Below are 117,683 nucleotides of genomic sequence, written 5' to 3'. Positions count from 1 at the left end.
GAGTGCTAAGGATGTACTCTCTGTCCCTGAAAGTTAAATGTTTCAAGAGGGCAAGCACGTAATGTTACTGTGCATGAAAAATGTTACCCAGTAGGATAAAGAATAGTTTGAGAAGTTAAAGAACATTTGGAGGGCAGGGATTAAGTTTAACAAATCTAGTTCAGTATATATATATTTAGTATATATACTAAACAGGTATTTTGAAACCTTTACTATATTTTCTTAGTAATAAGGCATGCCATTTATTTTATCTAAAGTGTAAACAGGAATTCTTGAGACCTGTATAAAAGCATACTATTTTTTCCCCTAGTGCACTAAAAGAAAATGTGTTCAAGACATGTTTAATGTGTGAAGACAGTATAAACTTCAGATGCCTGGTTGCTCTAAAGATCACTTTTCTTTATGCACTGAGAGCTGGAGAGTCCATACTCTCAAGTGGAAAATTTCTGTTTCCTAGGGACTGTTTATAAGTGTGTTTCTCATACTATTGTCTAGAATAAATATTCAGTGTTGTACCACCTGTCTAGGATTCTCTGTATTTCAAAAAGAGTTATGTCCTAGACCATTAAATTATCACATATAAAAGTACAATTTGATCAAAATAATTTGAAAGGCTCCGCGATACAAGTAAGAACACTTTGTTACTGGTATTTTAATCTCTAGACTCTAGATTTATTACAGCAGATTTTATTTTTTTGAGGCAGGTGCATGGAACTCCCTGTGTAGCCCAGGGTGGCCTAAGTGAAATTGTTCTTGCTGCCTGCCTGAGTGCTGGGATTATAAGGTGGTGACACCATGCCTAGTTTATACATTTCGTAGCTTCTTGCTTTTCATGGGTAGGGAACCTGTCATCACACCCACTGCTAGTGTTTAGTAAATAATGTAAAAAACCTTAGAAAATTTAAAGCCCTATCACTTACATGTATTGCCTCATTTGTAAAATGAAAAGCTACGAGTTGATCAGAAGTCTCTGCTATAAAAGAAACTACTTAACAGCCTTTAAGCTGTTATTAGAACTGGAATGGGGCAGTTTATGTCTGTATTGTTTTTACCATATAATATAATACCAATGCACATTAGGAACCTCAGAATCCTTCCCCACAAAGTAAGTGATCTACAAATCTGGTCAGTATCATGCAATTCCAGATAAATACAAATGGCAAAATACTAATTCTGGGGCCTTGGTTTCTTCGGTTTATGAATTTAGAATTACATGAAGAGATAATATCTATACATAAAATGATAGGTTTTTTTTTTTTTTTTTTTTTGAGGCAAGACCTTATTATAACCCAGGCTGTCCTTAAATTCATGGTGATCTTCTTACCTTAGCCTCCTGAATACTGGGATTACAGGGAATGAGCCCATGCCTAGCAAAAGCTAGGTTTTTATTTTGTGTTTATTCTTTGAAACAACCTTTCTGTTAATGGTGGTGGAGGGGTATAATAGGAAGGACAGAGGGTCTGTCTAAGAATGCCTAAGTGTCTCACCTTAGTTAGGTCATACCAGTTTCTTCATGTATTAATGACAGAAGTAACCATCCCTCAGGTTGAGGATAAATTAAAACACATGCATGCCAAGTACTTAATACCCAGCCTTTAAAGGGTTCACACTTAGCCAGATGTCACATGCAGTCATTACAGGAAAGGCTCTGGTCACAGCTTACCAGGCACACTACTCTGGATGCTTTCTGTGTTAGTTTTTGGCAGTCATGGTATTCTTATTGGACCTACAAACAAGGGAACAGGCACAGTGAAATCAAATGTCTTGCTCAACTTCCAAGTAAAGGATCAGAACCAGGGCTTCACCTGTGCTAGATAAGCACTCTACCATTGAGCGCGTCTGGGGTGGGGTGGGGGTGTCTCATGTTATCTCTGCCGGTGTTAAACTTCCGGATGACCTTGAACTCCGGATCCTCCTCCTGCCTTCACCTGGGATTACAAGCATGCACCACTACTCCGTTTTTATGTGCTGCTAGTGTCTGAACCCAGGATCTTGTGTATCGATAGACAAGCCATCTGCCATTGAGCTACATTATATGACTATCCAGTCCTTGAATCCAATTTTTAATTAAAATTTTTTTTATGTGTATGGCTGTTTGGTGCCTGGTGCTTGCAGAGGCCAGAAGATGGTGTTGGATCCCCTAGAACTGCAGTTAGAGATGGCGGTGAACTGTCATGTGGGTGCTGGGAATCCTGGGAATCGAACCCAGGTATTCTGGAAAAAGTGCTCTTAACCACTGAGTCACTGCTCCAGTCCTTTGAGTCTTAACCACAGCTACAGCTGCTAAGAAGCACTGCCAGAGTGGTGGAGGCCACACTAGCAAAATGGGAAGCTTGCCAGTTAAACAGTACTTGTGGATAATCAGAATCTTTACTTAATTACTTCAAACAACGTATTTTAAATTGCTAATAATAAATGTTTATTCATGATTGAAACCGAGGATTTAGAAATACATTTTAATATCTTGCTGATAAAATAGTAACATTCCACCTTTGTGATCTGATAATACAGAAGATAACTGCTTTAATATTCTTATCTATTATAACCAGGTAACCAGAACACACACACAAACCACCTACTTTAGTGTTACACCACACCAACTTTTCATGAAGGCCGTCTTGAAGCTCTACTGGGTAGCTGAGTAAATAGCGTCCAATGCTACGACTAGGGAAGAGATGGGATAGTAAGCACACGTTTCAAAGCTCACTTTTAAGCACACGACATGAATATCAAAAACCAGGGATGCAAAGAAAAACAAAAAGGTAATTCAGCATTTTACTAAGGAGCATTTGGCATTACTCAACGCATGAGGAGGCTGTGCTTGGGGCCATCTACTCTCTCTAGCTTCTCAAAGTGTTTCCTGGCATTACGAATGTTGATCAGAGTAGCTGCAGAAGGGATGGATGGATCTGACATGACCACCATCACATACGTGTTTGATGTGAAGATGTCGATGAAGGCAGCGAAGTTAGAATTCCTCACTTCCATGCTCTGGAAAGAAGCGGCCAATTTACTGCAGCTTAGCTTGAACTGCTTGATGATGTTGCTGATCTTCTCAAAGCGGTGCACATCACGCTGCTCTTTGCATTGGTAGTGGGAAATCACCAAGAACGTAGCTCTCTCGAACAGCAGAACTTCATCGGCCTCAATAATCTGGGCAAAATTCCTTAGGTTCATCTCCAGCTGCTGAACGTTGGGGATCAGCTGATATACGATGCTGGACCAGGCTTTGTAGAGCGTCTCATCCCAGATGGACGTTCGAAAACAAGCGCACTCCAGCGGGCGAGACAAACGCCTCAGGTCTTCCTCTCGCTCTTTAAAAATCAGGTCACGTTGATCTTCCTGAACCAGATCCATTTTGTGCACTAGGCAGAAGATTTTGGCATCAGGTGAATTCTGGAGGATGGCTTCCAGACACGACTGGTAATAATGCATGTCTTTTTCCAGTTCGCGGCTCTCTACGTCAAACACGTATATCAGAACCTCCACATTACGGAAGATGTTGTCCCGCTGGCTGGTGAAGTAATTCTCCATAAAGGTGTCCTGGCCGCCACAGTCCCACAGGTTCAGCACCAGGTTCCCCAGGAATCGAACGTGGGAGTGCTCCACGTCGATGGTGGCACCCAGGCGCCTGGTGTCGCGCGCAATATAATTTGCAAAGATGATCGACCTCATGCTGGTCTTCCCCGACCCGCTCTTCCCCATCAGCAGCACCTTCTTCTTCATGGCTGTATTTGGCATCACCTGCCGGCGTCGCCACGGACTGGGCCTGAGGCGCGGCCTAACGGCGGACCGACCGGGGACGGCTCCGGGGGCGGCTCCGGGGGCTGGGCGACGGGCACCGCCGGGCAGCGGGAGGCCGAGCGCGCGAGCTCCGGGCAGGAGAGACCGCTGCGGGGCGAGTCCTCAGACAACGGCGCCGGAGGCGATGGCTGCAGCCGCTCCGAGCTAGCGAGAGCCGACTAGTGATGCGATCAGCTCCGGCCGGGCCGCCACCCACTTCCCGCCGATATCTCGCGAGAACTCCGAGTTCCTGCCGCCACCCACTTCCGGTGGTGACCTCGCGAGAACGTCGGGCTGAGCCTTGGCAGTCGGTGGAATTCTGAGAAACGGCTTCTTAGATGCAACCTGGTCGTGGCCGGTCACAGCGGGCTGAAAGGAAAGGGGACGCCCACTGCGGTGTTTTGTTCTGTTTAGGTTGGGCTAGGGGTTTGCAGAAGGTTCGAGCTTGCCCGGCAGGGGCAATGCTGCCCTCGCGTGGCCAGAAGTCCCACACGACCACTGCCGTAGTCGCCTCCCCAGAGATGTGCGTAAGAAGCAGGCAGGGGGAGGCAAGGTCTAATTTGTCAGCCCACATAGGCATGGCAAGTGAAAACCAGCGTCAGAAAGGCTTCGAGAAGCTAAGTAACTGCCCAGGGCTGGGCAGTACCCTTACCATGCAGGAGACATCCCGACTTCAGTTAGTCCCCCTTTTACTTCCAGACGAGTTCCTTTTTCATAACCTCAGACTAGAGAATTCGTAATTAGAATTCAGAACCCGAGGAGAGGGTAATATGTATCACCATGCGTTAGCTACATCCTCACACTAACCGTGTGGACAACCATTTTCAAGTGAGGAGATTAAACCTTAGGAGGTTAAAGGGTCTCCATGACTTGCAGGGTTTGCTCGCTTAGCCTCAGGTTATATTGCCTCCCTCCAAGCGCAGGGCTCTGTTTCTGATCTTCAAGGAGAGATAATCAGTGGCACTCAGCACATTGAGGATGAATCAGTAGGTCACCAGGGCACTTCAGATTCCTAAGTTAGGACACTACTGTAAAGCCATTTTTAGGCTGTGTACCACACTGTACCAGTAAAGACATTTCCTCACCCATTCACTCAAAAATTGAACGTTGGGCCTGGAGACATGGCTCAGCACTTAAGTGTACTCGCTGCTTTTGTAGAGGGTCAGGGTTCAGGTGTGATACCCCTCTTTGGCCTCTATGGTCTCCACAGATATGGTGCACATACACTCACAAAGGCACGTGTGTATGCACACACTTCTCTTCCAGAGAACCTGGGTTTGATTCCCAGCACCTGCCATGGCTCCCTGAAACTGTAACTCTAGTCCCAGGGGATCTGACGCCCTCTTCCAACCTCTAGGGGCACTGCATGCACGTGATGCACAGATACACATGCAGGCAAAACACCCATTTATATAAGTGGTATTTAACATACGCAAGAAAGTTCAAAAGTGATCATTGCTTCTTATAATACATTTGTGTGTGTGTGTGTTTGTTTTAAAACATGTCTTATTTAGGGCTGGCCATTCAATAGTCACTCTTAGTACTTTGACCAATTATGAGTCTCTGCATTAACTGCTGTCCACTGCAGAGAGAATCTTCTCTACTTGTGGCTGAGGGCAGCACTAATCTATGTGCATAAACACAAATTTTTAGAAGAGAGTTTGACACGTTCATTTAGCAAGATTTCAGTAGTAGATTCCTCAAGTTTACAGTTTACCAGGCATGAATTCTCTCCTTTGGAACAGGCTTCAACTCCAATCGAAAAGCAGTTGGTTACCACCCACATAACTTTTGTGCTGTTATTTTATATATATATATATGTGTGTGTGTGTGTGTGTGTGTGTGTGTGTGTGTGTGTATCTATATTGGCTGGCAAGTTGGTATTGTAGCACACAGGGAACACCACTGATGACTTTTCTTCCCCTGCAACCTGCTTAGTACCTTCTGGCACTATGAAAACTAGCCAGCAGGGAGGAAGTTTTTAGGTCAGTTCCAGCCAAGAGCGATAGCAATAACCTGTGTTGTTTTGGGAGCCTCGGGCCTTTCTTGGCTCTGATACTATGCCTGGAACTGACTCTTTCTTTAACAACCCACATTTTTTGGAGGAAGTATTGTCCACTCATGCTGTGTACCAGTGATTAAAGTTTTGTGTGTGTGTGTGTGTGTGTGTGTGTGTGTGTGTGTGTGTATGTACAAGGGCTTCCCTTACATCCTTAGTTTTGGTCAACAAACTCTTCACCCCTTCCTCACCCTGTACCTCTATTTTCCTATTGCATGTATTCCATCACACCTTCATCCATTAAGAACCCTCACCCCTACGTGGGCCCTTTTTAGCTTCCTGAGTTTGATAGGTATTCCAAAGTAGACACATACATCTAAAAAGTCAATATACTTTGTTCTGTATATTTAATGCTTTATTTTTTTTCAGATTTATTTTGTTTTTATTTTTGTGTCTGCCTGTGTGTCTGTGTGAGTGTATGCCACATGTGTGCAGGTGTGTGAGAGAGCATTGAATCCGAGGTTTCAGGCAATGGAGAGCCACGTTAGTTGGGTGCTGGGAACTTGACTCCTTTAGAAGAATACAAAATGTTGATAAACTGCTGAACTCTCTCCCAGGTTCCTAGCATTTTAATTATAATGTGGTGAGAGGAGTCATTTTTCTGATCTGTCTGTGTGGTGTCCTAAATGCCTTGCGTATCTGGACTGGCAACTCTTTCCCTAAATCTGTGGTGATATATTGTGTTCCCCAAAATATTGTGCACCCTAATAAACTTATCTGGGGTCAGAGAACAGAACAGCTACTAGATATAGAGGCCAGAAAATGGTGGCACGCACACCTTTAATCCTAGCATTCTGAAGGCACAGATCCATCTCTGTGAGTTTAAAGCCACACTGGAAACAGCCAGGCATGGTGACTCACGCCTTTAATCCCAGGAAGTGATGGCAGAAAGCAGAAAGGTATATAAGGTGTGAGGACCAGGAACTAGGCAGGTTAAGCTTTTAGGCTTTTGAGCAGCACAGTTCAGCTGAGAGGCATCCAGTCTGAGGAAACAGGATCAGCTGAGGAACTGGCAAGGCGAGGTAGCTGTGGCTTGTTCTGCTTCTCTGATCTTGCAGCATTGACCTCAGTACCTGGATCCAGGTTTGTTTTTATTAATAAGACCTTTTAAGATTCATGCTACATAAATCTGGGAATTTTTTTGTTTGATTTTTTTGAAAACACTTTCCATGTCTTTAGAATGAGATTCATCTCTTTTTTCTATGCCTGTAATCCAATAAATCTGGCCTTTTCATAGTATCATGTATATCTTGGATTCCCACTGGAGCCTTCTTATTATTCTATTGTTGTCCTCATTGGATTGTTCTAGTCTCTCCATCTTGTCTTCAAGCTTAGATTTTCTGTCCTCTGCCATCCATTCTTGCTGGTAATTTTCACAGTTTATTTGAATTATTATGTTTTTTACTTCCATATTTCAAATTTGTTTTTCTTCAGTATTTCTATCTCTGTTGAATTCTTTTTCCGTCACCCATTGTCTTTCTTATGCCATCCAGCGGTTTGCTTATGTCTTTGAACATGCTTATAATCATTATTTTGATTTATCTCTTTCCGGGGTCTCTGCAATCACCATGACCAGCAAAGTAATGATTTGTGGACTGCAAGAGGTAGTTTGCTTCAACATGGCTAAATAGCTGGTGTTGGTTCAAACTTTGGGAATTTGACACTGAGTAGTTTATTTGGGGCATATTTAAGCACAGCAAAATTTGGTGAAAACTTTCCTGGTGACAGTTAACTTAATCCTGTGTGCACAATAAAGCTTATGACATGACAACTTCAGAACTCTTTGTACATGTGACATCTTCCAATAAAGATGGCTTCTATAGATTGATTACATGTGACACTTTCCATAAAGATAGTTCTATAGATTGACAAGCTCATGATAAGGGTCTGGAGGAGGATCTGCTGTGCTCTGAGCCACACACAGATAGCACAAAGGTCAGCAGGCTGTTAACCATATCTCTCCCAGCCTTCTGAGCTGATAACAGGTTGGTTATACATCCCTCCCTTTGAAGGGACAACCCTGTGTGTTTAACATTCCTGGTTCCCCTAGTGTTTATCTGTGAGCACAAGGACCTTCATGCCTTCTACATCCTCCCCCCTTTTTATTTTTTAAAAAGAAAATTGTGGCTGTAATAGAGGTCAAGGTTGAATTCATTACCCGCACAGCTAGTCTAACTGCATAGGTAAGCATAAGAATGATAAGAATAGCTAACAGAGGACCAAGGAAAGGGGAAAACCACCTTAACCGTGATGGCCATTCAAAGATCACTTGAGAGATTTTATCTCCTTATGTGGATCATTAATTTGACCATCCCTAGTATGAGAGAAATCTGACACATTAAAGCAGTTCATGCCAGGGAATTGATGACACCCAAGATTGTGCTTGAGCAACAGATGATCTAAAGTAGTTCTATTTTGTGAAACTGTGGTCCTCAGTTCACCCACCTCTTGATTAATTTCTGCTCATTGTTTTGTTGTAATACTAGTAGTTTTACTATTTATACAGACCATTGTTGAGGCCTCTCTTTGTATTCCAGTAATCATTTCTGGGGCTGACAATAAAAAAGCCTAAAAACAATCCTTAACATGGGAAAACAGCATCATATTGTCTCCTATTACAGCCTTTTATTCCCCTCCTGACAAAAGGCATTTGGATTCTGCACTGACAAGTGTCATGGAATATTAGTTTAAGATGTGTTATATTTGTTTATCCTGTGGAACATTGGTTTAATGATGCAGAGATGTGTTGCATTTGTTTAACTCTGTGAAGCTGTGTTACTGTGCCTGTCTAAAACACCTGATGGTCTAATAAAGAACTGAACGGCCAATAGTGAGGCAGGAGAAAGGGTAGGCGGGGCTGGCAGGCAGAGAGAATAAATAGAAGGAGAAGAGAAAAAGAAGAGGAAAGAGCAAGAAGAGGAGAGGAGGACGCTTGGGGCCAGCCAGCTGGCCGGCCACCCAGTCACCCAGCCAGCCACCCAGCCAGCCATGGAGTAAGAGTGAAAGTAAGATACACAGAAATAAGAAAAAGGAAAAAGTCCAGAGGCAAATGCTAGATGGGATAATTAAAGTTAAGAAAAGCTGGCAAGAAACAAGCCAAGGTAGGCTGGGCATTTATAATTAAGAGTAAACTTCCGTATGTGATTTATTTGGGAGCTGGGTGGTGGGCCCCACAAAAGAACAAAAACAACCAAAAAACAGACAAGCTGAGAATTAACATGTAATATAGTGAGTAAACATAACAGCAGCCTTTTGGGGTCAGTAGTATTGTGTCCTTGTTATCTCCTCAGGTCAGTACCTTATTCTTCTGCTTGGAAAATCTCCTCTTGATGGGTTTGAAATCTATTTTTAGGTGTTTTATTTGACTGGTGGTCTCTGGAATGCTGTCCCGGTCAGATGCATTGGAGCAGGAGACATCTGGGAATTTATTCATTTTCTGGAAAGATACAAGCATAACCTCGCCCTGATGTTAGAACAACATTGGGCCCTCTCCATTGATTAGTTTCCAGCTCTTTCCACTTAAACATATACTTTAGGCTGTGTTTCATTTAGGGCAAAATGCTTTTGGGCAGTAGAAGAAGCTTTATCCTTTAAAGTGAAGAAATTTGAAACTAGCATAGCTAGATGTAACATAGTTTGTGGGGACTTAGGTGGGTATATATACCTTCTTATTTTTAATATTTGCCATTTAAGTATTTGAAGGTGTCGTTCTACAATAGCCTGACCCCGTGGATTGTAAGGGATTTCAGTAAAGTGATTAATATTATACAAAATTGCAAAATTCCTTAAGTCATTTGCTAGTATAAGCAGGGGTAATACCAGTTTTTAGTAGTGATGGGAGTCCCAGAAAGGAAATGAATAAAGAGCCACTCGACAAAGTCAAGTTCCAGATATGACACAATGGTATTTTCCTGGAGCCCCCAGGGCACCATGCCCTCCCTGGGGCTGTGCTCTGCTGTGGGAAGCACAGAGGTCCTTGTGTTCTCTTTCTTACTAGATGCCATTGCCGTAGGGTTAATAAATTTTGAGGAAGTTATGTTGTCTTGATTTTTCATAGTTTGTATGTTACTGCCTTAAGATGTATGCATCTGATCTTATTTCTTTGATTGGTTTATTTTTATTTTTTTAAAGATTTGTTTCTAAGTGTGTGTGTGTGTGTGTGTGTGTGTGTGTGTGTGTGTGTGTGAGCGTGTGAGCGTGTGAGCTTTCACCTCAAAGGAATAAGAGATAGTTTATGCTGGACCGTATGTGGATGGCTACGGCCTTGGAATATAGATTTAGGTATCCCCAAATACAATGTTCAAGGTGGAAACAGTTTCCTGGAATTTTTATAATAACAGAATAAAGAAAGTTATAAATCAAGGAATTAAAAAAAGACATTGATGAAAATGTCAGAGAGGTGGTTACAGCAAAATGGGAGTGCTTTGCTATTGGGCTTGGATACTGTCTGAAAACGCCATTAGGCTTTTAATCATGGAAAACTAGGATTTTGTTAACACTCAAAAAGGTTTTTATCTGCTTGTCAGGATGTTAGTTACAACACAAATGGGGCAAAGAATGAGAAGGCTAACGATTGCCCAGGATAAATTGTGATTAGGCCCTGGAACCCCCCCGGCATTGATGGTTAATTAGCTAGTCAGCTTATTACACAGCTTCTTTCCATGTGTTCATTTACAATCCCTAGTGAAGCCTTCAATTCTTCAGCATTCTGGACGTTCTGTGGAAAAAGTAGTCTTCTGGGCTTTCCCACTACTGGTTCAGGATTCTGCTTTTGTGATCAGCTCAGTCAGTTGCTGTTCTTTGTTTTCTGTTCCCATGTATCTTATTTCTTATCCCATCTTAGAGTTTACCCTCTCATCACACTGTGGTTATTTTAGTGGAATTTAGGATAAAGAAAAGAATGACATGTGTTGAGTCGGCCACTTTATTTGGATAAGAGAGAAATCTTGAGCCTAAATACTCAAAATAGTGCGCACTCTCGCTCTCTCTCTCTCTCTCTCTCTCTCTCTCTCTCTCTCTGAGACAGCAGCATGGAGGTCAAGGACAACTTGTGGAAGCCAATTCTTTGCCATGTGTGTCCTGGGTACTGGACTTAGGTTGTCAGGCCTGGTGGCAAGTACATCTACCACACTGAACCATCCAACAGGATCTTCTTATTTATTCATTTGAGACATGCTTGTAGTCCATCTCACTACATAGCTCAGGTTGGTCTGGAACTCACTGTGTAGACCAGGCTTGTCTCAATCTCAGAGAAATCTACCTGCCTCTGCCTCCTGAGTGCTGAGATTAACTTATTAAAATTTTTCTATGAACATAATTCTTATCCTTCTTGGGTAAATAAGAATAGAATTTCTGGGTTATATGAAAAATAGTGTAACTTTTAAGGAAATGGCCAAAGTATTTTCTTTTTTAAATTTTATAAGTGTTTTTTACATCCCAACTGAAGTTTCCCTTCCCTCCTTTCCTCCCATTTCCTCTCCCAACCTCCCCTCCTCTCCACCAATCCACTCCTCCTGTTTCTGTTTGGAAAGGGACAGGCCTCCCATGATTATCAACAAAACATGGCATATCAAGTTTGGGTAAGACTAAGCACCTCCCTTGTATTTAGGCTGTGCAAGGTAATCCAATGTGAGGAAAAGGTTCCCAAGAGGCAGCCAAAGCATTAGGGACAGCCCCTGCTACCGTTGTTCAGAGTCCCATAAATAGATAAAGCTACACAACTGTCACATATATGTAGAGGGCTTAGATTCATCTCCAACCCAAGGAATTTGGCTACACCCATGAAAACACAGGCAATAAATAATCCCATATCAGCAAAATCCAAAGAAGGGAAACACACACACACACACACACACACACACACACACACACACACATCCCTACACCTCCACCACCACCACCACCTCCACCACCACCACCACCACCACCACCAAATAACAGGAATTAATTACTAGTCATTAATATCTCTCAATATCAATGGACTCAATTCTCCAAGACACAGGCTAACAATGGATACAAAAACAGGATCCATCCTTCCGTTGCATGCAAGAAACACCTCAATGTCAAGGATAGACATTACCTCAGAGTAAATGGTTGGAAAAAGATTTTCCAATCAAATGAGCCTAAGAAGCAAGCTGGTGTAGCTATCTTAATATCTAACAAAGTAGACTTCAAACCAAAATTAAAAGAGAAGGAGAAGGATATTTCATATTCATCAAAGGACAAATCCATCAAGATGATGTCTCAATTCTGAAAGTCTATGCTCCAAATACAAGGGCACCCACTTTTGTAAAAGAAATATTACTAAAGCTTAAATCACACATTAAACACCATACACTAGTAGTGGGAGACTTCAACAATACACTCTCACCAATGGACAGTTCTGCCAGACAGAAACTTAACAGAGAAATAATAGATGTTATGACTCAAATAGATCTAACAGATATCTAAAGAACATTTCACCCAAACACCAAAGAATATACCTTCTTCTCAGTACCTCATGGAACCTTCTCCAAAATTGACCATATACTTGGTTACAAAGCAAATCTTAACACATACAAAAAAATTGGAATAACCTCTGATGTCTTATCATATCGCCATGGATTATAGTTGGAGTCCAACGAAGTCTTTTCTAAAATGGCTGAACCATGTGATGCTCCAGCTAGCAAGCTGGGATTCAGTACTACTTGTCCTTGGCGGCAGTTGTGGAGTGCAATCATTCCTGTTGATGTGTAGTGGAATCTCACTGAGTTCACAATCTCTGTGCCCCTAATGGTTATTGTTTTGCATTTTGTTGGGGAGGTCTTGACCACTCTCAGGTCTGATGACTTGCTAGGAGGATGCACAGCTCTCAGCAAATACCCATACAGCTATAATGATTACATAGTGAGGACTCAGAGAATCCAGCACAAGGAGAGCTCCTCAGGATGAAGGCTCGGGGAACCAGGTGCTACCTTCCTGGAGTCTTTTGCAGAGGCTTTGCTTAATTCCCCCCAACAAATGAAAGGCTGTTTAGTAGGGAATCTCAGCAGAGAGTCTGTTCTTAGGGTCCTTTCCTTTCCCCTTCTAGCCCTATATTTCTTCTTCTTCCCTTCTCTTCACCTTCTTACACAATGCCCTTCTCATTTGAATTTGGAAGATTGAGTACATTCTGCTACAATGCAAAAGCCTGTCTCTGCTTGTGAACAGTGGAAGCCACTGTGGTGTCAGAGAAGAACTTGGTCATGAACTACCTTGCTGATGGGAGAGTGGCCATGATTCTCATCTCTAAAGGACTATTTCACTGAGAGGCTGATGTAGAAGTTTATATAGAGGATGGAGGATCACACTGGTGGGTACTTTGTAGCTCAATGACTCATCTCTGATCCTGAATGCTTATTAGTTATTGTGTGTGTGGTGTGGTGGTATGTGGACAACTTTGTGGAGTCAGTTCTTTCCTTTAGCTTTACATGGATTCAAGGGTTCGAACCCTGGCATGCCAAGGCTTTCATACCAAGCACACTGACCCGCTGAGCCATCACACTGGCCCCTCACCTCTGAGCATAGTTGTGAGATGCTCTACTGTTTTGCAAATCTTCATTTCCTCCAGCAATTTTTTTAGCACTGTTGGTTTGCTCTTGTTGTAGCTCCTGACAAACTCAAAGGACAGAGGAGAGGAAGGGCAGCCTGAGGTCCCTTTGCTCATCATAACTTTATACTCACTGTAGTGAAAAAAGCACTTCTTTACTGATCATTGTGGATGACAAGGTCCACATGAAGGTAGTGAGTGAGGCAATGGGTACTTGCCTCAAAACTTGGCTTCACTTCTCCTAGCAGGTTCATGAATAAGTATACAAGGTTTAGGTAGCAGTGAAAAGAGTGCCAGTCTCCGGCACCAGTTACTTTGTAAGAACTATATTGTGGACACTTCCCTTGACAAAGAAGAGTGTGTGCATACGGTGGACCCTGTCCCTGGCAACGAACAGTATGAGCACATGGTGGACCCTGTCCTGGCAATGAACAGTGTGAGCACATGGTGGACCCTGTCCTTGGCAATGAACAGTGTGTGCACATGCTTATAGTGGACCCTGTCCTTGCAATGAGCAGTGTGTGCACATGCTTATAGTGGACCCTGTCCTTTCAATGAGCAGTGTGTGCACATGCTTATAGTGGACCCTGTCCTTGCAATGAGCAGTGTGTGCACATGGTGGACCCTGTCCTTGCAATGAGCAGTGTGTGCACATGGTGGACCCTGTCCTTGGCAATGAACAGTGTGTGCACATGGTGGACCCTGTCCTTGGCAATGAACAGTGTGTGCACATGCTCATGGTGGACCCTGTCCTTGCAGTGAACAGAGTGTGCAGGTTTTGGTTTGGTTTCCAAAAGTTCCCATTTCTCTCTTTGAGGCCTCTTTCCTTCCCGGTTCCATCTCACATTTCTACATTCCTCTTTACCAGAAAGGCAAGAAGCAGCTTTGCTGTTCTTAAGAATGATTGTTAAGCATTGTGCCTGTTTGAGTTTATGTCTTTGACTTTCTTTAACCCAGGTTGGGAAACTGTAAATAGTTAGATAGTAAATATTTTAGCTTCTGTGGGTAAAGAGGCAAAATCAGGAATGTTTCTGTAGCATGTGACAAAATTCAAATCTTTATAGACAGTGAAATTAGAATTTTATGTTTCACAGATCATGTAATGCTATTTTAATTTTTTTAACCATTTAAACATGTCAAACATTCTTAGCTCAGTGGCCCTACCAACTAGCTACCAACTGAATTTGGACAGCCGGCAATGATTTGCTGACTTCTGTTTTAGTCTGGCATGGAAGAAAAACTTAAAACAGCACACAACAATTCAACACTGCTGCAGTCCACGATTTCTCAGTCACTTGCAGACCAAACTGACGATCTGAATTCCAGCCCTCCGACCCATAGGGAACCAACTTCTGCAGGCTGTCCTCTGACCTCCACAGGAGTCATGCCACACATGGCTCTCTCCCCCCAGAACCTGCAATAAATAAATGTAAAAAAGAAAGAGAAACAATAATGTTTAAATCCAAACACTCTACTGTAGAAGTATACTGTAGAATATACTACTGTACTTTCTGTTTGCTTATGAGAAAGCATATGCTATGCAGCTCAGGCTGGTTCTGAACTTGTGATTTTCTTGCCTCATTATCCCGGGTGTGGGGAGTCTAGGTACATGCTACCATCTCCAGCTCTAAAGCAGGGGCCCTTGCCCTTTCTTTATTATCAGAATAAGCTGCTATCTTGGAAAAACATGATTCCCAGACTAGTTTTGTTTTTGCTTCTTTGAAATAGAGTGAAGTCTCACTTTGCAACCCAGGCTGGTCTTGAACTTTTGACAACTTTCTTACCTCAGCCTGTATGTGGGGATCACAACCTAAGCCATCATGTTGTGCTCAGATTAGGGGATATTTGATATAGGAGATTCCAGGGCAGATATATGCAGTGGTTTTCAGGACCAGGTTAGCTATTAGGGAGAGAGGTCAGAGGGCAAAATGGAATCTTAAAAGCTGTGGTCCTTGAAGTGTGGGCTGTGGTCCAGCATCATCATCATCAAGAACTTGCAAGAAATGCATCTTATCTGGAGCCCAGATCTCAGAAACAACAGAAACTCAGGGTGGGGCCTAGCAATCTGGGTTTCATCAAGCCAGGTGGTTCTGATGCTGCTAACATTTGAGAAGCCGGGGCTTCCAGGCATCATTCCCAGCAGCTGGAGAAGTATTGAACCACCTGAGCAATAAAGGGCTGGGCCCTCTGAAATGGCTTTGTTCTCAAGAAGGGAGGGAGGCCTGTGGTTGAGAGCAATTCCAAGGCCCAGGCAGCCAAGGCACAGATTTTCCATGAAGATCTGGAAACGGGATTCAGGGTCAACATTCTGGAGGTCAGGGCATGCATTTCCTTAAGGAGTAAGTACAATGTGTCCTAGAGATGGCAAGCACTACTCTGAAAAAATACATTTCAGTGTCTTTGCATTATGTGACCATGGTATTGTTTAACTCCAGAACCCAGAGGCTCTCCCAAAGCCCTCCAACATATCCTCCATCTTCCTTCCAAGGTCCAGTGGGAGAGTCCCTGTCTTGGCTCTGCCAGTGAGGCAGTGGGAGAGGTCTGACCTCACAAGAGGCCCTTGTGATGTCATTGCCACCCAAAGATGCCCTCCTCTGTGAAGGTCACAGAGGACTCAGTCCTGGACCCTGCGGCTTGCAGGGGCCAGGCTGCTGGTGGCATGTGCGTGCTTCCAGCATGCAGTCATGAGCCAGGATGGCAAGCTGTCTGTGCTCGGTGATGCTTGTTGGCTCAAGGACAGCTTCAGGAAGGGGATAGACTACAGAATTTTGCAAAAGGGCCATCTAAGTTTTCTTCTGAGCAAACCCAGCATCTACCAGGGGACTCGGGTGCTTGCTGTCCCCCTGCGGTGGTGGACGCTCTGAAGTGAAGGATGGTGAAGCGGAAGTGCATCTGCGATCTGTGCTCCTGCGGGTAAGGTACCCCCCCCCCCCCGACAATCTGAGGAGGGGGGCTCGATTTTCACACTTCCTAGGGAGCCCAGAGTCTTCATCCCGCTGCTTCCCCAGGCGCATCACACTGGATTCTGGTTTTTAGGATGCGTCGGGGTCAACCAGCATTTGATGCACACGTGTTGAATCAGCATGCCCGTGTTCAGGCGTTTTTCTGTGGTCCGTCCTGCAGGGTAGAGATTCAGGGACCTTGAGAGTGGGCCTGGTCAAGCTTTGTCTACATGCTGACAGGCTAGAAACCCTGGCCAGGTTGAGAGGCTAGTATCGTTTCTTCTTAGGTATTGATGGCCAGTACCGTGGTGATTCTTAGGATGGGGTGAATTCCTCACTTAAAAAAATTGGTAGTTTGTTGGGGAGGCACAAGGCACTGGCACCAGTTGATGCAGTGCCGGAGTGAACAAAGGTCACAGGGGCAAGTGTTTTGCAGTCTCCTGCCCAAGCTTGGCGGGATGCCTTCCTGCCACTTGCCTTTAGGACTATGCTGTGGTGAAGCACAGTGAAAGCAGGGACTTGGGGAGAAACTTTGGGCTGCTGTCTCTGAGATGATGGTCCTTCTGTCTGTTTTCCCAGGACAGCTAGAGAGCTGTGGGACCAGGCCAACCAGGGGAATAGCAGAGGGGTAGTCCATAAGGTGGGCTCTGGAATTGCTTCCCAGCCTCCTGGCTAAGACAAAGTGAAGAGGGTAGGCTCTGGGTTTGTTCCTAACTGTAGCATCTTGCATAGGCAACCAAACTGCTCCCCATTTCCTTAAGAGTATTTCCCTCACAGGACTATTATAAATACAGGGATACTGTGTGCCAGTACTGCACATGGATTCTACTTACCCTCTGAGTGTCCCGAGATCTGAGAAAGGGTTTACCAACTGTAGCATATTCCATGAAATAACATAATTACTATATTTGGGAGACTAGGGTAAGGGGACACTCTGAAGACAGAAACCTTGGACATCTCAGGAGTCAGTGAATAGATGGCAGCCCTGGCTGCTCATGAGAGTCGACTGGGGGCTTTCACACAGATGTCATTGCTCCTGCTTAATGAACAATCTCTAAGGAAGGTCTTGTCAGCAGTCTGCAGATACCTCCCGCCTTTTCCCAGGATTCTGAACTCTGCCACACACAGCATGGCCTTTGCTGTCACTGTTTGCAGGTGGGACCATGGCAGCATCTAGGGCTAATTTGTCACACTAGGGAAAACTCAGTTTTTGTTTTATGACTCCTCTGGGGGGGGGGGGCTTTCTCACCACTCCCTGGCTCCCACTCTGCTCTTAGCTTTGGGTTTGGAGACTTTGAGTTCCATCTTTGCACAGCATGCAGTCTAGACAGGAAGGCAGAGGCGCTCACTGGAGAGGCTCAGGATGTACAGTCAGATGCCACCCTACATAGCTGGTGGATGTGCACGAAATTTCATTTGATTGAAACCTTTTTTTGACTTCGTTTTGTTTTTGAGACAAGGTTTCTCTGTGTAGCCCTGGCTGTCCTGGAACTCTTTTTGTAGACCAGGCTTGCCTCTAATTCAAAGGTCTACCTGTGTCTGCCTCCTCAGTGCTGGGATAAAGGTGTGTTCTAGCATAGCCAGCTGGTACACACACACACACACACACACACACACACACACACACACACACACACAGACTAAAAACCCAAACATGAGTTAAGTGCTTTTCACACTGTACTGCAGATGTGGAATATATCCATCACTGAGGAAAGTTCTGCTGGACAAGGTTGCACCTTCCCTGACCCCACTCCAGTTAGCTCCACTTGGAGGCTGGCTGGGTAGAATGGATTTTATAGGGCTTCTCAAGCTCTAGAAGTTGAGAAGTCAAGAGTTTTGGGCATTTCTTTCTTTCTTCTTCTTTTTTTTTTTTTTTTTTTGTTTTTTTGTTTTGTTTTTTCTCTGTGTAGCTTTGTGCCTTTCCTGGATCTCACTCTGTAGACCAGGCTGGCCTTGAACTCACAAAGATCCGCCTGCCTCTGCCTCCCAAGTGCTGGGGAAGGCACCACCACCGCCTGGCAAGAGTTTTGGGCATTTCTAACCTCAAGAGAAGTTAAGGCAGGATCTGGAGGAAAGGTCTGTGCAATGAACTCCCTTGGGGAAGAGAGCTTCCAGCAGCAGAGGGGAGACTGGAGGGTCTGAGGGAGTCACCTGACCACCTCCTTTTAATCCAGAGATGGCTTTTGAGAACCAGGGCTTCTAGGGAGGGAAGGAAGCCCACATTTATTAGAGTGAAGATTTCTTTTTTTTTTTTTTTTTTTTTTTTTCCGGTTTTTCTCTGTGTAGTTTTGCGCCTTTCCTGGAACTCACTTGGTAGCCCAGGCTGGCCTCGAACTCACAGAGATCCGCCTGGCTCTGCCTCCCGAGTGCTGGGATTAAAGGCGTGCGCCACCACCGCCCGGCTTTTGAAGATTTCTTTAAGGCCTTTTTTTGCTCGTCCTTTTCTTCCCCCTCTCCCTCCCACTTTTTAAAGACAGAGTATCGTGTGGCCCAGACTGGCCTGAAACATACTGTGTACGACTTTGAACTCCTTTTGTCTCTACCTCCCAAGTCCTGGGATTACAGGCCTGTATCACTATTCCCAGCCTCTTTCTGGCTTTTGAGTTTTGTTGTGTAGCCCAGGCTAGCCTTGAAATGGTGACCCTCCTGCCTCAGCTTTCCCACTTCTGGGATTGTAAGCATGTGCCACCATGGGTAGCTCCTTAATCATGCTTTCAACTATAGTACATGGTACTCGTTAGTGGGGGGAAGGCTTCAGCATGGGCAGAAAAAAGGCTTCCATCCAAAAGAGCCACTATCTCCCGGGGACGAACCACCAAAGGACAAGTTCTTAGGATAAGTTCTTAAGTTCGGCCACAAGATGGCAGTCTTTTCTCAGCCAATCCTTGTCGCTGGTTCAGCCAGTCTTAACCTAAGTGGAAAACAAAACCTTTTGGAGTTCTGAAGTTCCTTGAATTTTGTTTTTAATTTTTAAATAGGGTTATCTAAAGTTTTCTAAAGTGAGCAACTAGTCAGCGTTTAGGGCCCAGCAGAGCTGAGGAAGGTGTTATTCCTCAAGGAGCTGAATACAGATTAGAATGAAGGTGTTTCAAATATGTACAACCAGAGTCCTACCACTCATAAGACTTGTTAGTGAGCTTTGCTGGCTTAAGGAAACCAGACATACTTCACTGTACAAAACACACTCCATAACTTCCCTTAACAATCAAACACTGGCAACTGGGATTCTACAATTGAATATTATAATCCTTTAAATATGATCAGTACCAAATAAGCAAAAGTAAGCATTCATAGGTTGCAGAAAGACAGTAAAGCCAACTTAAAAAAACCCAGCTGTTGTTTATCTCCACATAGCTGCAATTGCTGTGTGTGTGTGTGTGTGTGTGGGTGTGTGTATGTATGTATGTGTGTGGGTGTGTGTATGTGTGTGTGCGCACACATGTGGGTATATTTTAGTAAAGTAACCTAATAAGAGGGGATAGTGTTTCCAATTGCAGCTGAAAATCACTAGTTTTACCTGTTCTTCAAGAAATTGCCACTTTGGATGTTCTATAGTCTTAATAGACTGTAGAAAATTCAGAGTGAGGGGAGGCTGGGGGAGGCTGGGGGTGGGTGGGAGGAGGGAAGGGGAGATCTTTGATGTGTAAAATGAATGGAAAAATTTTCTTAATAAAAAAAAAGTTCAGAGTGATTTCTATGATTTTCAGAAATTCAGACAATTTCTTTCATCATCATGGTAGTTGTCAGCATGGGAACCCGTGGCTTAGGAAGGTGGTTTCATTGGTCCACTTTAGCCTGTTCCCCTGGGGAAGCTCTTTAGTTGATTTAGCTGACCTTTCCCAATTTGAAACTGGGAATTGACGCCAAATCAGCACTGGGGGGTCAGGACAGGACAGTGACTGTATGGACCACAGGTGTTAACTTGCCCTCAGAGCCGTGGCTCCTGGATGACCTCGGCTCTCTTAGCCTACAGGTACGGAAACAGAAGCACTGAGCTCAGGTTGAGGGATGTATCTTGCTAAGTTCGGACATGAAGTAGGTTGAAATTGCATCCACATTTAACTGTGCATTAGACATGGCTAGATGTCGTAATTCAGTCTGGCGTAATTTCAAATAACACAGGCCCACTTTTTCTTTTTTCTGTTCTCCTTCCCAACAGGGTTTCCCCATGTAGCCCAGGATGGCCTTGAACTTGTGATGGGATTACAGGCATGCACCACTATGCCAGGCTTAACGATACACCTTAGGGTGGTCAGGAGAGCTCAGCAGGGAAAGGTGCTTGACTGTGAAGCCTGATGACCTGAGTTTGATCCCTGGAGCCCACATGCTGAAAGGAGAAAACTGACTCTCACAAGCTGTCCTCTGATCTCCACACATGTGCCATGATGCCACGGCACACATGTGCATCAACACATACACACCCCAGACAAATAAATAAATAAATGCAAAAAAATTAAGTGGCTGGAAAAGATGGCTCAGTGGTTAAGAGGATTTACTACAAAGGACCCAAGTTCGGTTCCCAGCACCCACATGGCAGCTCACAACCATCTGTAACTCCTGTCCCAGGGGATCTGACACCCTCCTTTGGCCTCTTAAAGCCACTTGGTGCATAGACACTCAAACATAAAATAGAAACAAAAATTTATAAAAAGATACCCTTCTTTTTACTTTTTAAAAAGTGTGTATGTGTGCGTGCGTGCATGCCTGCATACATGTGTATATGAGTTCAGGTACCCTTGGAGGCCAGAGACATCAGATTTCCTGGAGCTGGTGTTAACAGGTGTTTGTGAGCCACCCAGTTTGAGTGCTGGAACTGTTCTTGGCCCTCTACGGGGGCAGTTTATGCTCTTAGCCACCGAGGCATCTCTTTAGTCCCTGACATACATCATCTTCATTTTTGTTAGTGCTGTGGGCCAAACTCAGGGCCTCACATATCCTAGGCTAGGGCCCTACTGCTGAACTGTGTCCACACTGAGCCATTTCTGTTTATTGATTACAATAAGAAGGCTCCTATCCAAGTCAGGAGTATTATCTGATGTAAAAAATAAAACAATCCTAAAAGCTTTTTAGTAAAGCAATATAAACAGCAAATCTTCCTCTAGAGATTAGAACATAGTACTTCTACTTTTTCTAAAATATTGATAAGAAATGTAGATGTTAACGAAGAGATCGACATAGCTTACTTTTATATCTGATTGTTTTTATGGCTTACTGTGCACCATTTAAAAGATTTTGTGCAACTTACAGGAAATTCCAGGACGAGGTAATGTATCATGGAATATTTATGTAGTATTGGTCATATGTGCAGCATCTCATAAAGAAGGTAGCCCCAGAGAGGACTGGCCAATTGCTTTGGAGGATGTGGATTTGGCTGTTTTTGGGAGCGTGTGGAGGAAGGTGATCTCTAGGGCAGCCGTGTATCTGCAACTTAAATCAGTTATGTGAACCAGGGAGGAACTTGTTATTTTAATTTTGGAAAATATTTTCTTCACATTGATGGAAATTTCCCTAACCTTAGATTTTATTTTCTTAGAGTTTCTGTTACAAATTAAGAGGAAGGGCAAAAAAATGGGGACTTGGTTGAATATTACATGTTTCAAGAAGAATTCTTGTTTTTAATTTAAATAAAATTGACTTCATAAATTCTGAGTGAGGGGGAAAGGGAAGGGAGGAGCAGGAAGAATGCTTACAAATACTTGCTGATGACTTTTTGTAGAAGACAAGGGAGGAATCTTTCACTCTAACACTGATGTGTTTTGATCGTGCATTTTCTCTACTTTTCATGTTGTTACTTTATAGGCTCTTTAAAAAGGTAGCTTTCTAGATATCAGAATTTTAATTGTTCACATACACTTTTCATATTGGATATAGGCTGTGTGTTACCAGTCAACAGACACTGAGGGCATAGGCCACAGCTTTGTACTAGTTCTAAGAGCGTTGGTTAAAACACTCTATTCTACCATGTAGGCTGAGAATGGATGTGTTTGAGTACCCTTTCCCCTTCTTTCTTCCCTGTCCTTGGGAGATCCCCTCTCTGCAGCTGGCTCCTTGGTCTACTAGCTACCTTACCCACTCTCCTTAGTGGGTGGGTAGCTTTTGACTTCATTCCCATCACTGATGTTCAGAGATGGACCCCTTCAGGTGATTTGTAGTTTGTTTGGGAAGATGATGTATCTGAAAGCGGAAAAGCGGTGAACCTTCAGACACAGGAGGGCAACATATTAAAGTTGGGGGGGCTTCAGAGATGAGGCCACAGGAAGAAGGGGCTTGTTGAATAATCAGGAAATGGAAGCCGCCAGGAACTCCAGCTTTTGAATCCTGGCCCTGCCTGACTGTGAGCTCCTGCTAGCCTTGTGCTGTCCTTGTACAGTAGCAGTGATAGCCTTAATCTCAGAGAAGGCAGGGGTGGGGGAGGGAAAGGTGATGCTTAGCAGGTGGGGCAAGCCACCTGCTAAAGGTGTTGGTCCCAGGAGAGGGAGACTATGCCAGAGGTACCATGCACAAGGCCTCTACCTGCCTCTGTGGTATAGTATCAACATTCTGACCATCTTTCCTTCCTCTTTCCTTCCCATGCCTGGGAGGGAGATTTGTGGATCTTCCCATCTGAGCTCTGAGATTACAGGCATTGGGACACCATACTCAGCTTCCATTTTCTTAATAATGGAGTGATGGTTTGCTATGAGGTCAGCAGAGCATACAGATCAAAAGCACAGGTGCTGGACCAGGCCATGAGTTCAAATCCTACCTTTCCACAGCCTGGCTGTACCACGTCGACCACTTTACAGTGACATGTGTACTTCCGTGTGCCCCGCTGTTCTTGTCTGTAAAATGGGCACAGGAGTAGACTTTGCATCATAGGGCTGTCGTGAGGGTGGAGTCACTGTAAAGTAAGCAGAGAGTCCTTAGGAAGTCGAAACTAACAAGTGTTATTAAAAGAATGTAGCAGAGGTGCCAGTCTGTATTCTGGGCGATGAAGCCCCGAGAGAGGAAAACACCATCTTTTTCTCAGAAGACTGCATGTGCTGCAGAGGGGAGTAAATTTGATGAACTGGCAGATAGTGAGAAATGCTCCACAGAGAAGTTCAGTCAGAGGGATTGTAGTTCAGTGATTGAGGGCTGGGTTATAGTTGGCAGATTGGAAGGGTTTACGAAGGTTTAGCACAATTAAAAATTATTTTATGTCTGGGTGAGGGGACAGCTTTGTGGTGTTCCTCCCTCCTCCTACCTTTATGTAGGTTTAGGGGATTGAGCTTGGGAAGTCAGGCTTGGTTGGCAAGAGCTTTTACCTGCTGAGCCATCCTGCTGGCCTGACTTGTGAGGTTTAATTCGCTTTTTACACACTGGCAGGCCCTCTGCACTCTCAGGGACTGCCTGTACCTGAGCCCCAAAGTCCCTACACTTTACAAGTTCAGATTGACGTGAACAAACACTCAGTGAAATGTCTATTTGGGTTAGAGCTTTTCAAGTCTTAAAATCAATGACTGTGGGGATTAAAGCCATCCTCACGGCAGAGCACAATTTACCATTCTCTTTTATCACCTTTTCCTTTTTTAAAAAAACTGGCTCTTTCAAAATTACATTAAGGTTTCTGTGATTACTGCTCCGAAGGGGAAGGATAGTATTTCTAAGTGGCTGTCAAGTTAACCACTTAGCCAAATATATCCATATATTCTGAATATCCAGGTATCTGAAAGCCTCTCCTTCTAATGTTAACAAATTGAATTTGTCATGTCAGAAATGAGTTAGGTTTCATCTGTGCTGGTCAATGGCTTAATTTCAGAAATGCTACCCTTTACAGGATGATTATTTTTAAAAGTCACCATGTCCCCTGCAACTACCCATTTTCTCTTTCTAGTATGGTGCATTTCCACTCCGTTCTCCAAATAAAATCTACCGAACACCTGTGAGCAAGAGTTCACCATGAAAAGCAAAGAATTAGCTGAACCGTTCAGTCTTGAATCCCGATTTAACTCGGAGAGCAGCTGTGGAGCGTAGGGAAAGTACCAGGGGATGGTGAGCGGAGAACACTGTCATTCTAGCCCTGGGCTTGATGAATTGTAAACCTTATCAGTCTATTCAGGGCCTTCAACATCCTTGAGCTCTATTCTTTTTTTTTTTAATACCCTGAAATCAGATGAACTACCTATCAACAAATTTCATTACATTTTATTGATGTAGTGTGTGTGGATGCACGTACCGCGGTGCATGTGTGGAGGTCAGAGGATAACTTGTGAGAGTTGGTTCTCTTTCCTTTCACCATGTGGGATCTGGGGACTAAACTCAGTTCATCAGCGTTGGCAGCAAGTGCCTTTACCCACTGAGCCGTCTTGCTGGCCCCATCTTTAGGCTTTTAAAAATGGCTATCTTCATTAATAAGACCCTAAGTTCCATACATGGTACTGAAAAAAAAAATGACAATCTTGCTGAGCATGTGGGTGCTTGACTGCAATCCTGTCACTTAAGGGGCAGAAGCAGGAGGGTGATGAGTTTAAGGTCGGCCTAAGCATCATAGAGAGATCCTGACTCAAAAACCTCAAGTGATCTTCAGATGACGAATTTTGCCTTCACTCTCTATGATAGTGACTGTCTAGGCTCATAATTTCTGTCTCAAGTCTCTGAAGGTGTCTGAGACTCTAATTGGTGGCCTTATTGGGAAGAGAAGAAAAAGTGAACTGTGTCATAGAGGTGGACAGATGTTTTTCAGAAAGTTTCTGAATGATCAGCTAGCACATGTATCTTTCATGGGCCCTGAGGACTTTTGGGCATGTCTGGCCTGTTTTCACAGAACACTAATTTTCTCCACACATCAACATCTGTGGGTGCTCCGGCTTCATATTGCCCCTAATTTTAGACCAGTGGAGACATTGATTATATTTTACTATTCTGTTTCACCATTCCAAAGGGAAGAGGCTTGGTTTAGTTAGTTCATCATTCTGTTGGCATCCAGGGTCCTTCCCATGGCTCAGTTAGCTGAGCTCCTGGAGGCCTAGGGTTATATAATACCAGCCGGGTCAGGGCTGCTCTCTATAAGGGCATGAGATGGAAAACAACCAGAAGAGGAATCAATTGGCCCTCCAAGGACTCTTGTCAAGATACTCTTGTAGGTAGTGAAAGATTGGTTGGATGATAGTGTAATTAGATGGATTCCCAAATCATTGAACAAGTGGGCCCAAAGAGCATTGATGGCTATTGACCTACTTAGAAGAATGCTTCCAGTATGAGGCAATAGGACTCACCTTGTTCATTTTATATAAAATTTGGATGAAGACACAGGAGGGCACCCTTGTCAAATGTACTGTAAACCCCAAATGGGAAGAATGTAGCAAGTATGGAAGATAAGATCAAGATTCAAATTATCTCGACAAGCTAGAGTGCTGGGTCAAAATCACCTGGATGTCTGGGTTATGGAGAATACTTTTTAGAAGTGATAAAACTCAAACCTCAGAAGGTCAAGACCTGTTTTAAAGTTGTAGTCTATAGGGGAGGTCATGTGCTTGTCCTAGGTGGCTCAGAGGGAAGAGAAACAAGTGAGTGGTCACTTCATGAAAACTGGTTTGGGATCAGTGTCAGTAAAGGCTCCATAGAGTTAGGACTACAGGAGCTTGTCAGGGGCTTTCTCAGATGGCTGAGCTGAGCACAGGCTGGTTAGGATTTTACAAAGGGCTCCTGTGTCAGGCAGGAGTTTGACAAAATGGTCTCCAGGTCCCTTTTAACACTGGAAACTCAGATTTCTGAAAAGGCAGATGAGCATTCATTTTAATATGATGATTGGACTTGAAAAGCAAAGAAAAATGGGTGGGTACATGTAATATGAAGAATAAGCTGATATCCATGTGTGCTTGCAAAAAACAAGGAACTTTACAGGGATTACAAGGTGTGCATCTTTAACGTATAAACACATGTTCAGACCATAGCCATTTATTTGGAGCCCCTACTATGGAATCGGCCTTTTCCACTGGTGAGCCTGCTTTTCTGAGAGTCCTCTGGTAACCTCCTTCAGGTAGCGTGTAGAAAAGCTGCGTCCATCGCTTCCATGACTCTCTCACCTCATGTTCATGTGAAGGACACTTTTGCAGGCTAGCCAGAGACACTAGCATGTTTTGACGGGAAACATGCTGTAAGTTATAACCAGCGTATAGTTTTTTGAAGCGTGTTACATTGCAAAGCTGGAATGTCCTGAATTTCTTTGCCTGTGATGTCCTACTTCGTATCCACCTTAAAAACTTTGCTGAACTGGTCTCTGTCTGGTCTTGGAAGCCTTTCTTGGTGTTAGCTACAGCCAGTCCCGAAGCAGGCACCTTAAGGAATCAAGCGTTTCTGTTTTTCTCTCTTGCTTTATCTAGAAATGGATTTTACAAGCCATCGAGGTGGCTCCTCAGCAGTAAAGACACCTGCCATGCAGGTCTGGCAACCTGAGCTATATGCTGGAACCCACGTAAAGGTGGAAGGAGAGAACTGTATTCACAAAAACTTCTCTGACCTCTGTATGCATGCCGCACACACTAATAATAAATAACAAAAACATAGGAAATGAATTTTTACCAAGTTGCTTTCTTTTCTCAAGGAAATAGGAAACACCATAAATACCTTGAAATAGTATGGTACAAGAAAAAAAACATCTATCTTAATATTGCATGGTGTAGTGTACATCCTATAAGAAATTGTGTGTGGATTCAGTTTCTGGTATTCCTTTGTTTTTATCTTGTATGTGAGTGTTTGCATGAATGCATGTATGTGCATTATGTGTATACTTGGTACTGATGCTTGCCAGAAGTTGTTGGAGCTCTTACAACTGGAGTTACAGGTCATTGCAAGCCGCCATGTGAGTGTTGGGAACTGGGCCTGGGTCCTCTGCAGGTGGAGCAAGTACTTCTAACCACGGAGCCATCTTTCCTTTCCCTTTCTTTTCCTCCTTACTTCCTTTCTTCTTCCTTTTCTTTTCCTCTCTCTCTCTTTTTGTAGTTGAGATTGAACCCAGGGCCTTGAGTATTACTAGGCATGTACTCCACCACTCAGCTATATTCCCGCCACCCCACAAGTTTCTGTCTTGGTGTCTTTAGCTTTTTCAGCTTTGGATCAAGGTGTAGATATTCAAACTGTGGTGCTGGTACTAATGAACTAATGGTCCTGCAATGGTTATTTGATTTGTAGCTGAGGCAAGTGAAATGGGCAGTGACTCATTTCAGCAGGTTTAAACTAACAGAAGGCAGTAGGGCATTTTGCAGACTTTCTGGGAGGTCTAGAGAAGAGCAGCAGAAGCTTGGATGTGGGAGGCACAGCTCAGAGTCCAGCCAGTGAGCAGGGGGTGGTTGCTGCTGCTCCCGTTTTACACTGAGGATGCTGTAGCCATAGCCATCCCTGTGCGTGCTGGGCATGACCATGACCCCAACACAACCAGTGTCCTTATGAATTCTCCACTGTAATCCCATTTAAAATTTGTTATTTGTTGTTACATTATTTATTTATGTAGCATGTGTGTACACACGTGCTACAGTACACATGCAGAGGTCAGGGAACAGCTTGCTGGAGTCAGTTCTCTCCTTTCCCCATGTGGGTTCTGAGGCTGGGCTCAGGTCGTCAGGCTTGGCAACAAGCATTTCATCCACTGAGCCATGTGGGCAGTGCCTGTTTTTTTCTTTATCCCTTGTATATTACAATTCACAGAGGGGAACTAGAAATTAGTCCAGTCTTGGTCACGTGCTTGCACCTCATAGCAGCAGTGACTCACTGGTCTCTGAAGAGAGGGGTGGACCCTCTCTTCCACAAAAGAAGGGCTTCAGATAAGAGGCAGCTAAAACACGGCTTGATGAAAAGAATTTATGTTTGATTTTTACACCACGTACGCAAATGAAAGGCTCAGTTTAGGCTTGAACAAAGGTGCTCATCTGTGGCACACATGGGCACTTCTCTTCTGGGTGCCTGTCCTGTGCAGTTAGTTTTGAAGGAGGCTTAGCTATGTATTCCTGTCATTAGATGCTGGTGATGTCCATCCGATTGTGACAACCAAAAACGTCTGTAGGGCTAGGGAGGTGGCTCTGTGGGTGAAGGCACTTGCTGCCAAACTTAAACACCCGAGTTTGACTCCTAGGACCAACATGATAGGCGGAAAGAGCCGACCACTTGCAAGTTGTCCTCCACACATGCATCGATCGCCTAATGTCTCTTTAGGGAGGGGCAGAATCACGAGAGGTTGAAAATTACTGGACTGGAGGCTTTCTCAAGCCATAATGATTTGGTAGCCATGCAATGATGGCTTTAATCTGAGAGTGGATCTTATTTGACTCTTCCTTGTGTCATGATGATAGACTTCCCCTGCACACGAATGTTTCCCAACCTTACATGTCCTAAGAATCCCTTGGAAATCTGTATCTGAAGGACACAGATTGCTGGGCCCTGTCTCCATACACCTTGGTTTCATGGGTCTGAGGCCTAGGCTCTGAGTGCCTGAATGATTTACCCTGAAGCTGTGGGGCAGCAGACCACACTTTAAGAAACATGATGCTAATTCAATGAGAGGATTAACAAAATAACCTCAAAAATAAAAGACGTGCTTGTTGAGAGAGCTGGTGAAGTTTTAAGATTTCCCGTCCTTCCAGATCTTGATAAAAAGAAGCAAGGTGAGGATGCTTTCTGTGTTCTGGTGGAGTGCTTGGAGCCAGCATTTCCTGCTCCATCAGCAGGAAGTGTGTTCTGTTTTGAACTCCGGCTAGCCTGGGGAAGCATTCACTCCTTGGGGAGGGAATTTTAACTCCCTACCTCCCAATTGCATTGCTCAAACTCCTCCAGGTTGTTCTAGTGCTTTCTGGGCCTCACAGGCCTGTTCTGTGATCTCAATGACAGACTTCTTCACCCTCAAGGAAGCAAAGAGCACCTCCTGAGCATTCCAAGCTTCGATCGTCCTGTGGGTGGGAGGCCTGATGTCCTTACTGTGTATGGCACCTCACCTTCTGTAATTCCTGTGACAAAGCTGTGGTCCTTATGAGCTTCTGTGACTCCATCACCAACATGGCAGTACAGTTTAAAGCATTCCTGAGTGTTCAACTGAGTGTGTGTGCTTGTGCATTTGTGTGGGTAAACAGGCATGTGTGTGCACAGGCAGGCCAAGGGTTGATTTCAGTTGTCTTAACCACTTCTTTTTTTTTTTCTTCTTTTTTTGGGACAAGGTTTCTCTGTGTAACTTTGTGCCTTTCCTGGAACTCCAGGCTGGCCTCGAACTCACAGAGATCCACCTGCCTCTGCCTCCCAAGTGCTGGGATTAAAGGCATGCGCCCCCACCGCCCCCACTTCTTATTTTTTGAGACAGAGTCTCTCATTGAACCTGGAGTTCACTGCTCTGACTAGACTGACAGGCCAGCAAGCTCCAGGCATCCCCCTGTCTCTGCCTCCCCAGTACCAGGATAACATGTGCAGGCCACTGCACTCAGTCCTTTTACGTGGTTTCTGAAGAACTGACCGAGCTAGCTAAATCCCCAGCCTTTCAGTTCCATCTTACCTCCTTCCTAGCTGGGACTGGTTATAGTGTTATTTATGACAGCGTTTTTTTTTTTTTCTAACATTACGATCATATGACTCGGTCAATTTAAATAGAAGGCCTCCTGCCCTCGCATCATGAGATAGTCTATGTAGCCTTGGCTGGCCTGGAATTGGATATGTAGATCAGCTTGGCTTCCGACTCATAGAGATCCGACTGATTCTGCCTCCCAGTGCTGGGATTAAAGGCGTGTGCCACCATGCCTTCTAGATCTTTGCCTTTGATAGTTCTTCATTGATTTGGGGTAGATTTAACATTTATGCAATCCCCAGGAACCCTGTTTTCCAGACTTACTGAACTGTGCTGGCTGAACTAACATCCTGACTGCTGACAACACTCCCTATATTAACTACTCAGAGTCACCAAACCATACTGTACACTAATATGCCAACTACGTCCCAAATATTTTTTTAAAGTAGACTTTTTTTTAACATCATGCAAAACCTGAGGGAAAAAAAATCTTGAGTTTATAGCTCCTTTTGAAACACCAAAATGACGTGGCAGTATTGTGACTGTTTTTGTAAGTGGAAGTGGCCTGGTCGTGCCCTGAGAAGATAGGCATGCCCTCTCCAAACAGGTCTTGGTGAAAGGTAAGGGGGAAATACCATGAAACTTTATCCTCTTCTTTCCCACCAGAGGGCGATCGAATCTCTAAAACGGTAAAAGCATCTGGCGCCGCAAAGCTGTGAGTCTTGTGTTGGTGAACTGTGTCCAGGCACCCGCCGATGTTTGCACACAACCAGAATGCAGCATGTGCTTCGCTCCTTAGGTCCACATTTCCACCCTAACCTAACCCCGTCCTCGGGCCTGGTTCCCTCTGCCTCCACCCCCGCAGCGCCCAAACCTCCACAAGCTACTTTCTGGAAATCAAGATGGGGACTTTTTGATTATGTAGCTTCAGAGCCACACGTTTAGCTGTAGAAATTTGACAGGAGCTTTGTGAGGCAGAATTCTTTGTGGTGGAACACCTCACAGAAATAGCCTCACAACCATAATTTCTCTGTGATTGTGTGTGTGTGTGTATGTGTGTATGACTCTAAAGTCTTATTCTTCCCAGGCTGGTTTTGATCTCTATGTAGCTGAAGGTGACTTTGAACCTGATCCTCTTCCCTCCATCCTCCCAGGTACTAGAAACACAGGCATATGCTACCACTCCAGGTTACCTCCGTGGTAGAGATGGAGCTCATAGCCATGGGCCTGCTATAACAAGCACTCTATAAACTCCGCTGTGTCCTAGCTCTTTGTGGTCATTCTTACTGGTGTAGAATCCTGAGGCAGAGCACACAACCCCAGGCATGCCCTAATAACTAACTAGGCCCCGAGGAGACGCTATGTAAACCCAGATGTCTGTTTGCTAATTCAGAATGAGACACATCTGCTGCCGAGACCCAGAAAACTTGTTTTTGCTAACCAGCATATTTTTCTTCCAGAAAAATACAAAACAAGTGAAAATATAAATCAGAGACCCACACGAGGGCAGTGGTACAGTTTGACATGGAAGGTTCCCTTGTGACATATCCAAGCCTGGCACCCAGGGACTGCATGGCTGGTGCCAGCTCCCGTATTCTAGCGGTGCTGTGGGTAACTTGAGCTAGTTCCTCGCCCTTCTGTTGTCTGGTCCTTCCTCTCCACACCCACCCTGTGTAGTAGGTCCAGATTTAGCTCTCATTAGCTAAGCCTCCCCCTCCCCCACGTGAGACTGCAGTTACTTGTAGCACTTCCTGATTTAGATGCTGTTCCCATTTTATCTATTGAGAATTATTTTAATAATTTGGCCTCAGGACTGTGACTGGCTCAGGATCCAAGACACCCCCCCCCCTCCCCCGCAACTCTGAAGACACCTGAAGAAATTTCAAAGGTTTATGAAAACTAGTTTAAAAAATGTTTTAAGTTAACACATTAACTATACAAAATAATGTGTTTCATTATGAGACACTCATTCATATATGATAAAGTACGTCTTGACGGTATCCACCCTGGATGATCGTCCCTCTCTCATCTCAGTCCCCCTCCCACTTCCCGTCTCTTTGTGGTCCCAGTGAGTTAATTAGGGTTGTTAGCAAGAGTGTGGGTAGCAAATGTGGCTACACTACTGAAGAAAATGGCTATCCCTCCCCGAGCAACTCCAACTGTCGATCCTCAGGAGGGGAGACAGAGCTAGTTCCATCTCCAGATGGTGACTACAGAGACGTGAAGAAGGAGTCAGGGTTACTTCTCGTGATTTCTTTCCTTTGTATTTGGCCAAAATAAACAAACATTTTTCTTTGCCTTATCTTTTTTCTCTCATTAAAAAAATGTCAATTCGTCATGAGTTCTAGGCCAGCAAAACCCCGTCTCACTGAGTGGTTCTCTGCAAGAGCAGGAAGCAGATTTAACTGCTGAGCCATTTCTCCAGTGTGCCCTGCTACCCTGAAACACATCCTTAATTTTGAAGTGATCTGAAACAGTTTAATGACAATGTGGAAATAAAGGGAAAACAAGAGAATGAAGAAAAATCTGGACGGTAGAAATTAGATCTTAAGCTGGGAGGTGGTGGGGCATGCCTTTAATCCCATGCAGAGGCAGGTGGATCTCTAAGTTCAAGGCCATCGAGTTCTACAGAATGAGTCCCAGGATAGCGAGAGATACACAGAGAAACCCTGTCTTGAAAAACAACAGCTAAAAATTGTCTTTAAACTTAGGTATCCTAGGTAAAGCTAATATTGAATTGGGTATACTCTATGTATATGTATGTATGTTTATATGTATGTATATATATATACACACATATGTCCCCCCACATATATACACTTATACACACACGTGCCCCCCATATATACACTTATACATGTTGTATATATACACATGTAATATATACACAAATAATGTATGTAAGGTAATATATATATGTATGTATGTGTGTGTGTGTAAACTACTGTGTGTGTGTGTATCCTGTTTTCCACCCTAGTTTCCACCAACTTGCCCATCACCACAAAGGATACTGACTCAGTCTTGGGTTTTAGAATGTTGGGCTTCGTTCTGGGCACACTGAGAACTTGAATGTCTATCGACATCTTTGTTAACTTTTATTTATGAACTCACTTGGAAGAATGGCCATGTGTTCCAGGTGTGTCTCCTTCAGCTGGTCGTGTTAAGATCATCTGTGCCCTGCATTCCCAATGCAAGGGTTGAAGTGTTTGGTTGCCACTGAGTCCATCCCTGCTTCCCTGGTGGAAAACGAGAGTGTGCTCAGATGCCTCATTAAGTAGCTTGATAGGATTTGGAGAAATAAGGCCGTTAGAAAATGAGTTATTTGGTACTAAAGTGCAGTGAAGCATGCATTTAAATGCCTATTTAGTGCTTCAAACCTGGCTTTGGTTCATGGTGCTATTTGGAGAAGTCCTATTTTAGGAGGGATTAAAAATCTATGCAACTGGCCGGCTATTCGAAACAGCTAGAGCAGTGTGGGCCTTCACAATGCAATAAAGCTTAGACAGACTTGAGTTGTTCCTTTTAATCTTCCTGAGAGTTCCTTAGTATTTGAAAGGGATTATGTAAGGTAATGTATGTAAAGTACTCAGCCCAGAGCCTGGCGTGCAGTGGCGTGTGGTCCATCATTTGGTAATAGCCGCAGTAATTGGGTCTAATGAAAGGTTTCCTTTCTGTAGTCTTATGAGAAGGAAGCCTTTCTGTACTCACTGATCCTGCTAATTGCTCTGAAGGTTTCCTAAAACAGCTGTGTATGTATACTGAAGACCGAATTATGGACCTTTGATCCTGTTTATTTTTTTTCAATCTTCTGTCAGTTTCATATATACATATGATATAGTGTGGTCATAGTCACCCATACCCTTCTCACCCCTACTCCTGCTGATCCTCTTTTTCCTGCCCAGTCCCCCTCCTTACCCTCTTCTTATCTGTGTGTGCAGCTCCTGCATTGTCCTCACCATCAGCACGCTTGCTCTTTGTTGCATTTTCCAAGATGGTTTATCTGAGTAGCTCAGGCTGACCTCCAACATTTGTGATCTTCTGCTTTGGCCTCCCTGGTACTGTAGGCATGAGCTACCAAACTTGGCTTGTGATTGCTTTTTACCAATACCCCCTACCTTTCTCGGTACAGGTCTGGTACAGCGCAGGCTGCTCTTGAACTCACTGCATTAGCAGAGACAGACCTTGAATTCCCGGTCCTTTTGGTCCCACCTCCACTGGGTGTGTGACAGTATGCTCATCTGGCAACCCTATCTTTTTAAAGTGCTTTTGTCTGGAAAGCCACCTAGCTAGGGCGTCTGTCTGCGGAGAGAGTAAAAAAGTACAAATGAGTTTATACAGGACTGCGGAGTGAGGGCTTTGGGATGACTTCATGGTTTTCATAATCCTTTTGCTTTCAAAATCCTTTTGCTGCTGTGTTTAAAAAAAAAAAAAGACTGGGGTTTCTAGAGGCATGATCCTGGCTAAAAGGGGAGTTTGTTGAGGACCGAGTTACACAGACACAGTCAGTGGCCCCTGAATCATCTTCACCTGACTCTAGAAGTGAACTCTATAGAGAGGCATATTCAGAAGCATAAAGAGTGTGGCTTCCAGCCTCAGTGGCAGCAGGGCCCTGTGCAGGGGTACCCATCCACAGCATGAGGCATTGGCTGTCCACAGAGAAATGAATTTGCCACATCATAGATTTTTTTTCTTTTTGGTGAAAAACTAAAAATTCAAAAAACTCTTAACAGGCTTCAGCTCCTCGGAAGGTGGACACATTGTTTGAAGCGATGGAGGTTCCAGGAGCGGAGGCGACTCCCGCTTTGGTCATGAAAGAGTTCGAGCATGGCGGGATTCTCACAGCTGTTTTAGTAGGCAGAGGGCGTCCACTTGGGGAATCACACCACGAGGAATCTCAGTTTTCCCTGATGTTTGTTCCATTCCACTCTGTGTATTCCTTGCAGACTCAATGCCAAATCGTGTCTATTATTACTTCACGGTTTCCACCTGGGGTCTCTGGAGTTCGCACGGAGCCAAAAGCTCTGGTAGTGTCCCGTTTGCCACGTCTTCTAACTCGGGGCTTCTCTTCGGGCTGTTTATGTCATCACTATGGTGTCTCTGGGTCTTGCTAGTCAAGTTTTCAGTTTCAGCTAGAGCTGTAACCTCAGCAGTGCGGAGACTCCCTTTGCTTAAAGTCCAAGGTCACTGTGGGAATATTTTTTTTCTTTTGCTTGTAATGGTTTGGGACATTCAAGTCAGTTTTTAACCACCCCCCCTTTTGTCTTTTGCAATTTTGCTGCTATTTTTCTTGTGTTTCCTGAATGTGGAAGTTTTAACAAAAATAAGTCATCATGTTTATTTCTGTAGATACACAAAGTAGCTTTAGTGTGATCTTGTTTACGTGTTTCTTCTATTCTCTACCATGGATGGATAATTGTAGGTAATAAAGATGGATTCTGTTGTCAGTGATGACCCCAACTCAAATGAAGCTTTTTACTTTGGAACTAACGGGGGCTTTCACTGAGGAATGCGGTTGCTGCCTGGGTGAGTTTGCGTATTCTGACGAAGTTGATCAATTTAGCCCCTTATAGTTTGGGAATACACCTGGGTACTGTGCAGCAAGCTGCTAAACCACATGCCTGCTGAGAAAGGCTTCCATAGAACTGGCCTGTTTGTCAGACACAGCAGCCCAGAATCTGTCCTTGAAAACGTCCTTTCCCACGGCTGGGCCTTCCTTCTCTCCTTGTGATTGGCTGTTCTTCATCCACTGTCCCAGGGAGGTGGGGTCGAAGGAGGTCACTGTGATAGTCTCACAGGAGGCAGGAAGTCATGAGACCTGGGACCATTTCTCTCAGCTCCATTACGGTCCTGCACCTTCTAACGGTTGCCTGGTTCTCTCTTTGCCCAGCCCTCAGGAGTTCATTTTGTTCTTTTAAAGATCTGGGCTACATGGCCCTTCCCAGGTAAAGTGGCCTTTGCATTCGCCAATTGAAAGCAGAACTTCTAAAGGACCTAGAAGGCATTTTGAAGCTTATGATGAACTGGAAGTTTGGGGCAAGTGGTCCTTTTCTCTCACATCACACCACGATCTGAGCAGCTTCGCTTTGCCACGTGCTTTGACGGTGATGTATTTCCTTGCCACGGCCTAAAAGCACATCCAATCATGGATTGGAATCTCCAAAACTGTGAGGCAAAAGAAAGCTTTTCTCTTTGTAAGTTGGTTGTATCAGACGTTTATCACAGTGAGGGAAAACTGACGAACACCGTGACCGTCTGTGCAGTGTGCCCTCACTGCAGAGGAGCAGGTAGGGGCCACGCGGGGAGCAACATGCGCTGTGCTTCAGAGAAGAACTACTCATCACACTGAAATTTGAATTATGTATATTTTCAAGAGTGATGAAATATTCTATTTTTTCAGCAATTTCAAAATGTAAAGATTATTCTTAGCTTTTTAAGCTGTACAAACAAGGTAGTAATCTGCATTTAGTCTAAGGGCCATAATTTGACAGCTCCCTTTTTTAGTGGATATCTATAGAACTTATTCCTAAGGAGGTAGGATTTTCTAAGATGCAAATTCATTGCACAGGATGAGATTCTGGAATGGACCCCGAGGAGAGGAGTCTAAGTTTTAAGAACTGAATCAGACTTAGTTTTGAAGCCACCAGGTCTAAAATATGTAAAAATATCTCACCAACCTAAGAAAATGTCTGTGTTGTTTAGAGATGATGGTGTAGTGTGATAACATAGAGAGGAAACATGAAACATCTCATTTAAATTGGTTTAAACCAATTTTAAGTGTACAATTTAGTGACATCAAGAAATTTACAACGTGGTGAAACTATTAGCATTCTCCACTTCCAGAATTTCCCATCAGCCCAGACTGAAACTCCGTGCTTCTTACAGAATCACTCCCCAGACTCCCTGTAACTCCAGAGAGTTTTGAAAACCAAGAAGCTTGAATCCTCTGACTTTTTTCATTTTCAAGGTTGTTTTGGCTATTTGGGGTCTCTTGGGATTCTATGCAAATTTTAGGTTGGGTTTCTATTTCTGAAAGGGGGAAAAAGCCAGATAGGGTTTGCATTGAAATCTGTAAATTCCGTTAGTTAGTATCGTCAGTTTGAAGTGTTGGTTATGAGCCTTAACTCTAAACAGCTGAGCTCTCTTTTCAGCCCTCATATTGTAATTTTAATATTATCAAGTCTTCTAGTCCATGAGCATGGGATGCCTTTCTTTTTATCTGCATTTTCTTTAATTTCTTTCAGTGATGTTTTATAGATTTTAGTGTATGTATTTCACTTCCCTTGTTAAATTTATTCCATAGTATTTTGTTTTTCTGGTAGTAAAATAATTGTCTTATTTTTCAGATATTCATTGTTAGTGTACATAAGTTCTGCTGATTTGTGTTATCGGGGACTATGGGGGTCCAGCCCCTCGAGAGTCCTCTCCCAGGGTCTGGGAAGAATCTACAACCAGCTGATAATTAATCTTTGATGAAAAGAAATGAATCTATGTACACAAAGTTCCTTAGTCCATATACTTTATTATTCTGTGTCAGTTACAAGCATATACTCTGCTCTCATATTTAGCTCCTTTCTTGCCCAATATCTCTTTACATTTATCTGTTGTCCCCTCTAGGTTCTATCTTAACTCCTTTATCTAGTTCTGTCTCTGCTAGGTTCTCATCTATCCAGTTCTTTCCCATATCAGCTCCTCTTCCATCTCCTTCTCTCTCATCTCCTTTTCTCTCATCTTGTTCTTCCCCATCTGGCTGTTCCTCATCTTCCATCTCATTCCTCTAGTACTCTCTTCTAGCCCTTCAATCTAGTTCTTCCCCATCTCAGTTTGTTCCTCTCAAGTTCTTACCCATCTAGTTCTTCCATTCTCTTTTCTCTTCTTCATCTTGTGCCCTGGAAGTCCCAGTATAAAAAGGGAGGGTCTGAGCTAAATTGTGTAAAGCTATTACTTAACGTCCACCTCACCTAGGTTGTGTCTCCTTGTGGAATTTACCTTAAGTCAGGAGACTTGCATGTGGGCTATTATCACTGTTAGTCTTGAAAGTTGGGTGTCAACCTAGGTGGTGTCTCCCTTAGCCACTTTCAAGGACTAACAGGAGATAACTGATTGCAGAGAAAGCCTTTCCTGAGGCTGTTCTCCAAATACCTGGAATGTGTATGTCCAGAGAGTGATCAGTCCACACTGTTAGCCCTTCTAGGGAAAAGTCAACTGGGAAAACTATGAAGGCACACAATTTTCATAACAGAATACAGCTGATATATAACAAGCCAAATAACACCAAAAACTCCTTGGAATTTGGCTTCCTCTGGAGGAATTATCTGATCCCTCCAGGTAGTGACTTTGCCATAACCAGCTGAGTTCTTATGATATATTCCTGCGGCCTGCAGCATTGTGTGTTTTGTATCTTGGAACTTTTGTAAAATTGTTAGCACCAAGAGATTAAAAAAATTGTTTTAGCATCTCATATATAGATAGATGGTAGCTGTGGTCAGAGATAGTTCTATGTCCTTTCTGATTGCATGATTTTACTTTTTTTTAAATTTCCTAAAGTGTCTGGCCAGAACTTCCAGTATTATGTTGGTTTCTAGTGTTGAAGTGGTTTTTCACTGATGATAAAAAACAGGTTTTTTTTCCCCTGATTGTAGGAAGGTCTTCAGTCTTTTGTCACCACGTCTGACGTTTGCATGGTGTCTTCATGTATGCTCTTTATCCAGTCATAAAAATTTGCTGCTAACTTAGTTTTTTAATCAATAAAGATTATCAAATGCTTTCTCTTGAGATCCATATGAAAGTGCATTATTTTGATTCCTGGGATTTACTTTAAAAGTCTTCAACAAAGTAAAACTTTGTGTGGCACAATCTGAATAACTATGAGAAATGGATGAAGCATAGTTAGAGATTTATATAATTATTTCTATTTATATTATATTATTTGAAAATTTACATAATAAATTAAAAAATTTTTTAATTAAAATTTTCTTTTTTGTATGACCCTTTAAAATACCTTTTTGATTTCAAAGTCATTGTTTTAATTCATTTATTTTCCATGTTTTAGGAAACTTTGTGATCTTTGGTAACATAGTTAAACTGTAGTGTTATTTGCCCAACATAGAAAAGAATGTCATTGTGTTCTTTGTATCTAAAATTTCACTCTTACCATAAGTATTGTTCTTGTTACCAGAAGCAAAGTAAGATCTTCTGCACTCATCAGGTATTTAATGTGAATATGCAGTATTTCCCCCTTTTTTGGGCATGTGTGTGGGTATACATGGTATGTGTGTTAAGGGGGAGGAGGGTGCACATACATGGTGTGTGTGTGTGTGTGTGTGTGTCTGTGTGTAGAAGCCCCAAGCTGGTGTCAATTGTCTTCTACTGAGCCAGCCTCTCAGTGATACTGGAGCTTACCAGTTTCTGCTAGGCTGGCTAGCTAGCTTGCTTTGAGCATCCTCTGTATGTGCCTCCCAAGTGCCGCAATTGCAGATGGCCACCATATCTGTGTGGCTTTTACACGGGGTCTGGGAATATGAACTCCAGTGTTCATGCTTACACGTGAAGTACTTTATCCACAGAGCCATCTCAGACCCTGTACAGACCTGTCTATATGTGAAACATTTGGGGATGCTTTGAAAACACTCTAGGGCCTGTGTGCAGATTCACGAGGCCTGGGAGAGGACTTGGCTCCTGGAAGTGACTGGGCTACAATCAGGTTAAGGCTTAAGAAAGGAAACAGGAGCAGCTTCCTTTGTCCTCTCTCATCAGCCTGTATCAGTGGGAGTCCTAGTTAGGGTTTCCATTGCTGTGAAGAGACACCATGACAATGGCAACTCTTACAAAGGAAAACATTGAATTGGGGCTGGCTTATAGTTCAGAGATTTGGTCCATCATGGTGGGAAACATGCAGACAGACATGGTGCTGGAGAAGTTCAGAGTTCTACATCTGTATCAGCAGGCAGCAGGAAGAAAATGACAGTGGGCCTGGCTTGAGCATTTGAAACCTTATAGCCCAGCCCAGGGCCACACCCCCTCCAACAAGGCCACACCCCCTCCAACAAGGCCACACCCCTCCAACAAGGCCACACCCCTCCAACAAGGCCACACCCCTCCAACAAGGCCACACCCCTCCAACAAGGCCACACCCCCTCCAACAAGGCCACACCCCCTCCAACAAGGCCACACCCCCTCCAACAAGGCCACACCCCCTCCAACAAGGCCACACCCCCTAGTGTCCCTCTAAGCATTCATATATGAGCTTTTGGGAGCCAATCTTATTCAAACCACCACAGTGGGTGAAAGCAGGACTTGGAATCCAAAGTTCTAATCAGAGGGTCAGCCTAGATATCTGGTGGGATAGGTAACTGGTCCACTTTACCCTCAGAAAAATAAGGCCAATAATTAGCTTTCCATGTTAAGAATTCCACACGAGACTTCGGCTGATGCTGTCTTCAGCTGGGGGTGTGGGTGTGACGTTGGTCACTGGAAGATTACTGTGGAATAACTCTAAGTACTAAAGAAGATAGTTGTGTGTTTATGTTAAGGTTCATTAGGTATTTCAGACAAATCACTCAGAAGTAACTTCCAAAGGTTATTTGGGAGGCAGGTGTTTATTTCATTAGTCAATTTTATATTTAGTTAAATCAGCATTAGTAGGCATTCTATAGTTACGGCTGACATTTTAAGAAGGGAACTTGATCTTTCTTGGATGTCCTGGTGGAACCACAGCTTTGACATTCCTAATAATATTAAGCATTGTACGAGGAGCTTTTCTGTCGAGGCCTTCAGGAATGTTCAGACATGCCTTGTTAACTGGCAAACTGGGAGGCAGAGGAGGTGCTGGCAATGTCAGAGCCTGAGGCCCCAGGCACAGAGATCAGCCCCAGATCACATCCTGGGGTTATATGCTAACAGGTTCCAGTCTTTTCAAAACCCAGGACTCAGAGGGGAAGGGACCTGGGAGACTGCAGGAACAGCCTTTCCTTTTATGGATGGCAGAGCTGAAGCCCCTAAAGGAGGCATGCTGACCCTGAACAGAAAAGTCTCCTGCTGGGCCTGGTGGTTTCCATTTCCCCGGGCCTCAGTTAGCACTGTAGAACCATCAAAATACATAACACACTTCCCTGCCGGAAGCCACATCCTTCAATAGTGGTACCCAAAGGTGGCCCCCTTGGTCTTTTGATTGTTTTGGAGAGATGCAGCGTGACTCCCTTTATTGCTACAGCATTGGGTGGTCTGCCAGGGAGCATGTAACATAAATAACAACTAATAAATAATTTTACAGCAAAGGTCCTAAATCTTTCCAGATAACGTACTGGTATGTGGCTGTCAAATACCAGGCAGATCCTAAGAAAACAGTCCCTTCAACCCATCCATCTTCTACATACGTGGCACATTGCTGTCATAATTTTTTTCCTGAGGTTTTAATGGCTCAAGGGAAAAACTGTGCATGTAAAAACACACATACACAAACACAGCCTCCTATGCATACTTTCCCTAGCTGGCTGCGTGATAACTTCTGTTTTTAAATATGATCCATTATAGCCCATTTGGAATGTTTCTTTGGCCACAGTAATGTGTTTTATTTTGTTGCCAAGAATTTCAGCATACTTGATATTTTTGAAATACAATTCCTCTGATTTCTGCCATCTGGACCATCCATACTTTTGCATTTAAATTAGTAACAGTAATGCGAAGAAGATGAATAGATTTCGCTCATTGCACAGGCTTGCTTTTCCTCTTCAGCTCTTGAGCCAGTGACCTGTGTTCTGTGTCACCCTTGACCTTTGGTTTTCCTGGTGAGCTAGGGATTCTGAACTTGTCTTGCCTGGAATTTCCCAAGCTTTACTTTCATCTTCTATAAGCTGGGGATAAAAATGCCTGCTACATGGGAGTGACTTCACAGACTGATGAGTATGGAAATTTCACTTTTTCATGAAGTGCTTAGTAGGTATCTTTTTTGCCCTCTTAATGCTTTACGCTGTCTTCAGTTGAAATTCTACCTATAGCAAAACTCGTTTTTTCTTAGCATCTCCCTGAGTTGAAATGGAAGCCATGCTGTTCATTTTCTTTGTTTCTGTGTATATGGTATGCGTGTATGTGCAAGTGCATGTGTCCATGTACAGGTGGATACCAGAGGAGGATGTTGGCTGTCTTCTCCTATCACTCTCCACTTTACTCCTTTGAGACAGGGTCTCTTACTGAACTTTGAGCTATGCTAGAGGCCAGCAAGCTCTACCGATCCTCTTGCCTCCAGCCTCCACAGTGCCAGAGTTACAGATGCATGTGTGGCCACAGCTGGAATTTTACATGGGTGTTGAAGATTCCAACTTCGGTTCTCAAGTTTGCACAGAAAGTGCTCCTGCTCACCGGCCATCTTACCAGTCCTTGCTCTGCATTTTCATGGTGTGCCATGCCTTAGATCTGTCCTATTTGGGGATATCTTTCACTCTGGCGATTACAGGGCACATATCTGTGCACCCGTCATGCTCCAAGGTGGTTGAGCCACTCGATTGAACACTAAAGTAGATGCCAAGGCTGCTTGAGCCTTGTAGTTCCTAATAGGACATTAGCACAGGGCTGCCCACATAGTAGCTGTGATCATAGACAAGCCCACAAGTGTGTGGGGTAATTGAAAATGAAATCATAAGTCACCAAAAAAGTTCCAGTTTGAGATGGCTGCCATCTCATCCTTGCTGCTCCTGGTCTGTCTATTCCCTCATGCCTCACTTGGAGAGCCCCTTGGCTTTTCACCTGGGTAGGTGTGTCCACCTGGTGGGGAGGGAAATGGGGCTTAGAAAGTAGTGGTTAATTAGAGCAACCTGACTGCATACTTCTTGTGTTTTAGAAGTTGGCTTATGTCCCAACTCTCCTTCCTAAAAAAATGTTGAAGGCCTAATCCTCAGAACCTTAAAATATGACCTTATTTGGGGAAGGGTTTTCATGGAGGCCATCAAGGTCATATGAGGTCATCAGAATGATTCTAGTGTACTAGGACTGATATCCTTATCAAAAAGGTGAGGCGTGGATTAAGAGACAGAGTGGCAGGGGATGATGGGCAGACACAGAGGATCCCATGTACATCCCCTGTACATTCATGTGAGGCTCCTGGAAGCTAGGAGAGAAACATGACATGGATTCTCTCCAACAGCCCCCAGAAGGAGCTAACACCTTAGACCCCCTAGAACTATGTCTTAGTTTCCTTGTCTGTTGCTGTGATAAGACACTTTGACAAAAGCAACTTAAGAGGTAAAGGGTTCATTCTGGCCCACAGTTTGAGGGGTAGATAGTCTAATATGGCAGGAACTTGAATCAATGGTTAATGTCACATTCACAGTTGGGAGGCAGAGAGTAGTGAACGCACATGTCTGCTCAGCTTCTTTTCTTACACAGACCAAGATCTCAGCTAGGGAATGGTGCCACCCACAGTGGGTAGGTCTTCCTACTTCAATAGATATAACCCAGATAATCCCCATGGGTGTATCCAGAAGCTCATCTCCTTGGTAACACTTTGATAACACTAACAATTGTAAACAAATTATGAGATAATGCATTTTTAGTTCAGTTCTCCCAGTATGTGACACATGTTAATGGAAGCCTTACAGGAAGGTAGTACACCATGGGAAGGAAGCAAATGAATTCATCTTCTTCTCTGGCTTTTTTTTTTTAATAAAATGAAATGGTATGATGAGTCCTAGCTATTAGATTATTTTGATAATTTAATGGTACTGGTGCTTTGAGGAGATCTTTGCAAATGGTGTTCCATCATTTTGTAGACTTTTTTTCTTTTCTTGACCCCGGACCACTTTTCAACTTAACTGTCTCTTGTTGAATAGCTCCAAAAGTTGCAATTAGGAGTAGGGTGTGGCAAAGAGGCCAGGTGACCACCTAGAATATCCACCCATCTAAGTGGCTGTTTAAGGTTGAAGTCCGGTAACATGGGTAAAGAGTTCTGTTTTATGTGGCACATAAACACATTATCTCCCATCTCCTGTACATTTCAGCAGCCTCTTTAGTCATGAAGTGGAGGTAACTTTCAGGCATGTAAAGAGACTATTGTATTCTTCAGCTCTGCAGAAAGCTGCACACCACCATGGGCTCAGAGCCTCCAGTGACATTTTTCAAATTAACACTTTACACCAGCATGGGCTGAAGTGAATTTGCTGTTCTGCTTAGGGGTTATTTATTTATCTTTTACAAATCCCCAAAGTACTGCAACGTTTGAAGAGTAGTGTGCATGTATGCATAATAGCTAAAAAGTACATTTCCCCAAAGCTCATGTTCTGTAATTAGAATTGGCCAGCTCTATACAAAATGTATATTTTGAAGTTCTCTGTGATAAATCTGTCTTAATAACCATGACTATTGGATGACTTAGGGTTCAGATAACATCAATAACCTAAAAATCACAGGACTCTTTATAAACATCAATGCAGACTGTATTAATGTCTCCCTATGTTATAGGACTTGAGCTGGAGCTTAATTGAATTAGTAACTTGGTATCGGATGAGCAGTACATTTTCTAGTTTCACTTAAAAAGCAATGGGGTGAGGAAGGAAAGAGGCATAGAATGTTATGTTTCAGCATAATTTATTTGTTTTATTAATTTTTCACCATTCTCAGCTTACTCCATTATAGAAAGGTAGGATATTTGCCATTTTCCATGAAAGTAATGATAGATGGTATGAGGACTCCTTCATGCCTCATTATAACAGATGTAACTCTTTCTAAAACTATAGCTTGTGCCCTGAAAGTCAAATGACCTTGTTTCCTTAAAAACGAAACAAAAAAACATAGTATTCACAGGGCAAAGTTCAAAACACAGAGGAAATTGCCAAAGGTTCTTCTTCCTTCCCTTGATCGATAATTATTGCCATAAACTATGTCCGACACTGTGGTTTGAGTTGCTATATCATCTGGTAGTTGGTATCAGGTGAATCCTCATAAAGATCTTGTGTTCTTGTGTGTGGGTGTCTAGTTTATGTGTGTGCGTGCATGTCTGTGTGGGTATGTGCTTATGAATGTAGAGGCTAGAGGTGATGGATCCCCCTGGAGCTGGAGTCACAGGCAGTTGTGAACTGCTGGGTATGGGTGCTGAACCAAACTTGGATCCTCTGGGAGATCAGTGTTGTGGTGATATATTGTGTCCCCCAATATGTTGTGTACCCTAATAAAGCTTATCTGCTTTTCAGATCTCTCAGTTTTTACCCCAATATCTGGCTCCAGGTTTTTTATTAATAAGACCAGTTAGCAATTTGTCTTACACAGTGGTTACACTCTTATCCCCTGTCTTTTCAGCCCCCAGGAGTCTAGTTTTTTTCCTTAAAAATAATTTTTGAATTAAAAAAAGATTTACTTTTAAATGTGTGGTGTATGTCTGTGCACCACATGCATGCACTTCCTGTGGAGGACAGAAGAGGGCATTGGGTCCCCCGGAACTGGAGTTACAGATGGTTGTGAGCCGCCACGTGGATGCTGGGAATCAAACCTGGGTCTTCTGGAAGAGCAGCTGCCAGTGTTCTTAACCACTGAGCTATCTTTCCAGCCCAAGTCTAGTTTCTAATTAGAAGTTTTATTTTTGAACATTCAGCATCATATCAATCATAAATGTGGCCATAAATATCAAAGTAAAGAGACAGCAATATATACAGAAGTATAATTTAAAAATATTATACTGATAGTTACACACAATGGGCATGCACATAGTAGGTACATTCAGCACATAAAATGCACAGCTTTCTTATGAGTCAACATATGTGACAGAAGTAAATGGAGAGTGTTGAGATGCTTTGTGCATCTAGCCTCCCACGGTAGACATGCATCCTTAGCTACTGGATTAGGAATATTTGTGCTCACTTTCAAATTTGGAAGTACTTAGGTATGGCTGACTTGTGACCCAGGAGACATAGAGGAAGTTCAAATGGGTATTTCTTTTGTTACTGTATCTCTATGCTTGCTCCAAAGTGCTTTCCCATGTGTCCTGTAACACGCTCATCTGTACATAACCTTTTAAGGTTATTTAAGGTCATTTAAAGTTATGTCCACTTTGGAGGGAAAGACGCCGATGCTCACTGGCAATAAATACCCTTCATTGGCTCACTCTTTATCACTGATGAATATGTGTGCAACCTTCCTAGCTGTTTTGCTGGAGGCATCTGTGAAACCCAAAAAGAAACCCGTTCTTTCTGGTGCCTTGTGGCTTGCTGTGTTAAGTGCATCCCCCAGAGCCTGGCATTTCCCTCTCCAGTAAGAAGAAACTCTTAAAGTCACTCGTAGGCTCTTAAAGCAGTATTCGAGGTTAGGATGACTGTTGTAGAAAACTATCACAAAGCCAGAAAGCATGGCTCTTACAGAAGCCTGCACCTGGGCAGGTGCAGTGAGGACGGAGTTCCTGCATCTTTTCTCTCTCACCAGATCATACTGTTGAATAGAGGAGTACACAGTAGGCTGGGCAGGTGGGCAGTCCTAGTAATACATGGAACAGGAAATGGGGTCACATTTCCTCATCTTGGTCGAGTAATGCTTGTTTACGCTACAGTAACAACCTGGGACATTGAGTTGGTTCTAGCAAAGGTTTGTTTGTTAAGCACATGAACTCAGAGGCTCTTTTCCTGCTGTGACATGGGGCCAGGGATGCTGCCACCCTACAGGTCTGCTTCCTGACATGTTTTCCAGGCACAAGAAGGCAGGGGGGGGGCGGCAAAATGTGGTTCTTGCTGGGTTGAGGCATGGAGTCTGAAGTCTGCTGTGTCCTCTCATGCTGAGGCTTACCCTCTGTAGCCACGAAGGCATAGCACAGCCTGCAGTAACATCCTGGTTAATACCCAGAGGCAGCCATGCTGGCAATTGCTTGGTGGCTTTTTGTCTGTTTAGTAAAGGTTTATGGATACTTACATACAATGTCAGTGGGTTGAGAAGTTGGTTCAAAACAATAATTCATACTAAAAAACCAGCAAGCATAATTTCTGCATCAGCTGCGGTATTGTATGTGAAACCTTTGTGCAACCAGAAACAGGCACCCTCCTTTCGTCGTTTACTTCTGTCTGTCAGAAAATTGTCGTGCTGATTTTAGTAGAACACTCTCCTTGACTGCTCTCCCCTGGAAGTGTCAAAAGAAATGACCAATTGATGGCGCCTTTGAAGTGAACAGGGTCGTTACAGACATGTCACACTTGTGCAGTGTACAACCTGCACAAGCGTATGGGGCAACTTCTCCTTCCTTGCCTCCTGCTATCAAGTCCTTCTGAACTCGGATCCTGACCTCAGGTAGAAACCTTTCCACTCTCCCACTCTCTGTAAACACTGTGGGGTCCATTTTAATTTTGGATTTGATTTCAGTTGTCAGGTTTCAGGGGGAAGAAAGTATTATTTTTGCCTGCATTGCTGGGGATTGAACCCAGGGCCTTGCTCATGTTGGGCAAGTGGCCCAGCACCGAGCTTCATCAAATGTGAACTTTTTCAGAGTGTCTGTGCCATTTTTAGCTTCAGAGATGAGCTTCATATATCCTCAGTCTTGTTTGTTTCAAAACGTCGTCTACCTTCATTTGGTGTGGTTTCCTCTGTTGACCACTGAGAACACTTGGAAAACAGGGTCCTGGGGCTACAATAGTTCTTCTTCTTCAAAAGCCTTTACTTAAGAAAGACCTGGATATAGTATCCTCAAGACTGATAGATTCTTGCCTAGGGGCTAAAAATTATTGCCATTATTAGGAAAAAATGTTTGCCTTCCTTGAATAGATGAACCCAACAGTAATGCTATTATTTTTATAGTAACAAATGAAAGGACACATTGTCAGGGGCATTTTGCCTGAACTGGAAACCAATAGGTTTTCCTAAAAAGTCTGTTTCATGATCATGTTATCACAGAAGGACCCAAACGTAGAAAGCCCATTACGGTGCCTTCAAGTTAAGGATCTATGCTAAAAAACGAAGGAGCAATCATGTGTGAAGAAAGGATAGTTATGTTTAAAAAAATTCCAAGACTGGCCTAATTGCACTTTGAGTACTCTCGAGGGAGTAATTCTTACTCCTCAGTAGGAAACCATGGGCCATTCTGACCATTTGGTTTTGTGAAAATAAACTTGCTTTAATTTATTGACATGTTAGACGTACCTGCCCAATTTTCTCATACTTTTTCCCTGACATGTGTCTTGCGCGAGGGAGTCGCTGCCATGTAGTCTATGTGTTTTTTAAGAGAAGTTGTGTTTGGCTAAGAAATGTATCAAAATGGTTGCACCTTGTTCTCATTAGGCTCTGGAATGTGGCTGCCGGAACAGCAAGGGCTGGGGCCTGAGTGGTGGCTAAGTGCTCTCACCTCCCTGTCCCGCGACAGGCCCGCTCTGCTCCGTTCTGAACTACTGTCTGGGCCTCCGTGGGCAGTGTGCCAGGAGAGCACAGCTGGGGGAGGCCTGCCACCCAAGCCCGTGGCTGCTCATGAGACCTACCTCACGGACAATCCGGCGACCATCGCCCCAACTGTGCAGTTAACTCCCGCCATCCTGTTTCGCACGCCAGCACCGGGAGGCTTGTGTGGGCTTGTGAAAAGCTGAGGCTACTGAAGAGAACCCCTAAGTCCCCAGCCTGACAGCTGGACTTCCTAATGGAACCTCTACAGAACCTCAGGGTTCTGTTTTCTCACCCTGAGGATCCTCCCCCGGCTCAGCATCCCACCTCTTACTTGAACTTGGCCAACAACTTTCTAACCAGACCTCCTGTCCTGTTTTATTGACCCACACTGTTGAGCCTGGGGGAATCTTTTAACAATGGCTAGCCTTTTCAGAGTTAAAGATAAAAACTCCTTTGCATGTTCCATTAAGGCCCTGTCCTTCAAGATTTGGCTTCTTTTTTCTTTCTTCTTCTCCTTCTCCTCCTTCTCCTTCCTCTTCTTCCTCCTCTTCCTCTTCCTCCTCTTCCTCCCCTCCTTCCTCCTCTTCTCCATCTTCCTTCCCCTCCTCCCCCTCCTGCTCCTCCCCCTCCTCCTCCTTCTCCTCCTCCTCTTTCTTTTCCTTTTGTAAAAAATTTATTTTTATTTTATGTTCATTGGCATTTTGCTTGCATGTATGTGTGAGGGTAAGTAACAGACAGTTACGAGCTGCCATCTGGGTGCTGGGAATTGAATCTGGGTCCTCTGGAAGAGGTCAGTGCTCTTGATCACTAAGCCATCTTTTCAGCCCCTCGTTTCTTCCTTCTTGTTCATCCTTATCTCTTTCATTCCATGCTCTTGGAATATAAGGTAATTTTGAAGGTATCTATGTATCATGCTTGTTTTTCTTTATTTCTTGAATATCTTACCTGGCATAATGGTCCATTGGGCTAAACTCTGCTTAGGTCAAATGCTGCATTATTTTGGAACCTTGCCCACTTCCTCTCCTGGTTCTCATGGATACTCTTATGGAGAACCTCTCCATAGGTACTCACTATTCTATGTGCCCAAGAGGTTTATGTAAACACAGTCATCAAAGCAAGTAGGTACTTTTTATGTAAGTACTTGCTTCTCCCGATTGGACTGTGAGCAACTCAGACTATAGCTTTTAATTTGTAGCTCTGTTAGTGATTGTAGGTGTTCAATGGATGAATTAAGGAAAGATTACCAAAGTGCTTCGGGGTGAGCCATTGAAAGTAGTCCTTTGTGACCAGTGACCATTTGGTTTTGTGAAAATAAACTTGCTTTAGACACGTCTGAGCAGCAGGTTAATACAGGAGACTGGGATGGCCTTGATGATGCTCACATAGCTCCGTGAGTGTTCAGCTGATGGCCTGTTCATCTCTACATAGATCTGTGGCTTTGGAAAATTCAAAGCCCACCTCCAGTGATACACTTCCTCTGGCAAGCCTCCTCAAATGATCCCGCCATCTGGGGACCAAGTATACAAATGTCTGAGAATAAGGGGGATACATTTCATTCAAGCTATTACAGTTTCCCCAGGACATTGCATACCTTCCTGGGGTGACAGAGCTCTGTGTGTGTGTGTGTGTGTGTGTGTGTGCGTGTGTGTGTGTTCTCCAAGACAGAAAACTCACTAAGTAGCACTGACTGGCTTGGAACTCACAAAGATCTGCTTGCCTTTGCCTCTCTAGTGTTGTGATTAAAGTTGTGTGTCACAACACCTGGCCTGGAGACTTTTGTTGCTTGATAAAAATTGCTATGGAACTCTAAGAAGGATGACACCTAAATCCATCAGGCTGTTTTATTGTGATCCCCCCCACCCCTTGCTTTTAAACAATTGGCCAACGGGTCTGAATTATCTCCAGCTTGGGGGAACAACTGTATCCTGTTTGGTTTGTGCCTGGTTTTGGCTGAGCTGGATGGAGAAGTTCTGTGAATTAATACACTTCAGGCTGTGAATTAATACACTTCAGGCTGCCCTGTGCTCCAGGACTCCCAGTGTCTGGGATGGAGTCTGCCTGTGAGGGCACAGGGCTGTTGTAGGTTGTGAGAGTTCTGTAGATCCAGGAGTCTGTGCTGGTATTAGTATTAGATTTTCTTCCTCTCCAGTGACAGGGCTCAGCCCACTTAGCTTGCAAGAGCTACATGAAAGGTTTTCGAGTTGGGCAGAGCTGGACGGGCATCTCATGCTGGCACTGGCTCACTTGTTTTGTATATCACTTGTGATGTAGGTCTCATCATCCTTTTAGGGTTGCAGGATAATTAGATGGGAGTGCATTATAGCACTCCTGGCACATGCCAGGCTCTCAAGGTCATTATTTTCATCTATGCACAACATTCTGACCACACAGTGGAGGAATACATGGACATACAGATGGGGGACACTGTTACATGGATACACATGGATACCCAGAGAGGGAGATCAGGTCTTGCCTTTTCATACAGATTGGTGACACACAGCTTCCTAGTACCACTTCATTTGGAGGTACCATACTCCATAGGAGGAATGTTACCTGTCACCTTCCCCAGACCTACTCAGGGACCCTTCTGGAAAGACATTGGGGGCGGGGGTGGAGGGATGGGGGTGGTGTCCTGTGTTACCGGCCACTTCCCATGACCTTAGAGTTCCTTGCCCTCTATTTGCCTACATTTCCAGACTCACTTGAAAATGGATGTGGGCCATCACCCTGGAGATGGGAAAGTGTTGCTATAATAGAGTATTTTCTGGCTAAGAAGGTCATAGGTATGACTTTCTCCCTTCCCCCTTCTCTCTTTCCATCAGCAAATGATTTAAATACTACACCACAAAGCACCAGGAAGCAAGGAGTGGACAGACGCCTTCTGTTAAAGTGATTTCATGTAGATGTCATCACAGCCTTTTCCAGAGGGTCTCTGGAAAGACTCTGAAGTTGCTTTTTACCAGAGTACACCTGCTCCGCTATCAGGTGTTGCATCAGATCTGAATTTCACAAGTCTGTATTCTGTAGCTCTCAGGTAATGCTCTACCAAGAGACCTGTGTCTTAGAGATGAAATTCTCTCAGCTATGTTAAAAATGCCAGTGGGAAGACTTAGCAGGTCACACACCACAACGTTAACTGAACTTCAGATAGTGGGACTCAAATGAACGTTGTCCCTTTGTTTCTTGACACCCTCTTGTACTTTCTATGCTTTTAATGATGGATTTGACTTTCGGAAAAAACGTGTATCTTCCCTCACAAAGCAAATGTAGTGCTGCTACTTAATATTATACAAAAATTAGGATTTTCAAAGAATGTGTGACTGGCCAGAAAACTAAAGAGGGTGAAAGCATGGAAAATCCCAAAAGGCAGGCATGGCAGTGCCAAACATGACCCAGCCAGGATGAGGGCTTTTCAGTCCCAGCACAGTGTACTTCTCCCAGTCCCTGCCTCTGTGCAGAGCTGTGGGATAGCACTGGGGTGCAGGCCTCCCGTGGGAGCTGGGTGTTTTCATGAGTCACATATCAGCTTCTGTGGAGGATTACTGAGCTGCTAAAACCTAGCTACTGCATTTCCTGAAGCTTCCTTTCAGATTACAGAGTCCAAAGATGCTCAGCTGTGGCCCTTGACTACCTCCCACCCTCCTGGTTTCTTCTCTTTCTTTCTTGAAACTGGGTTTGTCCATGTAGACCTGGCTGTCCTGGAATTTGCTGTGTAGACCAGGCTGGCCTCAAACCCAAGAGATCCATTTGCCTTTGCCTCTTGGTTTCTTTCTTTAAAAACCCACCTGTTTACTGTGTGTGTATATAGTTCATATCTGCATGGAGGCCAGAGGTGGACTTTATGGGTCATCAATTTTCACTAGACAGAGTTTTTCAGTGAAATGTTTGGCTAGTGAGTTCTCTTTTGGCTAGACTGGCCAGGAAACTCTGGGTGTCCACTGGCTCCTCTTTATTCGGTGCTCGGCTTATAGGTATATGCTGCCATACCTGGATTTTTTCTTCTTTCTTTTTTACACAGACCTTGGGAATCCAAACTTAGGTCCTCATGCCCACATAGGAAGCACTTTACTCATTGAGCTACTTCTCTAACCCCAAGTTAAGATTTTGAATTATTTGAATTTGTTAATTCTAAAGCATCAACAGTTGAACAAATCAGAATGTTCAAAACAAATAAAAACGTTCTTTTCCTTTGTTGTCAGGAGAATTTTCTTTCTACCTCATGTGGAAACAGTTTCTCTTGTATGTCAGTGGGATTCTCCAGCTCCACCCTCCACCATTATCTCCTAATGGACAGCTATAATCTGAGTCCACACTTCTGGACTCTTGGCCCTCCAGTTCAGGCGACTCTTCGTGGAAAATAGAGCTCATCAGGTCATTCCTAACCCACAACCTTCATCTGCTTCCCATTGCCCATAATTAAGCAGAGAATCAGTAGGTATTAGATCAACCCTGAACCTTGGGCCAACCTCAGACCAAGGGATCTGGCAGAAAATGGCTGTGGATCATCACATGGCTCCTGGGGGTTGGGGCTGTGCCTTTTCCTCTTCAAATCTTTGCTAAGGTTGCTCCCCACCACCTTCATCCACTCTTGCTCATGCCAACATCCACTCACCCAGGCTATTTCCTATGAGATCTGAACTTACCATGTGAGTTCCCCTCAAGCAAAACACACCGTGCCTTATTGTCTTCCTCTCACTTTTCTAGTACATTAAACAATTTACCCAGTAACCTGCTCCAAACGGGAGACCCATGAGGGCAAGAGTATCCCCTTCTTGTTCTCTCCTTGATGTCTAGTCTAGTATCTTAAACCTTTTTTTTTTTTTTCCTGAATGCATTTGAGTAGTTGGCATTCAAAAGTACTTTTTGGGCCTGGTGAAATGGCTTGGGCATGAAGGTGCTTGCCACCAAGATTTTATGCATCAATTCTTGACTCTTGCTCAGATTATTTTACCTCTTTCACAGGACTTTGGCTCTCCCTCAGCAAATGATACCCGCTTAAGCCATTGTGTGGGTTGTGGATGGTGGCTGTGAGCATTTAGTGCAGTACCAGGCACATAGTGGGCAGGCTGAAAATGCAATAATGTGCACCAGTTTTCTTAGCCATGATTCAGGGTTCAGTGAGGAAAGTGGGGCATCTGAACATGAAGCTGCAGATGAAAACAACGAGTTCAACTGCTCACCCTGCACAATGATCCTTAGTAACTCACAAGATCCTATGGGGTCTCACAGAAGTCATCAGATGACGTCACTGATCCTGAAAGCAGAGCCCGAGCTCAGGCAGGATGGGATAGGTGTGTCGTGACAGTCCACACTGCACCTCCCCCTCAGCAGGCCACTCTTCAGGGAGCACGTGCAGATGCTTGAACTTCTGGGCCGAGAAGGTGGGTGGGGTCCTGTTTGCTCTTTTGTGGTGTGAGTGCTGTGGATGGCTAGCTGGGAATCATGCAGGTGGAGACCTCACATGTACATACAGAGCTTCAAAAGAGTCCTGGCCCTTACTACGTCTCTGGTGGTGGCGGCGGCATAGAAGCAGATCCAGCGGCAGCAGGGGACACAAAAGCTGAGATGACAGGATAGGCACGTGCCGCAGAAGGCTGCCTCCATGCCAAGCCTTGCGTTAAGTCCTCACTTTGCTTTGGTCTATGGCCTGGTGGGGACCTGGCTGACGAAACTTGAGGACTCATTGCAGTTGAAGGGCAGCAGGCTGTGTGAGCACATGGCTAATGCATGCCAGCAAAAGGCGTTTCTTATCAGCTTTCACTCATTTGATTGCTACCGGGTTCACCCTTTTGGAATGCGCCTGCTGAGGAGTGAAGGTCTATCATGCAGTGTAAGATTTCAACCACAAGGTTCAGAAAAGCCTTTCTGGGCTAGGGGAGAGTTACAATTAACCTCGTAAAGAGTACAGATGAAAGTCTTTCCTATCGTTACAATCAAAGACACTTTAGGCCACTCTTTCCCCAGTGGAATAGTTGCTTTTTATGGCACGTTTTAAAGTTTTATTTCAAAACCAGCCAGCGTCTTAAAGCAGAATGCCTTGCTCCCCAGGCCTTCACTTACAATGTGTTTTCGGTTTTCTCAGCCATGTAACCAAGTTTCTGGTGATGATGTGAGTTGCTACCCTCATGGACCTATCACGCAGATTTTAGCTGGCTTTCCTGTGCCCATCACAAGGACTCTCCCAGATCTCCCTGCTACTCTGACTTCAGAGTCAGCCTTACTAGTTTAGCAAGTATTGCTGTTGCCAGCCCTCTCCTTTTCGATTCAGGGAAACTGAGTCCTGCAAAGTGATAACCTCCATTTCACTCGGCATTGCTTCTACTATACTCAGTACTTAGCTGCGCCTCAAACTCAAGAAAGCAGTTTATTCTTTGATCAACCACCAAGAGAATAAAGTTTGCTGTGTTAAAGAGAAAAATCACACCGGCCATTTATTGCAAGCCCTCTAAACCCTCATCGATTCCATTTCACATGCCTGTTCCAGGTGAGTGGTGGCAGCTGTCTGGAGTGTAGTAAAGTCTGTGATTACTGATGTCTGGTGTGTGGGAGAGGGATTCGTAGCAGGTGTTCCCCATCATCTTAGGCGAGAGAATGCCATCTAAATTTCCAAGCTTGGCATAGTAGAGTCTTCCTGGTCTGGATCGTGTTTACCTGTCAAGAACCATTTACCACCCCTCCACTGTTCACTCTGACCCATGCTGTCACACCAACATGACTTTGCACCTGCCTAGCTTCTTCCAAATGTCCTTTGTCTCTTGTTTTCTCCGTTGCTGTCCTGTCCTCTAATGCTTGATATGAGAACTGCCACTGAAGCCTTCCCATAGTTTTGCCCTCAGCCACACCCCTTGAAGTCAGCTCCTTTCTAGTAGTTCACTGAATTATGCCCCCATTTCTCTGTGTACACACACACACACACACACACACACACACACACACACACACACACAAACACACTCATCCACACACTCATCCATCAGGGAAGCCCCAGTGGAATAGAGAGTGAGGGGCTTTGAAGCTGGCTCTGGTGTTAGCCCTGCCCTCTTTCCTTGAGGAGACGTAGTCTCAGTCAACCAGGAATCCTGATTATCATGCTGTTAGGCTGTTTGGAGGTTTATGGGAAAATCTTAGCACACGGTAGTAAGTCCACTAGTTCTGTGAGGAGGTAAGAATCAACATTTAAAAATGGGGTGCAGAGGGAGACTCAGATTATCTCATGAATGCCACAGGTCAATAAATGATTGAATTAAAGTTTAAACTCATCAGTGTAACTCGAAGGCCAATGGCTTCCTTTTTATTATACATCAAAGCTTTCAAGCTACAAAGTCGTTAATACAAAACATTCGGTATATCTCTACAACTTTCAAGTTTTCTAATTGTCTTTTGTTCCCTGGTCACCTCCCCTCTGTCTCCCCACACATACACACCACACATTTTTCTGGCATGGTGACCTATTTCTTGACAAGTTTAAGACACAGTGACTTATTTCTTAACCTGTTTAAAACAAGGCCCTCTCTCCTGCATGGCCATCACTTAATCTGCCCTGTAAGAGTCAGTATAGATATGCACTGCTCCCAGACTCCCCAGATGTCATTCCAATTGCATGGTTCTAAGTCACTTTTCTCCTCTTCTGGGTCAACCCTTCACTAGGCACGTGGGTTGCTTTAGTCCTCACATCTTGCCAGCATAGTTAAACTGGAATATCCCTCTAATCTGTCCTCTGTGTCTCATGCGTTGTCAGACCTTTATGTAGCGTAATCTACAAGATCCATCCCAGCTTTCCTTGTCATCAGACTCAGTCTTGACCATTCCTTTTGGGAGGGAACCGTGGAAATGATGCTGAGTTCTTAAGCATCAAATCAAGAGGCACCTGGTAGTGACTCATCTCATCACTGGAGACACTACCCTTGATCCTCTGATGTGGGAGTCTGCCGGATTTCTCCCCAGTAACAGCCTCACTTTCCCCTTGTATTTGATTACTATGGAGACTTCCTTGATAATCTATTAGTGTTCTTTACCATCAGCTTTAGCATTTACCTATGGTTACATGAATCTAACACTATCCACAATGGCTGCCAAACAGTGAGAAAGTATTCTTATCATTTCTTTTACAGTAAGAAAGCACTTTCCTTTTCCTTCATTTATGAACGTGTATATTTATTTCAGCATAGACTCATAGTCTGTTTTGTTCTAACCTGTCATCATTATTCATTTTAACATCAAACTTGTTCTCAGAGCTCTTCCCATGTTCTTCTGACACATGTTCATCATTCATTGGGTGTTTATTGACTTTCTGACATAAGTTGTCCCAAGGTTCATCTTTCATATTCCCCACCCTAATCCTAAGATTAATGATCCTTCTAGCATCTTTGATTCCTTTAAGAGGAGGGTGATATTTAGAAACCAATATATGTTTGCTTGTTATGTTCATTACCTCTCTATATTTTCTTCATGAAAAAGCAAACTGAAAAGGAGATGGGTTTTTTTTTTGTGTGTGTGTGTTGTTACTGTTCTTAGCTTGAGACCATGGTTGGCTGGCTCCATTGCTTTGGGCCAGAGGCAAGGCAGAACCTCGTGTTGGTGGAAACATGGCAGAGATGGCTGATTACCTCATGGCATCTGGGATGCAGAAAAAGAGTGAGGAAGGGTCTGGAGAGAAGTCTGACATTCAAATCCATGTCCTCTGACTAGCCCTGCTTCCAATTTCTACCACCTGCCAACAATACTGTGAAATTATGGTGAAATCAATTGAGCTCTCAGCAATTAGATCTACCAGCTAGGGCCATGAATGCAACACACACAATTTTTGAGTATACTTTTCATCCAAACCTTACTATACACATAAACATACCTGCACATAATATATACAGCATATATAAATTGTATGGAAAAGAATTATTTTTATAACTACTTCTTTATCTGAGTATGTGTTTTGAAATCTACTTAGTTCCTCCTAATAATTCTTACCCAGCATTTCAGCTCTCTTCATCTCATGTATACAAATACCTTCTTAGAGTGAGAAACAAGACTCCTTTTATTTCCCATCTATTTACTTAATTGATGTAGCTAGTCTCTCTGACATGCCTGGCTTTTTTGTCTTCCAATGGTGTGCCTTCAACCCCTTACTGCTTCCTTTATTGACCATGGAGGTGCACTGCTGCCAATATCTTTTGGAAATTGGGCACCAGGGTCAAGAAAGGGAGATGGGCAGTGATATTTACTTTTATTTTTTTGAGACAAGATCTCATATAGTCCAGACTAGTCTTGAATTTCCTATGTAGCTGAGGATGACCTTAAGCATCTGGCCCTCTTCACTGTATCTTCTGCGTTCTGGGACTACAGTTGTCCATCACCATACCAGTTTTAAATGATGCTGAGAATTGAACCCAGAGCATTATGCATGCTAGGTAAGCTCTCTACCAACTGAGCTATGCCTTGACTCCTGATAGAAATGTTCATTACTTTTTTTTTCTTCTGGTTCTAGCTCCCAACTCAGTGCACAGCCCATATTAGGAAATTCTTGGATGTTATATGAAGGAATACATGGGAAATTGAACAAATTTACACAATTAGTTTGCATTATTTAATTTGTGGAATGTTATATAGGAACTATTAAAATGCAAGGACATACTATAGATTAGACAAAAATATTGTCTGTTTTGGAAGGAGTTTCAATCTTTTTTTTTTTTTTAAAAGCAAATAGCTTTGAAAGTTTACAGTGGAAAGAGTCCATGAGTGGGTATATTTGTCTGGTCATATGAGCAGAAGGAACTCTGCTCCAGAGTCAGCTGACAGATGAGGTAGGCTGGCTTCTTACATGTATAGCACAAGGCACCCGAGGGAGCCTTTCACAAGAGATGGAATGATGATTAAAAGAGCAAAGCTTTTGATCGCTTCATTTTGTGTGATATTGGTGTGTGTGTGTGTGTGTGTGTGTGTGTGTATGTGTGTGTGTGTGTGTGTGTGTGTAAGTGTGTGTGTAAGTGTGTGTGCAAGTGTGTGTGAACTAATACAAAGGCAGTGCACCAGAGAAGCTAGTTTCTGTCCATCTATGTCTTAGTTTCAGTTGACTCTCTGTCCAACTTACAGTAATGTGCAGTTTTATGGAGACTGTACAGGATGGACAGCGTGGAGCTAGTGCTATAGAATGGATGTGTCCTTTCTAACAGTATGCAGTTTCATGCATATTTAAATGTAGTCATCATCTTATGAATTTTTCCCAATTCTTGCCATGGCAGCTACATGTATGATGTTGATAAAATAAATGCCTTATTAGGTTAGTATCATTTTGGGAATATATATTTTTTTTTGGGTAATCATTTAAACTACTTCCCAACCCCATTTCCCTTGCTCGTTTTTTAAAAAACTTTTTATATTTAAATTTAATGGGAGTGGGCATTTTGCTTGTATGTATGTATGTGCCCTGTGTGTGTGCCTGGTGCTCACAGAGGCTGGAAGATAATGTAGGATCTCTTGGAACTAGAGTTACAGATGGTTGTAAGCCACCATATGGGGTCCTGGGAATTGAACCTGGATCTTGTGGAAAAGCAGTCAGTGTTCTTACCCACTGAGCCAACTCTCCAGCCCCTTGCCTGTTTCTGTTGGTAACTTTTGTCACTGTGGTGAAATAGCTGAGCAAACAATTTAAAGAAGGAAGGATTTACGTTGGCTCATGATTCCAGAGGTTTCAGTAAGTGGTCTTTGTCTCTGTTGAGTCAACCTGTGCCCTTCCTGGGGCAGAACCTCTTATTGTTAAAAGTAAGTGGCCTAAGCTAGCTCAGAATTGGGGGGTGGGGGGTGGGAGGGAGGACAAGACATATCCTCTAAGAATTTGCTCCCAGTGGCCTATCTCTGTAGCCAGAGGTTTCTCTGTTCCCACCCAACCCCACCAGTCATATTTCTCCAGTCTGCCAGGCCCTGTTGTCCCGAAGCTGCTTGTAAAATAATCATTCAGAGGCTTATATTAATTACCAATTGTATGGCCTATGGCAGGCTTCTTGCTAGCTAGCTCTTATAACTTAACCCATTTCTATTTATCTGTAAGTTGCCACGTTGCTGTGGCATTACCAGTCTGCTGGCATCTTGCTGCTCCTTTGGCAGTGGCTGGCATCTCTCCAGACTCTGCCCTTCTTCTGTCTTTCCACTTGGATTTCCCACCTGGCTGTAAGCTTTTTTGCCATAGGCCCAAACAGCTTTATTTACTAACCAATGGGAACAGCATATATTCACAGCATACAGAAAGACATCCCACAGCATGTCTCTTTTTTCCGGTTAGGTCTTACCTTTTTTTTTTTTTTTTTTGGTTTGGTTTTTGTTTTGATTTTTGAAGACAAGGTCTTACTATGTAGCCTTGGCTGTCCTGGAACTTGCTACATAACCCAGACTGACCTCCAACTCACAGAGATCCATCTGTCTCTACCTCCTGAGTGCCGGGATCAAATGTGTGCACTGCCACACCTGGCTAGATCCCGTCTCTCAAATTTTCCAGGACCTCCAAAGTAGTGCTAACAGCTGGGACACATGAGCCTCTTGAGAGGTACTTTATATCCAAGCCCTAACACTTGATTTCATAGTTCTCCTTGCAATGGAGTGGGAGTGTCTTTGTGCTCTGATCCCAGCAAGCCGGGGAATGTGGAGATGTTCTTAATTTTTCCTAGGGGGTGGGATTGTTGAGAGCCCAAGGCTGCTGGCAGTGTTCTTAAATGGGCATTGTCTTGTGTACCTTCCAGGTTGGAAATACTTGTGGTATATGTAGATTCTGAAAGAGTCAAGGCTTAGTGTAGCCAGGACACAGAGGGGACTGGGGGAAGAGTGGGTAAATGGAAAAGTAAAGGGCAGAGTATGGGCAAAATGATGGGGTTCTGTAGAGTCTGGGGGACCCTGACCACGGTGCTGCTTAGAGGTTTAGTGGGAATACCCCAGGTTCATACCCTCACAGCTGTAGCAGACCTGGTTCTATGAAAGTTCTTTATAGCCTAAGATTGTATGGATCCCAGCTTCAGGTTTTGAGCCTTCTAGTCCAGGAATTATTGTAGTGATTAGACTAATACAGACAAAAGATTAAGGACTGTGCCAGGTACACAGACAGGTACACAAAAATAAGTGTCAGTTATTTATTGTGCTGTTCTCCAAGGTGAACAAACTTATTGGTGTATACATATATTTATGAACAAAGGGCAAAGACCCTGTGGAGAAGTTTCCAGCAGATCTAATAGAAGTGGGTTATGGTTGCCTTTTCAATGATTTGAGGTGAGGAAAAGAGGAGGAGTAACTGGAAACATCATGGATCGATGAGAATTTTTTTTTTAATTAACTCTTTTGGCTCTTTGCTCTTTGGGGGCCCACTACCTAGCTCCCAAATAAACACACATACAGAGTCTTATTATTACTTATGAATGCCTGGCCTTAGCTTGGCTTGTTGCTAGCCAGCTTTCCTTAAATTATCCTGTCTACCTTTCGCCTTTGGGCTTTTATCTTTTTCTATTCTATATACCTTTGTTTACTTCTTACTCCATGGCTTGCTATGTAGCTGAGTGGCTAGTTCCTGATGTTCTCTTCCTTTTCTTTCTTCTTGATCCTTTACTTCCCAGATTTCTCCTCCCATTTATTCTCTCTGCCTGCCAGCCTTGCCTATCCTTTCTGCCAAGCTATTGGCCATTCAGCTCTTTGAACAGGCAAGGTGAAACAGCAACACATCTTTACATCATTAAAACAAATGTTCCATAGCATAAACAAATGCAGCACATCTTAAAATAATAATCCACAATAGAGAATTTTACTTTTGTAAATCTTTTCATAAAGAAGGTATATATTCTACCAGAGATCAGAAGTGGCACAAACACCTGTGGCCCTTGTCTCTCCTAACACTTCCCTATTCCCTAGGACTTTGCCAGCATCTGAGAGATCCAGGAAGACATATTCTTAAATCCTCCATGTTCTTTCAAAAACCTGAGGGGCTTGTCAAGTTCTCATTTTAGTTAAAACATATGTACATACACAGACAGACACACAGACACACACTTAACTCATCTCCTTAGGCCAGAATCCTGTAGGGATGTGAAGTAAAGCAGAACCTGGGTCTTCTGCTATTGAAGATTGGTTAGTTAGCACAAAGCAGGGCATGTGCAGATAAGACAGTGGGCTGCCTTTGTATTTTATAATGCTGTCTTTTGTTGAATGAGTGGGCTTATATCACTGGTAAACATTAATCTCCAGAGGTAATATATTGAAAAGGTACAATTGGGAGTGATTTAAAAAGATTCCCTTTAGGCAAAACATTTGGGGAGAAATAGAGAAAAAAAATCTTTAATGAAATCAGAGACCACTTTGACATATTGAATTATGAACACACAGCACAGGGAAGTAATTTCGTTCCATCTGCTCGGCTGTGGTAATAATTAAACTTGAAGTCCAGTCTCCTACTTTTTGGAGGTGGTGGTAGGAGTAGGGGTGTCTTATAACAGTGACTTCAATCCCTAAGAATCAAATTCTTGTTTAAAAGTATTTATTTTACTCCAAGGAATAAATTTAGTGAAGTAAGACTATTTTCCTAAAAATCATTCCATTCATTGTTAAATTATTTTTCTTTCGGTTTAATGACATTATGGGAGATTTGGCTCAGTTTTTGAAACTCTTCACAGAGGCAGAGGGGAAAATGATGTAGATTAGCACTGCTAAGTACTTTTTAATGGTGGATACAACAGCTGTTGAAATCTGACCATCAATAGATACTGTGAAGGTTTTGAGAATTGAAACAAACAGCCCTGGAGCCTGGGGACTGTTCAGTTCATGGTAGTAGCCATTGGCTTATGAGCAGTAGAAAAATCCCACTGTTAGAATTAGCCATTGGCTGCTAGATCTGGACCCTTCCTGCATGCCCAAGTCCGAGTCTGCCACTGGCTGCTGGGAAGGTGTTTTTTTTTTTTTGTTTTTTTTTTTTTTTTTTTTTTTTTTTGTGTGTGTGTGTGTGTGTGTGTGTGTGTGTGTGTGTGTGTGTGTGTGTGTATGTATGTGGCTGGTCAGAGAAAAGGCATTTGCTGGGTAGAAGAGCGATGATCAGATTGGCTTGGTGTGTCTGTCTGTCTGTTTGTCTGTGTGTGGTGAGAAAGCCATTTCTCTCTATTACCCACAGTATGAGACAGAGCCCATGCCCATGCTCAGAGATGGAAAGGCATTGGGAACACGAACATCTGACAGGGTGGCCATGAGACACCACCTTGGGTGCTGGGAACCTAAACCAGTTCTTACGCAAGAGCAGCACAGCAAATGCTCTTAACTGCTAAGCCATCTCTCCAGCACCAAGATCAATAACTCTGAAGGCACTCACAGATTCTCAGGCCATTCAGTGACTACATTAGGGTATCACAAACATGATGGCACCCTACAGAGGGATGCACAGACCCTGAGTGATACACTTTTCAGAAGAGGGTGGCAGCCGCCTCTGAAGTCACGCTTTTGGGACTTTTGGGCTCTACTCAGGTTGCTGCTGGTTTGCTTTTGAAACTTCCAGCAGAACTGGAAGGTTGTGTGTCCACTGAGCACAGATGCATTCAGATGGGGAAGAGCGCCAATGGTCAGGACAGCCTACAGCCAGTGCTTATTTCTAAATTCACCCAGAACATCCAGTTATTTGTCCAAACCCAGGAACCAGGGGACGAGGAGGAATCTCATGAACTCCTGCTTGGGGTTGTCTGATCTCTGCGCTGACAGCACTGGGTGAGCCTCTCCAGTGCCCGTGTGTAGCCCCAGGGGCATAGAAGGGCAGTGCTTTGTTCTTTAGGCAAGATGAGGAAAAAAAACCCATGGGGTGGGAGAAATTATGAAACAAATGCATGCCTAGCGGTTGCCAGAGATGAACATGGTGTTTAGCACAACTGTTATCTTTTTACCTGAATTAATTATATGGGACACTTAACATGTTGACACAGCAAGCCAAACATCTGGGGTTTTATGGATGGTGGCATTTATTCAACTGTTTGCTTTCCCTGCTTTCCAAGTAAGTCCCCAACCATCAGCTCCCATTCATTTGTAACTTAGCCAGGGACCGTACATCCCTAACTCTGCTCCGTGCTCATGTAAGAAGGCATCATATTCTGAGAAATCCCCTTGAACATTCCGCAGAATGATCCTGGGTGGGATGAAAGGGGTATCTCTTTGGGAGTCAGCTAGACAGTTATTAATTCTGGTTTTGTTGCTGATGGTTCTCTGATACTGACATGCACCCTCTTGGCCTGGCCTCCTTTACTGGGATATTGGTTGTGGCAGTATACATGCATGTGTCTGTCAGGCTGAATGCTCAGCCCAGATCTCAGAACTACATAAAGAACGAGTCAAGATGGCATAGCAAAGCTGTAGGAACTGTGCACGTTTTACAAATTGTTCATCCATTTAAAATGTTAAGTGTATGAGTGTCCTAGGTATTGGCTTAGCTGGTTATTAGTAAACAAGATACTTTTCCACTCAAGGAACCTAGTCTGGGTGACACTCACTTTTTTTTTTTTTTGAGGTTTGTTTTGTTTTTGTTTATGTGTGAGAGTTTGTGTGAGTGTGAGCCACACATGTGCAAGTGTCTGTGGAGGCCAGAACAGGGTACTGGATCCTTTGGAGCTGGAGTTACAGGTGGCTATGAACCTTCCACCATGGGTGCTAGAAACCAAACTCAGGTCTCTTGGAAGAGCAGCCAGTGCTCCTAATCACGAAGCAATCCCTCCAGCCCCATAAGCAACACTTTAGTATTATGGGACTAAGGCTGTGATGGGAGTAATCGCAAGCTTCGAGGCAACCATGGTTAGCAGCGAGATGGTAGGGGTGGGGGTGGGGGGTGGGTTAGGAGAGTCCTTTTAAAATAGGGGTTAAAGAGGCCTCGGTGGGCTTTTGTGATGCCTATAAGAAAGCCCTGAAAAGATATGTTTAGCGTAGCTGTAGGCTTTCTCCACAAGGTACTGGGGTTCTTGGGAAGAGTGTAAAATTCAAGCGTGTAGGCTTGCTGCTTTTGGCTGAAGGATATACCGAGAGACCATGTGGGAACAAGCCCAGACAGCTGCCGGCACCTTCAGAGTGTGAGAAGGGAGGCTTCCTCCGCCTGTTGGCTCTGCACTTATCATCAGTTTAAATCAAGGGCCTGTTTTGTCCCAGGTGGTTGGACTGAAGCCCTATCGGCCTCGAGGGAAGCGCTTGCTTAAGCAGACAACACTCTTGTTTGTGTAGGCGCAGCCTCTCAGGGATTTAATTTTTTCCTTAATTTGGAAGAATTTAAATCTGCAAAACAGAACAGAGCGACAGCTCCTCACAAGTCCACCTCTTAGGCATAGATGGTGATGAAAGGCTGGCCACATTTGGTCCATACATCAATTCCGGCCGCCATCATGTCATTTCACTGGGACATTTTCCGTCATGTGTCCCTAAAAGAACAGACATTTCCGTGCGCAATCACAATGACACAACCACATCTAAAAAATCCAAAGATTAAAGAAACAAATTTCCTTTTGCCGCTTTCCTCCAAAGCCCAGTGCTCTATGAAAATTCGCTAGCATACGACGAAGTCCAAAGCAATTGAAAATGAGTGGTTCCCAACATTGACACAGCTCTCGGGCTCACCCCATCCTTCATTCTACCAATCGATCTTTGCGTGTATTTGAAAGCAAATCATGGAGATCAGTAAATCTTGCCTCTGAACAGCTCAGCATTAATTTCTAAACCTAGAGCACCACAGCTGCTTGCCTTTCCTCTTTGAAGTAAACTTCGCACTGGAATACAGAGACCCTCAGGCCTAGTTTTGACAATCTCAGGTGCTGGCCCCGGCTCCTATCTAGATAAGGCCGCTGCCAGCTCTCTAGAGAGTACCTGTGCACCCCTTTGTCAGCCCCGCCCTTCTCTCCCCAGGGTAATTACTGGTTTGATGGATGTGATTTGTTTTTCCCACTGAAGATTAGGTCCCTCTCTCCTCTGGCTGGCCGCCTCTCTTTTCAAACTCTCTCACTCACCCCCCTCCTTTCTCTGGAGCTCTTTGATGGCCCAGGCCCTTGCCCTGTTGATTATTTTTGCTTATCCAAGAATCCCTCTCATCTGCCGTTCTGCTCCCCTCCCTGCAGGATGGCCTGATGGATTTCCTTTACAAATGGCTGTCCTGTGATGGGTGGGTTGCTTAGTTGACATTGCTTGTGGCCCTCCTCAGTGAGCTTTCCACTCTACTTTTCTTGTCACTTTTGCTACTTGATACTTTAATTTTATAATGTGTCCATTCTTTGAGAATTTTACACCCATACCATGTATTTTGATCATATTCACCCTTAAACCCCTCTCGGCTCCCTTCCCCTACCCCTCCCAACTTCATGTCCTCTTTTTCTCCTCCTTCCTTTTTTTTTTTTTTTTTAAATAAGCTACAGAGTCCAACACGCTTCTTTTTTCTTGTTCTTAAACATGTTATTCTCTGTAAAGTTTTGTTTTAATTCCTTTTCCTTCTTGGCAACTTCATTCATATTTTATGGCTCCGCTGTCAGTCCAGATGTCCTCCAAACATGCTATTCCTTCAAGTCATCATGTTCCGCAGCCTGTGAACGTTCCTGCCAGGATTTCTTTGCCTTTCCCCCCACTCCCCCTTTCATTTGGTACCCTCAACAGACGTGCCTAAACAGTCAGGTGTTCTTGTCCTTAAACTTGGCCTGACCTCAGAACCTTCTCACTAGGCACAAACCCGGGCCGTGGCCTCTGCTAGTTGGCATGTTATCTGCAACTCTGTGCCAGTTACTTTCCATGGCTGTGGCAAAAAGCCTTGATCAAGTCACCTTGTAGAAAATACAGTTTATGTCGGGTTATGGTTCTAGAGTCCATCTTGGCAGGGAGACACAGCAGCACGCAAGCAGCAGGTGCAGCAGCCGGAGCTGCAAGCTGAGAGCTGAGAGCTCACAGCTCACATCCTCAATGGCAAGTGCAAAGCAGACAGAGATCTGGTATAGCTTTGAAACCTCGAAGCCCACTCCCAGTGATGTATATCCTTGAGCAAGGCCACATCTAGAGGTTATAGGAGATATTCCACTCACACCACCACAATCATCATCTCCTCCTTCTCCTTATCTAATAGCCCACTGAGTCCAGCTAATACTGTCTGCATATGCACAGATATAGGGCCATCCACTGGAACATGGGCAACCAACAGCAACCATACCCCTGAAGAAGACTGACTCTCTTCTCTAGTAGCCATCAGCTGCCAGTAACTCCTTAGCTAGGAGTGGGGTCTTGGTAAACCCCTCCTCTATCCATGGTGGAGTGTTGATGGGCTTAGTCTTGTGCAGGACTTGTCCATGAACCATAACATCTGTGATTTCATGCATTACATAGCCATATTATATTCAGGAGACAATGTTACATAGCTCTGACTCTTACATTCTTTCTTTCCCTTCTTCTGTGATTCTCCCTGAACATGATAATGGTAGTTGTGGGGTGATATAGATATCTCTTTTAGGGCTAAGCACTCAATGATCACATATACTTAGGACTTTGACCAGTTATCAGTCTCTGCGTGAACTGTTGTCCATTTCGAAAAGGAGCTTCTGTGACAAAGGCTGAGAGCAGCAAGAATCTATCTGTATAAACATAAATATTTAGAAGGCGGTTTGGTGACCTGTCCATTCAGCAAAGCAACAGTAGTAGGCTTCTCTCTAGGGCCTATGACTTCCATAGCTATGGGCTTTGACCAGGTTTACTACCAAGCACAAATTCTTTCCTGTAAAGCAGGCCTCAAATCCAATCAGAAGGTAGTTGGTAAACTCCATAATAATCATGCCACTATTTCACCAGTGGGCACATCTTCATTGGCAGATTGGTATTGAAGCATGCAGGGTCTACTGCTAGGTAAGACTATTGAAGTCTTTTCTGCCCTAGCAGGCTGCATAATACCTTCCAGCACTATCAAAACTAGCTAGCAGGGAGAAGTTTCCAGGTCAGTTGTAGGTTGCTTTCTCTAGGTCCTGCAACCAAAGCCTATGTTCAGTAATAGATCTTGTCTAGTTATGGAGGGTAACCAAGAGCAATGGCAATAGTCTGTATTGTTTTAGGAGCCTTTGAGCCCCCATCCCCTTTGACCAGTAACTCATAGGAAGGTATCTTATGCCTGGCATTGGGATTTTTGTTTAATAACCTGTGTTTGCTGGGACCAGCATTATCCACCCACACAGGGTATCTCTGTTTAATGCCTTCTTCTTAAAAAGTTATATATTTTAATTGGCTAATAAACCACTGGCTTTCAGTAAGATCTGTAGTTTTTCTGTAAATCCTTAGTTCTGGTTAACTCACACTCTACCATCTCCTCTAGCCCCACCCCCATCCTTGCTTAACTCCTAATCTCTAGAGTTTTCTCTCTCTACTTTCATATCACACGTGTTCATCTATGTTCATATATGTTCCTTCACCCACTTCAGGCCTGTTCCTCTCCACCTCTCATGGGCTATTCTAGCTTTCTGAGCTCTACAGGTACTTCTGATGAAACATATATCTCATTTGAAGCTAGGATCCACATACAAATTATAATATGTGACAGTTTTCTCTCTGAGCCTATGTCACTGTGGTGGTTTGAATGTAACTGGTCCCCATACTCTCACAGGGAGTGGTACTACTAGGAGGTGTGGCTTTGTTGGAGGAAGTGTGTCACTGTGGGGGTGGGCTTTGAGGTTTCCTATGCTCAGGATACTGCCCCGTGTCTCAGTACATTTCCTGTTGCCTGTAAGATGTAGGACTCTCAGCTACTCCTCCAGCATCACATCTGCCTGCACACCACCATGCTTCCCACCATGATGATAATGAACTGAACCTCTGGAACTGTAAGTGAGCCACCCCAATTAAATGTTTTCTTTATAAGAGTTGCTGCGGTCATGGTATCTCTTCACAGCAATAAAAACCCTAAGACAGTCACCTTACTTTGTATTCTGCTTTTCACTTCCACCCAGATTTTCCTGCAGATTTCATGATTTGCTTCTTTTTTGTAGTTGAATGAAATTGTCTGTGCACTACATTTTCATTATCCACTCATGAATTGCTGGCCATGTGGACTGATTGTTTCCTAGCTATGATGAATACAGCAACAATAATCGTGGATGTGTTAGTATCTCTGTAGTGGGATTTGGGGTCCTTTGGGTATGTCAGCAGTGGAATAGTGGAGTTACATAGTAGTTCTATTTTTAGCTTCAGAGACATCCGCACTGATTTGATAGTGGTGGTTTCGGTTGATACGTCCACCAACAGTGGGTCACACTCCTCTTTCCTCACACCCTCCTCACCGTTTACTGTCATTTGTTTCCTTGACAACAGCCACTCTGAGATGAGTTGAGATCTTGAAAGAGTTTCAATTTGCCCTTTTCTGATGGCCAGTGCTGTTGAACACTTAAAAAAAATGCTTACTAAGGGCTGGTGGGATTGATCAGGCAGGTAGGTACTAAGCCTAACAACCCAAGTTCAGTCCCCAGGACTCACATGGTGGAAGGAGGGAACCAGCTCCTGAAAGCTGTCCTCTGATTGCTACAGGCACACTGTGGCACGTGTGTCCCCCCAGTTCTCCATAGACAAATTCATACAAAATAAAAAAAAAAGCAAAAACTTATAAGACATTAATAAAAAACAGTAGGTATTTTATTAGAAAAATAATGGATGTTATTGTCTTCACATTTTCATACCTGTGTATCCATGGTACATATCTCATATTCAGTCTCCTATTAACATCTCTTCTTCCCCCTCTACTATGGGTCCCATTCTTCCTTCAAAGACTCACCCTTCTACTGCATGTCTTGTTTACATGTAGGTTGTTAAATTTTGCATTAGATAATCTTTAAGGTTGTGTGTTCTCTAACACATGCAAGAGTTCTGATGTGCTTTTCATCACCTAGGACCTGGACCCCTGAAAGATTAACTGCCACTCAAGCATTCCAGTTTGTAACCCTGCTCCTTCACTGTCGTGTGGATGGAGTATTCACCAGAGTTATTTGTATTTCTTAGGCTTTCTAAAAATGATTTATAGGTAAGGTGAGGGTAGTGAGTAGGGAGAGTCCTGTCTAAGGATTGGCAAGAAGTACATGCATGTTCAAAAGTTGTCATCTTCTCTGTTGAGTGCTCAGCCATAAATGAGTCATCTATTTCATCTCCTCCAAAGAGGAGGAAGAAAGAGTGTAAGAGGTGGAGGGTGGGGCAGAGTATAATGGAATGTTGTCTTCTGGGCACAGTGCAATGGTTACACGCTTGAACTCATAGCAATTGTGATTACCTGTACAAGGCTGGGCCTGTCAGTGCACAGAGCGAGGAGAAGTTCCTGAGGCCCCACCCTTCCTGGAGGATCTATAGACAGTTAATTGATGCTGGGAAAGGGAGGACCATTTTCTTCAGTGGTGTAACTATTGGTAAGATGCCTCTGTAAATAACCTTTCACTCCTGTTCCTGAAGCAACCCTAATGAAATTCACTGTGTTACACACACACACACACACACACACACACACACACACACAAACACACACACACACACCCACACCCACATACCCCCCCCACACCCACACACACCTCCCCCCCCCCCACGGCCAGAAGTAGGAAGAGACTTATTGGGAAGAAGAAGAGGATTAGTGGGAGTGAGAAGGGGACAAAGTAGGTTAGTGAGGGGTGAGGATGGTCAAGTATATTACATATATTTCAAATTTGTAGTAGAATATTTCAAGGTGTGTTACTTTTGTTTATGTTGCATTTGTTTAACTCTGTGAAGCTGTGTTACTGTGCCTGTGTAAAACACCTGATGGTCTAATAAAGAGCTGGCCAATAGCGAGGCAGGAGAAAGGATAGGCAGGGCTGGCAGGCAGAGAGAATATATAGAGGGAGAAATCTGGGAGAAAGAGAATGAGGAGCCAGGGAAGGGGAGGACATCAGGGGCTAGCCACCCAGCTACAGAACCAGCAAGCCACAGAGTAAGAATTACAGAAGTAAGAGAATGGGAAAAGCCCAGAGGCAAAAGGTAGACATGATAAGTTAAAATAAGGAAAGCTGGCTAGAAACTAAGCCAAGCTAAGGTCGGGCATTCCTAAGTAAGAAAAAGCCTCTGAGTGTGATTTGTTTGGGGCTGGGTGGCAGGCCCCCCCAAAAGAGTAAAAGACCAATAACAACAACACAAATTTTGTAATAAGCCCATTATAATGCATAATTAATATACACTAATAAAAAGGTAAAAAGTATCTTGTCTTGCAGTCTGTAAAACCATCTTGCTTGACCCTTGTTTTTGGATATGTTATAAGGATTAGAAAACAAGTTAGTTATCTTAAAATTTAAATACTACTGCTGATAGAGTGACTCGATTTTTGGGAAGTATTGGCTCTGTCAATGGGCCTGAATTTCTGGGGCCATGAAGAGAGCAAACTTTTTGCTCCAGGGACGTGGATCCTCATCTCAAAATCATCCTGCCTTTAGTATCTATTTCTGCTCTCCAACCACCCTAGAATCGATCTAAACTACCGCTGTACAGTGGCGACTTTTATGGCTTGAGGTTTGGGAATCCTTGTCCCCACCACACTGAGAATACATTTCCTGCAACAAGTGTGTGTCCCAGCAGCTGTGATAGCTCAAAAGCTTCCATCTACTGGGAAAAAGGAAAAACAGACTGCAAATCCTTTAAGAGCTTGAACTTTGAGTTCTAAATTGGATAGAAGTGGAAGCCAGTTATGTGGGAGGTGATGCAGGGCTGTGAGTGATGCTGTTACTGGCCAGCTGTGTGACCTCAAGCAGGGATGCAATGTCTTTGAGTCTCAGCATCTACAGCTGCATGGTGAAGCAGAGAGGCTGGCTGATCTCCAGGGTCTTCCATGATCCAGCAGTCTGTATTCTTTTGTTACTATTATTACTTTAATGGCAGTCTCCTGTTTACACAGTGAAGGAAGTCCCAGAGTTTTCAAGAGCATTTGGAATCTTATCTACTTGTTGGTATGTCCTGGGATGTTTTCTGTGTCGGTGGAAGACTGAGTATAGCTGAAGAGAGCTTGGATGGATGGGTCAAAGATCTGCCTGTGAACTGACTGCCCTTTGGGTTATCTAAGACCCCAGAAACAGAGTTAGTAGCTACAAACATATACCTCATTAAGTCATATGGCTGTAATTAAGAGCACAGTTTGGTTACATCACCTTCTGGCCATATGAGCTTGAGCAAGATGACATCTTCTAAGCCTCAGTTTTCAAGTTTGTTAAATGGGTATAAAAATGCTTCATGAATAGCATTGCTATGAAGATTACTGGGAAGAAGAGAAACTTCCCTGTGGTGTATAACAATTACATCATACATGAAGCCTATTCGAGACAGAGTGCTTGTCAGCCATGTTGTAACCATGAAAATTAGTAAAAAGAATAATTACAAAAAGCATTATAGGCAATAAGGGGTACCGAAAGAATATTTGTACAGTGGAGTTACTATGACACTTTATTTTTGCTTAAACTTTTAATTTTTAGAGTACTACATTTACATCCTCACTTTTCTTTGCCCTTCTAACTCTTCCTGTATTCCCCCTTCTCAAGTTTATGACCTTTTGCTTTATTGTTATGTACTTAAGTGTGTACACACACACACACACACACACACACACACACACACACACACACATACCTGAGCCTATTAAGCATTGCTTTTATGTATATGTGTTTAGGGCTGACTATTTACAATTGAATAACCCCTGAGGAGTTGTCCACAGAGAAGACTGATTTTCCCCTTTTTTAGCAGCCACCGATGCCTGTAGCTCTTCATCTAGGGGTGGGACCTTGTGAAATTTTTCCTGTCTGAATTGGTATCTTGACTGGTGGTGTCATTATATAAGTCTTGTTTAGTCAACCATACTATTTAGATTTCATGGGTTCAGCTTGTTATGTCTAGAAGTCACTAGCTAGCAGCGGGCATCCTGGTCCTCTAACTCTTAAAATCTTTCTGCTCCCTCTTCCTGAGCCAGGTGTAGAGGTTGGGGTTAGTCCTCTCGAGTTATGGGTAGTTGGCTTAAGACCAATTAAACAGCTGTTGGTTACCCCCAAGATAATTGTGCCACTCTTACAGCATCATGGGTATTTGACTGGGCCAGTCATATTGTGGTTCATATGCTATGTTTAATTGTATGCTTCACAATAACTAGGAGAGAGGATTTTAAATGTTCTTAGTACAGAGAAATGTTTGAGGTGATGGACATGTCAGTTAGTTTTGATTTGGTCACTTTATATTGTATACATGTACTGAAATACACATATACTATAACCCACAAAATATGTACACTTGTTATAACAATGAAAATTAGAAAAATCTAGATGATGAGAAATTAAGATGGCAAAATAGAAAAAGGGGTAGGAACATAATACTCTTCAGTGTCTGAGCAGGGGGAGAATCACAGTCAGTGACAGTGTCCAATGGGCTCAGCAGTAGCCCTAGGAAAGCTGTGGGGGGGGTGGATTATCAGAATGGCTCTGTGGGTAAAAGGCATTCGTGAAAACCTGGCGACCCGAGTTGATTCCTGGAACCCACATGAACATGGAAGGAGAGAATAGACTCTGTAAGTTGTTCTTTGTCCTCCACACACATGCTGTGGCTTTCTCCTCCTCCTGACACATAGTTTAAAAAATTTAGATGTGTCATCTAGGATAGGCCTTTGAAAGTGAAGCATTTTGTAAAAGTGGAGTTAGAAGAGAAGAGCCCGTGCAGGGAGAGATGCAGGCTCATCAAGAAGAGGGATGCAGGCTCATCAAGAAGAGGGATGCAGGCTCATCAAGAAGAGGGATGCAGGCTCATCAAGTGGAAGCTCGGAGCTGGAGGTTGAGATGAACTGTGGGAGACATTCATTTTCATGTCTTTTAGTATTTCTGATTATGCTACATGAAGGACTCAAGACACCAATCGCAAAATAGAAAACAGAGTTTTGTTTCTTGAGACAAGGTCTTGTGTTGCCCAGGCTGGCCATGAACTCACTTTGTAGCTGAAGGTGGCATTGGCCTCCTCATCTTCCTGCTTTTACCTCTGGGATGCTGGGATCACAAGCATGCACCATCAGGCTTGGTTTAAAAATATTTGTAAGCATTTGTGTCCAGCTGCATTTATAGAAAACACTGAACACCTATGTGGGGCAGTTCCTTTGAACCTTCAAATTATAGACCTGTGCTTTCCAGTATAAAAGCTGCTATCACATATGGCTGCTGAGCTGCTTGTGGCTAGTCTGAACTGAGATATACTATAAATGTACAATGAATGCTGGATTTTGAAGAGTATAAAATAAAATAGCACAATAATTTTTATACTGATGGTTTGCTGAAATGAAAGATTTTGGAAAAAAACTGAGACTTAAGTAAAGCTTTATGTTTCTTTTTACCACTTTAATGTGACCAACAGACTTAAGGTGACAGATGTGGTTTGTATTTATTGCTATCGAATGGTGTTATTCTAGAGGGAACTACTCTAAGCCCTGTCATCCATTCTAGGGTAACCCAAGTCACAGATGGCTTGAGCCAGATTCGTGTTGGAGGAGTGCCTGGTGATGGGATCTGTGCTGGGTCCACAGCTGGGTTGTGTCTATTTTTCTGAACTGCAATATTGTTATCTGCATATGAGTCATTGGGCTGGATAGTCTTCACATCCCCTCTCAGTTTTAAAGCTCTGCCTCCAGTTTGGAGCCAGTGTTCAGAGTTAGCTATTATTAATTTTTTTGTGAATTTCACCAAGTCCCTATTACACCCTTTTGCAGGTGTCACAGTAAGTTGAGATTGTTTCTTTTCTTCTCTCAAGTGGAAAGACTTTAGAGAGTCCTGCTGAATTAAAACACTCTTGGCCCTCCCCATTTCATTCCCTACTGTTGGCTCCATCTGGGCTTTCGTGAGCGGGCACCAGAGCAAGGTGGCCAAGGCAGTTGTTCAATGACACTAGTATCCCAGCTAGAAAGGCTTTCAGTAATTTGGTTCATGGTCACCAAACCCACTTTCAAATGTCCCAAGAATGGTGATCCACAAACTTTGTTTAGATGCTAATGGGTCCCATAAAAATAAGACTCCAAATCTTGTATATTTAAGCTGTACTGAGAGAACACACCAGTCATTTTCCTTTTCCTAGCGATTTATAAACACCTTTCTTTTTAAAAAGATTTATTCATTTTTATAAGTGTGTGTATGTCTTCTGTGTCTGTCTGTCTGTATCTCTGTGTGTGAATTCAGGCACCTTTGGAGGCCAGAAAAGGGCATCGCATCTCATATATCACACATATATGCGTGTGAGTTGCCCAGTGTAGGTGCTGGAACCTGAACTTAGGTCTTCCTCAAGAGCAGCAAGTGCTCCTGACAACCAAGTCATCTCTTCAGCCCTGTAAATACCTTTCTATTTAGCAGCTCTTCTTCCTATACCTATACAGTGCCCTTCTTCTGTCTCCCATTCAACTATTATTTGAATTTATTAGATGCTAGGCTAGCTTCCAGGACAGACACTTCAGATTTAGTCTTTATTCCAAGGGGCAGGTAGATGACCAAAGACATGGATCTCAGAATCTTGAGAGACGTGTCAGGGTGCTGCTATGGTACAGGCAGAGGAAGGAGATGACCCTCTTGAGCAAACTTAGACAATGAAACATTTATTTTTTACTTAAAAAGATGTTAAGGTGTCATATATGAGTACTATATTTACATTATTTCCCCCTCCCCTCCCCTCCAACTCCTCCCATTTCTCCATGACTCCCTCTCAGATTCATACACACACACACACACACAGAGAGAGAGAGAGCGAGCGAGAGAGAGCGAGAGCGAGCGAGAGAGAGCGAGAGAGAGAGCGAGCGAGCGAGAGAGCGAGAGAGAGAGCGAGAGAGAGAGCGAGAGAGAGAGAGCGAGAGAGAGAGAGCGAGAGAGAGAGAGAGCGAGAGAGAGAGAGAGAGCGAGAGAGAGAGAGAGCGAGAGAGAGAGCGAGAGAGAGAGAGCGAGAGAGCCTGCTGAGTCCATTTATTATTGTTTGTGTATACACACACACACACATATATATATACACATATACACACACACATATCTATATCTATATCTATATCTATCTATCTATCTATCTATCTATCTATCTATCTATCTATCTATCTATCTATCTATCTTTAGGGTTGACCAGTTAAGATTGGATTACTTCTCAGAGGGCTTGACCATGGAGAGGACTAATTCTCTCCCAGCTGCCATTAATTACTTATAGTTCTTCATCTAGGTGCTGGGCCTTGTGAGATTTTTCCTGTCCACGTTGGTATGTTAACTAGTGGTGTCATATGCAGGTCATGTTTAAGGAACTGTATTATTAAGATTTAATGGGTGCAGCTTTCCTATCGTATATAGGAGAGGAGATCTACCTTTTGGGCGATGTCCTGATTCTCTGGCTTTTGCAATTTTTCTCCTCTTCTCTTATGTTCCCTGAGTCTTAGGTGTAGAATTATGTTGTAAGGTGCTGGGTGCTCCATGGCCAGTTGTTTTCTGCACTTTGACTAGTTGTAGATTTCTAAAATTTTCTTTAAAGATTTTATGTGTATGAGAGTTTTGCCTGCATGTATGCATGTGTGTATGTGCTCCATGTGTGCCTGGTGCTGGCAGAGGTCCAAAGAGGGCATTAGGTTCCCCTGGTAGTGTAGTTACGGAGAGTTCTGAGCCACCATGTGAGTACTAGGAACCAAACCAGCCCTCTGCAGGAGCAAGTGCTCTTAACTGTTAAGCCACCTCTTCATCCCCAGTTAATGCATTTCTGTGATGGTCTCTGTCTGCTGCAGAAAGAAGCTTCTTTGATGAGGGTGAGACTATACTTACATGCGGGTCTAAGGATGAGTACTTAGAATGCAGTTGGGAATTACTCTGATTTAGGGAAGTGGCAGTAGTGGATTCTCCTCTAGGGTCCATGGCCTCATCACCCACAGAAAGTGGGCTCTGTTTGTAAATCTTGTAAAATTCCAGATAGGCATTCCCTCCTTTTGAGTGGGTCTTAAGTTCAATTAGACAGCTGTTGGTTGACTCTAGGATATAAGTGCCCCCATTGCAACTTTTAGAATATCTTGCCAAGTGAAACATTTTTGAGCAAAAGTTTTTGATATTTCAAAGTAAGGCAAATACTCAGTTAACTCATAAGTCTGGTAAATAAAGCCTGTCTAATAAATATGTCAATTGAAATTTCCCTTAGTGGAACTTCAATCTGTATGGAGACTTATTGCCACATTAAAACCCACTCTCAGGATACATGCCACATTGCAGAATTTTGCCATTAAATTTATTTTTCTTTTGAAATGAGTGGTTATAATATACTGCATTTAAAAGAAGTAGCCACAGCACACAAAACAGAACATTTTACTGGTTTAAAAGGCAGGGGATCTGAATAGGGTGAAGGATTGCTCTGCCTGTTCATGATATTGAAAATGCCTGACTCCAAGCTAAGCTTAATAGGATCTTGACTTTTCTCTCAGAGTGTGGGTGAGCAAAAATACATGTGCAGGGGTATTTTTGTTAATTTGAACTTCCTTACTTTTGGTTTGAGGTTTGTAGGAATCCTAAAATGGTTGGTTTGTAGTGAAAACTCAGATAATTGGACTGATTATGAATATAGAAATGAAGATACTATACAATGGGAAATGTTTTATTTTGCAAACACCAGCTTATCTGCAGAGTGAACTCATCTATGCAACAGCTATTAGGTATTTTATAAATATACATAAAATGTAATCAGCATTGTATATTAAATGCTAACAACGTGTGCTTTCAAAAGAAAAAAGTTCTATTCATCATTTCTATTGATCATTTAGCAGCAGAAAGTACAGCGTCTGTGGAAGGTCTTCTTGTAAATAGGAACATGGTGACCTCCTCATCCATGTATTCTCTCTGCACTTTTTGTCATTTCACAGTTCAGTGCAGCCTGGCTATATTAGGTGGGAGATTCTAGAAGTCACTCATAAGTTTAAAATTACATGCCATTCTGAGTAGTGTGATTAATTCTATTGCCAGCTCACTAATCATCGCTTTGTTCAATGTGTCCACCCTGTGTGTGCTGCTTGCCCTCTGATATTTAGTTAACTGCTCATCTATCAGATCAACTTGTGGTATTGAAGGGATTATGCACAATAACCCTTCTATTACCTAATAATAGTCTTAAAGTACAAAGGCATCTGGATACACCAAGGAGAACGAGTAATGTGCTTCCTTAAGTGCAAAGGTGAGTTCTCAACTTAATGAAGAAAAACGTCATATGCTGAGATCACCGAGATCTACACTCAGTTATTGCTCACCTCTTTCTAACCTCTTTCTGTGCCTGATTTATACATTAAACATAGACCTAGGTAAGTATGGATCACATAAATGCAGTACAAATAGGGTTCAGCATTGTCGATGGCTTCAGGCGTCTGGCAGTGGTTTTGGAATGGATCCATGAGCAGGAAGACTATATATCAAACATGTACCATGAGTCAAAAGCATTTTATAATAAAAATGAACAGCGATCAAGACAATATCTTCAGGCCCTTTCTATTTACAAGTATGCAAATGAAACAAAGATGAACAGGAATGTTATGTAAAGGCACTTGCTATTCATGTGGATGTATTGTGGATGATCACAGAGGGACGGACAGAATAGTGGCAGCGCCGGTGATCTGTAAACTGCTGTTAGCAGCAGGAGCAACTTGGCTACTGTTGCCTGGAACACAGCCTTCTTACCTTTCACCCTTTTAAAAAAGCAACAGACTACTTTTCAGGACAATTTTAGAGTTACAGAAAATTAGGTGGTACATAATTCCATATATCTTTTCCTTTTATTAACATTTTGTATCAGCATTGTGATTTGTTATGTAAATAAAGCAATTTTAGTAGATATGAACAAAAGTTAAATATATATGCATACGCACACTATATATTTAACAAATATGTTTAATATATATAAATAATGTGCATATGCATATATATTATTTATTGGTGCTTAGAATGAATCTAGGACCTCATGCATGCTAATCAGTTTTGCTACCACTGATCTGTGTACTCCAACTGTCATTTTTTTACTTTTTAAAAATTAAAAAATATTTTTAAAATTTAATTTTTTTTACAGCTGTTTATTTTGTATTATGGTTATTTTTTGCCAAGAGTGGTGGGATCACACAACTGTAATACTGACACCTGGAAGGCTAAGGCCGAAGGGTGTGTAACTTTATAAGAAAGCTGACAATTTGAGAGTTTGAGATCAGCCAGGGCCATATGGCAAGACCCTGCCTCAAACAAAACTAACTGACCAGCCAACCAAAACAAGTACTTTCTGTATTATCACTATTGTTTTTTTGTTCTGGTATTTGAGATAGAGCCTTATAGTCTAGGTCATAGGTCAGTTTATGTAGCCCAGGCTACCCCATACTTGTGATTCTCTTGCCTCTACTTCTTGAGTGCTGGTATTACACACTGTGCCTTATTTCTGTTGATTTTAACAAATGTCTAGCTCTCATGTGTTCTCATTTGTTTTCCGTAGCTATGATAGGACACTCTGACCAAAAGCAAATTAGGGAGGAAAGGGTTTATTTGGCTTATACTCCAGGTCGCAGTCTGTTATCCAGGGAAGTTGGGGCAGGAACTCAGACAGAGCCCCCATGAAGGAATGCTGCTTACTGGCTTGCTCACTGGCTCAGCTATTTTTTTTTTTTTTAAATACAGCCCAGACTCATCTGCTTAGGGATGGTGCTACTCACAGTGGGCTGAACCCTCCCATGTCAATCATCAGTCAAGACAATCTCTCACAGACATGTCCACAGGGCAATTGATTGAGGCCATTCCTCAAAGAGGCTTGCCTTTCCCAGGCGACTCTGAGTTGTATCACATGACCAAGTACAGACCCGTGTAGGCTCTGTGCATGCTGCCTCAGTCTCTAGGAGTTCATATGAGCTTTGATTATGTTGATTTAGAGGGCTTTGTTCCTCTGGTGTCCTCCATCTCCTCTGGCTTTTTACTCTTTCTGCTCTTCTTCCTCAGGGTTCCCTGAGCCCTGAGGAGAGGGATTTGATAGAGATATCATGTGTAGGGCTGAATGTTCCAAGGTCTCTCACTCTGTGTAATGTCTGGCTGTGGGTCACTGTACTTGTTCCCATCTGCTGCAGGAGGAGGCTTCTCTGATGATGGCTGAGCAAGGCATGGATCTGCTTTCCTGTCTGGAGTCTAGATACACTACACTATCTGTTCAATTACTACCTTTAGTTAGTCGCTTCAGTTTTGTGTGATTATCAATAAGGCTGTTAAAATATACATGTCAACTTTTCAATTTTGGATTTAACTGGGTAAACACGTAGGGTGTGATTCTTTTTTAGTAAGACTGTGTTGTGTGTACCTTGGAAAGAAGACTGGCTAGCTGAGGGCTAGGGGTTTAATTCAGTCATGAGGCAGCATGGGGCTCCAGTAGAGCCCTGCAAAACAAATAGGTAACAAGAAAGCCCACTCTTCTAGCTGTATACTTAAAAATCTCTCTCTCTCTCTCTCTCTCTCTCTCTCTCTCTCTCTCTCTCTCTCTCTCTCTCATCTATCTATCTATCTATCTATCTATCTATCTATCTATCTATCTATCTATCTATCACTTACCTACTTACCTACTTACTTACTTACTTTTAGTGAGACCAGGTCCCTCCATGTAGCTCAGCTTGGCTCCAAATTTGAGTTTCTCCCCCTTGTGCCTCTTGAGTGCAGAGAACATGGCTTACCACTTTACACCATTATCAGCAAAGACTTAAGAGTCCCTGCTCTCCTGCATCCTTATGAGTGGAAATGGCTTTATATTGAGCAGCCATGAAGTCCTGGTCTCTCATCTTTGATCCCCTCCCCCATGTGCTGTCCCAGAGTATTATGTTTTGATTTCTGTAATTAAAATTTAAGCTGTGTGGTGTTGTAAGCCTGTAATCTTTGCCTTTGGGAGGCTAAAGCAAGAAGATTTTGAGTTTGAGATCATGGGGCTATATAATAAAAGAAAAGTTAAAAATATTAATGTTATTTCTTGGTGTTGTTAAGGTGAAAATCATTGATTGGGAAGTTTATCTTAAGACACTGATATCTTCCAGGTGGTGGTGGTACATGCCTTTAATCCCAGTACTTGGGAGCAGAGGCAGGTGGATCTCTGTGAGTTCGAGGCCAACCTGGGCTACAGAGTGAGTTCCAGGAAAGGCGCAAAGCTACACAGAAAAACCCTGTCTCGGGTGGTGGGGGGGCGGAAAGATACTGGTATCTGTCGTCTTGCACCTGTCAGAATGGCTAAGACCAAAATCCACAAATGACAGCTCAGCTCATGCTGGAAAGGCTGTGAAGCAAGGGGAACACTCCTCCATTGTTGGTGGGAGTGCAAACTTGTACAGCCACTTTGGAAGTCAGTGTGGTGGTTTCTCAGACAACTGGGAATCAATTTACCACAAGACTCAGCTACACCACTCTTGGGCATATATCTAAACGTTGCTCAATCATACCACAAGGACACTTGCTCAACTATGCTCACAGTGGCACTATTTGTAATAATCAGCCTGAAAACAATTTAGATGCCCCTCAATGAAAGAATGGATAAAAAAAATGTGGTACATTTATACAATGGAGTATTACTCAGCTGTAAAAAACGATGACTTTATGAAATTTGCAGGAAAATGGATGGGACTAGAAAAAAAAATTATCCTGAATGAGGTAACCCATACCCAGAAAGACAAAGATGGTATGTCTCATAAGTGGATATTAGATGTAAAGTAAAGGAGAACCAGGCTACAATCCATAGCCCCAGAGAGGCCAGGAAACAAGGAGTGACCAAAGAGGGATGCATGTATTTCCCTGGGAAAGGGAAAATAGAAGAGATCTCCTGGGAAAACTGGGCGTGGTGGGGGCGGGGATGGGAACATGAGGGATTGGGCTGGGTGGCTTGGGGGTGGAACAGAGGGAAAAAAATAAAAAAAAAAATTAAAAACAACAACAAAATCTCCCAAACCAAACCAAAACCAAAAAAAAAAAAGATATTGGTATCTGTTTGTTTGTGTGGATACACAAATAAGTTATTCACTACTTTGCTGTGGGATGTCTTTCTCTAAGCTGTGAATATGTGTTGCTCCCACTGGCTAATAAATAAAGCTGTTTTGGCCTATGACAAGAAAGCTGACAGCCAGGTGGGAAATCCAAGAAAGATAAGAAAGGCAGAGTGAGAGGGAGACACAATCCAGCCACACAAGAAGGAAGAGGTGAAAGTGCTGGTCAGCCATGAAGCCGTGTGGAAAGACAGACGAATAGGAATGGGTTGAATTAAGTTGAAAGAGCTAGCTAGGCCTGCCATAGGCCAAAAGAGCTTTATTTATTAGCCAATGAGAGCAACACATATTCACAGCATACAGAAAGACATCCCGAATGCAAATGGACTAGACATTGTTGATGTATTTATTGCTTGTATATATTGTATATAGTTATTGTACTTATTGTATATTGTTTTTCTTATATTTTAGTTATACCTTTTTTAAAATTTTAGACCAAAAAAGGGAAAATGTAGTGATATTTTATTTGTGCTCTAACAAATAAAGCTTATCTGGGGCTCAAAGGAAAAAGCCAGCCACTATATTAAACATAGAGGTCAGGCAGTGGTAGCACACGCCTTTAATCCCAGCATTCAGGAGGCCACACTGGGAACAGAGCCAGGCGTGGTGGCACACACCTTTAATCCCAGCACTAGTTAACCATAGAGGTCTGGAGGTCTGTGCAGACAGACAGGAAGTGATAGAGCTGGGTAGAAAGAGGAAGTGATGTAGCTGGGCAGTAAGAGGAAGTAAGATGGCAGGGCACAGAAAGATATATAGGCATACAGGAAGTAGCACTCTGTTGGGCTGAGGATTTCCTAGCGGTAAGAACTTGTGGCTGGCTTGTTCTATTCCTCTGATCTCTCAGCTTTCACCCCAACATCTGGTTCTGGGTCTTTTATTAATAAGACCGTTTAACAATTCGTGTTACACTACTTTAGAAGCTATAGCAGCTGCCCTTTGTCCATCTGTAAGTAAAGAGTCTCATTTTTTAATATGTATGTAAAATGGGAAAGGCTCACTATAAATTATAACTTACATATTTATTTATAAATCATTTAATTTTTACACTTAGCCACTTGGTCAATAAATATTTACCAAATGCTAACTATGTGCTAGTCAGACTATTAGAGGATGTATCGGGGATGAGTTAGATGAAGGTCCAGAGGTTGGTGGATGAGGCAAGCAATGAGGTGGTTGATAAGAGGAAGTATACGTTGGCATTTGGAAGAGCGAGGGTGGTAATCTATGTCTTTATGAGTAAGATAGCCAGGGTATGTTTTTCTGAGAATGGAGTAATTGAGATGAGATTGGAAAGAAGAGAGGAGCAGAATTGCTGTATGAAATAGTTTGCTGCAGGTAAATTGTGCTGGATAGACTCAGAACTGAGGTGGGGACTAGGCAGATGGCTCAGTGATCAAGTGCTGGCTGTGTAAACCCCAGAACCTGAGTTTGAATCTCCAACACCCATGTAAAGCCGGGTATGGCTGCTTGTGCTTGTCATTCCAGTGTCGGCAGAGCTGGCCAGCCAGCTGAATCCAAATAGTGAGCTTCTGGCTAGAGAGAGACTTTGTTTCAAAAAACAAGGTGGAGAGTGATGGAAAGACATCATGCTCTGGCCTTTGTACATGCCTGGATGGGTGTGTGTTCATTTGTGTGCAGTGATGATACTCTGAACTGACCCAGGAACTCAGTTATAAACCATGCCAGTTTGGCTTAGAGCAGAGCCTTGGAGCACATCTATCGGAAAGAATAGAATCTTGGCGGGAGATGGAGAAGGGCAGGAGAGGAAGCCATGACTTTTGCAATGAAGGTCAGCAAAGAGCAGTATGGCTGAGAGGAAGAGAGGGCTTTGGAGAGAAAATCATGGAGGGTCAGGGAAGGCATGCTTAGGCTCCTGGACAGTTTCTGAAAGAGAAGTAGAAGAAGGAGAAGTCACACTTAGAAAAGCAGGCAGGCTTAGCAGTACAGCCATGAAGGGATGCTCTGTAAGCAGCTGTTGTGAGTGAGGGGCTTCTGGGAAGGGAAAGTACAGTACCTCATCATTAAAGCGATAATTATTCCTTTCATTTCTTTGCTATGACTTCTGGTGAATCAGCTTTGGAGTGGTGATTTAGTGAATACCTGTCCAGGAGATTGTCAGGTCCAACTAGATTGATTCTTAAGGGAGGGGACAGTCATATTTAGTGTTCTAATTCTTGGAGCAGATCAGAATGTTGAGTCTCCACCCAGGGCTAGGGATAGCACCTTTTGACCAGGGAGGCTAAAATGGGCATGTGTGATGTTTTCCTTTCTAGTGTTACAGATAGGAAGTGGGGTCTATGGTGGACCTAAATGTTCTCCAAGGGTACTAATCCTTGTATAGTTGCCTAACATTTTCCACCCCCCCCCAAGAGCTGAGACCCTAAAATCATGAGCTGAAATTAACCCAGAGGTCCAGTTGCAAAGCCATTCAGCAGAGGGGATTGGTGTCTGGACTGGAGTTTATGTTGCACCCTAATGTGAAACTCCCAGGCAGGGGTGCTCACTTAGAAGAGGGATAACAAGCCAGAGCCCCCATCTGGCATTCCTGGTCTATAACCAGGACAGGACCAAAGACATTTCCATCTTCTGACCAAAGATAAGAGTAGAACTCCTGCACTGGGGACCTGGAAGCTACCTGACCAATTTCTATCTGGTTTTTCAAAAGGGCAGTTGGGGTGTCCCTCAGAAAGGTTTGACACCATAGCCATTTATTATTATTATTATTATTATTATTATTATTATTATTATTATTAACTATTTAAAACACTTTCACAAGCATTGTGACATGTGACAACTGAACATCAGCCATGCTTGTGTGTAATTTTATGATCCACATATTATGATTAAACAGTTGAAGTTATAGACTATCTTTTAAGTTTTGACATGCACATAATATGGTAGAGGAGAGGAAAGGTTCAGTTCTTAATTTTAATGGCAGCAGTCAGTCTGCGTCACATTTGGAGGACATGGCATTTTCAGACTGAATGTATTTCTTTCAAGAAAGTAACTAACCAAACTCTCCATGTATCTTTTATAGGCGGCATCACTGTCCACATCTCCCTACGAAGATTTATGATAAAACAGAGAAACCATGTCTTCTCACCGAATACACCCAGAATTATCCTGTCTATGAGTCTTACCTGCCCAGAGATTCCTTTAAGCCCAAGGGGGAATACAAGAAAGGATCCATACCAATGGAAGGCCTGACCACATCCAGGTGAGGGCAAACAGTGCTATCGAGAAAACGGGTGGAATCAAAGCAATCATGAATAATGTGATGTCAAGATAATGGCATGTGGTGTTGGTGCAGGATGGGCATGTGACATTAGTGTTTAATGCTAATGTCCTAGATATCTCTGAAAGAGGTTCTTCTATTTGTTGGCTTCCTTAACTGTTCCCAAACACCCTCTTACTGAGAAAGAATTCTTGCTTGTTAAAGTGGGGGTCAGGAACCTAAATTGGTCTGTCTAATTAAAGGTGAGAAGTTAAGTAAGTATTAAAAGGAAAGGAGAGAGAGACAGCTCCTGAAAAAGGAGTTTTTGGCTTTGTGGCAGCCTCCATAACAACTTGGGTGGTTAAAAGAATGGTAATAAATAATGGGTCCTTTAGATGTTATACCACGGATTTTGAACTAGAGATCCCACAGTGTTCAAGATATGCAAAGAGAACATTTGATTTTCAATTGTTCCTGATATACTCTAGTTGATTTCCAAGTTGAGATTGTTGGGATCTAGGGCCATGTAGACTCGGAACTGTCTTTGTCAGTGTCGTGAAGGTCCCTAATTCCAGGGACTGGGGAAAAAATTCCGCCTGAGGGTTCTGTGCTCACAAGACTGTGTGTCTCCCATTGAGAGTTCTGATAGTGGCCTCCTGATGACGATGGTGCCTGGCTTGGTGATCTTGCGGAGTTAGGAGCATCTATTAGTGCAGTTGGGTAGGGTTTCAGACCCAGTAAGTCAGTTTCCAGGTGAAACCTTCTGAATAACGATGTGTTTGTTCTCAGCCTCCCTGTTTTTTTTGTGCTGTGGAGATAACAATCTCCATTTTCCTTCACAGCACTTAGACATTACAGATGCTTGGACAACTTGCTGAATGTCTTCCTATAGCTCACTCCTTGCATCATAATTTTGCATGGTTTTAATGATTCCAGGTGGCCCAAAGTGGAGCATGACATCTTTCTCCCAAAATAATGGAAACTTCCTCTTTTGAGATTTTGACTTGGAGGTGTTCTTATCTAAAAAACAAGTGCTGTCTTCTAGACCCTTAGAAGCCATGTCTAGGTTAGGGCAGGAGGTCCCTTAAGGGGAGAAGTAAAGCTAAGCGACTTTGGAGCTTGGTAGGACTACTGGACAGGAGCATCTTTAGAAGGGCATGTAACTGAAGGATTTGTCTTGACACCAAGCAGTTGTTGTAAATGATTTGGTTTTAAGCACAATTGTTCTGGCTCCTGGTCCATTTGAACAGTGTACCACAACTGCTTTTTCAACCAACAGCTTATTAAATGATGTGAACTTTACAGTTTGGGCTTCATTTAGCTGAGAAAACATCATCTCTAGGCTTCTAGAGCTCAAAGCAAAGACTGTGGGCTGCTCCCGAGCATTGCTTCTCGTGATAAGAGATGACAGGCCACACCCAGGACGAGTCCTGTGCACGTGCGTGCAGATGCAGTCACTGGTTAGGAAGGGGTAAAAGTGGTGTTGGGAGGTGACTTCAGACTTCATTTTCTCCTCCCAGGTGTAGCTGTTCTCATCTCTTTACCCTAAGTTTTCAAGAAACAAAGAGCACTTTATTCGGAAATCAAAAGCACTAACTTCAAACAGTATTATAATGGAAATGTATTTTCTGTCCTGAAGTATAGAAAAGGGTGCTTGAGATGTTCTTGTTCATTGTCTAAATCTTATGAGGACAAACATGTGACAATCCTCCGGGGCAGGATCCCTGTCCCACCTCCCGGCTCCGAGGCCCTCGGATGTGGGAGCCCTACATACCCTCCTGATGCCGTTTTTTTTTGCAAATCATAAAATTAACCTCTGACCTGAGCTAAGTTATCTTTGCCTGTGCCATTTATAACAATCAAACCATTTCCCAGCAGGTGGGCCTCAGTCAGAGCCACAGCAACAATAAATCCAGTTTACATCAAGAGGTCCCCAGCTACTGAAAGAATTTCCCAAACTATTAATGATTACAGGGCTTTAAAAAGAGAAAGGGTGGGATCCAGTTACTAATGGGGAGGAGGAAGAGCAGGCCTGGGAGCTGGGTATACCTCAGTCATAGGGCACTATGTGTAAGGTCCTGTGTTCCAAGTCCTGAGGCTGAGGTTTTGGGGTGAGGGTGGGGGTGGGGAGGAGGGGGAGGGGAGCTGACAGGGGACTCTTTTTTTTTTTTCCCCTTTTATCCTACCCTAGGAAGAGGAGCCAGACAGAAACTCAGAGGGAAGTCAGTCACTTTCCTGTGCCCCAGCCTCATGGCTTCTCATTGCTGGGGTGATTTTTCACAGACTGAGGAAAAGTTGAACTACTTTCAGGAATGCAAAGCAGCCTGCCTCGGGAGGCTTTTAGGGGAAGGGGTGTGTCATCCCATGTCTGCATAACCTCTGGGTCTGCGTGGATTGTCACCCCTCTGTTCCCAGAACCCTTATTGCTACGGCACTTCGCTCATTCCCCTATCTACAGGTGGACTCTGCACAGTGTCTGAGGCTGGACATGGGGCTCCCACCTGCTGCATGAAAAGTCATTTGGTCCCGGCTTGGCTGAATTTGGTGATTAAGTCCAGACACAAAAACCACCTGGCTTCTGGAAAGGCCATCAGTGCAGCATGAAGCATGATTACAGCTGCACATAGCTCTTACTGACCATAAATTGTAGGGATTTAAAGCAGGTGTCAGAAGGGGAATGTCTGCCATTTCCAGCCCTTCTTACTGGAAAACCTTTTTTTTTTTTCCCTCTTTTTAAAAAATTTGCAGCCTTTGGTAATTCCCTTGCAGAGGATTTGCCTTTAGTTCAGCTAGATCTGACATCAATTTATAAAGAAAGTTTGCATTTCTAGCCTCATTTCCCGTTAGGCATGTCACTGGATGAAACACTTGGGCCCCCAACTTGGGACAGTATTTGTGTTACCTAAACCAGCTTCAGCAGTGTTAAATAGTACCTTAAAAGGGAGCGGGACACGGGCAAAGTGGGTTAAAGGTGCATGAGTATGTGCACGGGTGTGTTCGTATGGGGGGAGGGGAGAGAGGGGGAGTGAGTGAATGATGGATTTGATTTAAAGGTAGGGGATAGGGAGGGTGAGGGTAGAGTTACTAGTATAGAGGAGAGAGAGAGGAGAGAAAAGAGAAAGAGATTTGGCTTAAAGGCAGGGGACAGGGATGGTGGGGTGGAGTGGAGTTACTAATATAGACTCTTGTTTATTGATAAGACATTGATAAATCAGGGAGATTAAGGGAGGGAAGAACTAAGAGAAAGGACATCTGGTACCTGTTTCCAAAGACAGGAAAGATGCTAGAAATGGTAATGAGCCCAGTCTTGACATGTTGGTGGAAACGTATGGGTTTTCTTTGCAGATGGAGTCTGGACTCTGCTACTCAAAGCTACAGTGCTCGGGTTACCCGTGTGGCTGGGGTTACCTATGTGGCTGGGTGGGCCTGAGGATGGACGAAACAAGCAGATAAGGTTCTTAGCACTAGGATTGACTGGGGAACTTCAGAGCCTTTGACTTTGGTGTGCATCCTTCATTGAGTTTCTGGACATTTTGTCCATCGTTAAGAATTTTATGTCCCTGGTGGTCTGTGTCCCTGGAGTTCTGTTTGTTTCTCTGTCTTAATCTTACCTCTTTTGTTCAGATTAGACAGCTTTTAATCAGTTTATCTTCAAGTTACTGAGGCATTCCTCCTTTCTCTAAGCCCAGTGAATTATTTTTTTCTAAGGGTAATGTATATTTTAGATTGTTTTTTGAGATGAGGTCTCATTCCATATCCCAGGCTGGCCTAAACTTAGGATCAGACTCCCATCCCAAGTACTGGGATTTGGGGACTGTAGGGGTGTGGATCACCAGACCTGGCTTTAGCTTTTTGAGTTTCCATTTGGTTCTTTGGATAATAGCTTCTAGTTCTCTGTCATTTTCTAGCTCTTAATTTATTATGACCTGATTTTTGCCTTTTCTCATTAAGTATAGTTAAAATACCTGCTTTGAGATTGCTTGAGGTACATGGGTCACATTTTCCCGCTGTGTGTTAACTTTGTGTTGGTTCTGGACAGTATAGTGAATGTTGCATTTGGAGACTCTGGACTGTTTTCTTTTTTTACCTTCTTCTGAAAAGTATTTTCGTTTGTTTGTTTATTGGGCAGGTAAATTTTGATTAGGCTCAAAGTGCAAATTCCATGTCTTGGGTGGCAGCCCAAATTCCTTTTCAATTCAGTTATCCTTAATTCAGAAGCCTGCTTCTGGAGTGTGAGGCAAACAGGGACCTGGGCCCAGCGTTTTAGAGGACTTTGGCTTTGGTTCCTTCCTTCCAAGATTGCCTCACATTTGCTTTTCCTGCTTTTTTTTTTTTTTTTTTTTTTTTTTTGAACAGAAAGAATCTGGCACAGGCTGGTCTTAGCTGCCTCTTCTGGCACAGGCTGGTGACTGCCTTCAGGCTGGAAGCTGTGACTCACAAGCAGTCCATGGAAACTGAAGCAGCTAAGGCCGAGCCAGGGTCGTTCCTTCCCCCACCTGCTGGCTCTACCCTAGAACCTGTGGATGGGGCTGACTCTAGTCCTGTCCAGCAGTTTAAAGATGGTTTCTTCCGGACTTCATGGAATGGGACAGATGTGAAGCTCTGCCTCAGCAGGATTTGAGGAGCTGAGAGCAGAAGAGGAGATAGAACTGTAGAATTCGGATCCTGGGTGGTTGTACTAGAACCCACTTGCTTCAGGGATGACGCCCCATTGGGATCAAGCTTTGTTGTTTTGCTAAGGGGTCTCTCTCAATGTTCTGGAAAAGGTTCTCCAACTCTGCCTAGGACGACAGAATGACTTCCTTAGAAGGTGTCTTTTGAGCTGGGGAAGTTTGAAAATTACATATGAAAATAATGAATAATAATGAAATAACAAATTGAAATAAACCAAAGATGAAGAGTCCCCCCCCCCCCCAATAAGGCGATTGTAAGAGGACAAATCATGAGAAGCGAGTTGACTGAGGCCAAGGAAAGAGATGCTCAAACATGAATTTGAGGGTAGACACGGTGACTAATTTATGTATGCAGCAGGCTAAGGGTGAGAGAGACTGGCTCTGAGATGCTTTGGCTAGCATATGGAGTAGAATTGTATTTGCTGGTTGGGCAATGTGTGGGCAGAGGGGAAGTTATGTAGACCCTTTCTAGAAGAGAGAGGGGATGAGGAGAGGCCCAGGAGAAAATAGAGTCTGTGTGTGTGTGTGTGTGTGTGTGTGTGTGTGTGTATTGTGTGCACGTGTGCGTGTGTGAGCATGCACGCACCATATTTCGTTTATTTTTCTTTTAAATATGGGAGAGACTGGGGCAAGTTTAAATATTCACAGAAAGGAGACAGTAGGGAAAGATGTGAAGCCATAGCTAGCAGATGAAGTTCTCAGGAGGGCAATTTAGGGGAAGGTTTGCAGAGAGAGATTTGCTTTGGCAAAATGGAGGGACGCCTCTTAAGATTACATTTTAATATGATTGATTCCCTGGCTTCTATAATAAATTCCGAAATTTGCATAAATACTAAACTATTAAAAAAGTAACTGTTGCTTGGCTCCTGTGAAAATTCTCCATTCCCCCACTTCCAGGCAAACGATTTTCGTTAGCAATTATGTAATTTCCCCTTTCTTTTTTCCCTGTAACTGCCCAACACCTTTCTTTAGCTTAGCCAAATGGTTGGAAATGAAGTTGCTATGACTTCCCCAGCAGGGTCACTTTAACCCTTACTTAATTCTGGTTTAACTCTTGGCTTTCCATGCTGGATAGCTTTTATAGCTACTTACCTAAAGGAAGCTGAGATCTGTGACCTTTTTTCCTCTTTATTCATAGTCACAGTGAGGCTAAACACTGGGCAATGTACCACAGGAAGAGAGGAGCCATTGACTGTTGAAAAAAATTGTTAAATTTAAGCAATTTCTGGGAAGAATAAAATGTTTTTTTTGTGTGAATGAACTTGAAGGCTGTAAGATTATGTGTGACTGGGGACATGCAGGTATGCTGTGGTTAATGATAGGTTTCAGTGAGTGTTCCCAACATAAAACTCTAATGAGGAAACACCGAAACTCTGATAAAATTCACTCTTCAGCCACGTGACTGTTTGGGGGCCAGATACAAATGAATCAAACTTTAAGTTTAAAAATGATCCTCTGTCCGGAGGTAAGAGGATTTTCCTCCCCTAATCATTTGCCTTCTCTACAGCTGGTCCATAAATACAAACATAGATAGATGCACATTTATAGCAGACTTTGAATTTTGCATGGAAGGAGATTCAGCGATGAATCCATTCCCTAAGTGTGGCTCACAAGAAGCTTTATGTGTCTGCTTCTGTCTTGGAGGAACAGCTTGAGAACAGCCCCTGAGCTGGTGAGTTTGCGAGCATTCCTTGGCAGATTTCTGTGGATGAATGGGAGACAGGAACATTCTGGCCTGTTTCAGCCTTTAGTGTCTGGAGACCCTTGGAAGATGGTACCTCAGAGGAGAAGTAGGATTTTTAAGGCAGTCATAGAGCTCTGGGGTGGGAGGCCTTAGCTTGCAAGCTTGGACATCTGGCTTTGCTCCTCAGTGCTGGCCTTTGATATCTACTGCTATTTCTTGGAAGTGTGGAGGGACTACAGCCTGGCTAGTCATCACTGAACATAGATAGGTAAGGTCACCTCAAAATCCCACTCTAGTCCTGAAAGTGGAGCACCTTCAGCTTCCCTTAGGCATGTTCTCTTCAGAAGGCAAGTTTTCAGCAGGAAGTTAACTTTCAGGTTAACTGGTTTTCCGGGATTTTTAGTGGTCTGCTGTGCAGCCCATGGAGGCTTAGTATCTCCTAGTGCCTTGCTGCAATTGATTATTGAGCCATCACTATGTGTGAGGGTCCTTAATCTAACAAGAGTAAAAGTGTGGAGCTGAACCTTGGCTTCTTGTTTATCATCTTGTCAGCCTGTCCCTCCACAACTCCCATTTATATAATCAGCTTCCAGATGTTGGGGTCATCAGCTCTCCTTCGATGGTAGCCCACAGTGAGGCCCCTGGGACGGCAGCTCAGGCTGCAGATGCTGTTCTTGCTACTAAGATCTATTTTAAGATGTACCTAGAGGATGTTATGGGAGTTCAACGGAAGCATCTCCCATTTCCCACTTGCAGCCCCAAAGAGACTAATTCTCCTGCTTCCACACTCCTTCATCCCACCAAGCATGCTCAGGACCTGCTTTGGGTTTACTGACAACCCTGTGTACAATTCATGCAAGACAGGTTACAGCAGAGCATGTCACCCTTGCTACTCAAGCATGGCTCAGGAATGCCATACCAGATTTCAGCCTGGAAGTGGGTTTTATTAGTGTTTAGCCTAATGCTTTCCTGTCCGGAAACCTTTCCCTCCCATTGACAGGGCCGTTCAAGCAAGCACCTTTAGAGAAAGATCTACTTTTCTCTTGTCCTATTTGGCCAAATAGGATCCAGGAAAAAGCAGTTTGTTTTGAGAGGAACTGATAGCATGGAGATATGAGCAGTGGAGACCGTGGCAGTGAGCAGTATAGCCTGACTCAGCTGGACGTGGTCAGGGAGTTCCCGGTGATGGGCAGGTGCCACCTGGGCCTGTCGTAACTGTGGCTGATTTGGGAAGGGATTACTTTGCTCTGCTGTAAAGCGTCCTTTCTTTTCCGTTCTGTTTTCTTACTCTTTGACATAATGCGAGCACTGACCACAGCAGATAGCAAAGAATGGAGACTTTGTGTCTCTACTGCACTTTTCCTCTTCTGGGTTTTTCTCTAAGGCTGAGTAGAGGAGATAAATATTAGTAGAAGAAGCTCCTGAGAACACAGAGGAAGGTGAGTGTATCTGAAAAACAGATGTTAGCCCCACAGGAGGGGTTGGATGCAAGGCAGGTGGGATATCAGCTGCAGAACAGGCCTCCTTCTCAATGAGCTTTGTGGTTGACACAAGGTGCGGCTAGGGGAGTGAGCCAGGGGACAGGTCTGGGACAACTTGTGAATTGCACTAGAGAGCTGGGTTTTATCTGGAAGACATTTTAAGCTGGTGGGCAAGCTCATCTTATTTTTATTCAGCACTTATTCTGGATACACCAAGGCATTTGAAGCACAAGCAGGAAGATCAGGGAAGGGTGTCACATGGCCCAAGTGAAAAATGGTTTGGATCTGGACCAAAGGGCCAAAAAAAAAAATCCCCAATGAGGTAGAAGGGCTATTCCTGGTGAATGACAGACTCCGTAGCTTTGAGGGGAGGAGTCAAGGATGCCACCCCAGGGATCAAGGGGTCAAACATGGGCAAAAATGAATTATAGTGTCATGTTCCAAAGTTAGAGAGAGGAAAAGGTAGAGAGCGATAGAGTAGAAAGTTCAGTTAATGTGAGTCGAGTAGACAACATTGTCTTTTTCCAAGCATGGACCCCAATGACATGTGCTTATTCTTCTCCCAGGAGAGATTTTGGGCTTCACAAAATGGTACCAGTGAAACTCCATCAGCATGACCCATACATTCCAAGCCAAGAGACTATGGATTTACTCACAACATATAAACACGATTTTAACTACCTCCCTGTCTGTCAAGTTGGCCCCATCAAACCTCGGGACAGTAAATTTCCAAATGGTGACAAGATACAGTACCTGCCTACGTACAAAGGTGAGGAGAGGGTGGAGGAGAGGACAGGCCAAGCCTTAGACCCACCAGGACATGGTGATATGTGTATTACCTTAGGGCAAAGGTCAAAAACCACTTCCTGCCGGCCAAATCCAGCTCACAGCCCATTTTTGTACAGATGGAAAGCAAAGAATGGTTCTACAATTTTCATGAACTGGAAACTATTATTATTTTAAGGCATGTTGGAAATTATGATATTCAGAGTTCACTATTGATAGGCATGTTATGTTGGAACCATAGCTATTCTTTCATGGGTCTGCCATGGCCGTTTCTATGCTTCAGTGGTGAAGCCGAGTGTCATGGCAGAGACTCACACAGATGGCAGAAATGCGTAGTATCTTGACGTTATGGAATATATTTTGTGATCCTTGTCTTAGCTTTCTGTTTGAATCTTACAATGGGGAATTTGTTCAAATTCAAGCTAATTAAGATTCTACAATTTGGTTGTTTCATTCATCCACCTAAGTGAATTTTGAAATGTAACATAGCATACAGAAAAGAATGCATTATAATTACAGACCAATGAATTTTGACACAGTGCTTGACCAAGAAATACTATATCCAAAGAAGTGGAACACAATCATTATGCTGTCTTTTCTTTCCTTCTTTCTTTCTTTCTTTCTTTCTTTTTTTTTTTTTTTTTGCCATGCTGGGGATTAAACCCAGGGCCTCCTGAATGCCAGACAAATGTTCTACTACTGAGCTACATCTCTTGCCCCGTTATACTGTACCATAATAATTTAATATTATAAATTAGTTTTGCCCAGTTTTAATTTTTATATGTTAGATTGATTTATTCTTTTAAAAATAATGTGTATTTTAAGTTGATATATAGTAATTATACCCACTTAAAGGGTATGAGGTGGCATTTTGATACATATGTGCATTGTATAAGGTTTTCAAAAATGCATTTACTTTTAATTTACTTTTGATTTGTGTATCTGTGTGAGAATAAGGCATGTGTAGGTATGTCCAAGGAAGCCAGAAGGGCTTTGCCTCTTCTGGAATTGGCATTACAGGTGTTATACAACATGGATTCTGGGAACCAAACTCATGTCGTCTGGAAGAGCAGGAAGTGCTCTTACCCACTGAGCCATACCTCTAGCTCCCATTTTTAAGATTTACTTTTTTTGTGTGTGCGTGTGTGTGTAATGTTTTTGTCATAAGTGTGCTATGCCAGAAACACAGACACATTTGTGTCTCTTCATAGTGCTTTATTGAAAAACAATTCATAAGCTACTTCAGATTGATTGGTTGCACATGGCCAATTAGTTTTGATTTCCCTTTGAAGCTGGCCAGGGAAAACACAGTATCTTTTATTCCAATCCAATTACTACTATTAACTCTCGGATCATGCATTACACATCACTCAGCAGCTATAACTCTCTACATATATACAGGCTTCAGAATGGCTGCAAAAACTGAGGAGGCCATGGAGTTCAAAGGGGCCTTATCCTTTGGTAAGGCAGAGGACTGTTGCAGATGCAGAGAATCTCTGTACGTGGTTAGATACATTCTTAACCAGTCCAATTGGAGAGCTGCTGCAGAGTCTCCAGAGCCGAGTTACAGAACAATGGAAGCCGCGGAGGGTGGGAGCTGTGGAGGGTGGGAGCCGCAGAAGTGTAGGCAGTAGAGCTTCAGGACAGGCTCTGGGAGACAGGATAGACTGGGCGCTTTAGTTGGCCTCATCAAGCAGTGGGGACCATGCTGAGCTTGAAGTCCAGGAGACGAGTGGGAGTCTCTTGCAGGACATTCTGGGTGGCCAGATGACAGGTCTGTGGGTGTTCAGATGAAGACATTAACCTCTTTGATGGTCTTCATATGTTCGGTAAGTTCTTGGGCCTGTTTGTCTGATATGTCTTTTGAAAGATTTACTTTTACTTTATGTATAGGAATGTTTTGCCTGAGTGCATGTATGAGCATCAGGTTGGTGGTAGGAACTGAAACCAGGTGCTCTGAGTGAGCAGTCAGTGTTCTTTATCATGAGCCATCCCTTAGCCCCCTAATACAGTTTTAGTATATCCATGTGCTCCCACATTCCAAGCTATATGGTAAGTCTATAGGTAGCATCTTTGTACTTTTAGGGAAAAGTTGTCATTTGTATATCATGGTTAGTGTTCTTACCAGCAAGAACAACATGGACAATAGAGTGCAGAGTCATCTTCTTTCTGCCTCTGCACTCAAAATGGAGTAGCATACCTGTCTTTTCAGACATCTCTCTGGGGTGAAAAACCCTCTTTCTTCTTGCTTTTTATTTTCATTAGCATATATTAGTTGCACAAAGAAACGGGCTTCATCATGGCACTTTTTCTACACGTACATCATACACTTTGACCATATTCACCCCTCTTTGTTACCCTCCCTTGTCCATACCTTCCCTCTCCTGTTGGGTCTCCTCCTCTTCCAAAAAGTTCTCCTTCTTTTTGTCTGATATTTTTGAAATACATTTCATTTGGTATCTGGTACATGCTAGGCATGGTGATGGAGCATAATGACCAGTCTTTGACCTTTTAGTAGAGAGACAAGCTATGCAGTCCTATGGATTGGGCAGGCAGAGTAACAGTCCCCACCCTGTGGCACACAGCCACAAAACCTGAGGTCAGGGAGTGAGAAAGTGGATTTATCATCAGTAACTCTTCATGCTTGTGATGTGTCCTGTTGTCCCAAGAAGACAAGCTAAGCAGTTCATGGGGAACATGTTGGGGGCCTCTGTGGGAGCGTGTTAAGGGTTGCTTTTTTTTTTTTTTTTTTTTTTTTGGTTTTTTGGGACAGGGTTTCTCTGTAGTTATGGTGCCTGTCCTGGATCTTTGTAGCCCAGGCTGGCCTTGAACTCATAGAGATCCGCCTGGCTCTGCCTCCTGAGTGCTGGGGGTTAAAGGTGTGTGTCACCGCCGCCTGGCAAGGGTTGCTTTATTAATGAAGCCAAGCGTGTGGGTGGGAGGTGGCAGCAGAGGAGGGAGGCCGCAGCGGTGTAAGAATTTTCCTTAAGGGACTGCAATCCATGTGTCAGGGAATCCCTTATGGTGTCGGTCTTCTCTCCTTAGCCCCGGAACTGATTCTGTGGTGGTCGGGACTCTGACTTGCTCATCTTTCATGTCCCCATCTTCCTCGAATCTATAGCCGCCTTCTGTCAAGCCACATTCTGAATGTTACTATACTGTGAAATGACCCACCCATAAAGGGGTTGTGAACCCCAAATCCTATCTTTCTGGTTTGTTCTCTTGTCTACGCCCACGATGACAGTTCTCAGTATCGCTGGGACCTCTGGGTCATCGACACTTCCTCTGCCCCTCCCCATGTAGCTTCCTTCCTGACACTTCACTACAGCCTGCGTTTTAGCAATGTTTCAGACTTTCTCCCTCTGTTGTGCTGTGGCTTCCTCTAATAACAGAACCCCAATTCTGCCTCCTCAGGTCTGCACCTGAGTATTCACTCAAGCGTCTCTCTGACCTTTCAGCTTATATCCATCCCAAGCTTCACTTGAGCCAGGAAGCCTTAGAAAATGGAACCTCGCCATCTGCCGATTTAAGTGCCCTCAGTTGTTACGGTTCTTAAGATGCCAAATCTGTACGGACGACTCTGCGGCTGTGAAGGTTCTGGCTCCCGCTGCCTGAGACCCTCTGCTTCAGCCTCTAAGACCTTCCACAGTTTCCTTCTTCCCTACCTTCTTGCCAGAGGACATTGTCAGTGTGGTCCCTCTGTGGGGCATTCTCCTCCTTCAGCTAGTGGCTGCCATGGCATGCTGTCAGAGGCTTTCCCAGACCCCTCACGTCAGACCATACATGCTCAGGGTACCTCAGCACACCTCTAAATACTGTGTAGGCTTGTATTCAACCTTTGTTTCCTTGGACAGACTGGAAGCATCTCTCTCTCTTCATCTGAATTATTTGTATATTTTTGCAATTTTTTTTGTGTGTCTTTTGAGATAAAGTCTCACTATGTAGCCTTGGCTGGCTTGGAACTCATTATTTCAGGCTGGCCTGGAACTCATAAAAGATCTGTCTGCCTCTGCCTCCCTAGTTTTGGGATTAAAGATATGTACCATCATAACCAGCTATTTTTTTTTGCAAATTAAAAAAATAAAATATAATTACATCATTTTCCTTCTCCATCTCCTCCCTCTAACCTTTCCTATATTGCTGTGGGATGGTCTGTATGTCAAATGTGTTGCTCTGATTGGTCAATAAATAAAACACTAATTGACCAGTAGCCAGACAGGAAGTATAGGTGGGACTAACAAAGAGGAGAATTGAGAGAACAGGAAGGTAGAGGGAGACACTGCCAGCCGCCGCCACGACAAGCAGCATGTGAAGATGCTGGTAAGCCACAAGCCACATGGCAAGGTATAGATTTATAGAAACGGATTAATTTAAGATATAAGAACAGTTAGCAAGAAGCCTGGCATGGCCATACAGTTTGTAAGCAATATAAGTCTCTGTGTTTACTTGGTTGGGTCTGAGCGGCTGTGGGACTGGCGGGTGACAGAGATTTGTCCTGACTGTGGGCCAGGCAGGAAAACTCTAGCTACACCATATCTCCCCTCACTCCCTCTCAAATTCATGGTCTCTTTCTCTTTAGTTTTTGTTCACACACACACACACACACACACACACACACACACACACATACACACATACACACATACACACACACACATGAGTACAACTTGATGAGTCTATTTGGTAATAAATAATATATATATAATGATTTCAGAGTTGACCACTTGGTTTTGAACAACCAATTAGGTGGCACCTCCCTAGGGAAAAATAATAAATAATCCTTCCTCATTCAGCTGTCATTAGTTTATGTAGTTCTTTATCTAGGGGAGGGGCTCAGTGAACTTTCCTCTTTACGTTAGCATACCCACTGATGTCGTCATTGCTCAGGTCTTACTTAGCCATACTGTTGAAATATCGTGGGTGAAGTTTCCCTGTCTGGGAGACACAACTCTTGTAGCAGACTTCCTAGTTCTCTGGCTCTTCTGATCTTTTTGCCCTCTCTTCTGTGAGTTCCTCTGTTCCTTAGGAACAGGAATCATGATGGATCAGTGGGCACTGGCCACCCCACGATCACTTGCTTTGTGACCAGTTGTGGCTTTCCATAATGGTCTCTGTCTGCTGCAAAGAGAAGCTTCTTGGTTTAGGGGGGGAAAGTAGGTATAAGAATAAGTATTTAGAATGTGGCTAGTAATTCTACTGGTTTAGTAGAGTGTCAGTAATAGGTTCTCCTTTTAAGGTACATGCTTTCAACAGATCTGGATAGTTGGGTAGATTTCTATTACCAGGAATGATACCCCTCCTGTTGAGTGGGCCTTAAGTTCAATTAGATAGTTGTTGATTACTACCAAGATATAAGTGCCACTGTTGTGCATTTAGGGATATCTTGCCATGCTGGTCATTGGTTGTGGTTCATATACATCAAAGCTGGGTAGAGATATTGGTTGCTTGCATCGCACCTTCCAGGACTATGAAATCTAGTTCTCAGGGAGGAGGCTTTAAGGTCAGATCCAACTCCAACCCTCTGAGTCCTGTGCCCAAAGTGTGCATGTCTTCAGCAATAGGGACTTATATTCAACTTCTAGGAGGCAACCAAAGTAAACAGAAACAGCCTGTGGACTCTCTTAACCAGCTTAAAAGGAAGTTTCTTGTGCCTGGTGCTGGGGTTTTTGCCAGATAAGTTTATGACTCTGGGGGAGGGCACTATCTCCTTAAGTGGTACAACTTTATTGAAAGTATATATACATATACACACACATATACCTTCATAAATACACATATATGCACATACACTTATATATTATATGTAATTTTAAGTAAATATAAACTATGATTCTCTATGACATTTTAAGCATTCTAAGCATTATCTACCTTCCCTCTTTCTCCTTCTGTATTGATCTCCCTCCCTATTCCTAAATTAAAGCACACACCCCCATCTTCCCACTTTCTCCTTCATATCATTTGTATCTTACTATTCCCCCTCTAGAACTCTTCCCACCCCCATGGCCACGTTTTCCTCTCCTGATTTTTGTGGCTGTTCCCAGTTATGGACTCATGTCTGAAGATTTGGAACTAGGGACCACAGATAAGAGGACATGTGACAATGTCTTTTTCTGGGTCTGGATTACTTCACCCAATATAACATTTTTGTAACACCCCAATTAACCCAATTAAGAAAGAATCTCCTCACAGGCATGCCCACGGGCCAATTTGATCTAGGCAGCCCCTCAGTGAGACAGTCTCCTCAGGAGATTCTAGACGGTGCCCAGCACAGCCAGAGTACCATGGGGTTGCGTGTGTCTCTGTAGGCTGTGCTCAGTTTCCTTTCATCCAGTGTTTTCCTGAAGATAGAAATGGGCTATCTCAGAACCCAAGAAAGTGTGACAGCTGAGTAAAACCGGAGCAAGCAGGGTGAGGCAGTGAGGACTCTGACAGGGCCTGCTCAGCTACAAAGTCTCCCTTCCTCTGTATGCTCTGTGGGTACTCTTGATCTCCGTGAGATATAGGTTCTTCAGAGGAACTGACTGCTCTGTTCACTTTCCTCATCCCCACCCTAGTATAGTGACAGGTCTGGGAATGAAGACCGCACTTTGTTTTCCTTAGGCAGTAGCAAGAGTCTCTATGGCCACCAACAAACTGTTCATTCCTCAAAATAAATAGGCCAAAATTATACAAGTAAATACCCAAGATTCAATCATTTCTACTTCCAGCTTCCCTGCACTCCTCCCTTGTCTATACAGGTCCATCTCCAACCACCCAAACCATAGAATATTCCACTGCTGAAACTTAACCTTGGCTTACATTAAAATGGAACAACAGTCCTACGTTTTTCCCTTTTCCTCTTAAACTTTAGATGCCTGCCAACCATTTGCCTACTGGAATAGAATTAGTAAAATATCAGTCAAACATCACTTAGATTGCTGGAGACCAGGCATGTATCCATGGCAGCCCCCCCTCCCCAACTTCAAGTTGGATTCCTAGTTTTCCCAGGTTTAAAAACAAGTGAGTATGTAGTTGACTTGGAGGGGCTGATTTGTAACCTCTGTGTCATAATAGTTCTTTTTTTTAATGACACCATCTTATCCATTTATGCTGCTGTGAAAACAAACCTAAGACTAAGTATAAATAGTAGGTTATTTCTCACAGTGATGGATACCGGGAAGTCAATGATTAAGGCATCAGTAGTCAGCCCTTAGTTCCAAGATGGTATTTGGTTACATTGCCTTCACAAGGTAAAAGAGAGGGCATAAAGGGCCTGAGTGAGTTCCCTCCTGCTCTTTTAAGGGCATCCTCCATTCATGAAGATAGGGCCCTCGTGACCGAATCAATTCTCCAAAGGCCCTTCCTCTTCATACCACTACAGAGGAGATTAAATTTTAACATTTGCATTTGGAGTGGAAGGTGTGATTCAAACTATAACAGTTGCTTATATTTTTAAAAATGGGAGTAGTTTACTTGATCTCCTCTATGACATCGTGGCTTCCAAAGCTGTGCCTTAAATTCCCAATATCCAGTCCCAGCTTTGTAGGACAGGAAACCACAGCAAAGGTATGTAAGGGAAGGAAGGAATGAATAGTTGTGAGCCGATGCTTTCAGGGCTCTAGATGACCGTGTTTAGCAATAGTTAGATCCAAATCCCTATCCTTCCAATTACTCTGCAGGTCCCAGCCAGGAGCAGGAATGAGGTTTGGGGAAGGACCATGACATTTATCTTGCCCTTGGGTCAGTTCTGAGCCACTTTCTGAACGAAAGAGGTACCATACCCTAGCTTCATTTCTTGGTTTATTGCCCTTTGAATGACTTAAGTCTCATGAAAATTTGCTGCTTTAGTAAGTCTTTCCCCAGTAATCTTACAATTTCTGGCCATATATTACTGTCTGTCTTCCCAAAGAGGGCTGTCAAGGAAAGAAACCAAAGACTACGGTAATTAAATACGTGCATTTCAATGGATGCCATTTATATTTTGCTTATGTGTTTTGTTTATATTAGTTCTGTGAGAAAAAAATATTCAAACTTCATTTCTGCTCATGACTAGTACATTTACTGTGGTGAAAGAGAGAGAGAGAAAGAAAAAAGGACAAGAAAAGAACCTACCAATAAAAAATTTCAGGAGCATTTGGTTGTAATTTGTGACATTTTCAAAACACTGTGCAATTGAAAAGATTGAGAGTGTAATTACTTGATGCTCAGCTTTAGGCTTAGCGAAGTTTTTTTTTTCTTTTTTTTTTTTCAAGGACATTATTATTGAATGGAATCCTGTTTAAAGAGGTTCTTGCCAATTACCCACATGACACTCTGGCCCTGAAGGGCTTTACTGGTGTGTGAATAGTTTGTCATGTGGAATTCTGAGGTTTTTCAGGGTCTTGTGGAGGTTTTATATATATATATATATATATATATATATATATATATATATATATATATATATATATATATAATAGTTGCTGGTAGAGGAAGTCAGGACGCTGAATAATAATGTGGTTTTAGCTCTGTTGTTGGTTATCAGGAGTCTCATGAGGCAAGTTTGAGCTTAGAAACCTGTTTTCTTAACACTTCATCCATCAGAGAAGAGGGCCAGGGAAGTTCTGTTCCACTCACCCTTAAGCATCTCGTGGCAATGTGAAGGTATCTTCAGGTAGATGTCGCATTTTAGGGCGGCCTGACATGTGGTGGGTTGAACATGTGGTTTGTATTCAGCAAGATGGTTCCCACTAAGGCCCCCTAATGCTTTCAAGATGCTGATAGAGCCATTAATGGCTCTTGGAGAAAGATTAGATTTTCAATTAAAATGAAGCCAATTTTGAAGAACGAGTTGGTAGTATTACTGGCCTAAAATAAACTTAGGAGTGTGCCTGGGTCGGGGGGACATCAGGGTTTCTGGAGCAGTAGGAGCTTAGTAAATCCTCCCCCCTCAAAAGCAAATGATAAAACTTGACAAAGTGGTAAAATCAACTGTTGCAAGACTCTGGAAATCAACCAAACGCACAGGACACATTGAGAACATCTATTTAGAGAAGTGATTGACTTATGAACATTGGGCATAGGTGGGATTTTATCCTGGAGCTGCTCCTGTCTGTTCCATTTGTGTGGTAGCTCTGCTGGGGAGTGAAGACTGGAGGAAAAGGTAATCATGCTGCTAGAAGGGTCTGAGTTGATTTCGAAGAGAATTTTGACCAAAAAAGTTACATAACGAGAAAACCATTTAGAGATCACAACTTGTGCAACTAGTCCTAGGTTTAGGGGAATAATTGTGAACAACAGATAAGTAGGTGAGTGAGACAGTTCATAGGGAGATAAGATTGATAAGCTCGGACATAGCCTGGTGATCTGAAAGGCTTTGTAGGCCAGACTGTTGGCAGTCTCAAGAGTCATCAGAGGAAGGACCTTTCTATCTACTCAAATGCTCTGGCTGAATGTGAGGCCTCATATCTGCTCAGCAGAGACGTGAAAAAACAAAAAGAAGCAAGTTCTGATTTGTAAACCACTTGATCTGTGTACTCTCGGGCTCCCCACAGATGCACCTCACTGATTTGGGGTGCTTGAGTCTTAACTTCCCATCAGTCATTGGCTAACTACTGAGCTCCACCGGAGGATGAATCTCAGGAAGGAAAGATTATAGAATGAGTGCAAGGATTTCTCCAAATAGGAGGAAAGACCAGAACTCTTAATGGAGGGAGCATGTATAGTGTGAGGCACTTTGTCTTAGAGAGGGGAGAGGGAGGGAGGGAGGGAAGGAGAGGAAGGGGGTGGAGGGGAGAAGGGAGAGAAAGAGAGAGACATCATCAGAAAGAGGGATGTAGGGTCCATTCACAAAAGGCAAAAAACAGTTAAGAGAAACTATCTGAGGGAGCCCAGATGTTGGAGCTAGCAGAAAAATCTTTGAAAGTAGGTATTGTAAGTGTATCTAAAGAGTGGCTGGAAGCCATATTTAAGGAAATAAAAGCAAGTATGATGATAATTACTCAACAACTGGAGAGTTCCAATAAAGGGAAATCATAATAAAATGAAAGCTCCAGAGTTGAATAATAACTACTTGTTTTCTTTACATTGAGAAGTTCAGCAGTTTTGAGTTGACAGAAGAATCAGTGAAACAGATGCAAATCAATAAAGATTATTCAAACTGAACATAAAATAATAAAAAACCCCCAGAAACTAAGAGATCCAAGAAAGTCATCAAGATTACCAATGTACTCATAATGGGAACCCCACTCTCCAAGAAGGGATAAGAGGGTATTTAAAGAATTAATTGCTGAAATACCCCAAACATATAAAACATTTACCTAGGCACCCAAGAGGCACCATGCAAATAGTATAAACATGAAGAGATCCATACATTATTGTCAGACTGGAGAAAAATAAAGACAAAGATTTGGAAAGAACAAAAGAGAAACATATCATACACAGAGAAATGAGGTTCTCATGCAGGGTCACAGTAGATTGTCTTTAGAAATAATGAAGAATAAGGCAATCAATGGGTTGACATATTAAAATACAGAAAAACATCAAGAATTTTATGCTGAGTAATTTTCATGTTTCAGAAATGAAGAAAACCAATAATATACCCAGATTAAGACAGAGAGGTCCTATCTTTAGCTGGCTTGTCTTAGAAATGCCCTTAGAGGAAATCATTACACAAAGATGGAGAGAGTGCTTATAAACAGAATTATGTAAATATAGTTTTTTTTTTTTTTTTGAGACAGGATCTTGAACTGTCCTGGAACTCACTATGTAGCCTAGGAAAACAACAGTCCAACAATCCTGCTGCCCCAGTTTCCCGAGTGCTGGTATTGTAGCTATTTTCCTCTTAGTTCTTAAAAGTTAATTATATAACAAATTATAAAGTGGGGGAGTTTGTTTTAGGAAGGTAGGGTAGAGGTGTAACATTAGAAAGTCAATTAATTAAATACAAACCTACTGCCTGCCCTAAACTAAACAAACAAATGAAACAAAAGGGAGATTAAACAAGACACTTTAGAATAATCAGTGGATCATTAAAGAAATTAGGGAAGTTAATACATTTCTGGAGTCCAATGAAAATGGACAAAGAGCATCAGGATCTGTGGGAAACAGCAAAAAGCATTCTAATAGGGAGATTTATGACTATGAGAGCTTACATGGGGTCAGAAAACAAGTGTGTAACTTGATGATGCATCTCTACATCTTATAAAGGTAAGGATAAAATGAATCCAAAAGGAATGATGTCATATGAAATAGAATCTCAAAGTTGGTACAAGGAACCTCAGAAACAGAGACTTGGCTTTTTGAAAGGATAAAATTGAAAAACCCTTGACCAACTTAACTGAAAGAAGACCATGTTGATAGACGTAAAGGTGAAATCTCTGGAGATGTCACAACAAATACCACCAGAATCTAGAGGACCGCCAGGGGTTATTTTGAAACCTCATACTTCAATAAATGAGAGAATTTAGTAGAAATGAATAAATTTTCATCTATGACTCACTATGGTCTAACAAGAGGAAGAAGTAGATTAATAAAGGGATGAGATTGAAGTAGTAACAAATTTTCTAACAAAGAAGACACTAGGAGAGACAGATTCACTCCTGAATTTTACCTTATCTCTAGAAGAACTAGCTCCCATGCTCTCAGACTAGTTCATAAAGTCAGAAAAAAGGACTCATCCCAAACTCTTCTGTGAAGCCAGGAGTAGCCCAATATTCAAACCAGACTAGGATATAACTAGAAAAGAAAATGACATCAGTGACTTTTATGAAGCTAGATCCAGAGGTCCTCAACAAAATACTTGGAAGTTCAATTTAACAGCATATTAAAAAGAATATTAAACTTTCATTCTAGGGATGATAATTTGACAGTCATGAGATAGTAAGTATAATTTAGCATACAAAGACTGTGCCATAAGTGTTGAAATTAAATGCGTTTCCTCTAGAATGAATAAGACATGGTACCCATTCTCATCACTCTTACTCAAAATAGTTAGTGAAATTTTAGCCTTAGCAACATGGCAAAAACAAAACAAACAAAAAACCAAAAAGAACAGCAGCAAAACCAACCAACCAAACAAACAAAAAACCCAAGATAAAATCAGGAGGAAGAAGTAAAGCTATGCCTATTTGCAGATGCTAGGATTCTATAATTAGAAAATTCTAAAGATTCAAACAAAATACTTCTAGGCTCAGAATATTCAGTGAAGTAGAAGTATACAAAATATACACTAATAAAAAACAAAAACAACAAAACCCCAAAACTGGCTTTTTAATATATACACAAAATAAACCCAGTGAGAAAGAAATTAGGAAAACTGTCCCATTCACAATAGCTTCAAAAAGAATAAAATAACTAGGAATAAATCTAACCGATGAGCAGAGAGACCTTTACAGACAAATCTATAAAACACCAAAGAAATTAAAGAGGATTCTGTGAGCTGGAAGGGCTGCCCATATTCATGGATCAGCAGAATCGATATTGCTAAAATGTCTATCATATCAAAATACTGATGACATTGTTCTCTGGAACTTGAAAAAGAGCTCCTAAAGTGCATAGGGAAACAGACTACCTCAAATAGTTTAAACAATCCTGAACAAAAGAGTAAAGCTAGAGGCATCTCAGTACCTGATCTCCATCACATTACAACCACCAGAGCAAAAACTGGCATTGTCTAGGCATAAAAACAGACGCATTGACCAAGGGGATAGTGATGAACATACAGAAATGAATCCAAGCACCTCTAGACATTTGATTTTCAACAAAAGTGCAAAAATGTCTCCTGGAAAAGAGAGAGCTTTTTAGCAAATTATGTTGGGAGAATTGAGTATCCACATGCAGAAGATTGATCTAGATCTTGCTTGCTCATAAAAACAAAAACAACCAAACTTGATGGAAGACCTTTAGATATAAGAATATCTAAAACTTTGAAATCACTAGGATAAAATAGACTCATTACTTATTCTCAGCTGTGACCAAATGTCTGACAAGGAAGTCAGTTGAAGGTTTGAGAATGCAGTCCATTATGGTGGTTTTATACCCAAAAGTGGTGTATGTGGTTCATGTGGTAGTTCTGTTTCCAGTTTTTTGAGAAACCTCCATCTTGATTTCCAGACTGGCTGAACAAACTTACATTCCCATGAGTAATGAATAAGATTCCTCTTCTCCTACATCTTTGCCAGCATTTGTTGCCATTTTTTTCCTTGATAATAGCCATTCTGCCTACAGGGATGTGGTGTCTTAAAAGTCTTAATTTGCATTTCCCTAATGGCTAAGAGTGTTAACACTTTAAAAAATATCGTTGGTTGTTTTATTTCTTCTGAGACTCTTCTATTCAGTTCCTTAGTCAGTTTATTGATCGGATGATTTACTTATTTGGGGCTTAATTTTTTATAGTTCTTTATATATACTGTATATTCTTTGCATGATACGAACAATGGTGTGTGTGTGTGTGTGTGTGTGTGTGTGTGTGTGTGTGTGTGTGTGTGTGTTCCATTCTAGGTTATGACTTGGCTCTCATGATTATTTCCTTTGTTGTTCAGAAGCTTTTTAATTTTATATAATCCCATTTGGCAATCCATAGAATTATTTCCTGTGATGTTGGAATGCTGGTTAGGACATCCTTGCTCATTATATTGAAGTGTTTTGTTTTACATGTCCCGCTAACACTTTCAAAGATTAAATAAGGTTTTTACATTAAGGTTTTTGATTTTTTTGTGCAGAATGAGAGATGTGGATTTAATTTCATTCTTCTGCATATGGAAATCCAGTTCCTAGCAGAATTTGTTGAAAGGACCATCTTTTCTCCAATGTATGCTTTTGGAAGCTTTGTCAACAATGAAGTGGCTCTAACTATGTGCATTTATTGCATTTCACTGGTTGGAAGATCTGTTTATGTGCAAGCTTCATGCTGTTTTTGCCACTATGGCTTTGTGTTGTAGACTGATAATAGGTGTTATCAGTCTACAACACAGATATGGTACCTCTGACATTGCTCTTTCTGTAAAGGATTCCTTAGATATTCAGGGTATTTTATGCTGCCATATGAATTTTAGAATTGTTTCTACATGTCTGTTAAGAATGTCATTGAAAAATGTGGTGGGGTTACATTGAATCTGTAGATGGCTTTCAGTACTATTGCCAGTTTTACAATATTAGTTCTGCCTGTTCATGGGAAGTCTTTGCATCTTCTAAAAGTCTCCTTTTCATTGTAGAGATCTTCTATATCCTTGAGTGTGTTTATTATCCCACATATTTAGTTTTTTTGAAGCTTTTATAAATGTGACCCACTTTTTTTCTTGGCCAGTTTATCAATATAGAAAAACTACTATTTTTTGCAAGTTCGTTTTGCACCTTGCTACTTTGCAGAAAGAATTTATCAGGTCTAAGAGTACTTTAGTGAGTCTTTAGGGTCTGTTAAGTATAGGATCACATCATATGTAACTAGGGATATTTTGACTTTTTCTTTTCCTATCTGTACCCCTTTTATTTCCTTCTCTTATTGCTTTGGCTAAGACTTCAAGTTCTTTGTGGAGAGAGAGGACACTCTTGTCTAATTCCAGATGTTAGAGTTTCAGTTTTCCCCAGTTAGTATAATGTTGTCTATAGGTTTGTTGTATACAGACTTCGATATGTTGAAGTGTAGTCCTGTCCTTCTGTTTCTAGTTTCTTCAGAGCTTAAAAGAAAGATTTATTTTATGTATGTGTTTTTCCTGTGTGTCAGGTGTACCACACACATGCAGTGTCCATGGAGTCCAGAAGAAGATGTTGGATCCCCTGGAACTGGAATTACAGACAGTTGTGAGCTGTCATGTGGGTGCTGGGAATTGAACCTGTGCTCTTGATACCTGAGCTGTCTTTCCAGCCTTCTCACAACTTTCTTTATAAAGGGATGCTGCACTTTGTTGAAGGCCTTTTCTGCAGGACTAAGATAATCACGTGGTTTCTGTAATTAAGTCTATTTATGTACTGAATTACACTTGCTGGTTTGTGTATGTTGAATAAACCTTGCATTCCTGGTATGAAGTTGACTTGGTCATGGTGTGTAATCTTCTTAATGTATTGTTCAATTTGCAAGAATTTTATTGAACTTTTGAATATTTTCTTTTGGGGGAGTTGGTCTCTAGTTTCCTTTTTTTTTTTTTTTATGTGTCCTTATCTAGTTTTGGTATCTGGGTGGGGCTGGAATTCCTGTCCACAAGGAGACATAAGCAAAACATCTACCACATCTCCTAAGGTCCCACTGACAAACTGATAACATGATTCTGTCAAAGTTCATTCTGGGGGAATCAATGTGTTTATTGGGTTTCCTTACAGAGCATTGGTGAGGGGTTACTTACAGGGATGTGGATATTCCTCCCCACAACAGGCTGCACCAGAAAGTCTTTACCTATAATTATTGTGTCAGGACTGCATGACCTTTTGTGCCCATTAAGTTTGTTTTAATAAATTGGAAACCCCAATGCTTGGTGTACATATATTTACAAATTGCTGTGTCTTCTTTATGAATGTTCTCTTTATTAACATGCAGTGGTCTTTTTATCTCTTCTAATGCTGAGCTGTGGTAATTTCATCAGATATGAGGATAACTACACTGGCTTGCTTTCGGTTGGGGTGTGCTTCATAGATTGAGTCTCATCCTTTGACTTTTAGTCTCTATATCTTTATCAATAAGGGATGAGTCTTAGGAACAACAGAAAGTTGTATTTAATTTTCTTTCTTTTTAAAAAAATTATTTTATTTTTTATTTTTTTTATTAAGAGATTTTCTATTCATTTTACATAACAGCCTCAGATTCCCCTGTCCTCCCTACTCCCATCCTTGTTTTGTTTTTTGAGATAGGGTTTCTCAGTGTAGCCCCGGCTGTCATGGAATTTGCTCTGTAGACCAGGGTGGTCTCAAACTCAGAGGCTTGCTTCTGCCTCCTAAGTGCTGGGATTAACAGCATGTGCCACCACTGCCCAGCATATTTACTTTTCTAGTCTGTTAGTTGAGGCCACATACGTCTAAAATTATTGAGAAATGTTCACTAACTCTTGGTGAGATGATTTTCTCTCTATCTTTCCCTCTCTCCCCTTTTTCTATCTCTTCCTCCCTCCCTCTCCTCCTCCTCTTCCTCTTCCTCTTTTTTTTCTTCTTTTTGACAATATTGCCTGTCTTCTGTAGCCTCGGCTTGCTTTGAACTAGTAGATAGCTAAAGATGATCTTGAACTCATGATTTTCTTGCCTCCACCTCCAAAGTGCTAGGGTATGGGTATGCACTATCTGTATTCTGGCCAATTTCCACAATTCTACTGGTTGTTTTTCTGGTTGCTTACATTTCTTTTTCTTTATTCTCCTTTTGGTCAGTATCATGAATGCTGGTTTACTGTGATGGACATGTTAGATTCCTCTCTAGCTTTGTTAGTTATGAAATTTGTTCTGTCCTGTGATTCATGATTGAGACTGTATTTATTTCCCCAATATCTAGTATTCCTTTAAGAAGCATTACTTTTTTTTCTACCAATTCTAAAAGAGAGTTTTGCTGTATATAGCACCCCTGGTTGGCAGTTATTTACTTTCAGGGGTTGAAGTGTATCTGTCCATGCTTTGAAGGTTGCTGGCTTTGAGTTTTGCTGACCCTAGAGCTGATGTTTTTAGATATTTCTGCCTCTGTAGGTGAGTTGGTGTTCCCTTCTAATTAATATTATTTCCTTGCTTTGTGTTTTTGAGGGCTTGACTATAATATATCTGGGGGGGGGTTCTTTTCCAGTTATGTCTATCTGGGATTTTAAATGCCTCTAGTATTTGAATATAATTCCTCCCTTAGATTTGGAATGTTTTTGCTGTAATTTCACTGACCAGTTTGTGTATTCCTAAGCACTAAAGTGTTTGTTTGGCTCTTTCGTCTATCATATAGATGCTTAGGTTTGTTCTCATGATCATATCTCAGAGGTCTTGGACATTGTGGTTATGCTGATTTGTTATGCTGATTTGTTTATTTTACCTTATTGACATTTATTTTATTGTAAAAGGATTTATTATTTATATGAGTGTAAGTCTATCTCTGTGTGTCATTGTCTATGGAAGGCAGAGGAGGGAGCTGGATCCTCTGGAGATAGGGTTACAGGTAGTTGTGAGCTCTGCCCAGTGTGGGTGCCGGGACGTGAACTCTAGTCCTCTGCAAGAGCAGCAAGCATTCTGAAGCACTGACCCATCTATATCTCAAGCCCCCTTATCATACGTGAGTGTCGTGTTCCATCAGCCATGTCCTCCAGACATGATATTGTTTCTTTCACTTGGTTGAATCTGTGGGTAACGGTTTCCATTGTGTTCTTTGATGATTTCACTGAGTTTTTCATTTTCAATATTTCTTAAAAAAAAAAAGAATCTTAACTTTCTTACTGAATTTTTCTTCTTTGTTGCTGATATTTTCTTCCCTACTTCTGCTGTTCTCTTCCACTTTGCTGATGTTTCTCCCACAACTTTCCTCTCTAGGGTCTGGACCGAATTCATCTGCTTGTTTTTATCCCTTTCAGGTCATTGATAATTTTTTAATCATAAAACTTTAAAAATTATCTGGCAGTTTATTTATTTCAGTTCGATAGTTGAGTTCTGACCTTCTGGAGCCATCATGCTAGGTTGCTTTTTCACGCTTCTTAGGTTTCGGTGTTGGGATTTGTACATCTGCTGGTTTGGATATCTCTTCTGGATTTGGGGTGTTCTTGAACAGTCTACTTTTGGAGATTCAATCCCCAGAACCACTTAATGAGGAAGAAACAAACCATGGTGACGGAGACAACACCACAGCATAGGAGATGCAGAAAACCAGGGGGTCATCAATGATTATAGGTCATCAATGATTATAGGTCATCAATGATTATAGGTGTGAAAGTGGCAGCTGCTGGACTATGTGATGTGCAGTTAGGAACTATCCAGGGTAAGAATGGAAATAGTAAATGAATGAGGCCACAGAAGGACACAGGGATAGGGGAGAAGAAACTTGAATAGACAAAGGCAGAAAGAAGAGGGGGTGGAAAGAATAGAGCAAGAGATTAGAAAGAACAACGTTCAAGAAGAAAAGATTTCCCAACAGTAACATAGTTCAAAGCCCAAATTAGATAAACATTAGAAGGGGAATAATGAATGGAAACGTAAGAGTAGTAAAAAAGTCAGTGGCTGGAGAGGTGGCTCAGAGGTTGAGTGCTTGCTGCTCTTGCAGAGGATCTGGGTGTAGCATGAGTCTTAAAGGATCTTGCCAATACCTCAGCTGATTCTGTTTCCTCAGACTGGAAGCCTCTGAGTCCTCATCCAGAATGAATCTCAGCTGAACTGCTGCTCAAAAGCCTGAAAGCTTAACCAACTTTAGTTCCTGGTCCTCATGCCTTATATATCTTTCTGCCAACACTTCCTGGGATTAAAGGCGTGTGTCACCATGCCTGGCTGTTTCCAGTGTGGCTTTGAACTCACAGAGATCCAGATGGATCTCTGCCTCTGGAATGTTAGGATTAAAGGCATGTACTACCACTGCCTAACCTCTATGTTTAATGTTATGGCTGTTCTGTTCTCTGACCCCAGATAAATTTATTAGGGTGCACAATATTTTGGGAAACAATATATCACCATACCTGGGTTTGGTTCTTAGTGCCCACATCAGGCAGCTTACAACCACCTCTAATACTAGTTCTTAATGACTCAACTCTTTCTCTTCAGGCTGTAATGGGCTTCTGCACCCATGTGGCACACATAAATTCAGAGAGACAAATGTGTACACATAATTTTTTTTTAAGCCAGGTGTGGTGATGCATGACATTAATCCCAGCGCTTGGAAGGCAGACATAGGCAAATCTGTGAGTTCAAGACTAGCCTGATCCTCACAGTGAGCTCTAGTGCAGCCAGACTATACAGACTCTGTTTTCTTTTCTTTTCTTCTTTTCTTTCTTTTTTTTTCTTTTCCTTTCTTTTCCTTTCTTTTCTTTTCTTTTCTTTCTGTTCTTTTCCAGAGACAGGGTTTCTTTGTGTAGCCCTGGCTGTCCTGGAACTTGCTCTGAAGACCAGGCTGGCTCTGCCTGCCTCTTCTTGAAGATCAAGGGGCAGAGAAAGAACTAGAAGCCTGCCTGGGCTATAATACTCAAGGCCCTGTTCCCAGTGGCCTGTATCTGCCAACCAGGGCCTTCATCCCAAAGGTTCTACAACCTCCCCAAATAGCACTACTGGATGGAAAGACACAAACCCCTAAGTATAACAGACCATAATGGGGTATGTACAATATGATCAATGGCCCATTATATGCATGCAAGAAATGTTACAATGGAACCCTGCATACTGCAGTAAATCAACATGTGCTAAAAATAAAAACAAAACAGCAGCAAAAAACTGGAAATGTGTGGTGTTTGGGATAGACAAAGGTTTCCTAGGTGGCACATTTTGTTACACAAATTATACCTCTACCAAGCTGTTAAAAATCATGCCTGTGGCCTCCACTCTGTTGATTACTTAAGTCTAAGGCTCCTGAGAAGCTGCATTTGGTCTACTTGTCTGTCCCTAAAGGTGCAAGAGAACTCCTTGTGGGTCATCCCTGTGACTTTAGGCCTGACAACTGATGAGTAGAATGAGGTAACACAGGCCTCGCCTGTGAGCCAGGTTTTAAAGGGAAAGGCAGCATGCTCTATGCTCAGGTCTGTTCTCAACTGGACTTCCGGTCTCCGAGCTATCCTGAAGATTTGGGATAAAGTTGCTTCAGAAACTACCTGATGGGTGTCTCCGTTCCTCCAGTGCAGATTTCTTTTTTCTTTTTTTTTTTTTTTTTTTTTTTTTTTTTTTTTTTTTTTTTTTTTTTTTTTTTGAGACAGGGTTTTTCTGTGTAGCTTTGCACCTTTCCTGGATCTCGCTCTGTAGACCAGGCTGGCCTCGAACTCATAGAGATCCGCCTGCCTCTGCCTCCCGAGTGCTGGGATTAAAGGCGTGCGCCACCACCGCCTGGCAGTGCAGATTTCTTTTGGGGCGAGTCCTTACATCTTAGCCATTCCAACCTACCATAGAGGTTCCTCTTGCTCTGACTATGTATTTGATCGAGCTGGCAGAGCTTCATTCTTCAGACACCCTGAAGTTAGCTCTTCTCTACAATTTTTCCTGGGCTATTCTTTTTCAGTCTGTGTTTAGAAATGTAGTTCTCCTGTTGTGACTGGGGATGTTCGGATGCATGAGTGCAGAGTCAGGTCTATGTCTTCAATTTTCAGGCAAGCCTTTTAGTTTTTCTGAGACTGTCTTTTGGAAACCTACAAAACAGAGACAAATCATAATCATCACAAAAGATGACTGTAAAGATGTCACAGGATTATGTATGGAAAGGCCTTAGCATAACTGGCTGGCACATAATATTCTCAAGAGTGCTGTGGGTTTGACCATGGCTTCTGAAACTGCGTTTGAACCCACACTTTTTTTTTTTAAAAAAAAAACTTCAAACAGAGTAATCGGGGTATGAATTCCCTAATTCTCTGTGTTTCCATTTCTGCATCTATAAAATGAATATTTTCATTAGGGGGTTCTGAAGAGAAAATAAACTAATATATGGAGAAAGAACTGAGGCCAAGGCAGCCGTTGCAATTCTCTTGTTAGGCAGTAGCATATTCTTATTCCCTTGGAGCAGTATATTTGGTGTATGTGGATTAGACATGAGCATCACAAGAACGCAAAAGTAGCCATTGACTAGGTAGACCTGGTTTGGCTGGGCTGGTGGATCATCAGTGGTGGGTTGTGTGAATCTCCGTGTTACTGGATACCACATGCATCTTTCCATGCACGCTGCCAGTGAGAGGCAGCCCTTTCCCTGCACAGGTAGAGGGCTGCCTTTGGGTCAGACTTCTCTGCTGCAATAGATTCAAACTTTAGGTCTTTAGTAAATTGGTCTCTCTGCACAGCAGGCTGCAAGCACCATGAAGAGGAAATACCAAGTTTACGCATGAGATGGTAGCAGGGATCTACTTTGTTCTGTTATATCAGAGATCGTAATTGAAAACTGGCTTATGGCTTTGGGGCTTGTTAAAACACATGAAAGTTGGGAGACCTGATTGATCAGTGATTACCTCTTCTTTAATTTCAGCTGATTATTTACCTTGGAACCAACCAAAACGAGATCTTATTCGTCCACCACACAAGTACCGACCAGAGTCTACCTGGTTTGAAAACAGAACCACCCACCAGGATGACTATACCATAAAAGGCCTTGTGACTACTGTGAGCTGTAAGCCTCCAGCCAAACCAAAGCTCTATAACGTCCCCTTGGAGGATCTAACTAACTACAAGATGAGCTATGTGCCCCACCCTGTGGAGAAGCGCTTTGTTAGAGAGCCTGAGAAGTTTAGACCCTGTGACATCCCTTTTGAGAACCTGACCACGCACAAAGAGTCCTACCGAGGCCTCCTAGGGGAGCCTGCCAAGAGCTCCAAACCTCCAGCCAAGTTGCCTGCGCAAGATATACCTTTCTCTAACAGCACTGAGTTTCAAGATAAGTTCCAAGCTTGGGAAACACCCCAGATATTCACCAAAGCTCCTGTTCCCTACGTCCTTCCTGAGGAGAAGATGGATCTTTTGACAACTACGCAGACCCATTACAGATACCTTAAGGGTTTCCCAGCTCAAACTTGCCGACCTGTACCTTCCATTAAGAATAGGGGCCATTTTGAAAGCTCCACCACCACCAAGGATGACTACAAGCAGTGGGCAGCTGTGCAGACAAAGCCAGTCAAACCCACTCACCATCTGAGCCTGCCTGTTGAGCCTTTGGACTGCCAGACGACCACTAAGACCTGCTATGTGCCCCACCCACCTGTCACCACTAAAAACTACAAGCCTGCCTGGGTTGGCCCTCAAAACATCCCTGTGGAGGGTCTGACTACTTACTCTATTAGCTTTACTCCCAAGGAAATGGGCAGATGCCCAGCATCATACACGGAGCCCCCTGGCTACATCTTTGAGGAAGTGGATGCTATGGGGCACAGGATATATAGGTCAATTTCTGAGACAGGTTCTAGGCAGAACAGCTGTCTTTCTATACATGATGCAGCAAAGTCTGGCCAGAATGAACTGGAAGTGTCAGCCTGACTTTGAAAAATTATTTAAAAATTGCACAGTACCTTTAAAAGTAGACAACTAAAAATTATTCATTGAAGAAGAACTTCTCAAAACAGCAACAAAAATTAAAACACCTACCTCAGAATGAAAAATGTTATTATCAACTATAGGATATTTGAATAGCATGAGAATCACTTGAATAAAGGAAAATGACATGTACTCATTGGCTGGTTAACCCCCTGTAACCCACCCTCCCTCTGCTGTATCTCTCTAACCCCTTCAGGTCCCTTTTGTTCACGGAATCAAAGATGATCTCAGTGACATTTCTGTGATCTTGATCTAATTGAACCATTGTATGAATTGAGATGAACCTTTGGCAAGGTTGACGTGCCAGAGAATAAACCTTATTTTGGGACATTGAATTTGTAGGCTGGTTTGTTCACCCTCATGTACTTTCCATGCTGAGAGCGGTCTGCATGGGACTTCGAGAGAGATTTCATGTGAACACCTTATTACATCTCAGCAACAGAAGAGATTCTTTGGGCCCAGCCTGGAGTCTTGTTTGGGTTTTCTGTGTACCAGTCTTCTTCACAGGGCATCTGTCTACTTATTTCCTGCATGATATACCAGCAAGGATAATGATGTCTGATTAGATGTGGTTCTTTTCAGTCCTTGGAGAAGGAAAGGGAGGAGGTCCTGTTGGAATGCTATGGTTACGAGGACCTTCTCTCACACTAGTGAAGGCTCTAGTTTCAGGGAGAAGGGAAGGAAAGGCCGCTTGGCAACTAGCCAGTTGAGAGCTGCCCTAGAGCTGTGAGCAGAAACTGTGGGATCTTCTAAATGCTCAGAGCCCAGAATGGATGGCCACAGGCAGTGCAAATGTCTGGGAACTCTGAGCCTGTTTATCTTAACAACTGTGACCAGATCTGTGACAAAGCCTGACACAGCAGGGAGCCAGACTCTTCCCTGGAGAGTTCTTGGACCTAAAGTTTCTAAAACCAACTTTTGATGTTAAGGTCAAGTTGAAGTAGGAGGGATTGGGGAAGGATATTTCAAGGGGGCTCTCTTTCCAGGCCTAGATGGGCAGAAGATGCAGACTGACACCTGGCATACCCACCTGTCTTTCCACATTGAATTTATAAATTATAGGTTGGCTTGTTCACCTTCATGTGCTTTCCATGGAGAACACAGAAACCCTAAATACTGTGTGATCCTGGGAACTTGAGTGTATGGTGGAGGAGGTGGGATTTTAGCTTAAGACATTGGTGTAGGCTCAGAGAATGGTTTTTCAGTGAGGAGCCTATATGTTCTTCTACCCAGTCTGCCCATGGTTCTCATGCCTAGCCTGGGCTATTTAAGTTCCCCTTCCTTGCACCTTCACCACAAACTTAGTTTTTAATCAGTGGTTTCAGATGCCTGTATCATTTGTTTCTCTTGCTGGTCTGAGGTCTGGATACCTACCTTTATGGGTGGTAGGGAAGCTCAGAGCAATTAAGTATGGTCCAAGGCCACACAGAGAAGGAAAGAAGCAAAGTCAACATGTAATCTAAGTTTTCTGACTTCAGATCTGCATTCCACAATGCCGGCATCATTCATCCGTGTCTTAGACCTCCTGGCTCCATGAACCACATCAAACCATATATCTAAGCTTACTGGGATCTACTAAGTCAATGAAGAATACTAAAAGGTTAGTGTGACACATGGCTCAGATGTGAAACATCCTCCCAAAGCTCATGTATTGAGGACTTGGTATGCAACGTGGTAGTGTTCAGAAGTGGGAGCCTTTGGGAAGTAATTGGATCCTGATGGTTCTAATTTCAATACTGGATTATTGGATTCATAGCTGAATAGGCTGTTGATGGAAGGCAGTGGAAACTTTAGGGGCTGGAGCCTTGTTAGAGCAGTGGTTCTCCACCTTCCTAATGCTGTGGCCCTTTAATACAGTTCCTCATGTTCTGGGGACCCCAATGCTGCCACCTCATAACTGTAATTTTGCTACTGTTAGAAATCGTAATGTAAATATCTGTATTTTAGGATGGTCTTAGGCGACTCCTCTGAAAGGGTTGTTGGAACCCCAAAGGTGTTGAGATCCACAGGTTGAGAACTGTTGTCAGAGGAACTCCGTTCCTGTCCTTGACACCTTTGTTTTTGCCCCTAGTCTGCTTCTGTCTCTTTTTGCTTCCTAGGTACTTGGTCCTTCCGCTCTGCACTCCCCACTGTGATGTTCCGCTCACCACAGGGCCAGAAACAGTGCAGCAGGTAACTCTGGACTGCAACCACCAAGGCTGTGAGCAGAAATGCATTTTCCTTCATTGAGAAAAATCGAAATCTTGCCACTCATAGCAGCCTGCTGGGAACAGGATAACCAAAAGGCAAATATGCCTGGAAGGCTGAGGTACAAAGCCATTTTTGCTGGTATAAGCAAGGTCTCTGGAACTAAAGAGAGTACACAGCTCTTCCTAAACTTGAAGACGTTTATGCCTGAGATGAAACTGAGCTCTACAAGACATGTGCTTATGTGTACAAAGCAAAAACAACACAATGTTTGACTCCCTTAGGCAAACCAGACAGAACCAGAATAATCTGGGTAACTTGGGCCATGGAAAAAGTGGTGTGGCATG

General features: G+C 42.9%; 2 protein-coding genes across 3 annotated transcripts; one reads left to right on the top strand and one right to left on the bottom strand.

Annotated features, from left to right (window-relative positions):
• Positions 1-2,395: 2,395 nt before the first annotated feature.
• Positions 2,396-3,990, bottom strand: Rraga (Ras related GTP binding A). The gene has a single exon (XM_059255956.1). The coding sequence runs from the start codon at positions 3,739-3,741 to the stop codon at positions 2,800-2,802; it is 942 nt and encodes a 313-aa protein (XP_059111939.1). The 5' UTR covers positions 3,742-3,990; the 3' UTR covers positions 2,396-2,799.
• Positions 3,991-16,256: 12,266 nt separating this feature from the next.
• Positions 16,257-115,484, top strand: Saxo1 (stabilizer of axonemal microtubules 1). Of its 2 annotated transcripts, XM_059254504.1 has the most exons (4): positions 16,257-16,322; positions 84,254-84,433; positions 92,835-93,037; positions 114,092-115,484. In XM_059254504.1, the coding sequence occupies exons 1-4, from the start codon at positions 16,282-16,284 to the stop codon at positions 115,090-115,092; spliced, it is 1,425 nt and encodes a 474-aa protein (XP_059110487.1). In that variant the 5' UTR covers positions 16,257-16,281; the 3' UTR covers positions 115,093-115,484. The 2 variants fall into 2 exon arrangements, with proteins under 2 accessions (XP_059110487.1, XP_059110488.1); XM_059254505.1 differs by lacking the exons at positions 16,257-16,322; positions 84,254-84,433 and adding an exon at positions 85,068-85,167.
• The last annotated feature ends 2,199 nt before the right edge of the window (positions 115,485-117,683 follow it).

Source organism: Peromyscus eremicus, chromosome 2 (assembly GCF_949786415.1).
Source record: "Peromyscus eremicus chromosome 2, PerEre_H2_v1, whole genome shotgun sequence".
Lineage (NCBI taxonomy): Eukaryota > Metazoa > Chordata > Mammalia > Rodentia > Cricetidae > Peromyscus > Peromyscus eremicus.
The sequence above is the reverse complement of the archived record's forward strand: the minus strand, read 5'-3'. Positions and strand labels throughout refer to the sequence as shown.

Coding starts and splice junctions, on each gene's coding strand:
- Rraga (XM_059255956.1), bottom strand. CDS start 3,741: ATGCCAAATACAGCCATGAAGAAGAAGGTGCTGCTGATGGGGAAGAGC.
- Saxo1 (XM_059254504.1), top strand. CDS start 16,282: ATGGTGAAGCGGAAGTGCATCTGCGATCTGTGCTCCTGCGG. Junction 16,323..84,253: donor TGCGATCTGTGCTCCTGCGG/GTAAGGTACCCC, acceptor TATCTTTTATAG/GCGGCATCACTGTCCACATC. Junction 84,434..92,834: donor GAAGGCCTGACCACATCCAG/GTGAGGGCAAAC, acceptor TTCTTCTCCCAG/GAGAGATTTTGGGCTTCACA.